This window comes from Ciconia boyciana, chromosome 6 (genome assembly GCF_034638445.1).
Source record: "Ciconia boyciana chromosome 6, ASM3463844v1, whole genome shotgun sequence".
NCBI lineage: Eukaryota > Metazoa > Chordata > Aves > Ciconiiformes > Ciconiidae > Ciconia > Ciconia boyciana.
In genome coordinates this window covers 40,975,804-41,097,699 of record NC_132939.1, presented here as the reverse complement: position 1 = coordinate 41,097,699, position 121,896 = coordinate 40,975,804, and the positions used below count along the sequence as shown (strand labels likewise).

Sequence of the window (121,896 nt, the reverse complement as noted above, 5' to 3'; positions counted from 1 at the left end):
AGCTTCGCCATTGTAGCTGAATGTACAAATGGTCCTAGTTCATTTCAGGGAGTAAATTAAACAGCTAAGTCCACCACAAAAAAACTATATTTGAGTTGACCTGTGTAATTTTACTCCCCAAAATGGAGTAGGACTAATCCCATTATTTGTTAAAACTAAATCTTCAGTATAATTTCAAAGCCTTTGAAGGTTTATATGTAGAGGAAAGATACTGTAAATTTATTTGGGGGAGGGAGAAAAAGGGAGGGGAATGGTTTTAGCTACAGGAAACACTATGGAGAATTGTATACATATTCAGGTCATTACTACAAAATCCAAAACAAAACCTCCCAGCAAATATGGAAAGAATACACACCAATTCTTGTAAGGGAAGCTACACCGCTCTCTGGCACTTCATTTTCATCCAGGTTAATTCTCATCCATTTATTTTCATGATACATACATAATACAAGTAAGAATTTGGAGCAGCAAATAATAGTTACATTGCGTGTCCATGCTGAGGTGCTAAAATGCAATTTTCTTTAAAAGCATTATGCATGATCTACCCCTTAGATGCACGTGCATGAGATGGGAAGACTGAAGCAGGATTCAGGACTGATAGTCCTGAGGCTTTTGGGGATGTGTCTGGTTTCACAGGATAAAGACTGCTCTTCTGTTGCCGAATCAAGAAAGCCAACCTATGCAATTAAGAGAAGGACCTGGGGCAAGTTCAATGTAACATTTAAAAAATGTAAAATTTGGTCCTGCTTGGTTTTCACAGGGGGAAAGACAGAGATAAAGGGAAAGCTACAAATTTTATAATTAGAATTTCAACTTCTTGTGACAATTGAACTACCTAAGGGTTTATAATTTTAGAAAAAAAAATTATGATGCAGTGGTAGATTAAATATGCAGATTTTTGGGTGCCTTTGAAGGGAGGGCATGTGTGTCTCAGTGACATGTGACCATATTAAGGAGCAGAATATATTTGAATGTTGCTGAAAACAACTGAGATTGCTACACGGAGTAGGGTCCCTAAACCATTTCCACACAAAACAGAAGTGGGTCAAATCATCTACTGATTCACTGCAAGAAAATTATTAAAATTTTCTCTGATCTCTGAAGTTATTGAGAAATCATTGCCACTGTGGCTAATATTTCTGTAACACTAGAACACTGATCAGGCTTGACTTTCTATGAGCCAGAGCCATCTGTCAGCGATGAGTAGTAACTAACGAATCATCCAACCAAAGAGAGCGAGTAGGTCTCTCCACTGACTGTCAGTAAACAAGGGATAAGAGGTTGTTCTGGCCCAACACTTTTTATTTCAGATCTGAAGAACTTAGTTGTGATAGTTTTAAAAATAGTACCTATGTACCTACTTATAAACCTTTTACTCTTAGGATTGCTCCAGTCAACACACTGGACTAACCATTAAGCAATTCCATTTTGGACTGTATCACTTGAGTGAAAAGGTAAGTGCTGCACTTTTTTCAACTCTAGTCATGGAGCTTTGTATGCAGAGCGGTGCTGGATCTGTAACTGTGAATGACAGCAGCGTCCCTGTTATCTGAAGTACCCGTGTGTTTTGGGAAAAGGCTGCTATTTTACATTCCATTCAGATTGATGTAAACACCATCAATCTTGGCAAAATTTTCTTCTAACATAGGAAAGAAATATTGATTTGTATCAGATAGCGTTATACTAGTAAGGGCATTTAAATCAAGTGGTGGTCTCCAGAGGTTTCTTTTCCTCATTCTGATTGTTTCCTTTTTTATTGCTACTTTTTCTTTTTTTAAAAGTGTCTAATTCTGAAAAACAAAGGCACTAGATTCATCATTAATTCACACAATATCCATCTAAATATTCTAAAACCCTCAGATTAAAACAAGAAAGCAAGTGAAGGGATATTTTTTCAAACTGTGAATTATTTCTTAAGTGACAAGTATTCGCAACCATTTGTAAGATTCGTCTATACTTCCTGAAAGACAGATGTGCCAATTTTCCACAGGTGAAGACCAGACTGCTTATTTTCTTCCTGAGAACAGGTACAGCACTTGAAACTCAGCCTTTTGCTGCTTTTACTTACCTAAATGGGAAGGTAGATCCCAATGAAGAATTGCCAGTCCTGAGACACAGAAACTGGAGCTGCTGTGCTGGAGGCTGGCGCTGCCATTGGTGTTGCCCCACCAGCCAGCCCTGCCTGAGGTTTATTAATAAAGAAGAGGCTAGAAAAGTTCCAAAACTCCCTGGTCCTCCATGCAGCCACCTAAAATATTTATTAGCAACGTGAATGCTGCTGGTACTATTTTACTTAAGACTTGCTGAGCCAGGCGAGTCCCCTCCTTTAAGCACAGGCCTTTGAGAGATCTTTGAGGATGTGAAGGGCATAGTGACTTGCTATAAATTGAGTAAGCTTGACAAAGAGCCAGCTTACTTTTAACATCGTTTGCCTCTAGATTAACCATGGAGACTTCTTGTACAACCTTCTACGTTCCTAATTCCACAAGAGGTATGCAGGGAAAAGGGCCTCTTAACAAAAACCAGCACGCCATAACTCAGGTTGTGTCAGAAGGGAAAAAGCATGAGCATGAGGAGCATGCCGTTACAGAGATAGAGTGGTAAACCTGAGATTTTAATGGTAACAGAGAGCTTTAGGACTACTAATACAACAAAACCAGAAAAACTAGTTTGGAGATGAAAGAGAAGAATGTTTGAAGTACTAAAATTGTATTTATTCTTTTTTTTAAAAAAACAAACCCCAAATTGACCAGTGCATGCTCATACAACAGACCTGAAGAGCCAGCTATAAAGCCGGGTGCAAATGAAACCTGTCTCCAGAGGCAGTGTAAGGACTGCAAATTAAGTTTTTGAACACAGCCACCGAAATAATTTCTGCTATCTTTACACAGTTTACTGAAACAGCAAATTCTGTAAGCTATGATTTAGGAGTGCTCCTGGTTTAAATGAGCAGGGTCCATCATATCACAGGCTGCCACAAGATCTGGACAAAAAGCCAGCAGATTTTTCAGAAGTTGGTTGTCAGCTGCAAGGTTTGCATAGGAAGCACAGTTTTCTTGGGGATGGATTATTTCAAGCTCCTGGAACGAACTCCCACAGGAAACAATAAACACCTTAAATGCCATTTTCTTTTCCAAATGCACTTTGACCTTGTTTTTACTAACAAATATAGCATATATAGGGAATTAGAATAACAAATTGCATTTGCCACAGTGAGTCCTTGCTGATTGAAGTATGGGAGAGTGCTCACATACAACAACTATAACTAACACCACAATAAATATATTTATTGACTTGGTAAAGTTAGAAGTTTATAGTAGTAGTGTGGAGTAGCTTAAGCTTTTTGATAATATGGTCTAGATTATGCATATTTTTATTGTGATACTTTTAAGGAATAGATCAACTACATTTCTTGTATAGATGTTCTGAAAATAAACTAGCTGGGGAAAAAGTATTGCCTTTAGAGAAAAATTAACATTCAACATTGAAGAACAGTACAAAAAACACTGCTGAAAAATTTACAGTAAGCAAGGAATTCTTACCATCTCACAGTTTGTTAATAAACCCACAACAAGTGTTTTCTTTTCTCTTTGAGTATGTTAGGCCTCATTTTGAAGACATATTATTGCTTCACCAGTAGCAGTGCTGTTCCCAGAGAGGATATTTCTAGAGGCAGAGACCTACATCTATAAAGAAATTTTGTTACTTCTCAATTCCTGTATGCACTCTCCAGAGCTATCGTTACTGGCAAAACTTCATTATATCATGAGATTCTTTAAACTACTAAACTGCCCCTACCTAATGCAATTGTTAAAAACTGTATTTTAAATATGTGCTTATAAAACAGTTAAGAGCTGTTCTGTGAGTGTGACTTGGTTTCTTCCCAAACATAACAATCAAAGCAGTTACAATAAAAGTGCAGAAGAAAATTATTAAAGACTTCACAGTGTTACAGTTTGAAACTGTGACTGTGTAGGCAAACAATTTTCTCTTAACCTTAAGAGAAAAGTTAAATTACTGTATCAGAAACTTGTACTGAAGGTATCTCCAAGTACATCTTTGGACCATCAAGCAAAGACTGCACAAATCTAAGTACAACTATAATGACTTTGGTAAAATAAAAGGGTAAGAACTAGAAGTAGTAGTTCTCTTGCATTAAGCCTGTTTGTCTGTGGTCCTAAAAGGCAGTTTTGTCCTTTTCAATTTTGTTAAATAAAGATAGTCTGGCTTTCAAGAAGAACGCATCTCCTATAGACAGACTTGACGTTTTCTTCAAGCTATTGCTTTGTTTACTGTAACAGAAACTATATATAAGAGCTTTGAAAATACTATGCTTTTCAGCCAGCTCTGTCATATACTGTAGCTAATACTGCATTTAGAATGTAATAATGTGAAACTGACCCCCACCAAAAATATAGCAGGTTTTAAGGTTTATTTCTGAAATGTTGATATACACACCGTATTAATTACAGATTTTTTTTAAAGTTATCATATTAATGAAATGGGTTTAAGTTTTAATATAATGACAAAATTATAGATATGAAGATATCTGAGTGTTGTAACAACTCTCTGTTGTCACGTTGCCATCCAGGTAATGGTGTTTCATTTCTGGCCAAGTTGGGACAGCTAAACATGAAGAGACAGAAAACCATTAGGCTGCTAATCTTACTCTTTCAGTCAAACTAATATCCAGTTCATACAATAAATATTTCCATTCTGTAAGCTTTGTTTGTCTCTTACAACGAAAAGTAAGCTGGTAATAGAATATTTAATGCATACCCTTACAGGAGAGGATCTGTACTTCAAATCTTAAGATTTCAATAAATCTCAGAGGTAAAGGTGCAGCGTATACAGTCAAGTCAACAAAAAAGTTAATTAAGCTGACTGAAGAGTTATAAGCTGATAAGTAGCCTTTGTCTCCTTCAAGTGCAACAAGAACTAATTTAGTTCTTTAAAATGTAGTTTTGAATAACAATTTATTCTCATTTTTAGTAGGAAGTAAAAGCATAGGTAGTGACAGCTACTGAAGGGCTGCTATTTGCTGACCAACGTGAATAATTTTTATTTTGCATTTGTATTGGAATGAGGCACAGAGAAGTAATGGTGATGATAATGTTTTTAACAGCACTAAAAGATTGATTTTTGTATAGGTATGGACAACACCTAGGCCAGTATTTACAAATAGCAAAATTTAGGACAAAGGTTTAAAGATCTCAGTTGAATAGCAGTTTTTAACTTGTAAAAGTTGCTAGAATAGCCTGGAAAGACATGCTATTTGTGAATGTATCAAGAACTGAGTCTTTTTTTTTTTTCATTAGGATTTATGTTAAGGCAATTATTATGAACTTGTTCACCTGCATTACCTGTGAACTCACATTGACTATACAGGCCTTCAAAAGTTAAGTAAAAATAATGACTCCAAACCCCCATGTCAATCAAGTGAAAATAGGTAACAAGAACCTGTATTAATCTTTAATAAATTAGTTTGGTTTTTTGTAAAAATCCATGGGGACATGTAAAGGTAAATAAGTCAACATGCCGTTACAGAAGTAATAAATATTACAGAGTTTATCAAAGGTACCTACCTGTTTTATAAACTGTGTTGCATTAAAAAGTTCACTGCAGCCATACAGGACATGTTTGCCTTGCTTACCCTAAAAAAAGAAAAGACAGGAAGAAATCAAGTGTTTAACAGAGTAGCAGAAGTGGCTTAAACTAACTGTATACAAAAAAAAAAAAAAGTCTTGATGATGTTGAAGTCTCACACTTTTGGCTGGGAAAAGAATAGTTGTTCCACCAGAGGAAAAAAACCTGTAATTAAACTGAAATGGAAAATGAAAGACCAGAGGCAGAAAGAAAGTGGAAAAAACAGGGCATTTTACACATTTAAACTCACTAGAATGCTAAGTTCTCTGACGTATCTATGAATGGCTTGGGGAAGCTAACAACCGTAGTTGAGCAAACCCTACCCCCTGAAATAACGGGGCACTGCACTAAGAATAGTAACAACGTATTTACTGTTTCTGTTGTGTTAGAGCCTGAGAACTTCAATCTGTAATTGATTTCCATATGATGATTATGTTAAAAACAGCACTTTTTTTGTAAAGGGATTCTGAAACAAAACATTATGTTGATTTCAATTGGATGCATAATAAACCTAGTTTGCAGTTTAACAGTATTCGCTTGACAGTAAGGCTACCAAAATGCTATGTTAGCATTTTGGAAGTGAAAATTAGTTTAAGTAATACATAGTTTCAGATTGGGTTTATTTCCAGTGTTGGGCTAATAATCCCATGGTTCCTCAAAGTTCAAGCATAGGCCTGAGAAATCTGTTTCACTGTTAAATTATTTCTCATTTTCCCATATTAGTTAGGTAAAACTTACTTATTAAAGAGCAAAATAGGAACATAAGCCTTGACAAAATGATTTTGTTTCATATACATTACCAGTTGTGCTGTTTCAGCAGAAAGTAACAGAAGCAGATTCAAGCAGTCCTTAGCTGGTGGTCACACGCTAATTGGGGAGATGGTAATCCTGGTTCAAGTCCTCATTTTTATTAATTTTGAGTGGTTTGTGGTAATTGGCTATTCTTGTCGCTGAGCAGGATCTTGAGCTTGCATCTTCCCATGGTTCAGGCCAGTTTTTGTTAATCTTGATGCCTGAACAGGTCTGTTTTGATCTAAACTGGTATTTTGACAGATTCCACTTTCAGTAGTATGACTGAATAGCATTTGTTTCTGCCTAGTACCCAAAAAAATTTTAAACTACACAAATAATTGTGAAATGGGACTGTTGCCTTTCAGGCAGCTCTAAAATACATTAATGTACCTTTCCAGTCTGTTATATATATTGTTCTAAAAGTGTAATTTTTAAAATTTATATGCCTTTATTTAAAGTTAATTACTTAGTCCATTCAAACAAAGAGCTATATCTCCAAACAATAATTGGAGCCAAGTCAAAACTGCTTAACATCTAAAAAAAAAACCAACCTCAGTACTCTTCAAAGTCCAGTATTTTTTAATGACTGAAAAACTATGCTGGATTTAAATTTCTTATAAATGATAATGTCTATCACAGGTAGATAGGAAGAGATTATCAAGCAGTACCTTTCTAACCATCTACAAAAGGGAATTAAAGGACATCCTAAATTCTTTTGTACAAAATAGTATGCTAGCCTCTTCCTGGAGGCTCCCTATGGCTTGCAATTTTGATGACACATTTTCAGCAGGTTGAACTGAACTTGGACAATATATTTATTTTAAGGCACAATCTGCCTTACTGACATTAGAAATATTTGCTTTTTGACGATGTGAGATAGTCCATTCCAGCACAGAACTGCAAATAATTGGATTTGAGGTTTCCTCTTAATTCTCCTACAAAAACCCCCAGACTGTCAAAGCTGAATGAACATTGCTTCCTGTTTTATAAAGTTTTAAAATACTTTCTCTGTGCTTTCAGAGGCAAACTGGCAAAACAGATAGTGCTTAGAAAAATAAAGCAGTGAATAAAATCTTTGTGGTATCTGCTTGCAAGAACGGAGCTGTTGATTTTTCTCTTTTTTTATTCTGGAGGAAGACTGACTGAATATTAGAATAATTAATAAGCTACATCTGTTGAAACAACAGATGCTGGAAGTGTACCACATAGAAAAGCAAATTTTATTGGATAAGCCTGTAAGAGTCACCTGGGAGAGGCAGACAAGTCTCCGGGGGGTGGGAGGTGGAATTAAGGCTTTCATTATCCTTTCTTGTGTTTTCGAGAGCAAATGGCTAAGTGGAATAAAGGTGAGGGAGTCTTCCCCTTGGGAGGTCATCTCCCACTGACCAAGTATGCAGCCTGATTGGAGAAACATAGAGCACCCTTCAGCCCTGACAACTGCTGATGAAGAAACGTCTGTCCACGGGTTCCAGAAGAAGAAAAACTACGTCCAACTTCTGACTCTCCATAAGATCGAACATTACCATTCCTGTAGTTTTCAGTCTCTTCTGTCCTCTCCATCTGTCTACCAAATGACCTCCTATTTGCCCTCTTATTCCTTAGAAACTTCAGCTTCCTGCCGCTTTGTATGAAGTGCCGAGTGTTTAACTTGTCATCATACAAATGCTCTGTATATATACATATATGCATCCACAGCAAATCTCAGCTGCAGTCAGTATGCAGCCACATATCAGAGAAGTGTATTAGCCTCTAGGGGATTCAGAGTTTTATTTTAGTAGGAAGTAACAAATATACATCACAAATACACGTGTTGCTGGGCATCCTTCGAATTGATATGGCACCTGAAGTGGCTTTGGGTAAGCTAAGGAGCAAGCCAGAAGTTTGACAATGCACTCTGTTACAGACAGATGCCCCACTGAATGCTATAATTAGTTATCAAGAATAGTGATAGGTGCTAAGTAGGTGCTAAGCTGAGCCTAAATAATTTAACTTATATTCCTCTTCCTCTCCTTTCCCCTATCCAGACCAGCTCTATTCCAAAATCGCTGCCTGTTAGAGGGGGAAAACAACTCAGCACACACGTTCTGACTTTATGTTCTTCAGGATTTACCTGGACATAAAACTCTCACATGCTTGTTTTGTGGAAGAAGTGTTTTTCAGTGACTAGTGCTCTGTATTTATTCTTTTGTATGAAAATCCTCAATCCAGTCCACCACAAGACAGGACAATCATACCATGAACAAGGTAAAGATGAGGAAGGAAGTATGGTATGCTGCTGCTCTTAAATAATGTATTACCTACTGCAAAATTTTATCAAAGTTCCTTTTGTATTTTTTTATTCCTGGAAAAGGCTTGAATCTCACCCCTGCCCCTGAAGAACTGTAATGCTGTAATTACTTTTCTCCATCCACTGATTTTTGGTATACATGTGTTCTGCTAGGATGGCCAGCTGGAACCAGAGAAATTAAATCTGTTAAACCAGCATTACACAGTTGGTTACATATCTTCTTTGTACATATGACACCTCTTATGATTTCTACATAGAATCAAATGATGTAGCATATCAAGAATGAGCTTCCATTAACTCATTAGCAAAAACATCTAAATGTGGGTAAATAATAAATGCTTAGATATTGATGCCAATCTGATCTTTGCTTTGACAGATACCATAGTATTTGCATTACGTTGGCTTCTGAAACAACAGACATTATGCTCAAGTGAGATTGTTGTAAAATAAGATAGTTATCTGCAGGCCTTGTTTTGAACTGAATTCATATTGCTAAATTGCATATGAAAAAGCACTGTAGTATCTCTTTTGCGAGACTGATGAAAGCTAGAGAATTCTGAGCAGTTCCTTACTTTCAAGGCTATGATACGCTACAGCTGCTTTATGTAACAACAGCAACCGAAAACTAGTGACAGGACTCTGAAACAATATGAACAGCCAAACTGAAGCATTTGATGTATCTGTACAGAAGACAGGTTAATTCAGTTAGCTACATGTGCTGACAGTTTTCAACCACGTTAGTGAGTATGAAGATAAAATAAAGCAGAATGCAGTTTATTTACTCAATTCAAAAGTGCAATATGAGCAAAAATACCAAAACAGTAACTCTTTGTTGGTCTGAATTAATAATCCATATTTTCTACTAATTCTTACATACTTTTTTCCCAGACTCTGTATATAATAAGGATGTTAAGACTAATCTCATAGACTTGATCTTCTAAATACTAAATGTTACAGAAAGCCTGCTAAAACTGGTTTCTATCAGTAAGTTACAGACTACAACCGACAGAAGTGCACATACCTTTATGTAGTCAATAAGATTTTGATATTCAATATAGTTGCCTCCTCCAACTACAAACACTATCGCCTAAAAGGCAACACAGACATAATCAGAGTATGCATTCAAATTCTTAACATTTCAGTAGTAAAATATATACCAAATCATTAAACCTACAGCAAAAATCATCCTAATCACACTGCAGTCTAATAAGAACTGGGTACAGAACCACTAGCTTCCTACCTGAAAGAAGATAATAGAAGAGTTTTAGTAGGATGCAGAATAGCAAGCTGAGAGCTTTTAACATGTCACTATCTTCTACTAAGAAATATTTGAAACATACACAGTTTCAACATGTTACTTTTTTGTGCAGAGATGTCTCCAGTGTCCATAGGAACAGTTAAAATATTTCCATGGATGCTTAAGAATTAATTCGGGACACAAATAAAATACTTGTTATAAAACAATACACTTTTTCATTATTTTTCCCTCTCCCACTTACTGTTGGTAATAATCTATAATATTACAGGTAAAGGCCGTCAGTATTTTCTGGGCTATGTTTAAAAGGGAACAATTAATGATAGAAAAAGGAGACTTAATAGTTGCATCAGTTTTGTTAACGTTCCTTGTATTTGCAACATTTTGTTAACATTTGTTAACATATCCAAAATTGTTTGACTACACTGTACGAATTTTATATAGACTTCATGTTACTACTGACATTTTTGCTATGACCATCTGCTAGCCATATATATGACACCACATGGTATTTCTTTTGTTCAGGAGGATAATTAGGACATTTCAAGAGAAATCCAAGACGTTTGTATATTGCCAAGGCAAAGATTTTGCTTATGAAACTTGGTAGTAAGATCAGATAAGTAAGACTTTTACTATTTGCAAATATTGATGTTGAAAAATACTGAAAGCTACTGGCATTTGTATAAAATGACAACATTTGTTGTTTTGCTTTTTTCCTTTAATTGCAGAGACTGTTTAAAATACTGTTTAAAATACTGTCACTTAAATCAGTGGTCAACACTGCTCTTTAAGGCCGGACAAAGGATTAAATCTAGAGAGCATTCTAAAGATCTGGTATAAAAACGGGGGTTTTAAATTGCTGAGTACCAATTATGATATTAATAAATCCCTGTAATTACCTCCAGAAGAATTTTCTAGACTTTTTTTCTCCAGTATTAGTTAATGCTTACATAGTCCTTTGATGATGAAAAGACTTCTTCAGAATAAAAGCTAATTATAATTAATACTAGGTATAATTAGTCTAAGCAGCTTTTGCAAACAAGACCTCTCGTTTTCTTAATCATGATCATCAAAAATGACTGGTACTTCAGGATTTATTTTTTTTTAACAGATGAACATTGAAAAAGAATTTCTACGTGACTTACCTCCTGGAATGGATTTTTGTTTCTTGGAACTGAGCTATATTTAAAAGAAACACAAACAAACTACAACTTAAATTTTATTAGACATTAATATAAATACGCACAATAAGTATCACGTACACACTATGTTTACGGAATACTATATAATATTAGATGAAAATATAAAATGGAACAATAATTGCCTTTCTGCATTAATTTTCCCAAGTATTTTATTTAAATGATGTGTTATGGAAAATCATTTATTCTACAGGACTAAATACATGAGTAAATAGGAGTTTTACTTCATCAGTTTTAAGGTTGCTGTTTGAATCATAAGCTTTATGACAACACTTCTTTTAGAGCTTAAAAGCTCTAACTATAGTGCTGCTAGCTAGGAGCAAATATAATGAGTAAAAAATTTCATCAGTATTAGCACCGTTCATTACACTTACACATCCTGCCCAACAGAATCTTAACTAGGTAAGCTGGTCAGTTTGCAGTGCCTGCATATATACTTACTGATGCTTCAAAATCTCAAAAACTACTATAGGCAGCAGATATGTGTTCTGCTGTCAGGGGTCACAGCACCAACATTAGGATTAAAATGATTTAAGGAGGAAGAGGTAAGTTACAGTTTGGGTGGTACAGACTCTTCCTCTCCATTTGAATACACAGTCCTAGCCACAGGGAGGTAGCAGGGAGAGGGGGAGAAACCTCTTTTCCTGCATCACCTTGCACCTTTAGGAGGAAGGGAAAAAGCAAAGAGAAAGCTCTAAAGGGTCAGTCTGCTCTCCTGCCCTTTGCTCACACACTATCACTACCTTCCTGCCCTGTACTGGCCTGCAGCCCCAGGTAGTCAAATACTTCTTATGTTCTAACACAGATTAAAAGCATTGCATTTTTCCCTTCAACATATCTTTTCCCTTATTTCAAGAAGTTTCCTCTGAGTGACCAACAACTGACTCAACACAGATTCCAGTGTATCAGAAACATAGGTTTTAGGAGGGAATGGCTCTCTCTAACATGCTGTTTTGATGTCATGAATACTACAGACTCCCCATAAGTAGAACCATTAGCCCCATTCTCTCGTCATTTGACTATATGACAAATCTACATACATTTTGTGTCATCCTTTCAGAGGACAAGGCCTGTTTATACTTGACATAGGCTTTACACAGGACACAAAGCTACTGTTTTGCTAAGGCTGAATTACAGTAATGCAGTTCCTACTCTATTTAAAAATTAATAGGTAGAAATGCCAGTATTTCTTAAAACAGGAGTAGGTTAGAAAAAAAATTAGTCACTTTTTAATATCATTCCATTAATTATACTATTTGATACTATTATTTTAAACTAGTAATATTTTGCCAAGCCAGCTAACCTATGTTTTTTTATCATCTACATAAATATTTGAAGGGAGAATTAGACAACCCCCTATATGGCTATACTAGAGTTTTGTTGTTATGCTCAAATATGATTTAAGGAATATAACCTGAGTTTATGTAAAAAAACCAAGCAAATCCCAAACCAGAAATTAAAAGTTTTTCCCTGTGATGATTATTATAGCTACACAGAATGGCACATTTATGAACTGCTGTAAATGCATATCTTTACATTGTTTAAAGCAACATAAGAAATACATGGAGTGGGTAAAAATGCACATTTACATGAGAAAAATCCTTTGGCTTTAATAAAACAAATCTTTGCATTTTTGCACATAATCCTCCAAAAATGCCATAAAAGCATAACAAACCAATGAAAGTTGCAATTAAAATGAAACATAAAATACCAGCAATTTTTTTCTTTGATGCTTTCAAAATCTGCTTATCTTTGAAATTATATAGTCTGCAATAATAGTTTCCAATAAAACTTATAAATCATCTGAAATTTGTTTCCTATTACTACTTATGCTGTCAGAAATACACTTTTCATGTTTCAAGAATAGAGGAAGTGGGGGCAGATTTTAATGCAAATAACTAGAACTAAGTCTGGACCTACTTTATTCATATTCGTCCTGTAATAAACCCCTGCAATTAAATGAGCCGATTGTTTCCTCACAGCTCACATGAAAATTATTTTTAGAAGGTACGTTAAAATTAAGTATCTTCTCTGTTTCCAGGATATTAGAGGTGAGATTATCAGCCACAGTTATTGGTCAAAGATAAAAAGCAAAAGATATAAATTTATCAACCTCTAGTCTAATTCCTCTTCCTCTCTTTTACTGGCAAAATAAACTACATCCAACTCTCCCTTCATATGTACACGAATATAAAATGTGCATCTGCTTAAACAAGAGCAAATGCAGACAATTTTTAATTTTTTTTTTGCAAAGTTATTAACAAATTACTAAAGAAGGGTTGTATTCAAAGTAAAATTTTAACTGTTTAAAAAGTAATAAAGAAATTTTGGTGCTCTATCTGATTACTTTTTAATTTAACAGTGAAAAACCACAAAGTTTCAAAGAAACCAAGCAGTACAACTATAAAGAATTCTAATATTTATTATTGCTAAATATTAGTACACATTCTTGTGACTGAACCGATGTACATGTTAGCAGCATGTTCAGTCACTGGAACAAAGATTTTTTTTGCAGTGTTATAAAAATGTATCTGGTTGATCCAAGTTCCCGTTGTGAATTCCTTCAACACCAACTGTCTTGACTTAGAATTAATGATTAAAATTGATTACTCGTAGTCAGCAAGTAAAATAAAACCAGATTTCTTAAGTTGACCTTTTCACAGGGTACAAGGAAAGAAGCAAAAGTCATAGTAAACTCACCTGTCACTGCCTCGTAGCATCTTGGGGTCAAAATACCGGTAGTCATCTGTCTCCTATTAAAAAGCATGTTTTTATCTCAAAAGATCAGAATTTTGGCTTATGAATTTCTGCTTGTATCTATTACAGTAAACATTACTCAAACAAACGTCATTTCCCATTTAGCAGTCACATCATTCAAAATTAATCGTGGTGTCCACAGTAATATTTATAGTATTTGTACATAACTGAACCAGTACAGAATAAACAACAGTGAGAGAGCTATTGGGTGCTATTGCGCTTTGTGTTTCCAGTTCACCTAAAATTGACTATTACACACTTTCCAATAAATACACTGGTTGCATAATAAATCCCAAAAGAAAGGTAGTATGCAGAAAGAAAAATTAAGGTGTTACCAGCTTTAGAGGAACATCACATGGTTAGTTATAAATGCTAAAATTTTCCAGGTTACAGAGATCTGCTATTGATTCAATACTATAAAACGAAATACTTCTATGGCAATGAATGCTAAATACAAGACAGAGCAGAATGTGCTACTGTTATGTAACTTACCCTTTTCATCTCATGATTTATGACTACTATTAAACTAAAACTACGCTCTTGAAGAAGAAATGAGTTCCACAAGAATTTGAGAAGTCTGACTGTCTAAACTATACAAAAATTTTTTTTCTTCACACAAAACACTGAGGCACTTCCAATATTTTTATTGGCAACAAGCAGGACTTTTGCCAATTATTACAGATGAAAAACAAAACTTCTTAGTAACTCCTTCTGACAACTACTTGGCTTTCTTCTGTTTCTACACTACATTTTCATCCAGGTACTTTGAAGTTTAGTTCGTGGATAAACTGCATGCAGGGCTACAGCTGGTTTCATCTGGGTGCTACATGCAAGATCTCTGTGTTTTGATGATTCTGTAGAGCAGAAATAATTCTTCTTGAGTAGTAGACAGATTATCTGGGGAATTTATTAGAGCTCACAAAGCATAACTATCTCTAATACTACAAAATATTTAGTATACATGTGGTGGTTACACACACAGAAAATAAATCTATTTGATATTAAGGACCTTTATGTAATTACATAAAATAAGTCTTTTATCCTCAAGTTTGACTTTTTAAAAAATTTAATTTAGATCTAATCTCACACTGAACCTCTGTAAAATGCTTTTATATGCTCCACTGGGAATTTCAACTGCATTTCTAAAGTCTGCCAGCATTTGTGATTTTGGCAGCCTCGTACATAAAGGTGGTATAGGAACTCTGAAGTAATGAGAGAGCTGGGAATGGATAGATATTGCTAGACTAAAACTGAGAGGTATTTGAGAAACCTTTAACTCGGATAAAGAGCTGCAGCTTCCCTGCTTGTTAGAATGAATTACAGATTAAGGCCAGAACTAAAACCAGAATTTAAAAAACAGTCTAACAAACTTTTCCTCCTGAATGTATTACTACTGTGTTTTTTCACTGTGGGCTTGTGTAAATAGACACCTGAAAAGTGGTAAAGTAATAGAAATGTGATAAGCTAGGGGTTATTTTTTGTTGTTTAAATACAACATTCCTGCTGAAATCAGTTCTGAGGGTGTAGGGAAAGAAACCCTATGAGATGTTATTTGCTTTAAGAAATAGCTAGTCTGCCAATAAAAACAACTGAATAGCAGTTTCCTTACACACAATTGAATTTGTGACTTTTGTGACTTTGTAAGAGTAAAATTCATACTTTTGAAATTATAAACTTAATTTTCAAGATTTCAAATTAAAATGGAAAAAGACCCATGGAAATATCCTTGGCTTTCAGTCTGTATTTATTTTTCTGCAGAAGCTAACATGACTAGTTTGGACTAAGGAAATCCCCCATTTTTAGATTTTTTTGCTGCAATGCATGATAGGTAATCATACAGTATATCCTAAACCTGACGGATACCATACTTACTGAAAGGGATGATATTAACCAAAATACAGTTCCATTCATATATATCACAAATGAGATTTATCTACCTCTTAAGTCAATACAAATGTACATACTGTATTGAAAGAAGCTAACCCTCTTTGGAACTTTGTCATAAAAATATTAAAGGTTTACTTATCAAAGATTGTCCTTACTCAAGAATCAAACCATTTTGTGGAAGATACTTAAAAGAACCTCCATAATTCTATAGTAAGTGGTGGACAATTTCATATCTATGGGTTAAAATTTGTGTATACTTGACAATATGATTTTTTTATGTTAGGAAGATTCAAGGTTTTAATCAATCTCTATTTAGCGATACCAAAACAAAGCAACTATGTTATTAGATTTATGAACAGAACATTCCTTTATGAAAACATAATCCCAAAAGCAATTGCTTAAAAACCTGCTTCGACCAATAAATGTTACTATTAAAAAAATACAAGTAAGAGATTACTTTAAAGTCATCAATTAATGTTTCTGAGTAAGTATTTCAAGAACAAGTGTAAGTATAGTTAAACAATCTAGACAAACTTAAAAAATTACAGGATGGTATTATTGCCCATAAGAACTGTTCTATCTGTTCCTGCTTCTGAAAAACTTGGAAAACACAGGTGTAGACTCCTTTGTCCTTCCTGGTAGCTGTCCTTGTGAGACAAAAGAAGCAGCAGGGACAAGTAACACACAAAGTGATTTACAGACAACCCTAGAGAGTTTTGCACAGCATATCATTCTGAACAGGTTTAAAATTTCAACTGACAATAATACTTGCCAATGTTGGTGGTACAAGTTGTATATTTCATATATTTACTTTATTGTTGCATTTTATATTTAGAAAATAATTTAAATTATTTACATTCATTGTAATAATTGTTTGACTTCTCAATAATCTGTCCTAATTTCACATTACAACTTTCATCTGTATGCACGTTTCATACACTGATCACTGTGGTTAGTAAGATTCAATGAACTACAAAGGAGATTTTGTCCTGTGTTGTAAAAAAAAAATAAAATCTTAAGCTTTTTTTCCCTCCCTTGAATTCTGCCTGCAGTGCAATAGTCTTCTATTCTGGGGAATAGAAAAGGACCTCAAACATTATAAGATGAACAGAGGCCACAGTGGTGTATTTCTACACATTGTCCTTTCCCAGATACAATTTCATGTCTGTTGATGGTACAGAAAGTATAAACATATTCCACAGTGACTCTCTGGCTTGCTTTTGTTAGCTGAAACTTACTCAAAAAGTTGCTGTCAATTTTCCTGCAGGTTAGCAGAATCATTCTTTAGGGCTTGCCTGGTCTCCTATGACTTGAAAAGTAGGACTCCCTGTTTTGGGCCATTAATTCCAGTCTCTGACATGGCAGCGAAACACGAAGCCGCCGTCTGACAGACTGGCTCAATCTCTGCTTTTTCAAGTGAGAAGATCAATTTTTTCTCCAAATTATCAAAGTGATCGTGGCTGTTTTCTATCAAGTGAAATGTTACAATATCAAGTCGCAAAAAAACCCCATACGACTTGTAAACTTTTCCAATCAATTCCTAAACTTGTAGCCTGAGAAAACTAGTGTTTATTTTTAAAAAATTGTTTCATTTTTCACCTACTTGTAAGTTATCTGCAGTTTTTAATTTCAGCTTGCTGTATTAAGTGTTCTGAGTGACCTCTAGTGGTTGACTAGATAAAATTAGCCCTGTACATCTTTTCTAAGTCTTGCAAGCAGTGTCAATATCTTCGTTCATTAAGAGAAGGCAAATTTTCTGCCAACAATCGTTACATATATTATCTATGAAGTACAGTTTAAGAAAAGACAGGATTACTTGCATGTTGATCATTTTCATATTTTACCATTATTTATCTCCCTTTACATATAGTTAATACCTGAAGGTGAAAGTGGACTAAGAAGAATGTTTTAAATCTACTAACCAGTGGGAGACACTACAATTGTATATCTCTGTGTGACTCCGATGTCATTAAAACAGGAAGATTGATACAATGTGGAAAACATATTAAAGCTTTCTAAATTACTTTTAACAGGTGATTTTTTCAGAACAAGTTTGTGCACAGGATGGTTGTATGTAAGAGTTCCGAAGAAATCAAATACATAGCAAGAAAAAAAGACTGCTTTGACTATACACTATGTATAAAAAGGCTTAGGGCTATTTTTAGCTGTAAATTCTAGCAAATGTCTTGACTATCTAGCTTACATTTAAGTGTTTCAAAAGTTTGTAACTTATGCAAGTCTGAGTAAATTTCCACAGAAACACGGGGAAAGGAGGACTTTTCTGACGCAAAACCAACTCTGCTTGCAAACTGAAAGACTGCAAGAGTACTAAAATATTTTCCTCTAAATAGCAAAGCTTTAAAGATGTGTGAAACAAAACTTTCTCTAACATACCTCTCTGTAACTTTACTTCTGAAATTGCGCTCTTAAAAAAAAAAATCACCTTGATGCAAAGAAAATTTCAGCCCACAGTTTAACTTTTAGAAATTTAGGAGCAACAGAAACTCAGTATAGCACAAGAGTAATAGAAGCCCAGAATAGAAAAAAACCTCAAAAACACTAGTTCCAATGAGACATAATAAATGGTCATTGTTTAGAAACTATTTTCATGCAAAAAATCTTATGAAATAGTTATGAAAATGGTTCTATTCTTGAGATACTGCATGATTAGATTTAACTGCATTATCATGAAAAAAATAGCCATGGCATATTACATATCACAGCCTCAAGATTTCATTTGTTCCACCTCTTTCCGTGTGAAGGCAGTTATACTTACAGGGTTTGACTTCATCTCCATAAGGTTGTCCAATATACGTGTGACTGGCAGATTCTGTAAAACATAATGTGAAATTAATGGAATGCTGAAATGTTTACTAAGAATTATTCACAGGCACACTATTATTTATGGACTAGTTTACAGACCATTTGAAATATCACTTTAAACAGTTTTCCTCTTATATTTTGTAAAGGTTGAGCATTTTTATCATCACCTAAATTACCTTTTTGTACAGAAAATGCAAATATCTGAGGAGCATCTAGCTAGGGGATGAACAGAAAGTGCAAAAAAAGTGTGAAGATAGGAACAGAGTTGTGTTTAGATATTACCAATATATGCAGATGTATATATTAAAAAAATACGTTTCAGTTTAAGGAAAGAATTTTAAAGCTGAAGACGAGAATTAAGGGTGTGATTCTAAAAAAGAGCTAATGTTGTCAAAGAAATGGGTAAAAAAAGCAAACCTGGCAACAACTGTTTGGATGAACTGGAAAGGAATAAACTGAGGTTGAGATTCAAGATGACTTTTCCTTATTTAAGATGGGAAATGTTAGCTTGGACAAAAGATCTGAAGTATTAAACAGTCAAACCATTTAACTTATTATAAACTGAGGGAGAGTTTACATAGCAATGGAATTGGAAATGTGTCTTGTTGACAGAATATATCAAAAAAAGGACATTCCAAAGGATGATCTACAAATAACACTGAAAAATGATTAGTAAAAAAAAATGTAAATCCCTGAATGACCGAATGATAAAAAAAAAGTTAACTTTAATAGAAATACCACAGACCTACATCAAGCTTAAAAATATGAGGAAGAACAGCATTTTATTTGGCTACCCCAAGACACCTGGAGAAGGAATTAAAAGCCAGAAAAAAAATATCCTGAAAACATTGGCATTGTGGCTTCTTACTCACTCAGAACCCAAAACAAAGCAAGCCATTTTGTCAAGAATAATACTAACTTTTTAAAGCCACACACGTTAAAAGAAAAGACAAAATGTTTAATATAAGAAGAATAGGAAGTCTCATATAGAATATAATTATCTATTGTTACAAGTAACAGTTTATCTGAAGATCTCTCTATAAAATATAACATACAGGCAAACTGCATATTTAAAACAGTTTCCTCAACTATATTTCATGACATACCACTGATTTGTAACTGTGCAATGCAACTTATCATATATAGTCATAACGGAACTCCCACAGAATTCATTTCATTGACTACCCTACAAAAGCCACAGAAACAATTTTTTAAAACTTTTATGTGATAGCTGATACTTTTCCTGCATAAATTACGTGTATAACAGGACAGCTAAACAAACAACGGCTATGACAAGATTATGTCAAAAAGATGCACATTTAATTAGAGGTAAGATTTCATTTTATTTAGTTCTGATATGCTGTATTTCTAAATTAAGTTCTGGTTCTTCCACTAAGAATTATAATACAATGAATGATCTTTTTCTTAGAAATCTTGATGTCAAAATATTAAAGAATTAAGATTTTTAATTGTAAATATTTATTTATTGCCATCTGACAAAAGTGCATATTGGAGAAAATAATGCGTCCTCTACAGGGAAGCAGGTTTCTGGGAACCACAATTCAAAATTTCAGCTACGAGTTATACGACCAGTGTCATTTTTTTGTTGTTTGTTTTCTTTTGGGGGGTGTACATTGAAATTTTCATGCAAGTTACACTCAGAAATATTTTCTAAAGTTAAGTGAGTATTTGAAGGTGGCCGTGTCACTATAAACACACTTTGATTTCCACACACATTTCAAGATTATGGTTGCTGTACATTGCTTATGTGGGAAAGCTAGAAAGGCTTGAATTGTAACTGAACAGAGAATTAACGCTTTCAGCCTTTGAATCACTCTGGAATAGCTGCATTTAATACATGCTGTTCCAAGTAAAGACACAGAGGTGGTTTTTTTGTTTATAAAGGTCTAGTCTGTTTTGAGTATTCCACAGCTGCTCTTTTTATAATGCTGAAATCAGTCTTAATCTCACATACTGGAATCTAATTCCTTACAAATGGAGGTATTCAAAGAAAATCTGAACATTATTTGTTATTTGTGTAAAAATCGGAAGCCACAAAGCGATAGATCTATCCACCAATAGAGGTCCATGTTTGTTTTTTTACTGTACAACTAATTTTATTAAGATGACAAGAGGTACTGAAAGTTGTTTTTCTAAATGTTCACAATGCTCATGTGATAGATTTTTTTTTAATTGGTTTTTAAACTTACTTGTTGCTTCAGTACCAAGTTCTTCACTCCTTCCATTACAAACTGTGATCCTGTATTCATAACACGTGAAAACAAACTGAAAAACAAAATAAAGATGATGTGTAAGACCTTCTTTTTTTAATTTGAATTCTTAAGCTTTATGCTGACATCCAATTCCCATTAAACTTGATGGGACTTAAGTACCAAGTAATCCAGTTTGTAATGAAATATATTCTTCAAACCACACAGCAAACAAGCATATGGGAATACACCTCTAATCTAGCAGTTAGATCCTCACCTATCAATAGGAGTCTTGAGTTCTAGTCTTTAATCCATTGAACAGTTTACTTTACAACTTCAGTAATGCAAGGATTTGAGTGCTCCTTTCAAGTGGGTGTCCCCATCACCAGAGTTAACAGAGATGCTCAGTGTCTCCAACCAACCAAATAGTAATTTTTCCAAGTGAGACAGCACTGGAATTCTCTCTAACCATACTGCGCCACAGTTTCCTTATGACAGTGACAGTGCATTCCTGAAAGTAAAGTTGGTAATGAGGATTCAAATCCTCTCAAGCATGGAAAGACCCAAGCCCATATCCTGTATGGGATATATGTACCCTTAGTGCAGTCACTATCTTTTCTTTTCATGTCTTGAAATAAATAACTACACCTTTCAACAAGCAGACAGTCACACAGTCCAGGACATACTAATGAAAAAGCAGTGTGTTCTTACATCCCTGACAGTCTCCAAGTCCTGGAGAGAACCAGTTTTGAATACACAGGGCTGTTCTTATCTTCTGTCATTGACTAAATAAGGCTCAAAATGACAGCTGTCATAGATCCATTTCCTGGTGCTGAATTCTTCTCCTATGAGAGCCTGTACACTTAACATGCAGGTGTAGATATCACTATATTAAGTTACTTTGCGGATTTAGTCACATATCCTTTTATTTTCCTGTGTGTAAGTCCTATGCACTGCTAAGGGGAGACTGTAATTGTCTGTAACTTAAAACTTTTTACAAATAGGGAAATGTTTTATTCTGGGCCTTGTATAGCACTAATCACACTTTCAGTACTACTAAAATAAGCAAAAAGAACCCAAAGACTCACAGAAAATTAATCAAAAGCATACCCCAAAGGTTTAGGCGTAGTGTTTCCATAGCTGGTTGGAGCTGAAGCCATCTTAGTGAAAGCCCTGTGAAAACAGGGATAGAAATCAAATGCTTATCTCATGGCACATACTGCTGTAGAATGTTCCACTCTGGTCATCTGAAAGTGAAAAAACTGCTTCTCAAACTCTTTCAGGAAGTAACTATTTATTACATGCATCCCTCTTGTATAGAAATATAATAGTTAAGGAACTGAAAGGAATTAGATTTTATACTTAAAAGACAAAGACTTTATTTTGATAGCATGTAACACTAGAATAAGTGATAGCCAGCATGGCCCTTTGGTATGAACCAAAAAAATTTGGAGTCTGAACTAGCACAACTTTTCATTTAACACAGTAAGTTGTTTCTGTCTTGGATCATTAAGTACACTAGCATGTGTCATGTTCAATAGTGTTCTGGCATTACTGGAGTTTAGTTTTAAAATAAGATTTGCATGTATTACCATAACAATGACAGCAAAAAATTATGCCAGAATGAATGTTTAAGGATAATTTACGATGTATGAACATAACACATAATTCTTTGATAACAATGCTGAGTTCTGTAAAATTACCCAGTTATAGCCTCACGTAGGAGAAAAAAGAAATTACTTACTTCCATTGTTTTATGTAGCTCAAAGGAGCAAGATTACAACCTGCATCCATCAACGCTTTTTTATACTGCTCCAAATCAATCTGAAATTATGAAGTGAAGAATTGCAAAAGGTTGAAACTACTCTTAACTCTCTTTATGTGGAAAGACAAGACATTCTTATATAAATATTAAATAAGCAGTGTAAAGTTATAGCATTGACCAAAGTTAAAAAGTAATTATGAGTCTTAATCCCATTTCCTACCAAGTATGAAACTATAACTTAAAATGCAATTTGCTATGAGCAGCTCTCATTAAACTTAACAGCATTTGTGGAATTAAATCCCATGCACTTTCAGATATGGGAATAGTCTTTAATATCAGCACCTTTAAAAAAACTGACAGAATACTGGTTTCTGTAAAATGTCACAATAGCAAATAATAAAAATGAAGAGGAGTTAATATACATTTATAAGAATACTTTCTCTTTGCCTAACCCAACATATTTTTTTTACCACATAATATTTCTATGGTATAATAAAAATCTTCCTTGAAATTAATCATCATGAGTTCAAAAGAAATATTAAGAAATTGTTTCCTGAATTATTCAGATATTGGCACAAGAAGCTTTTCTCCTTTACTCATCTGCTAGTCAACTGACCCAAAATTACTCCTGAATATACAAGGATAGAGTGAAAAGAGTCATATTAACATTTTGTTTTATCTACTTCTATTGAGCAGTGGAGCAGAATAATAGAAAGCATGCCAAGATGTGTCTTGCAGTAACTCTGAACTAAATATTTTAAAAGACAATCTTCCTTCTTACTAGTCATTCATATCCTTCAAAATGGTGGCTAAAGCTTTGTGAGCAGATTCCCTGATAATACTACAAAATTTATTTGAAGTTTTAATATTTCCTGGGTATTTCATACTTCCCTTCAAAGAGAAGCAGAAATACCTATTTAGTGCTGAAAAGATACAGAAAAATCCTGTGTGGTAGAATTTGGTGTTGGAAGCTGTAAAGAACATACATACCTCTGAAGGTGCCTGAGCTGAGCTTATGTAATAGATAAGAAATAATCGCATTTTGTCTTCTGGAGTTCCCGCTGCAGTGAAAAAAATAATAATTAAAAAACTACCATTGTAACTATGCTGCTATGTTAATTGCTGTTCAGTAATAATATATATGTGCATTCAGACCTTTAGTTATGACAATAATTGTTATCTATAACCATGGCCTGGTTCAGTGTATAAAACGGTAGACAGACATTTAGCAATTTTATTAAAAGTTGGGTTAGACTGGCTCACTGTTTCTGCAAGTTTACTTACACTTCCCTCTTTTGCTCGTAGTGAATATAATTCTTCAAATAGCATACTAAATAAATTATGTATGGCATTATGTCTTATTTTATGTGGGGATCGCAAGCATTAGCAGAGAGTAGATCAATGAAAGCGCAGACTAAAGAAAAATCATAAAAGTAAAAGCCACAGCACATTATTTTTTAGCCCTACAATATTTTTATGCAGCTCTATGGTTGACTGTACTGAAAAACTTGAGGGCTGCAAAAGCACTTATGTGAACTTTTGGTCAGGAAAAAAATCCTGAACTTTCAACTTGCTTCAGGAAGGATGTCACCTCCTGCATCATCTTTTGTCATACCATTCATTGGAGAAAAACACTGCTACTAATTCTTCGGAAGCATTATCAACGGCAATCAAAATGCATCTCTGCCAGATCAAAAAAATGATGTGGCCATCCCTGTGTTACTTAGACTATAACCTACTACAGCAGACTTTGAACACCATCTACTGTTTTCTAGAAGAGAATCACTATTAATAAAGTCCATAGTTTCAAATGAAGATTTCAGAAGTACAACTTCTCAAAACAAACATTTCAAATTCGTAATCCAATAACTCAGTAAAAAAGCTTGATACCTTTAGATATAGTACAATACTTTATAAAAATGCACTTCTTGTACTTGTGGGTAAGAAAAACGATAATTTTTTCTGGTTTTTTTTGTTTTGGGTTTTTTCCCCCCACTACAGAATGTGGATCATGTCAGCATGGGATCATCTAATCTAATCTGCAACTTTTGTTTATATGGGAGCATATATTTAGTTTGGCAGAAGTTAAGAGTAAGCACTGTCACAATGAACGTTTATGACTTGGTACAATTTTTTCTGGGAAATAAGTTTTTTTATCCTTTACCAAACACCAGTAAGCCAGAAGATCAAGAACTGAAGAAACTTTGTATTATCTAAACCAAAAGCCAGCTTTCAAGGTAGACATCCACTTGGAGTCCACCTGGGTAAAAAAAGCACTTAAACATTCTAAATATACAGTGTAACTGACTTCAGTTTCTGTAACTGACTTGGAAACTTGGTTTCCAGCTTGACAGTTTATAACTTGTTTCAGTACTTTGCTGATCACTAAGTTTCAGTTTCAACTTGAATCCCCTGGCACTCCAGAAGCATTTCCCTCACTGGGCCTATTTACCACATTTACAAAACTCCTAGAAGGTTTGTGCTCACAGGAGTGTAAGTGGTCTCACTTACACGAGTGTAAATAATATTTTGTCTTACTAAAAGATAATAAATTTTAAAAAAAATCTGCAACTGTATTGTGTACACTTTACCAAATCTTAGGAAAACCACTTGTTTGGCAAAAGTACTTTTCTTCTTGACATACTACTGATGTAAATCATAGCTGTGATAAACAGCTCTAAGACCCAGGTCAGCTGCCGGTAAAATGTTCACTATTTTTTCCTAGGCTATGGTCTGTGACAGCGTAGAGAGGGGGAGTGCTGTATGTTCTGAAGAAAACTTAACTTGGTAAACCTAGAACAGAACAATTTTATTTTCCACTCAAAAACCAGCAGGCAGCCTCTAGGGCTACTGATTAACTACTAGAGCAAAGCAAAACCAGTAACTGCCATTTATATCACTACTCCAGGATATAATAATATGCACTGAACTGGGAGGCAGCTAATAGCCCTGAGTGGTAGATTACTACAACATAGTAAGAAATGGGAAGCTGAAGCCTAAAGCTGTTAAATGCTCGAGTCTAAGTGCTTTTGTGAAGAGCTCTGCAGATGTCATTGTCCACAAGACAAGTATCCCCACTAATAATGCAAACAAGTAGTTCACTACTGAAAGCACTGGAAGATTCAATGCATTATTACTTCAAAACGTTTTCTGCTGGTATTTCTCAGTGAATTGCACAATAGGAAGCTGGCCAGTTTTACAAGATAGCATGCCCAGAAATAATTGCCATGATTCAACTTAAATCCTTTTGTTATATAAACTTAACTTAAACCTAGGCAATGCATATGAAATGTTAACATGCTACTGTGAACACCTGAATACTCAGCTTATGAAGGAAAACTCTAGCTTGGAAATCTAATCTTTCTCTTGTGTAAAACCCAGGAACTTCACTAATAGGGATGTTGATATGATACATCAGGCTTGGAAAACAATTTGCTTTATACTGCAATCTAAAAACGCATAGGAAATATGCATTCAGGTAAAAAGTAATTGATCCAGTAGGAAATAAGAGCACGCATAATAATTTGTGTTTTCATATCTAAGTTCATGCAAACATAAAAGCTGAAATCAAAATAGTACATGAACAGTTAATTCTGAACATGGAAAAGGACTAGTTTGTATTGACGCTTAATAAAAGTACAGATTATACATATTCTTATTAGCTTCATATTAACCATGAATGTCTCTACAGATTGATGCCTGACATTAGATTTTCTGAAAGTCTGTTAGTTTCTAGACTTGATCCAACATGAGATTTGTAAAATTTTAGCTCAGACTTCTACCAACCATGTACTATTTCTTCTACTGCCTTTTGATTCTATAGCACAGACGCTAGTAAAAGATTTTTTAAAAAATTCAGCAGGATTTATATATACTCCTTCTATAAACATTAATAATTATACAAACTCCAAGCAGACGTTATGTCCAATATGTAGCTACAAGACTACACACATAAGCATGCAGTAACAAAACATTTTCTTAAAGAGCATACTGGGAAAAGAGCAGGAACCCTGGGTCTCTAAATGCTTGAGGTTTGCCAATATACTTGCCAATATGCAGACACGCCAGTGGTCATAACGTAAGTTCTACAACCTTGCTCTGCAGGTTATTTTGTTCCAGCCAACTGGTAGCAGATCATATTGAAATCCGTCAGAGGGTTGTGACATACCTCAGGTTGTGGGAGGTTGAAACAAGAGTTGATGCGATGGTACTATGAAAAGCTGAGAACCCATTCTGGTCTCAACCTTTTACAGAAAGACCCCTAGAGTGACTCCTGCTAATAGAGAATCTGAGTATCACCCAGTGTGTAAAGCTTTGTTATGTATGAATCATATATGAAACAGAAGCTGGGATGCACTGCTCTTAGACGATGAAAACAGACATGCCACAGCTGCATCAAGGTATGCAAAACTTCAGGTGAGTCTCTCAGTGAACTGGCCAATTTACTTGTTGCTTCCCTTCTCTCCACCTTCTCCTGTCCATCTTTATCCTCACACAAGCAAGAGCTACCTGCATTACAACCCCTTGACTTAACCAAATTCGATGAAATGCCCTTTTTCATTCTGTTTGTGAGGTATGTGTGTGTTATAAAACATGCAGTAGGATTCTAAAGAATCGTGATTGTTCAGACCACACAGTTCCATGCTACACTAGTAAATACTGGAGAAGCACAAAAGTTAAAATATTTTGACATTCAGAAACAAGGAGTTAGGAAAGGATTTTAGTGGAGCTGCAAAAGTGGCCAGTATTTTGAGTATTACTCCATTGAAATACTAAACTCTCTAGACTGCTACTAAAAATTAAAAAAAAGCTGTTTTCTTTACAAGTCTTGCACAGCTTGCACATAAGCTCTTTATCAACTCTGAAATCCCAGCAGGTACAGATTTATTGTATATCTTAACAACTTTTATACCAAGTTCAGGTTTAAGGTACTCACCATCTGGGTCAGAAATCATGTCCAGAAGAGATTTATCCAGAGTGGATTTGCTCATTATTTTTTCCTCATATTCAAAATACACATCCAGCTTTCGACTCTGTTTAAGATTAAATGTTAGGGTTAACATCTTAACACTGTGAAAGAATATTTATTTCCTCTTTAAAAAGGTATATAGTTTTAGTTATCAAGACTGTTTTTAAAAATTTATTTTTAAATAAATTATCAGTAAAAATAATTAATGCTTGCATTACAATATGCTTTTATTAACTCTCAGAAAATTGTCGCTTATGTAATTCTCGTATTAAAAGTGGAAATGCAAGTTAAGCAAGGGATGTCTGACATGCAAATATTAAACTGGAAGAGAAGCTTTGGTTTTAACTATGGTTTTGCCATAGCTGAAAACTACATGCCATCATACATAGTGTTATGCTATTATAGGAAAAAATAATGTTCAAGTGAATATTATGTCAAGTTTATGCTGAACCTCAAGTCTCTCAGTCCACAAGGCAATTACTCAATGCAGATAAATGTGGGAAATTCCTAAATACGTTAAGGCATCATCCCAGAGAAAAGTTGGCAACTGCCAACTTCGACTGGTACTGAAATAACTACCTCAGATCAAAGGCTTGCAATAATTCATTCACACCAAAGGTGAAGGAATTCATAATTAGATTATCTTGCTAACACTGGAAAAAGAAGTCTCTCGTTATACAATGACACACATAGATCAAGTTGTGAAAATCCTTTTTTAGGGAGGATGGCACAGGGACTGCGCAAAATTAATGTGGCAAAAGCTTTATGGAAGACATCACATGGCCATGCAGCTAATGACTGCACTGCAATACATCTGCCCAAACAGCCAAGCTTTGCACTTCTTGACCATCATATCATGAAGTTACAGTCTAAAGATAGAAAAATGCATTCAAAAACTTATTTAAAAAACTTCCATTACACCACAGATCATTATGAATGTTTGAACATTAAAATGTAGCATCACAACAAATGTTACAACTACTCAGCTTACAAAACCTTAATAATCTGGTAACTAACTAAATCCTGGTGTTTGGATACATTCAGCTATGTATTGGCTCAAAGAGGAGACTGGCAGAGTGCGTCTCCATCTTGTTGGTTTGGAAGTGTTTCAGCTCCACATCATACCCATTGGGAGACTGAAACAATCCAGAGTGAGGCAAGAGTCACCAGGGCTTTTCTTGGGTTAAGAGATTCAGTAAATTTTGCCTGGTAATGCCAAGACATGCAGAACATGGCACCCTCTAACCCAGAGCAGTGGCTGTTGTAATGGCAGCAACATAAAAACTTTAGAAGTCTGGTTTTCACATGTTTTTGAATTCTACTAAAATTATTCCTGAGATCACAAATAAGGAAATGGAATTTTAAAAAACAGTTATTTCACCACCACCCCCAAAAAAAGGAAAAAAGAAGAAGAAGAAAAAAAAAGGTACTTCTCTAGCCTAAGGATATTAGGATATTTCACCATCTGAGTATAGTAAGTTCATCAAAAAAGAGTTGGAGATGAGAATACAAAATAAAAGAAGAGGTACTTCACAAGAATATTTTAATATTGAAAGCCTTTGGCAATCAGCTTATGATGCAGGTAGCTACGTAACACTTCTCATTCACCACCTACTGAACTCATTGAGAAGAGCAGTTACTTGCAGAAGAGCAACTTAATTTAAAGCCTTTGTGGAAGCTTGTAATTACAGTTTATAAAGTAAATTACCAAGAAGAGTGCTCAAAAAATGACCACTTGCTACTTGTAGGGCAGAAGGATGTCTTCTGTTGCTTGTCATAGGGACTACAACTACATATAAGCTGTATGAAGTGACAAAAAAAAAAGAGCTAGAGCTTCTTTCAAGCTATATTTACCATGAGCTCATGTTAGAAGAGTAGTCACAGCCAAATTTTGGTAGTTATGCTACTGTAAAACCTTGGATTAATCCTGTATTTAGCCAAAGTTAAAGTGATTATCAGTGGTTATGTTACACTAGTTTAAAGTCTGAATAGAACTGAACTACCAGCCTTTTTCCAAGTCCTTACTTCAGATGCAATTTGGTATCCAGCATGTCAGACACGTTCTGTGACTTCAGTTCTACAGCATCTTGGAGACTATCTGCATTAGAGTTTCCTTAACTCCCTCTAGAGAGGTAAAACATATGCAAAGAAACTACTACAATTTTTCTAGACTTTTCATTACATTCACTTGCTTTTTGTGTTTTAACTACATTTGTATCTCCTTAGATGGAGCTAAATTCAATGTTTTTAAGTTTAAAATATTTTTCCCAGACAAAAGCCATCCAACAAACAAAGGATTGCCTTGAAATGTGGAAACTTAACCTTGTTAAGATAAATATATTATTGTTGAATTTGGCAATGCCCGTATTATCTTAGCTGGTGATCTGTTTAAGACAAATTTATTCAGATGGCATGTAAAAATGTACAACATAAAAAAAAGATTCACGAATTCACTATATTTGTTTACAGATCAACTTTTAAATAAAATTATGTAATTCAGACATGAGATACTTTCAGCTGTAAGAACAGATTTACAGTTGTTAACTTACTTGGAGCATAAACTACGTAAAATTCTTCTCAACCATGTGCAATTTTATGACTGTTTGACTAAGACTGCCGAACAAAACAGACTAACTGCAGCAAAGAAAACTCACTGGTTGCATATATTTGCTATACTTCAAGCCTAAATAGAAACATTAATGGTACATGTACACTCACTCTCTTCAAAAATTTTTTACAATTACTTTTGAACTGTGAACTTAACACTCTTTGGAGTGGAAAAAAAACCAAACTGAAAATCCTAAACTTCAGGTCCTTTATTTCTATCCACAATAGGGACATCAGAGGTAAGCAGCAATATAAAATTTTCAAGACTCTCTTTTTGATGCGACAAAAGCACAGACTAAAGAGATGGATCAATACGGTGAGTCTATTCAGCTGCTTCTTCACTAGATAACTAACGAAAGTTACTAGCAAAGATGCTAATTAGGGCAATATTTTTGTTATACTGGTTTGCTAGGAATTAGATGGACACCTAATCAAATTTCATATGGATTACTGAATAGCCTTAAACACTACTAGTTACCTTTTGACAGATTCCCCAGATATGCCACATCAATGAGACAGTTACTTCCCAAAGACCCAACTTGTCTAAGAAGTGCTGATAAGAAGCAGATGTCCCATTTAATTTAAGTAAGTGCAATTTTGCTCACTCAATGGCAAACTCACAGACATGCCAAGAGGAAAAGCTGGGGAATAGGAGCTAAACAATCCTGTAGATTCAATAGAAAAAGACAGCAAAGAAGAGGTTCTTATCGGTGCCAAACTGGCAAGCAAGGAGAAAAAAAAAATAATAAAAACCAATAACAAAATCAAGATTCATTTACATTTACAGTTATTCCCTTTCTGCCTCCTGCTCTTGATTTCCTACTATGACATCTTGTTCCACACCGACCTCATCCAGGAGACCTTTCTGGATGCCAATTCAGGGACAGGATCTGTATTGCAGTTAAAGTGCTACACTTCAGCTTGCTTTGTCTTTTTTTTTTTTTAAATATATTTGTGAAAGCTTTCAACTTAGCATTTTTAGAAACAGGCTGTTCATAAGCCAAAATTTATTTTAGGGAAAATTACTGAAGCGCATGGGAATCTCTATCTGAGCACTGTACTCCAAAATGAACACAAATTTCCTTCTTTTTTATGCAGAGAAGTGGAAGCAGGACCCATCAAAATCTCTTAAGAGGGTCGTTTTTGTAAGGACCTGTAGGAGGCTCTCCTATCCTCTTTACAGTACAAAGGTTCTTCCTTTGAGAGAGAGAGAGAGAGAGAGAGAGAGAGCATGCAGAAGAAAATAAATTTTCTAAGAAATTACTGGGAGGAATTTCTCAAAGATACGGACAGAAAACAACAAGAAATAATAGCCTCTAGAATGAGTGAGGTTGGTCAGGTAATTATAGTGTGCTCCTCTCAAGAGGAAGAGAAACTCTGGGAGAAGGCTGAAAGTGGCAGCTACAGCCAGTTCCCTTTGACTGATCTGCACAGAATGATGCCGGAAAGGTCACTGTAACTGAACTCAGAAAAAGCTGTTGTTTGCTGGAAAGTTACTCAATTATCAGTTCTGAACTACAGAAAAACAGCCTGGAGCACTGTAACATATATGTTTCACAAACACATACTGTTTCTGTTCACATGGTAAGACAAAAATGTAACCTCATTTAAAACAGAGTAGTTAAAACAGTGGAATTCCTTTACAAAACACAAATTCAATAATTTGAAAGGCTATTGACAATCCCAATAATGGAGTCATTCAAAGTATTGGGCCCTGAGATCAAGCAAAATCAGAGACACATGATAAGAAAATTATGTCGGAATTAAAAAAAACCCCTAAACTAAAGAAGTGTCAGTACTCTAAGACAGATAATAATTCACATAAAAAATCTGCCACTTAAATTCATATGTATATAATTCTAGCAAGATGTTATCTAATCTACCCCCTCTCCAATTAATCATTTTAGAAAAGTGTACGTGTACACCTTTTTGTATGCCATCATTTAACACATTTAAACCCTAACCTAGTAACCCTAGTATTCACATTAGAATTACATGCAAAGATAAGCATTACTTGAAACTCTCAAGCAGCTAGAAAGATATCCATAATTCTAGTCCTAAACCTGTTATCTGTTGGGTACAGTCCTTCAGTCACCAGCTTCTTCAGAGAAAAAACAATCAATGCAAAACAAGGATGCATTTGTTCTAAGCACTGACAATAAATACTTGATGGTTCACTTCATGCAAAAAGTGATGCATTCTTTCCATTATTTAACTAAACACTTAGATATGCCAGAAAACTGCCAGGACCCCTGAGTATGTGATTCATTTCTGGTTTCCTCTTGCTGTGTCTTAGAAAATGATCCAAGAGAATGTGGAAAGCAGCTGTAAACTGAACACTAAAATATGACCACAAGAAAAATTAAATTCACTTAGTATATCTAAAGCAGGTCTCGTAGCATTCTTTGCACTGATTCTCATATATGTAGTGAAGAAAAATGCTCAAATACTTAATGTAGTAAAAAACCACAATGGACAATGCAAACACTCTATTTTAAAGTATGAATGTGCTTCCAGATTATTTTAAAAGTGAAAATATAGTAACCTGAAGAAGAGCATGGTGCCTCACTAGCTCCTCATGACTGGGCACTTGCCAAAAAAATTCTCTCTTATCCTAATCTGGTTTAATTATTTAACTGTATATAGAACCTATTAACCACAGCCTCAAGGTGCCATCAGAATTTCTTTAAAAAGTACTGGCTGAGATATTGCCCTTTTTGAGAGTATTTTTGAGGAATCCATTAGGTAGCATATCATCCTGCACATTAAAATTCCACAGCTTGAGATAGAAAGATACTTTTTGTAACACTGGGGAGTGAAAAGAGGGGAGAAAATGGACAGGACAAAGCAGCTGGAAGAAACTTTACATTCAGTCAGTGAAAAGGCTTTAGTGTAGGTAAATTCCAACAGAAAAAACATGTGCTTCTGCATTAGTTTAAGGTAGTTTCCTAAATAGCTGGAGATGAAGGAAGTGATTCTTTCTAAATCAAAGAAAAGATGACATAGATGCACATATCATCAATATATTGAAGAAACTGCATGTCCATTTGTCTCACAATCTTCTTTGACAGCTATACCATAAGAAGGTAAGGACCCTGAGCACTTTGCAATACCAGAATTAAGAATAATTTATGGAGAAATGGATCACCACTGCCTGGGAACTCTCTAATAGCAGGCTCCCTGTCAGAGGAGGAAGCCTAAGGGCTAGCAGAGTGCTAATAGCAGAGGGACCCTGAGGTAATTCCTTCCACCTCTAGGTAACAGAAAAGTGTGTCACTATCACCTAATAGAGAACGAACAAGCGCATCTGACTCCACTCCATTGCCAAGAGGACACTGGCCATCAGAACTGATGTTATTGCTATTCCACATCCTGCTCTGAAACCTGGCTTCTGTCCAACAAACAGTATATAAAATACTACTGGTGTAGGCCTGACACTACCATCTCAGTATCTTTCTTAGAAAAGTGAATTTACAGAGAAGGCATCAAATAAAATACTGACATTGTCAGCTTCTATTTTTTTTCAGTGGTATTAATGTCCTGCTTTTAAATTGCCAGATATGAAAACTGACATGCCTAATACTGCAAAAGCACATAAACTAGCCCCTACAGTAATGAGCCAAACAGAGATACACTTATATCTCTTCCCCAATTTTATAAATCTGTAAAATTAATTTATTCATCAAAATTCAGAATGAATCCTTTGTTCATTTATAGTACTTAGTTTTAAAAATTCAGTAGCAGTAATAACTGAGGACAGATCTTACGCACTTTACAAATGTTAAAGCTTCAAAACACATCGCTTTCTATGAGTTATAAATAGCATGGGGTAAAATTTTCTAACTATTGATTTTTAGTGAGACTTGGTGCTTGAATCACTTTCAAAACCAGAATTTCAGTGTTTCTGAAAGCCTCATCTGTAATTTGTGTTCTCATACTGTGAAAACAGATCCATCTGCCAAGTTATCCTAGTAGTAACCATGGTCTTTACTTGATACTGAAACCATCTGCAAGTTCTCTGATACAAGAGCAGCAGACCTAAACAGAAAAGAGGACAAGCATCCTTCTGAAGTGCTTAAATTATGCACAAGACATCTAACACAGACCCTGCTGGAAAGACCAGTTTAGTAACTTGCATCATTATTGCCACACCTCTGGGTATCATTTTCGTTGGTGAACAGTAAACAGTACCCTTCCAATAAACACATACAGAACAGAAAATTGCTTAGACTGAAGTCATAACTTGCCATGACACATCCCTAAAATAAACAAAACACTTCCGTCATAAATTTATTTTAGAAAGACTTCAACCCACAATAAAGGTTGTGACAATCATAAAAAAATGAAAGTATACTAGTAAATTCTGATAAGAAAAAAATCGGTACGTCTACTTTGCTTTCCACGCAGAGGCATTCAAAATTCATTCCCTCTTACCCTTCAACACTAAGTAACATTATATAGTGATTTCTGTAAAAGGTAGCACAACTGAGAAGGCTCACTTTCTTATCTTACTTCACCTGCTCAAATATATTTCTCCAGGTAAGGAGCACTACTGATAGAAAACTGAAGTTGGAGAGCAATCATACCTTTATATGCTCCAAAACGGCTGTTGCAACATTTGTATGAAGATCAATGAGCCTCTTCTTTTCCAGAAGTTCTGGAAGAGAGCTGAAGAGATTAAATACAAACTAACCTGCTGAGTTGCCCAGTTAGTTGAATTGTGTATTGTATACAGTCGGTACAAAAAATTTTATAGAATCATAGAACAGTTTGGGTTGGAAGTGACCTCTAAAGATTATTAAAATCTAAAATTATAGAATACAGTAGGATTGGAACTAAAAAATTACAAAGTATAAATGTAATGATTCTCATAACAGAAGGATGTCATCCACATGTAATGTAGTAAAACAGGTTTTTACCTTGACTAGCAAAAAATACACATAGTGTGGGTAATTTAATATTCCTATTGAAAGCTTGTGATTAACAACAGATATACGCCCTGCTTACCTAAACAAATAATCTACTAGAATTATGGCTTATATAATCAACGTTATAATCAATGATCAATAATCAAATTATATGTACCATGTCTGATACATATAAACATGTCAATATCTGTCAAATAATAATATATTTGAAATAATATCAAATTATGTCAAATAATTATCAAATAAAATTAAATAATAATAATATCTGTCAAATAAACACAGAACATCTGGACGTCCTGGAATTTGTTACAGGTGTTTCTGCATAGAACACAATTCTCTATGCAGGATTCATGACTGAAATCTTGTCTTTTGTGAAATGGGAAACTGAATGGTTAAGTTTACTTTGTAGAAAATTTGTAACTTAAGGTGTTGTGATCTACATGATTTTCACTGCTGGCACTTTGGCATCACATGTATAAAAGACTGCTCAGGGTCTATATACTTTCACAGCCAAAAGCACCCTGGACAGTCAGTGTCTTACTCAGTTTAATAATAAGTGGATGAGAGGCACTTAATGACATTGACTGCATGTTCTGAAGAACCATGAAGTTAAGTAACCATACTTTCCTTCCTCCTTTAAGCAATTATAAAATCAATGTTACCTATGATGATTGGCCATTAATGACCTTATAGCTGGAAGGTGATTAGTACTGCCTTTGTAAAGGACTGCATTTAAAAAAAAGAAAGAAAGAAAAAAACCCAGGAGATCCTCTATGTTAGAACCTCTGGTTTTTAATTACTAATAGATATTCCAAAGTTTTCTAGGAATTGTAAAGCCTAAGACAACTCTGAAAGGTATCTTCTTCCTCCTAGCAGATGGACAACGAAACAGCAAAGCCTAGTCTAATTCTTCCAGCAGAAACATGCCTAAATGGAAGATCTTAATGGTACTTGGACTTCTTGGCATAATCCTAAAGATTAGAGCCGAAACATTGCAATAGGACAGTTTACTGTGTTATACACTTTTCTGAAGGGGGACAAGATTTTCCTTAATAAAGTCAGATTACAGAAAACAGTCATATTGAACAGTATGCTAATTGAACAGTAAAACTTCCTGATGAAGCTTTAGTCATATGATTTTATTTTTTTTTTTTCTATCAGTTTAAAGCTTTTGATGCTTGTCTCTTTCATACCTTGATTCCTTAACCTGAAAACCAGCATCTTGAGAAGTACAAAACTTCAACACTTTATAGGGGGAGCTTGGAAATATCTGCTCGCTTTTTTGAAACTGTCTGATCCATCATGTATCCTTTGTAATTCCAATCAAATTCTAACCAAGGCATAGCATAGAAAACAACTTTTGAAACTCACAAAGAGACAACTAACTAATGCAGACACATGCTGGATTTCACAGGATGCTGGGCATATCACCCCATCTATCCTCAGAATAATTATCATTCCTTCTTCCTTCTGATTGGGGTCTTAGTGAAAGGCAGCAAACTGAACATCTCCCTTCTCCAAGGCATCAGTGGAATGAAAAACAGATTTACAATGAAGAGCAATTCTAAATCGCAGACTTTCAGTGTCATCTATGGTGGCTAGGTCTCCAAAAGCAAGAGAGTAAATTTTCCATGCAAAGTTCTTAATGACTATAATCTTGCCAACAGATGTTACAGTAACTACATTCATCAATATGTAATTAATTACACACCGTGCAAAGCAAGAAGATGCTTCAGGAAGCGGATTTCACTAACAATTTTTTTAATGAAGGAATGCAGAGGTAGGTAGTTGGGTTTTTCTGGTGGAAGAATGTAAGCAAATCTATGACGCATCTAGATTATTCAGCTTGGCTGAGGAAACACTCCAAAGCCATGTGTAGAGGGCTCACACACACACGCTGTGGAAGTTACATGTGCAAGTACTTGTCTAGGACACTGCATTAAACTTTACCAGAATTATAAAGCATTTAAACTCTATTATTGAGCTGAATAGCCTACTTTTAAAGCTATTTATTTCAAAGGATATTAAAAGTAAAATGACAGAAAGAATTAGAAATGTTTCCCAATTATTTAAACAATAATGCATTATTGATTACTTACCTGACAGCTGAAGTTAGCTTAGCTGTATTATCAGAAAGCATACTTATTGCTCCTTCATCCTCCCCTTCTATACCCTGGGTTTTGGGGAAGGGTTTGGAAAGAGGAATAAAAATAGTCATAATAAATACAAAGATCACACATGCAAATAGTCAGTACATTTAGAACCCATTTTCTCATAATGGTATTAATGTCTGCATTGTGTTTTACAGTTATTATAGAAGTATATAAATGTAATGCAAATAAATGCAACAAATTGAAACTTCTCATGAAATACGGTACTTCTAGTCCTACTTTGAATATTGTATTATGCCTAAAATTCAGCATGTGCTGATAATTTTTGTGTGTAGGGGTGATGGAGTGGGCTAAGCATCTCTACAAGTCTTATTATGCTTTACATAAAGCACATATAGGTGAAAAAACTTACCATGATACTTTTAAGTCTTTTGACTTCATCTTCTTGGGCTCTGTAGGATTCCAGCTCTTGCTGAACAGACTCAGCTACCTCTGGAAAAGGACTAATGCAATACTCTGCATTAGGCTCAGTCAAATCAACAAATTGAAACACTAGAACCAGACAGGTTGCATGATCAAGATGATCATGAAAACATTTTCAGAGATATTCAATACACAAATCATGCAGCAGTATCAAATAAGTGAAAAGAATGACATTTACTGTAGGTTTACTTCAACTAAGATATATTCACTGCTTTCAAAATTCTTATATAATTTTGATAAGAACAATTTTGTCCTCTGTAACAAAAAGCTAATATACTATTAATATGGACAATGAATATTGACAATGATCATTCCTTAAAAAACAAAAACAAAAACTTGAAAAATATTTTCAAAGAAGCTTAAAAATAGAACTACTAGAATATGAAGAATACTTAGAATTTATATTGACTAAATGAATATAAACTTTGTACCTATGCAGCTTACCTGCCCTTATGCTTTTGCCAGAATTTATCAGATGCAGTTAAATCATAGGACTTCTTATTTTTTTTCTTAGGTCTAGCACCTGCTGGAGAACTTTCCATTCCTGTTGATTCTTCCAAGTTAACTCTATTCAAATGGAAATCCTAAAAAAAGACGAATCCTATGTAAATATTTGACAGTTTTTAGTTATTTAATCAGTCTTTTATATTCAACCCATGATCTTCTAGAATATTTTATAAAAAAATATTAACACAGCTATTTATTAGAATTTCATAAGAGGGCAGGAAACAGTTTACTAACTAACTAGATAATAACGGCAGCAATATAAGAACTCCAAAATTACTCATACTTATTGAAAAAACACCAAACAAAGCAACAAATGTTAAGCAAAGACATCTGATTGTCTCACATGCAAGCAATCTTCTGATACTGAACTCTGTTTTCTGTACAGAAAATAAATTATTTAGCAATAATTGAGCTCTAACAACTGACCAAAACTTTAAAGTAACAAAAGTTTCTGTGTTGCAGACAAAAGATGTTTCTAAGGCTGAATTTCACTTACACAACTACAGCAAATGTATCAAAGCTGCAAGGAAGCTCATGACATCAGCAACAGGAGTATCTACTGTGAGGACTATTTAGGGACACCTTCACAGCTCTTTCCCTATTTTTTTAAACACTAGTGAAATAGTGAGTGCATGATAAAGCAACAGTTTGCAACAAAGCTGCTACTTCTCCATATAGCTTTTCCTCCTCCACAGATGCATGAACCTAGAAACTACATCTTTTTGCTAGATGACACGGTTATGCTCACATAATATGTCAGCACACTGCTCCCTGTATGTCTTCTGGTTCCTTCCCCCATTACTTTTGCCAAGGACATCTCTGTAGCATACATATTCTCTCTGGTTTTCAACAAAGATTAACAAGTACTCCACTTGCTGACTTTATTCTAACCCTTTTCAAGAATATTTAAAATTTCAAAGGTGCTCTTTGCTTGGCAAATAATGATAATGAGAGTCAAATCTTCAACTATATAGAATCTGCCGTGAATCTTTTAGAATAAATAGTTTTTCCAGAAATAAAACTCTACTTTGTTATGTTCATTACAGCATACAGAACCAGATCACTGTAAGTGAAATTGTCAAATAAAATTTTAAAATGTTTCTAGTTATCCCTTGGCAGAGTTCACACTTAAAATGAAATACTATAAATGATCCATGCCAGAATAGAAACAAAACCAAGTAGCTACTCAAAGGAAGCACCTGCAGTCAATGAGCACAAACCTCATCTTACAAGATGTGTTTAATGTTTCAGCAAAAAAAGAGTATTTTTCAAGTACACATGTTCAATAAAAACGTAAAGGAAAAAAAATCATTTGATTGCAAATTCAGCTGCAGGTTTTAATGGAGATCTATGTTTTGGCTCAATTTAACTCAGCAGTGACCTCAGTTTCCAAGTTAGTTTTGGCATTTACAAGTTTTACCAAAATGATTCTTACTGATTAGTGTTCCTCCTTTCACCTCCCCATTTTGTCTTTATAAGGCTTTCTATCCATGCCTCCCATTTTTCTGTATCCACACCTGAAAGGTTTTTTTATTCAGAAATGTGAATCTCTTCATACAAGCCTGTTTATGTGTAGAAACACCAATGTTATAATTTAAACCAATGCAGCACACAACTTTGTGGCTGGGTTAGCATTTAGTTCAACACCCCACAGAATTCCTGACTATTGTAACTGAGAGCTTAAATGAAAAGCAATTTATTTGAAAGTACAGTTTACGTAATCATCACGTTGGTAACGCTTTCATGGTTACAATTTATGGCCTTTTAAAAGGGTACTGAGGTTATTTCATTAAATACTATGCTTAGTACATGAAGAACCTGGCATGCTTGCCTTTAAGGTGTATAACTTGACAGGTTTTCAAATTAAACTTTTGCCCTTGACAGGGAATCACAGGCCACTTGGTTACAATTTCACTAGACAAATTCATAATCCTATCAACTCAGGCAAAAATTAGAGGCAACATGCAACATTTAACAAGTTGTTCCAGAGAAAATACTGAAGCCTGATGCAGTACAGATAAATATCCAACAATCCTCAAATCATTCTTCTAGTGTTATTCTAATACCCCTCCATATTTGTAGCACTAGTTGTCCTCAGCTTCCACTACATCTTTGATCCCTCTCCATCTTGATGTACCTAAGTCCTACCCTAACACTTGCCTGAGGCCACCCAACACTACCTTCTCTACCTAGCCGCTGAGTAGGAGGCAAGTACATGGAGCTCTGATGGATTTACTATCTAGTAAGTGAGGATTTGCTGATTAAATGGTTGGCAGGTAAAAAACAAAATAAGTGTAGACCTTGTGCAATAGCATTTACACCTGTAAAAATTCTACTTTGGGTTTCCATCCCCTACTCTTTCACTGATTTTCAAAAGAAACCTGTAGAAATTCAGTACTTCTATTTGCAAGCCTCTAACCAGTTCAACAGTTATTGGAGAAAATACAGTGCAAACCGTGTTTTTTTCATATATGCCTTTCCTAAAGAAACCAAGTAAAAAATTGTTTATTTGTAAAAAGCACCCTTAAGTTTAAGAGGAAGGGATTTTCACAAGGAATGAATTACATAAAATAGAATTTAGAACTGTCCTAAAATATCCCATTAGTGCTAAAATATTTTCTTCATAGCAATGCAAGTCTCTGGACAACACTGTATGTATGACTATACAGTTCACGACCAACTTTGTATACAAACACATATGTGCATGTGCATATTTTACATATTCCTCTAACAGTCTCAATAATAAAACCAAAATATTTCTCAAAGCTAGATACTGAAATAATTTGCATGACTAACTCTACAGTATAAAAAAGCCTTCGGATAGGAATTCTTACTCATATTATCTTCTATTATTTACTCCGTAACTACATACGAAATGCATAAATCTTAGGTAAATAGTATTTGCTTTCATTCAAGTACATTTCTACTACTGGTTTTATAAAATAAACTTGAGGAAATAAAAGTGGTTTAAGGCTATCTGAATTTCCAAAAAATTACTAAAAAAAATCTATTTTAGATTCCTCACAGTAGGGTCATATACCACTTGCTATCTCTATATTGAACACCTACACCACCTTGTGGAGGAAAACAGAAATAGGTATTTTTAGAAATTCAAACTAATACTAAAATCGGTTTAAAAACTCATGAAAAGCATTTGTTTTTCAAAACTGAATTGCACTTACTGGAGTTTGGAGTTTACATAACATAAAAGATCATGAACTACTGAAGAAAAAGCTAGGATTGCTTAATTACCTATCTTTTGATAATATCAAGATTTCAACTTTTTAACCATTTTAGAAGTTATTGCTAAATAAACCTTCTAGAGAAAATCTTCCAAGTTGTTTTTTACTAAACAACTTCCAAATAAAGCAGACAAAACAGATTTTGGATTAAGAGAGAATCTGGTATTAAGTTTAATAACAAACTGAGTGAAAAAATAGTTTTGGTAACAAAATCAGATTTATTCTTACCAGAACATCATGCACTAAAGCTTGGTATGTCCAAGTATGATGTAGAGGAGTTGCTAAATCTATGTTTCTGTCAACAAGGACTAATAGGGGCCTTTGGAAGCTGAAAAGATGACACTGTATTAGTACTTCTTTAAACACGTTTAGAACACCCCAGTAACATCCTGAGTGATATCAGCCACCTTCTACATCATATGTCAAGTTAAAAGCCAGACTGCCTACTTCAGAGTTCCTCCAGCCTTCCCCAAAGCATCTGGGGCTGATCACTGCTAGAAATTCCATGAATCACTGTCTTAGTAATGATAAAAAGATTCTTTTATTTTATACTAAGTGAAATTACCAATGCATAAATATTGAGCAGAAGTTAAAACACTAAACAGTAACTAGCCTTTTAGGTATTAACTAATATCTCTTTGTGTGGATACACATTTGAGTTCCAAATAACTGTTTGAGTGGGTAGTATTTGACCTTAATCCCCATTATGAACCTCAAATATAAAATCTCTCTCTCAAGGTTTTTAATTTAATTTTTCTCTTTGCTAGTATATGAAGTCCATAAAGAAAAATTATAAACTTCTGAGATGCATTGTGGTAATTCCATCAATACTCAACTGTGTGGAAAAAGAATGCAGACACGCCTAAATGTCCTGGGTTATGGTTACATGAAAAATTTATAGTGAAGATAGGAAGGCTGTGAATTGACAGAACATTATTGCAACCATTTCCCTTAAGCACATTAACCCTACAGTAAATGTGATGGTTAAATTACAGTGTATTTGAACAGAGCAAAAGCATGTTAATTCCATGCTCTGGATTTCCTCACAGTAAGTATTTTCACGTAAATATATAATCTCAAGAGCCTTAAGTCACCTGATTCTGAAAACCAAACTAAAGATCTGAAGCTATTTACCTGGTTAAAGGCTCCCACGTTTCCCTTTCCTTGCCTTTTGATTTTCTGAGGGTAATGATGCTATACTATCAGGAAAACAAGCCACCCCTCTGAAGGAAAAACAGTGGTTACAATTCAGTTCCCATGAAAATGAGGAAACTGGTATTTCACAGCTATTGCCTCTCCTAATACCTTTCAATCTCATTCTATTTTGACACCCTTGATGTTTTTTGTGTCTTTTATACAAGTTCTGCTCTTAATTGGAGATAAAAATATGATGACTATTTTATATCCATTTAGGAGATCATAACTGTTTTCTTCAGCTACAGTCTTCCCAATACATCTCCTCACCTTTTCATGTACAGTGTAAACTCCTGTAATACACTTTCCTAAGGCAGCCTGTGGAGTATTCAACTATCTGGGGGAAACAGTATACACGGGAGGCAAGCATCCACAATGTCTCTTCTCACCCCTCTTTCCCCTCAAAAGATTCAAATGGTCATGACTTAACAGTCCTTAACTATCTAATTATCCAAGTGGTAGGCCTTAAGCAGTCCTCCTCTGGTAGATACAGGGATCAGCTGAGAAACACTTGCTTTTGACATAACTACAACTGGTAACAGTGCTCACAAGTGAGAAAATGCATATTTCTTTATTTTTAATGGACTAAAGGTTCCTAACAGATATGTTCAGCTATCCAACTGCATATCGTGGCCCTGTAAAATGAGTATATTTGCAGGAGCTTGGTTCTTGCTGGGCTTAGAGGTTGAACAAAACTACCTGGTTCATTGAATAACTTTTGTCTCACTGTCCTAGGACTGCACACTTATTAGCTATAAAAGTTTTCAAACCGGTTATGCTAAGAGATTGGAAAACTCCCTTAGGAGTACATAAATTCTTTTAATATAGAATTTGAACCAAATTCCTGTAAATAGTTTTCAGTACAGTGGTGACTTATCCTAATATTTCAGACAACTGAAATATGAAAAATAAAGATACATAGTTATTACTAACACCATACCTGAACTGGCCAGCTCCAAGTGTGTCACCTGTAAAAAGACTGTTTCTGGCATCTCTTAGGTTCTCTCTGAGCTTCTTATCTAATTTCTGAAGAGGGGAAAAAAACAAAATAGCTTTTAACAAACCAATAGTTTCCTAACCTCTTTATATGATCAACATTTAAAGATTTATTGTGCTGGTTTTGTAGTTTATAAATGTCTTAGCTGCAGGAAGTCTAAGTCCACTGCACAGAGGAAAGAAAGAAATCTCTTCTTTCCATTTTCTCCCTCCAGCATTTATATCTATGCCCAGGACTACACAGAAGACGTTCCCTTTATGTCCACTAATCTCCTCCCAGGCAATTAGCACCCTCTCCCTAAACATGAGAACAGAAAATACCAGTAGGAGGCACCAAGAGGGAACCACAGCAGAACCAACAAATTGGGCTGTCAGACACTGCCACACTAAGTGTTTCATAAAAATGAGATTAGCCTCTATGAATGCATGCACACTGAATGCTTAGGTTTAATCAGTATTAAGGCTTCACTGACAAAGAAAGATGTGAGGAAGATAGAAGAAATTAAGCACAGTGACTCCTAATGAAGACAGTGCTGTAGAGATTTTTAATTGTGATTTAGTTTGGTAATTTCATCCCTACTTGATGATCAAGTTCACTGTCAGTTTAGTTTGATATAGTTAAAATGTCTTGTACTTACGGCGTTTCCCAGTAAGATATATAAAAATTTCTTACTAAGACACACAGAAAAACCCAGTCCAGAGGGCCACTTTTTAAACTGTGTTGATATAGCTTAATGGTTGTAATTATAATGCCTGTCAGAAAATCTTGATAAACTCTAGATTAGGAATGATTATTCATGTTTAAGTTTCTCATCAGCTGATTCCATAATATTACAATTTCTACAGTTGAGTTCCATGGAACTGAAATCAGAAAGGAAAACTGGTATATCTCTCCTTTCCAATTTTACTTCCTTCATAAGGAAAAGGATACAATGACACTAGATCTCTGCCTAGTATTGAGAAAAGTAAACAAGCTGTTAGGAAAGTTTTAAAACATTATACTTGTTTAGAAAATATTTTCTTACCACTGCCACCATTTCAGCTGCAGTTCCTCTTGAGCATCTGATTATAGGAATAGCTCCTAATAAAAGATACATTGACTTCTACTTGCATTATAATGTTCAGATTATAGGTTAATGTACTTTTCATAAAGCAAATTTTTAGTAACATTATGAGATGAAATTTTTCAAGTGAACAATACAAACTTATATTAAATTTGTCTCTTGCAGTCTTTATTTATGAAACAAAAAATACTATACAGAAATATTAAATAAAGTTTTACAAAAGTAAGTGAATACCTCATACAGGAATTTATGAGTATAGTGTACACTAGAAAGATAGCTAATGCACTGTGGAGGGAACAAACTATCTCATACAGAAGCATTAAAACTTAGTTTCAAAAGATTAGAAGTCCCTTGAAAACAGTAATAATAAGTACTATAACACCACCACCACAATATATCAGTTACAACTCACTGCAGGGTAATGTTCAATTTTCAAAAGCATATTTTCCATTGGCTTTCAGGTTTCAAAATCTTTAGCTACTGTTTCTCACTTATCTATATAAATAAGAAAATTCCAATACCATAGAGTTTAAGTGACTGAGTAAAAGAGATTTAATTTGCATCACACTAACACTTGAAAGAACTCAATAGGTCCAAGGGAACCTCTCTTGAACAGAAAGCCCCATAACGATCCCCAGCTCCCCTTGTAGGAATGCTATCTCAGACTGACTGACTTCAGCGAGAACTTAGATTGAATGTCATCACTATGAAAAATGTATGAGCTAAGCAACAAGAAAACTCACAATAAAATAAGTAAATTGAATATATCTTCCTATTCTTTCAGTTATTTCAGTTAGATCTTTGCAGGGTTTGTGTGAGGGTTTTTTTTCTTCTTTTTCTGTGGGGTGGTTTTTTTTTTGAGAGCTACAAATCCCAACTCAAAGCACTACTGATCTTCATTACAAACTAGGATTTTGTAAAAACAGTGAATCCAAACCTTTGCATTTCAGTATTCTTCTCCCATTGATACTGAAGACTAAGATATAACTCCTATGTAGGACAGCCTTTATTGTCTTTTGCAATAAAGTATAGCAAGAACTTGAGCAAGATCTTTAACCCACCCTGCAAACTATTAAGACCTCTGTCACATATCTAATTCTGCCTTTAATTTGCTATATGAAATCACTAAATTTCTAGGTATCTCATTGAATATGGATCTTTTCTAAAAAGAAAACATACGGAAAATATGCTAGAATTTGAAAACTTACCAAGTGTAACAAAAAAACAGAAGAGACTATCAACAATAGTGTCCATTATAGTTTCCATTTCTGTGTCCGTTATATCTGGTCGGTTAATGGCTAAAAGAGTGTGGAAAAGAGTAAAGAACAGGGTTGAAGAAGTTTATGCCACTTTAATACTGAGAAAGTGATCCTCTTCTTACCTAATGGCTGTTAATAGCCAACAGCTTTTGTTGCAGAAGAGATCAAATCATGAAATGCCCCTCTTAGCACATCCATTAGTTTTTCCCCCCCCTTTTTTTCTTTTTTTGAGCAAAAAAATGGGAGAACTTAATTATTGCTCACTGTATAAGGTCAAACACTACACAATCTTTTCCAATTACCTCTGACAATGCATATTGTAACTTCTGGATTGTGTTAGTATTGCATTATTAAAAACTTCCTAGAAAATCATGTTACAGAAGAGAAATGGCCGTTCATTTGGAAACCATTTTTCAGACGTAAAATCCTCAAGAATTACTTCTGTAATTTAGAGAGAATTACAGTATGCAGTTATCTATGTTTAAAGATTCTAAATCCCACCTCTTGTAATGGAGATTCCTTTTCTTTTTTCCTTTTTTTTTTCAAAATAAATTTACTGTCAGTCTCTAGGTTAGCGATAATTCCAAAGTTCTAAATCATGTCACACGACAAAGATTTCCCTCACGTATTTAGGTCAGAACAAGAAACACGTAGCAACATTTCTATTAAATAATTAACACTGACAAGAATGTAACAGCCAACAGGAAACATCAAACCTAATCTTATCACAGGTCTGAAGTCAAGCACTACCTCAGGACTCATGCCATAAATCCCATCCTCCTTTATTTTATTTTACCTTTAAAAATTTCTCACATAATTACCTGTCTTATACTCTTTCTTCCAAAACGAACGTCAAAGCTCTGAACATTAAGAAGCCTTCCATCCCAAATTTATGCATGGCCAGCCATAATCATTCTCTAACTTTAAAGGTGCTTTTTTTCCCCAGCTTTTGTCCTCTAAGAACTTTAGAGAGATGGATTATATTAGCAATTTCTATTAGCAGCTATACTTACCAAGTCAAACTTTTTACTAGGCTGCTAGGATGACAGCAGCAATAGAAGCACCCCCCTCCTCAGTTTTTTTATTCTGAGTTCAATTTCTGAAATATCAGCCCCAAGAAAGGCAGACTGTTCCAAATATCTGTATTTTTCTGTAAATGACAAAGCTTTGAAATTAACTGGGGCTATCATTCTGTAGTTATCTCCAACTAATGGTCTTCCAGTTTACAGGGGGGAAATAATCTTATTTCTACTCCCTTGCCTTTCTCAATTTTAAAATTTAATTCCCTCCCTATTATTATGTTTAAGGTAATAATTTATAATGTTCCAGTAATCTGCATACTGTCAGCGCCTTCTAATTTTGTGTAACGTGCACATTTCATGAGCACATTCCTTTTTTTTGTACTATAGCAATCAACATAAATATTCAATATTACTGCACAAATATTCAAAATTACCTTTGAGAAACTCCATTAATAATCTTTCAGTAAAATGTTCTATCATGTTTTCTATATATTCCTCTCTCTCCACTGTAACAAGTGTATTGGGGATGCATCTGCTTAGGTCTCCTACATTTTCTTGTTGTTTTACAAAATTGATCCAAATTTGGTAAAGAAGCATTCAAATAGCATCAAACAGGATGCCAGGAACATTGACTTTATACCAGTATTACCCATTTACTCTTCCTTCTACACAGTCACAGAAAAACAGAACCAAAGGGAGCCTGAGGGATTATCTAGTTAGTCCTCTTGTGCAAAGATGAGTTAAACCTATGTTATTTCTGTGTCTAAACCAATTCCCAAAGCCTCCCAGTCATGAAAATGACATAATGTTTATAGGTAATCTATTCTAATATTTCACTATCTTTAATGTTGGAAAGTGCTCCTAATATCTGACCAGAAACTTTATTGTTGCAATTTAAGCTCATCACTTCTTGTCCATTACTACATGGACAGAGGGAATGCGTTATCTCCTTTCTGTCTGTGAAAGCCTTTTACATAATTGAAGAATGTTATCATGCTCATTTGTGCTGACATTACCTCTCTGTAAACGCAGTCATAAAGCCAGGAAATCAGGAAACTGAAAATTAACCTTTTTTGTTATATTTGTTCTTAGTCCACCCATTCAGCTACGTGCGTGGCCACACATGGCAGTGCTGCTGCAAGAACAGCAGCCGTCTTTCACCACTGTCAGATTTACATTGATTTATGTAGATTATGAAACTATACAGAAACTGGCAGTTTCCTGCTAGGGTTACTCTCCAAAGGCAAAAAAGACTACTTCTGCTTCGCCCCTGCACTCCTACTGCCTGCCTGTGTCAGATCTAGAACTCACACAGTGAGATGGATTGGCTCAGTGCTCTAATGGAAAACTAATCACTCTCTATGGGAGATTAGATTTCTGTTCGATCAGCTTTTGGAAACAGCCCACTTCTAGATAGGCTTAAACATAGTGTGAAACCACATGTCATGTGGCAAATTTCAGCAGCCCAGGAGAGGAAAACAAACCACATAGAAACTGACGGGTGCAAAACATTTTCAGTCATTTTAATCCAAATTCCTTGTTAGCTAGCAGGAATCTTATGAGAGTTGTTCACGTATCTTTACATACACACAAACACATCACAAAACAATTATTACTAAAACTCTTAACAATGGGCTTTAGTAAAAAAAATAAAAGTCTGCTTTTCCAACAAAAATGTTCTTCATTCTGACAATGGAATCAATCCCCAGGGTGAGCCAGAACTCTGTATTACGGAACCAGTTTTAAAGAAAGGTACTAACTTCGGAAATTGGGCAAGAGAGGGAAAAAATCTCACTGCTAAATGTTAGGCATACGGAGACTTCTCATCTCTACCTGGTCACTAGTGAGTATTGTGTGTATCCAAATAAATCAGGAATTAACTGTGTGACACCGTGTGTGGACACTGTGACTACACTAAACTAATGAGGAGCTGCTGCTAAAAAAGGGCTGTCTTGCCTCTGACTTCTACCGCTTCCCTTGCATTGGATTTGTAGATCACACAAATGAGCTGGTATCTTCTATGTAATCAGTTAACTGAACAAACACTCTGCAGCTCCAAGATTACTGGTTCTGATGTAAAAGGAGGAGAAGACTAGGGAAACTACAGCAGGGGCAGCAAGACAACCCCCCCTGTCATAGCTAGCCATTTGAGTAAGAGGGACAGGAGAGGTACAGTGATAGTTCTCTGTTGATTTAGCATATTGAATGAGTCAGAGGAGCACAAAAATCAGATCAAAGGAGGGAGGAAAACTGTGTGGACAATTATGACAACTACTATATATGCTGACTGGAGCTATGTAGCACCATAGCTGTAGAGGCAACTGACCTAAGGCAGCCACTTGGTTTTCCTGCTAGGTTCCAAAACAGGTCCAACAGAAGTCCCAAGAAAAGAAAAAAAGAGTTCCATGAGGCTGACTTCACTTGCAACTGAGACTTTACAAAGAAGCTGACATGCTTGGCTCACACGCTTGCAGAAGCAATCAGCATTTCTTATCTTCTAGAATGCCGCTGCCCAGTTTCTTCCCTGCGCTACTCCAGACCCTGATCCTAACCATCTCCCCTTGCACACCCCCACACATTTTCATGTCTTGAATAAGAAAAGCGGGTACTGACTGGTCACTGTCTAGAAGACACAAGAAACTCTGTCAGTTAAAATAATCTTTCTTGCTTTGCATTCTTTGCAGTAACTTTCCAACTGACGATTCACACAGAAACAAAATACTTAATTCCTTAAGGGCTGCAGAAGGCATTAGGACTAAGTAGTGGTGCCTAAACACAGCAGCCACCCACAGTGTCTATATACATGTGTAAAAAATATAAAATTTTTCCTATATTATTCCATGTATAAAAATCCCTACTATCCATATATGTCTATGCTGCAGTTTTGCTTTACTAAATTTGTTATTTAAAACCACATAATTATTTTTCGGTATTACAATAGCTGTGTAGTAAAGATGCTGAAATTAATATCTAAGAACTGCTTCCTTCATGACTTTAAACTATACATCTAACAGATTACCCTGAATTCTGAGCAGATCAAAGCAAAGTAAAATCATTGCTTGGTATTAGCTAAAACTTCAAAAGTAAATTCCAACTTTAAACATTCTGGTATAATTTTTATAGAAATTTTACTTACCACGATACGAAACAAGTTCTTTGTTTTGGTTACACAATACGAACATGTCATCTTCTAAAGTAATAAAATTAAGATATTGATCAAACACCTAGAAATCAAGGAATAATGGTCAGAACAGTCCAGAGTGAAGCATAAAAAAACCCTATCTGTGATTTTTGATTATTGCTACTTCTTTTTGAACCTTTTACAGAACTACCTATTAAAAGAAAGAAATGCAAGAGACAACGTATGAATTAAAAAGGCTGTGTAAGGATTGAGTGATAACACAAAACATCAGAACACCTGAAAAGTGCTAAAAGAGAACAGCCCAACTTCAAGTATTTCTGCGGACAAATTTTTAGTGGCCAATCATAACTGAAAAAACACATATGGAGGACATTATAATATTATAAGTTTATTTTTTATTAATATAAAGGACTACAACATAAACAGTGCTGAGCTCTCAGGCAGGAGAGAGGAAAGAGGGCAATATCTACACAATGAGAGATTATAGCTCATGAATTCTAATTTTTCAGTAACATACTTGTACATTCAGGAAAAAAAATAAACATCTCTATAGTATAAACTGTTAATGGGACATCACAACAGAAAAATACATATAAGAAAGTTAGTTCACAGTGCTACATAAATTTACTCCTGCTGAAGACCTATGGCTTAAACAATACTAGTAGTTTTCATTTCATTTCACAAAAGTTTCTTTCTCTCATGCTAGTAGTAGTCCCTAACAGGAGTGAGAAAAAGTGAATGTATTTAAGTATATATGAAAAGAATTAGTTAATAATTTGCAGGTTTTGGTACAGGCATTCAACAAAAATAAGAGGGTACATACCCGACACCTGCCTTTAAATCATAAAGGTATAGGAGTGTACTGAATAACAGCGTGTATGTACGAAACATCCACCTCTACAGTACACTGCCTATTTAAAATGACAACTGCACTCATACTGCACTTTTCGTGTATTGAGGAGCTAAAAACCCCACCCCATTATATATGCACTGGATGCACTCATTGAGCTGATGAGGTCGGAAATACTCTGAAACCACTATATTTCCCCTCTTATTACTTTGCACAAAGGTCTTGCAGCACTTGGACTTTTGACTAAGCTGAACTATAGTACTAAGCTGCATTACTGAGATGACTGTAGATTCCCTTTTTTCCCCCCAGTAAATCTATGCCTGACATTGAATCTAGCTAAATATTTATTTTGTTCATGATTCAGTCAGAAAAGCTGTGTACGGCACTGAAGTGGCCACATAAGAATGCAATAACACCTGTAATGGTAGTATCTTTAACATTAGAGACTAGGGGATTTTCTTACCTTAGCCACTTGAGTTACTGCATTAGCACCTATGGCAGCATTTGCAATATCTTCCAGCTTACTTCTCGAAATGGCAGAAATAAAATTTAAATAATAAGATTCATAAAGCTGGTTTCGAAGATCCTAAAAGGAAGGAAAACCACAACCTTTATCTTGAATAAGTACTAATATATTTCTGACTAATTAAAAAACGTTCTTACTTTTACTATGTGATGTTCCAATTATCCACAGCCAAACTAAATTTTTGTAAGTGCTTAGCTGTCTGTTCATACAGCCTGGTAGGCAGTGTTTTGACTGCATAACTAGATATAACTAACCTAACACAGAACTGCAAAAAACAGAAAATGAACTTTAAGCTACCAGATAGCAACTACCACTCCACACCTGACCACTACCAAAAGTACCCTTCGGTCTTCTTCCTTCCTTTGGTGAAGATGTCAACCTTCCATCAGTTCCTCCCAGAGAATGTGAAAAACTGAAGTTAGCCTAGTCCAACTCCCCCGCTCAAAGCAGATTCAAATAGAGCAGGTGGCTCATGACTGTGTCCAGCCGAGTATTGAACATCTCCAAGGATGGAGACTCCACAAACTCTCCAGGCAATCTGTTCCAGCACTCAGCCACCCTCATTAAAATACCTTTTTCTTATGTTTAAATGGAATTGCCTATATTTCCATTTGTGGCTGCTGCCTCTTGTCTTTTCACTCCCAAAACTCTCTCTCCGAAACATGGAAGACATATTTACCCTTCTACTTTCTGGGAAATTGAAGTTTTGCATGTAAAAATTTTGGGTAGTATTTTCATGACAAAAATGTGCTAATATATGAAAAATGCAAGCAAAGGTGTTCAGACATGCACAAGAACTAGATATAGAACAGTCACATTCCGGTGACTGCAGGATTACTTGACAAGCTCTACCTCTATTGCCTCCACTCATTTGAAACATTAAGCGTGCAAGTTACCTGGCACATTCTGTCAATATTTTCTTCTGTTGGCATTACAAAGTAAACAGCTGGAACATCTGGAATAGCATCCCGATCTGAATGCAAAAGCCTGAAAGGAAGAAAAAATACATCTCTAATGTGTTCCTCCTCTGATTTGTGTAAAATTATAGAAGTTAAATTAGTTATTTATTTATACAGACACATTTAATTTCCTACAATTTCTCCCTATATTTAGCTAGATTTTAGCAAGAACAAAACACGAAAAACTAGCAAAATCGTATTTGTATAATTTTTGGCTGAATATATTAATAGAAGTCTCCGAAGTTTATTCAAAGCTTGAGAAAAGGCTTCGCAAATCTTCAAAAATAGACTAATCCATTCAGAGGAAGGTAAAATAATGCATCCACAAAGTTCATATACCAATTATTAACTATTGGCATGATAACAAAAAGCCTGCATATCTCATACTATTAAACTTTCCTTTCCTGCTTATTAAAACAAAGAGGGGCAAGGTGCTTACATGTTTCTCTCACATTTCTGATGATATGTCAACATGTTAAACTGTGTTTCCATTTCTACCCTTCACGTAGTAAAAGTTAATAAACTTTTGAAAAAAATAACTGTATCTTCAAAGATCCTCCATGACTATTACCACAGCTAAGGAATGACAATGAACTAAATAAATGTAATCTGGAGAAAGAGAAATGGAAAATCTCTTAAAATAATACTTAAAAATTCCATATCTTTGATAAGAGACAATTAAAATCTATGTGCAAAAAGACAAGCAGAGAATATGCACAGTCCCATGAAACAGTTTGTGCCAAAGTAATTTTAAGATATATGAATACAGACGGAATTGTACAGACAGACTGCCCAAAACACCTATTGGATAATTCTTATTTCTGAGCAGGGGCCTCCTCTAGTTAGTAAGAAATCCTACTGAACAGTGTTTGGAATGACCTTTCCACTCCCTGATTCTGGATAGTACCACCTGATTTTAGAAACAAGTCAGGGTATAATCTTTATTTTAGTAGTTATTCGTGAATTTATTTTCAATGTTTGGTTGTGATTTTGGGGGAATATTAAATAAAGTTTTTTTTAGCAAAAAAAAAATCCTGATTTTTTTACTTACAGATGCAAAGTGATCCCCATATCTCTCAGCTCTTTCACTGACAGCAAAGGTGAGATTATATCTTGGCCAAATCTGTCATAAATGAGAACCTGAAATAGATACACATCTTTTTACAAAGTGGTGTAAAAAGTGGATACAGTAGAATACAGGATACAGTGGATACAGGAACTCAGGTTTAAGGAACTACTGTCCTAACCTGAGAAGTGCTAAACATTTACCAATTTATAATACATCATTAATTTGTCATGGACTTCCATCTGTACTTACTAATACCAAAAAAAAAAAAAAAAAAGAATGAAAAGAAACTCAATGATAAAGGGAAATAAATTAATCACTTCCATCTCCTGAAAAGTGTCAGTCAAACAGGAATCTGATGTCAGAAATTTGTTATTTTAAGTGCAGAATTTCTCTGACTGCATTTGGGAGGAAACAAAAGGAGAAGCAGAGAGGAAAAAAAGGAACTAACAAAAAAATCCACAACAGAATGAAGAGACAGAATATATGCTTTGTAGCAGCAAAAACTTCTCACAATTTACTTACTTTTTAAAGCTAATAAAGGTAGCTTGAACTCAGTTGTCCTAAATTTAAGGCTATCAATAGTTCTTCCCTTTCTATGGGCTTCTTTCTGACTCTGTAAGTTCACCTGTAAGGTATGATGTACGTTTCTGCCAACAGGTATCAATGAGACCCAAGTATATTTCAAAAATGTCCTCCTCAGTTGCTCATTAAAATATTGCCTAAAGAATCAGTCATTGGGTCTTCAAGCAACCATTATCTCAAATATGTATTTTTTCTCAGCAATTCTGATATTCAATTCTGTATATTAATAACACACAGGAAAAGTTATTTTGTACAAGTTAAGAACATAGAGAAGATACTGGAGTTAGTTAAAATTTGAAAATCTGAACTTTTTTCAACACTATAAAATTCTCCTATTCCTGTTCAAATAGTTCTTACCTTCCATACTGGTTCTCCTGTGCTGTTTTTAACAGGAGGAACATTGAAGTTCAGCATCCGTTTCAAAGCCACTGGAAAATAAAGCAGAATAACGCTTTACTCTCTTTACTCTTCAACAACAGACATTAAACACATTACCAGGATTTTATTACACATTTCATTTGAGAGGAAAACCATCATAAAATATAAATGCAACAAGTCACATTTTCATTATTTTTATGCAGCTTTGACTGACAAGTGGCACACGTCAGCTAGAATTTATGGGCTCTGGAAGACACTGCAAAAGGAAAAGAAGCAAGTCCAAAACATGAAGAAAGAATCTCTCTCCTTAGTTATATGGGCTATATTGTGTTGCAGTTTGCCTTAAAAATAATTCCAGTATCTTTCTGAAGGTGCATTCTGTACAGTAAAAACCAGTTTGCTTTATTCCCCTGATCTGCTTTTCCTACCCACAGGAACAACAGTATACACACAAGCAAGAAATACCTTTTCACCTGACTAAAACTGATACACATTTTGAAATATTTTGAGAACTCACAGGAAGAAATTGCCGCTTTAAGGTGTATACACTTAATTGCAGCAATTTATACCCCTAATTTGCAGCAGGAAAACTCTCTGAAACAGGAATGAACTTTCATTTAACTTCCCATTCAACACAGAAACCAAAGCAGATTTCTTCACCTACCTCTAACTTATAAATCTATTTAGTAAGGAGTCCTTTCTCATTTATCTGATTAAACAATACACTATGTGCCATTCTCCCATCTTTGACTAGAAGCAAAAGACTATTTGCATCAGCATAAGTTAGTGGCTGTTCTCTTCAAGCTCATAAACAAAATCATCACAAACGGTTGCAAAGAGGAAAAACTTTCAGAAATCAGGGCAATGTACACCTATTTGCTCATAAATGGAGAGCAAAGTAGAAATGGTTAACTTCTAACTCTTTGGCTGAATGTGGCTTGTGAGTGCACTCAGTGCAGTTCCCCTGGGGTTTACAGTATCACAGGACAGCTCAGGCTGGAAAGGACCTCAGGAGATCTCCAGTCCAACCTCCTTCTCAAGCAGGGTCAGCTGTGAGGCCAGGCCAGGCTGCTCAGGGATTTATCCAGTCAAGTCTCGAAAACCTCCAGGGATGGAGATACCACAACCACTCTGTGCAACCTGTGGCACTGACTGTCCTTGTGGTGAAAAAGTTTTTCCTTATATCCAGTTTGACTATCTTGTTTCAATTTATGCCTGTTTTTTCTCACCCTCCTGCCATACATGACCCCAGGGAGCCTGGCTCCATCTTCTCAGTGTCCTCCCCACAGGTATTGGGGAGCTGCTGTTAGGTCCCCTCGCAAAGCCACCTTTTTGCCATGCTGAACAAGCCCCAGTCCTGCAGCCTCACCTCACAGGGCAAGTACTCCAGGCCCTGACCATCTTGGTAGTCCTTCGCTGAACTCCCTTTCAACTGACAAACGCCTTTCCTGTACTGGTAGCCACAAACTGGACATGGTATCTAGATGTGGTCTCCTGGGGCTGAGTAACAGGGAGATAATCACTCCCCTCGATCTACTGGCTGTGCTCCTGTGAATATGGCTCAGGATGCTGCTATGTGGGGGCACACTGTGGGCTGATGTTCAGCTCGCTGTCCACCGAGAGCCCTCGTGGGCCTTTTCGGCAGAGCTGCTCTCCAGTCTGCCAGTCCCCTGCACCGTCGCCTGTACGTTACAAGGGGTTCCTTCTTTCCAGGTGCAGGAATTTACATTTGTTATTGTTGAATTTCATAAGATCCCTGTTGGGCCATTCCTCTTGCCCATCTACATCCCTCTGAGTGGCAGCTCTGCCCTCGAGTATACTAACCGATTCCCCTAGTTTGCTGTCACCTGCACACTTAATCAGGGTGCACTTTGACACTTCCTCCAGGTCACTGATGAAGATTTTAAACAGGACAGGTCACAGGACAGACCCATGCAACCTCCAGGTATAGTATATCTGATTAATTACAACCCTCTGAGCCTGACCATCCAACTGTTTTTTTACTTATTTAGTTGTCCATCCCTCCAGCCCACAACATCCTAACTTGGATCAAGAATACAATGTAAAAAGCCTTGCCAAAGTCCAGGTAAATGACATACTCTGCTCTCCTGTTGCCTACAAATCCAGTCATTTTATCACTGAAGGCAATCAGGCTGGCCGGGCATGATTTACCACACATAAATTCATGCTTGCCTTCTCCTTCATGTGATGAGAAATATTTTCCAAGAGGATTCACTCCATGACTGACTCCAAAGTGACACAAAGGCCGAGGAGGATTTGTTGTTAAAGACTAAGGCAAAGAAGACATTAGGTACCTCAGCCTTAGATCTGTGTCCATCACCACTAAATGATTGACTCCATTTAACAATGATCCAACATTTTTCCTTATCCATATTTTCACTACTAATGTCACAGCAGAAGCTCTTCTCATTGCTCTTGACATCCGCTGCAAGTCTCAACTCCAGTTGAACTTTGGCTTTCCTAACACCATCCATCCATGCCCAGGCAATGTTTCTAAAGTCCTCCTTTGCAGTCTGTCCCTGCCTCTTGTGTACTGCCTTTTCAAATCACACTACCAGCAGTGAAACTTGACCATGGGAGGAAGCAAGCTAGCAGTGAGTGCTGGGTCTCCCTGGAATCCAGCCTTTCACTTACTTAATTTTTTTTTTTTTTTTAAACCATGGAGCAATCCTGAAAGCTGATTACAGACTGCTCCTGGAGCCTTCGCTCCCTCACTGCCAGTGACACCTTCCATACATTTCAGCCATAGGAGCAATTTTGTGTAAAGCTGCATGGTTATATATTTTGGTACTACTGGATCTGAAGCAGCTGCTTTGTAGAGTTTACTATTTAAATTAAAACTTAGCATAAGCTCTCTACTAAGGAAGATAGCAACCAGACTAGTGATGTGCTGTGACAATCATGACAAACACTCAATAAGTCTCTGGGTTTCATTTTTGTATTTATTTTGCTGTTTCATTTATGTTTAGGCTGCATACTCTCTGGTGCAACAATCAGGTTTTTACTGTGCTTGCACAATTATATGCTTTGACTGGTTATGAACCAGGATAAAGGTCACAACAGATGGTACACATACGTGGTAATACAAACACTACATGATAATAAATTTTTTCCTTTTTCTGAGTATCTTTTAGTTGTTCAATCTACTTCCTTGCAAATTACCTCCTCAATGAAAGACAACATGGGTTCAGTGGTAAAGGCTGACTGAAATGATCAAGTAACAAGGTGAAGCACAACAGAAAAGAATAAAGCTGTACGGAATAACGGCTCAAAGACAGTGGGCTTTATCAGAAAGGTAGCAAAAAGAAGAAAAGTAAAGGATTGCAAAGAAAGATCAAATAGCACTATTAATGGTAGATGGCCACAGGAATGAGAAAGTGGACTTCTTGTACAAAAAGAAGATGGAGAAAACAAGTAAATATTTAAGGTCCACACAGAAACTCAGACTGAGATTTTCAGGCAGATGATTTTAGACATTTCATGTTAAATAAATGGACCCAGAATCCTCTACACCACCAGAAAGATACTGCAGTTGTCAAGGAGAAGATGACAAGATTACAGCTCAAACTACTGACAAAAACTTTGGCGAGCAAGGGAAGTAGAGGACTATGGAGTTGACATGCTCTACACTTTAGGGGTACATTCAAATGGGTGGCTCAAGGCTCCACAAAACAGTGTCAAGACAGACAAGAAAGAGTCAATTATGAACTTGCAGTACTGTGTAAGGAGGGGCTGAATAACTAACCCTTTACCCACAGAAAAACTCCTGCATAATGACTTGTAGTTGTTAATCTCGTATTCCCAATTTCTTGAGGGTCAGTACACACGCTGAGGCCTCTGCGTTGTCTTAACAGGAGCATCACAACAGAAGCTTTATTTTTGCACCACAACAGAAGCTTTATCTTTGCACCATTAAACGAAACTTCCCATTGATCCTTGCCACGGGCAGAAAGGAAGCTGAAACGGAGGAAGAGCACAACCCGCTCCCCACGGCCACGGGAGAAGAGCACCGCTCACGTCCCGGGCCCGCGCAAGCCCGTCCCCGGGCGCGATTTCCGCACCACGGCGGCACCTGCGGCCACGTCCCTTGGGTCTGGGCAGGGCGCACCCATGGCCCGGTGCCCCACAGGCGGGCCGGGCCCCCTCGGCAAGAGCTGCGGCCAGAGGCCCCCGGAGCCCCGCTCCCCCGGGCCCGCCGCTGCAGAGGCTGCTGAGCGGCACCCCAGCTCCTCCGCCCCAGCGGCCGCCGGGGTACGAGGAGGGAGAAGGCCGCCGTCCCGTTGCCGGGAGACCCAAGCCGGGTGAGAGGGCGCGAATCCCCCGGCGGAGGCGAGGCGGCGCGAAGACGCCCGTATCCCGCCCCGGGGCCCCGCCGGGGGAAAGGCAGGCAGGAGCCGCCGGCTGCAGCGTGAGGCTGACCGTGCTTCCTCCCTCCCCCGAGCTCCGCGAAGGGCAGCTGCCGCGCCGCACGCCGGAGACCGCGGGAAGCCGCTTACCTGTCTGCTTCTCCCGGATACCGGCCGCCATTTTCCTACCCCGCCAGCCCGTCCGCGGCGCGGCGCCCCGCCCACCGCCGCGTACGCAGCCGCCGGACGACGTGGCGGCGCGTACGGCGGCGGGAGGCGGGTCCCGGCCGCCCTTTCTCCGCCCCCGCCCGGGCGCCGCCAGGTGCCATCCCCCGCCGCCTGCTCGGTCTGGGCGGCCCCCGACCCCCTCCGCCGGCGGCACAGCAGCTCTCCGCTCTCCCCGCCCCGGCGGGCCGCAGCGCGGGGGGAGGTGGTGCCTCCCGCCCGGAGGCAGCCCCCGTTCATGAGGGAGCCGGTTAAGAAACTGCATCTTACGATTTAAGATTTGGGCCTGTGCTTTTCCCCAGCTGAGAACAACGGAACAGGTTGAGATCTTTCAGAGATTTAACAGTTTTTGCTGAATTTGCAGGAAGGGATAACTGAAACGATCACTGGAAAATAGCTTAAAAGGCATAACCAGGGCAGCTGTAAGGCGCTTAGATTAACTACATGAAAAGGACTGATGTTTCAAAACCAGGCAGCTAGCTACAAATAAAGTCAAGTTTCAGTGAGTTAGTGACAAGGAAAAAACTTAATGTTTGCTTGTCTCTGCCTCAGGTAGCATATACCAACATGCAGCCTTCCTTCGGTTCTCCATGCCTTTACAGGAGCACCCTTCCAGAAATCCTCCTGCAGGAAGAGCCCCACTCACCCTAACTCAGTTTTAGATACAAAGGTATGTGGGTAGACATGCTATAGATGGACATAACTTGTATATAGGTACACAAATGAAACTACAGAACACAGTGGTAACAGCCCTAGAGCCAAAACCCATTAAATCACCAATCAATCACCAATAAAAACACTAGAGAAAGTGACATGTTTATTCCAACACGAATTTAACCCTTTATTGCACTTTGAACATATACATGAGACATTTCCCACAATTACTGATTATTTCAACACTGATGCTACACCTGTCAAGTATAATGTTGCTTGAAGATGCAACATTTCAGGCACTGATCCTGCAGTTTAGGTTAGAGATAAAAGTATTTACAAAATTATCCTTTCTTGCATAGTATTCTAATTACCATAAGTTTAAAAAGAACATTGTTTATGCAATACAAAATCAGAAGGTTGCACTGGTTTTTTGGGTTTGTTTTTTTTTTTTTTACAAACATTAGTATTTTGACAATGATTTTCTGTATACATACGATTTGATATTTCAGAAGTTTTTGCATTTTAATTTTTCTTTTATCCAACTAGCAATTCCCTTCCTTAAGTAAAACACAGTAAAGCTTGAGCTTTAAAATGCTTTACCATATAATACAGAACCAAGATAAACTTTAAAAGCGTGTTTTGTAGCCTCCAGAGTTGCATTTCCTTCTATTTGAATGAAAATTTTTTGATACTATTTTCAAAATGTACATACAGAATGTGAGTGTGAATTAATTACTAACTCTGCTCTACATTATAAATATACCTCTGAAAATCCTCAAGTCTTCCAATCCCAAGATTAAACATCTTAATGAAAGAAGTCGGAGCTGCAGCACACAATGATTTAGACCTCAAGTATAAACTGATATTAATTTCTTCTCCTTTTGACTATATTTCACTCATAAACCAGTTAAAAATGCTAACAGCTTTTTCTAGTAAGCATCCTTTGCATGGGTGAAAGCAAGTCACAGAAATTTCTTATCCCTTGGTTTTTCAAACATAGATCTAATATACTTGAGGGTTGGTTTTTTTTAATTATATGTGCTTTATTAGGGAGACCATACTAAACCCCCTAATACTAATTTATTATTCTTCACTAGAAAATGATCACTCTAGAAAATAAATAGCTTATTTGTTGTGCTAATTCCAGAGGGAAGCTTAGGGTTTGATCCAGAAACTGCAGGGTGAAGTTCTTTGGCCAAACACAGTCAAAGACGACTGCAATAGTTGTGGCCCTGACAAATCTTATAAAAGATGTAACTCGTATAAAAATATATTTTTTTTACACAACAGCTAATGTAGATGCAATTATTCTCCTTGTGTTACAGAAATACTGAAAGTAAGCAACTTCCCTAATTTCCAGATGTGCCTTAGGTTAAAGTTTATGTAAAATGAAAACTACCTGATAATATTGCACTTCAGTGACCTGCTACAGCAATTAAAAACCTGATGGTCATTATAGCTACATAAATTGCTCTTACAGTTTCCAGACAAAAAGAGAGACCTTTCTGTGTTTCGATGGATTGGAAGTCAGCTTATTCAATGGAATTTTAATGAACAGTTAGAGGAAATTTAAGATTGGTCTATATAAATAAATGCTGAAAATGAGCAAAAGAGAGGAAGTTCCTCTCCATAGTAGCATTTAGCAATACAGCTTGAATATATCAGTGATTATATTAGAATGTCTAGATAGAGCTGATCAAACCGACAAGAAAGGAAAGACAACTTGTCCTGAATATGTACACATCAGTATTAGAAAATGGGAAGAAATTGTGTGTCAGAAAAATCTTTTCAAGTGATATTAGAGACTAGAGGATTTTACGAACTCCATGTTTTGATATAGCACTGTATGGCAGATAGTTTTAAAGTTAACAAGATTTCTCTTACAGCTGACAAATAGGTTAGTTCTACCTTTATATAAAACCTATCAACTGCTGAATTCAAAACTAATAAGCAATAGAAGGTGTGAACCCTATTTTTATCTCAGATACTTTTTGAAGCCTTATATTCACATCACCTTATTATTTCTTTCTCCATTAAAAGTTTTAAAATGTCATTTATTTAGTTCCAAGTTCTAAACCATTTCCCTTATCACTGCAGGTACGGAAAGTCCAAGAATTGCCCTTTAAAATTATCCACACTCTGCTTGCTACTTCTATAAGTTCTGTACTTCCCATATAGAAAAATAACATAATATTTCAGAAGACGTTTGTCTCTAACTAGGCAAGAAAAAGGAATACTGCACTGGGTATACCACTCATTTTTAAAGTATAATACTATATCTGTAGGAGACTCATTGCTATATTTTGAAAATATGACATACAACATGAATCCTTATTACGCAAATAAATTTGCGACAAACCACCTTCCTTATAATGGTGACAGACCATTCTGAAGGGTAAGAATATAAAGAAGTTATTGGCAGTATGACATTCAAAAATTATGCAAAGATGACAAACATGGAATATTAGTGGAGAAAAAAAACCAGAAGAGAATGAGAAAATGCTTAGTATATAAACAAGTGACATTCTCCAAGAGCTCATACATTTATTTTAAAGGGGACTTTAATATCCTTTTGGCTCAGAACCAGAAAAACACCACTAGCCCTTCTTAATTTCAAATATTCTTAAATTTCTAATGACATGACTTTGATGAGATTAATTGTTTTAGCTACTTGAAAGTAGTAAGAAATGCCTGATCTAAGCCTTGCAATAATTTACTTAAAGACTCTGGGGGGAAAAAAAAAATTAAAAAGTGGCATGCATGCTTTTATTACCCAGTGATGGAAATCGGTCTGTATAAAAAAAAAGATTAGCACCTCTCCCAAGATTAAGAAAGAAAGAGGAGCTGTAGCAGTTTAAGATTTCAAAATACCTGCATATTGTTAAATGAACTGTGTACTTTAAATACCCACCTGCCTCTTTGTCCTTAACCCTTTATAGCATGGTCTCAAATTTAGTGAATCTCGACTGCCACTTCCACAGTTCTTGAGTTGCAGTACACTGCTATGTAATTAGCATTTAGAAATACAATTTGTTAATTAGAGGAATACTTGCAATGAACCATAAACCAGAACCTGAAGCCAGATTCATTTGGATTTTTTTTTTTAGAAGCACCTATCCATTTATAATTTATTGTGGATGTACTTTCTTGACAAGGCATTAAAAAGTAAAGCAATCCTCCTTGTATTTTCAATTAAAACCAAGCTATATTAATAAAAAAAGTGTATGATTACTTTTCCGTGTTTTGAAGAATGTGTATATATAGAGATATATACAGATAGATATCTATCTATATACATCTATAGCACAATCTATGCTTGGGACATAGTATAGGTGGTCAAACTGACAGGGGGAAATAGTAATTTCAAGAGAGACCTGCATACATTTAAAAAAACCTGTACTTAAATGTCCTTTTAGCTTCATGGTTTTAGTATTAGTAACATTAAAGCGTTACTGTTTAGGAATTTCACTACTTATCTTTTATGGCTTAGTGGTATTTATGCAAATACTTGATAATTGAAATATATTTTATACCGTTGAAATTGCTCAGAATGCACCTACAATTGAACAGGAAGAGTTTAGACTAAAAGCTAGAAAAGTGTCAAGTACTGGCAAGCTTGATGTACTGGCAAGCTTGATGGTAGACTGCCTTTAGTTTAACAAATAGTTTTAGTGCATATTTCTATGAAAATACTGACTTCCATGGAAAACAAAATAACATGGTCTAACAAGCAACAAATTCTTATACTTTCATACTCAACAATATTAAGTCTAACTTATATTTCATTTTGAAAGAACCACCTATTGTTGCATATTTAAGATTTACTTCTAGTTTTTACTTTTTTGGCTATATGTATAATTAAAAGCTAATGTATAACAGTAGAATGCAGAAACATGTGCAAATGTCAAAGATTTTGTTTAACAACAGGGACTCAAGTTCAACCAGACTTTGTTCTTGCACCTTATTATTTTGCCTAGGTTTTCTCCAGACCTTAATTATATTTTAAACACACTAACCACAATGACCTTAAAACTCCAAGTTTCTTAACTTTCATAGGTTTGTATGAATCAAAACATAAATGAATCATCAATATAAAAACAATTACTGGAAAAATATACATGAACAACTGAAAAACTGCATCAGTTTTACTTGAGACAAAGCTGTACAGCAGTTATCTTCAAAATGTTCCTCATTTGACTTTGATAAATAAGTTACTGAAGTATGTAATACAATTAACATACTTACCTGTGGGAGATAGCTAGAATGTTACAGAGTTTGGTGACATTTCATGTGTCTACAGCAAAAGTAGACTGTTAAAGTACTTCTGCAAGAGATTGCTGACTCTTAAAACCAACTTCAAACAGGAAGATGATTCAACAGATAAAGTGTATTTTCATTTGTAAATTGTTTTCCATCTTACAAGATTACTACTTTTAGCATATCTTTGGGGGAAAAGTGGGAAAAAGCCGAGAGCATGCTGTCCAAAAACACAGTAGCAATTTGCAAGCAGACGTTCCTGCAGAAAATGGAAGTTTCCAACATCCAGTTTAGTAGCAAAAATATTTATTCTCTTTCGACTCTTAGTGTGTTTCTGATGGTGAACTCCATTTTATTTTTAAACTGCTCGTATGTCTTCGTTATAGGGAGTTCTAAGGAATTAAGGAGTCTGTTTCCAACGGGATACCTTATATGCAAAAATTTAATAGTAGGTTCAGGATCAAAACCAATGGGCGGTATAGAAAAAGAGCCTGTTACGAAGAGCAGAATATCCTCCAATGTCACTACAGACTCACCACCTAAAAAAATAGGATTAGGTTGTATCATTTATTGATTATTACCCATAAACCATTATCCTGCATGTTAAGTGTTAAAGGAAAAAAAAACCAAACAATCCTGAAATCAGGAAACACCAGATCAATATGCTAAATACAGTTATATGGCCAAATAAAAAAAAATATAGCAAGAAAAACCCACTTGGGTTTTTCTTAAGTGAATAGAAAAAAAGAACTGTTATATACCACTGTTTTCTGTCTTTTTTGAGACACACACTATCTATCTAATAAGAATAAGTTCACAGCAAAGCTGAAGAGAGGGGGTTAAAGGATTTTTCTGTACCACTGAGGTTGGGTTTTTTTTGTGTGGTTTTTTTTTTTTTTAACAAAACAAAAAACAACAAAAAACCCAAAAACCAAACAAATACCTCACAGGAGTTCTAGTACCAATCTTTCAGATACAGTCAAATTTGAGGAGTAAGTAACTGGGCAACAGTTTCAGAAATTATTGTTAGTAAGGAAGAGGGGGAAGAAGGAACTATTAGGAACTGACAGTGACCTCAAAACCTTCATTTATTTACCCCACTGAACTCTAAAAACCAAACCCTGTATGTATACCAGCAGCTAAATAGCCTGAACAGGAAGGGGGAAAAGAAAAATAAAGAAATTACTTACTTTCCACATCTTGCAAATAACCCATCCAAAAATCAGCACCTTCAACTTTATTTACATCTGATGAGGAATGGATTGTAAAGAGATCACAAATAGTTTCTGCTGAAAGTCTTTCAGGTTTGTGGCAGAATATACTAGAGAATGCATCCGGATGCATTTGCATTTTCTCTAGCACACCAAGAGTTTTCAAACCTTGCCTAAAACTAGGAGGCAAAAAAAAAAGCGAGCATGCATCAGAAAGCCAGCAGGTAACTAACTGTACTCTGCATTTTATAAAGCTCTAAGACTGGACATAATAAAGTTTCCCCATCTGCAGTCTCCAGGTCTTGTCAGTAAGGTGTACACAGTAGTCCCATTTTATTTTAATCTTGGAAAATGTGTTTAATTCTCACTTTATCAATCTAAGTGTTTCTGTGGAGCTTTTTGAGCAGATGAAAGAAATACCAGTGATATGCAGAAATTAACTTTATTTCCTGGTACTTGACTGTATGAGCATGGTTTACTTTTAATTTTTATGACGAACGTACTGAATTTCTTTCTTACAAATATCCCTTTAGAAAACAGTTTAAATTCCTTGTCCCTAGGCAAAATGAGGTGTCTTAAAAGATAGCCTTCACTTGGCTTCTGCTGTTTGGATGTGTTTACATGCTATTATTTCTCCCTGTGGCAAATGAAGATAACAGTATCCTGGGCTGCATTAGGAATTGTGGTGCTAGCAGGTCAAGGGAGCCACACTTGGGAGTGCTGTGTCCAGTTCTGGGTTCCCCAGTACAGGAGATACGGACATACTGGAGAGAGTCCAGCAGAGGGCCACTAGGATGATGAAGGGACTGGAGCATAACCCTATGAGGAAAGGCTGAGAGCACTGGGACTGTTCAGCCTGGAGAAGAGAAGGCTCAGGTGGAATCTCAATGTCTAGAAGTACCTGAAGGGAGGGTACAAAGAAGTTGGAGCCAGGCTCTTTTCAGTGGTGCCCAGGGCCAGGACCAGAGGTAATGGGCACAAACTGAAACACAAGGGGGTTCCATCTGAACATCAGGAAACACTTTTTTTTACTGTGAGGGTGACCGAGCACTGGCACAGGTTGCCCAGAGAGGTTGTAGAGTCTCCATCCATGGAGATACTCAAAAGCTGTCTGGACATGGTCCTGAGCAATTGGTTCTAGGTGGCCTGGCTTGAGCAGGGGGTGGTGGACAAGACTTCCAGAAGTCCCTTCCAACCTACACACCAATCTGATTCTGTGATTTAACTAAATTTATGTAAAAAAAAAAACAGCACAGCTCTGCAGGTTGAAAAAATTTCACTAATTACTGTGTACCAGATAAGAACATTTCAAGCAATTGGCTTTACAATTTAACCACCATGTTAAATCAGAATTAAAATTTTACTCAAGTTGTTTACTCATCATTTCTTAGATATCGATAGGCTAAGTGAGTAAAATTAAGAATAAACATGTTGAAAGTGTACAGTCAGTGGTGTAGAACATTAACAGCTAAAGTGACTAACTACTTACTCGCAGTCCTTGATATTGACAAACATTCTTGTTCTACTCACTTTTGCACATTTTAAGCCCATCTCCAAAAATGCACAAACCCACATTTCCCATAAAAAAACAGGCTACTTATTACCTTTCACTTTTTAACTGACTAGTTTTAAAATATGATATAGATTGGTAAATATGCCAGAGGGCCTTGACTGAAAGACTGATTACTCTCAACTTCGTTAAAAAAATCCTCACATTCAAAATTAGTTTTTCATAGCTCTTGGAGATTCAGTTGATTCAAATTTGTCAAAGATAACACCAAAAGTGTGTTAACTATAAATCCAACTATACTTGTTGGAAAAATTAGCATCCAATGCCTTTTTACTGAGCAGATGAAGAATGCAAATTGGAAGTAAGGTCAGAGACCAATCAAAAAATAGTCAACAGCTGCAACTTTCCCAGCTATTGGAAGTGATTACTACCTCATGGAAATACCAAAGCAATGCTTATGTTTTAAGCAGGCCAACTTACATTTGTGCACATTGTTGCCCTCCTAATGGCGCACACAAACTCCCTAATTAGAACTCTGGAAAACTCAAATTCTAAACATATGTTTAACACATCTAAAACATAAAGATTCTAAATTTTGAGCAATTCTGAATTAAAAATGAACATAAGCTAGAGAAATTTTGTACTGCAAAGGTCTTTGTCACGCTATAGTTTACAACTCTGAATCTTCCCTCTTCATAAGGTTAAAAAAGGAATGTGACCAAGGAGAAGTGAAATGGAGCGGATATGCAGAGAAAAAATTTCAGTCTTTCAGTTTAACTATTTCAGTGAAATAAGTAGCAACTGCTAAAATTACAGTACATTTAATTGGTTTAAATGGAGAATAAGTAAGAACATGTGAAAGTTAGTTTTAGCAATATATTATTTAGTATTTCAGTGAGGAAAAAATCCAGGAAGTTTGAAAACTCAAACAAAACAAACCTTTCTAAGGGTGAAATAATTCTCTTGATTACATGATGGATCAATATGTCATTCACCAGCATATTCTTATCACACAGAGCTGTTATAGGTCTCAAACATCCAGCAGCAGCAAGGAATTCATAAGAGTTGTGTATTGTAGACTGTAGGCTGGACAAACTATTTGCATATTTTATCTGTATCAGAAGATAAAAGTTAGGAATTTGTTTACTACATGCATGTGTATATATATATAAAAAATAATTTTTTTAATTTGAACTAAAGGTATATTCAATAAGCCCTTCTTTATCTCCAAATATAGTCTTGAACAAGAATTTGCCAGTAAGTTTAGTTTTATTTACCATTTTTATTGTTTGTGCTACATCAACATCAGCAACATCTTCCAAAGCTGGCTTCACATTCTCTGGACCATAGACAAGACAATTGAACAGTGTTTTGGAAAAGAAACCAGGAGATGGGCCACCGTGAACCAGAGAAACTGCAATCATTTTACCGGCTTCAAAATAAAGATTCTCTTTTACAGCTGCAAGTGGAAAAAAAATATTTACTATATATGCATAAAAATATTTTGTGATCCTCAATATTTTTAATAGAAAAATCTCATAATGTAATTCCTTCTTACTTTAGGAGATGCAACAAATGAGGTTTGATTGAAACAATAAGACTTTTTTTTTTTTTTTTTACATAGGAGTACCATATTCTTTTACTCAACTCTTCAGCCACTATCAAGGTTTGGGAGGAAATCTAACTTCCTCTTCCACTTTGTACCCAATGAACATTTAATTCTGAAGCATAAGAAGTCAAAGAAGCTAACTTTGGGTCTTTCGGGAGCATGCTATCAGAAATAATGTTCTAGAAATTTGAGGAAAGGAAAATAAATAAATAAGTAGAGTCAGGAAGAAAAAATTCACTTGTAGAGAACAAATACATTAATTAAAAAGTTCCAAGTCTAATTATATACTGTATTTTTTCCTTGGTTGTCATCAACTTTTCCAACTAAACCAATTTTTTTTTTGTTATTAGAAATCTGCACCCCACCCCCCTTTAGAATTGAAAAGCAAAAAAATTCAAAAAACAATTTCTATCCATCAGGACTATAATTGTGAACTGACAATGATTCTGGCTGAAGCTTTAAAAACCTTTCAAGTTACATAGTTCTTAATGTATTTTTGAACAAAGCGTTTAGTTACCTTGAAAATCAAGGGACAAGTTCTTTGCAGAAGAGCCCTCAAATAGTGATGAATTCTGAAGGTGAAGCATTAATAATTGGAAGAAATGGTGTTTTGATGCAGCAGAAGTATCTGTCTTTGATCTATTTTTGCAGTTTGTGAACTTTATTTCAATGGTGTTTGTAGGACTGAAGTTGCGCTGTCTAAATCCTTTTAAAGCACTATTCCAGATATTTTCTGCATTGATGTTAAGCCTTGTAGCTTTTGCGTTAACTTGTAGCTTTAGCTCCTTCAGTATATTAGAAACATCCCTTCTTTGCTTTCTTAAATGCCTACAAGAAAATTGCATGTATTTTCAGATGAAATCTATGATTTATAATTAGCAACAGTTTACAGGAAGCATCCTAAAATCTATTAAGAAAAACACCTCTCTAAACACTTCAGTACATTTAGGTATTGCCTAAATTAGATCAGTAAAATATTTGGTGTAGATTCTTCAAATTTTAACTCTGTAGTGGCAAATTTTAAAGTACCTCTAAGAACTAGAAAAAAGGAGGTAGAAATAATTACCTTGGCATAAAATAGTTATTTTCTTAATTCAATTACACCAACATCGTACCAAACAATTCTCACACCATCATTCTACATTTGAACAATGTGAAACAAGTGAGAAATTGAAGAGCTTACCGTGCTTGTGTTAGAGATGTTTTGCAACCAAATTAGAATACACTGTCAACTATTCACTAATATTTAATCTTTGTCACTATAATCAAAAGTACATTTGAGGAGGGAGAAATGTTGCAGTTCTCTTAAAAAAATAAGGCACCAGTCTAAATAAGACCCCTTCTTTGTTTTCTAACTTGTAACCAAAACTATTTCAAATACCCTACCTACTAGAAGTACTAATTCCCTCATCAGAAATTTTAGCACATATTACAGGTAGAATTCATAAATTAAGTACTCACAACAAGACAAAGGATTTTGTGTCCTTAAACTGAATATTCTGTACTAAAACATGTTATTTTAGCACTGATTTTAGCATAATCATGAACTATTCTTATGGTACAAATGCAAAAACATTGAAAAATAAGGACTTGTCTAATTTGAAGAAAGTAATTAGGATTCTTTTTATTCCCTCTTTCCTAAAGAGGGGCTAGCCGTACTTCGGTAAGGACAAATACAAGTTTCTGGGTTTTGATCCCCTCACTACCCAGCCTAAAAATTCTCAATAGGTATCATTCTTTTCTCCTCACCCCTCTCTAGCATTTAGAAACAGCAGAAGCCTTTATCAAGTTATGACTTCAGCTCTTCACTGTACTCATTCCATTTTTCCAGTGACTATATATACACACACACATATATATAGCCACTATATATATGTACACACACACCCCATGTTCTGTAGGAAATATAGTATAAAGCCATGTGCTAGATTACTCTTCAGTGTAAGAAAAAAAAATAGAAGAAAATACTTTTTCCTCAGGGACCAGTTCCTGTTTGACATCAGTGGAGATAAGGACATCGTCACTCTGTTGGATGCTGGAAGTTCTAGGTGGGAGCAGGGTGACAAGTTGTTCTGGCACATTATCTTTGGTGACCTATAAGCCAAAACAGTATTTTAAGATGAGATACAACTGAAGAATGCATAAACACTTCTTATTTGAAGATAGCAATATAATTTCCCCCGATTTCAGTACTGAATCTCATTTGTATATTCATTTACATGAAGTCCATCAGTGCCTGAACTACAATTTTAAAAATAATAGTTCAGTATATTATTATGTGGTGGTTTTAGGATCCGTTTTTAGTTGCACCCCATACATGGGATAGAAGGCCTGACTGATACAATAAGTGAAAACTAAAAATATTAATTTCTACAGACTTGAAAAGTTTTTATTACAGCAGAGGAAAACATTGTTTATATAAACATCTCTGTAAGCTAAATTTCTAGCACACTATTAACATAGAAAAAATACTGATAAGCAACCTTAGCTTTAAGTTTTGCCATTTATACATTCAAAGTTACCTCTAAATTGTTAAGATTCCTTTTAAAAGGATCTAATTTTTAACCAAACTAAAAACTGGTTTACATTGTGCTGGTTTTGGCTGGGGTAGAGTTAATTTTCTTCATAATAGCTAGTATGGGGCTATGTTTTGGATTTGTGCTGGAAACAGTGTTGATAACACAGGGATGTTTTAGTTGCTGCTAAGTAATGCTTATACTAAATCAAGGACTTTTCAGCTTCCCATGTTCTGCCAGGTGCACAAGAAGTTGTGGGGGATACAGCTGGGACAGCTGCCTCCAACTGACCACAGGGATATTCCATACCATATGACATCATGCTCAGTATATGCAAAGAAGGAAGGTGGGGACATTTGGAGTGATGGTGTTTATCTTCCCAAGTAACCGTTACATGTGATGGAGCCTTGCTTTCCTGGAGATGGCTGAACACCTGCCTGCCCATAGGAAGTAGTGAATGAATTCCTTGTTTCACTTTGCTTGTGTGCGCAGCTTTTGCTTTACCTATTAAACTGTCTTTATCTCAACCCATGAGTTTTCTCACTTTTACCCTTCCGATTCTCTCCCCCATCCCACCGGGGGGAGTGAGCAAGCAGCTATGTGGTGCTTAGTTGTCGGCTGGGGTTAAACCACAACAACATGCCACTGAATGCAAATAACTATAGCAAATTTACAGAGTTCACAGCTTACTTGGAAAACTTCAATCACTAAACTTTACTCCAATTTTAGTCAATTTGCAATTTAGTGTAAGAAGTTTCTCCTGCAGAATAAGCCATCTCCTCCTCATGTTTAAATACTATTTTATGTTATAATCAGTTTCTGCTTGAAAACAGAAAATTACACACTGGAGAAGAAAATTGCGTTGAGATCCAGGTGACTGCCGAGGGCACTTTGGACATGGCTCTTCCAGCAAACAAGTTGTCCCATCTGTCTTTTCAGAGGTAGCCAAAGAACGCTTTTTCTGTTTGCTATAGTTCCCTGTATGATTAAATTATATTAATTTAGTAAATTTTCTAGCTGTAAGATACATAGTATTAAAATTTATCATTTTAAGAAGTCACTGTCACATCCATAACTTTACCTGATTTTGCAAAGATACTTCTGCATTCCACGCACTCCCAGTTTTGCTCCCATGATTTCATAGATGAACAGGCCAAATGAGTTCCACGGGAACCACAACACTGACAACGCTTTATTTCCCATTTACTAAAATTAAAAAAAACTTATGTATTTAGAATTAGACAGAAGAATGAGGCTAATTAAAACAAAGAATATTCAACATTAAGTGTAATCCAGACACTAAACTAACAAAGCATAATTTTATCAACCTGGTAGGACTGTATGTAATCAAGGGGAACTTTATTCAGACAAGATGTAGTCACAATTCCTGGCTGCAACAAGAAAAAAAAGCTACCCATGTTGCAGCACCTTGTATTGAAAGAGGCTATGAGTTAGTGTGCTACTCTGCCTTGAAGTCAATAGCTTGCAGCCAATATTTTCTCCTCATTTTGCTAGCCAGCAACATCCTCTGTATTTTATGGGTATCCACCATTCAGCTTTTTCAAGTGGTAAATTTTTTAAAGGAGCATATCTGATTATTCTTACACATTCCAAGTAAGAGTGTTCATTAATGACAGTGTTTAAGTTAGGTTTTTGTCTAGATTTCTTCAATTTTGCTTAAACATACAATGGAACAATGTGACTGACACTAGTTCTAATATTGGAAGCCTAAAGTACAACTCTTAAAGGCAAAGTAAATCCTGAGGTGCACACATACCATGAACGAACCAAGCAATGTTTGGTCAAATCTCTACAAAGCAAAGTTAATGTCTACAGGGAGTAACCTACCACAGTACTACAGCAACAAGTCTAAGTGGAGGCTCTGACAGCTTTGAGTATATTCATGCCAATGGAAGATATACATTTCAGAAGCACACAAATAAAACAAGAAAGAATGCAGAAAATGAACTTGTTAATCAAAAATTAAGCAAGTGGTAGAGCAGAATAAAGCTTTTTACATGATCACTCAAGCCTCTCATTAAGCTATCAGCAATATTCTAGCTGCCCTCTGCATGCAGAGGGATAGCTTGCAGCTAGGTTGATTTTAGATTGATTTTACACAGCTAGTTAATTTTCAGCTAAGTCTAGTACTTTAATGAATTTCTTGTAAAGGTATTAAGTATTTTAACAATTATTAAATTGTTGAATTAAGCTTTGAATGAAAGATACACAACAATAGTTTAGGCACATGCTATTCTGCATGTTATATGATGTACAAATTCTACTACAGCTCTGTATCAAATGAGAACAAAGACAAGATAACTGATAATTGATTGGTTTGGTTTTCTTGGCTTTTACAACCCAATTAAATTAGAGAAAATTAGTATTGAAATATTATGATTATGGGGAGTAAAACAAACGTTTTATTTGGACATGGTGGACATTTGGACATGGCTTGACATTAAAACCTGACACTGAAAAGTATTAAAGCATTTAAATAAAACACAAAACAAAACACCGAAGAAGTATTCCATCCTATGTTATACCTTCCTGCAAAAGTGTCATACCTATCAGGTTCATTATAGTCTCTTCCTTTCTTGCAGAGACATCTTTTAATGTCACAGTGTTGATAACATTGCAGTAGGTCTTGATATGCATTCTCTTCAAGTTCCCAAGATGCATCCCTGTAAACAAAACAGAAGATCTGTTATTACAACTGTATTTCTGATTATTTAAATAGGTTACTCTGTCTTTGGAAAAGATGTATGTAATAACCACATGAAGATATTTAAATCATGTAATGTTCTAGGCAACAGTTAGACAACAGAGAGGGAAGAAAAAAGTCTACGAGCAAAAATAATACTATAAAATACACAGACAGACTTTTTCTTGTGTACAGTTACTTTGATTAGAGTATTTATTATTTTTTGTATGACCTCAGTGCATGTTTACTCTGTTCCATATTATTCCCCTTTCTCTCTTACAGCAGACATGGATATTTGTTTTGGCAGTCTACTCAAGTTGCCACTGAAAATGGTCACATGAAAAGTAACTCAGAATTTTCCAGGCCAGTATGGCAAAGTTCATAAAGTATTTTGACTCTTCTTCCTCTCCAAAATCTTGACCTTCTGTCTCCACCAAGCATTAATGGTAGTCTCTGAAGAGACTAATAGTTATCAAAGAATAATATACTTCTAACAAAGAAACATCATTTTGATCACTTTGTCTTATTTTGAGCCCCATCAAATGGTGGAAACTTGTGAAAAACAGCTCAGAATTTTAGAAGCAGATGTTATACTAAACATATCCTTAGCAATCCCTTGTGAGAAGATGGAAGCTATATAGCTGAATAATCAGTCAATTATAATACTGTCTGGACAGAAATTCAGACAATTTAAAAACTGAGAAGATACACTTCCCAGCAACCTCTATGTTAATGCAAAATTATTTTATTTAAGAAGTGTTTTGATCTTTTAAATAGGTCCCTGGTTGAATCATGGCATTAAAAATGACTTTTCAGAGCTTCCTGCTTTATGTTTGAGATTACTAATTTGGCCTTTGACAATTTTTATGCATAACTAAAAGGAAACAGGCTACTCCATACCAAACCAAACAATTCTACCACTGAAGGTAGAACTGAGGTTTCATATATTAATAAATGCAGTTCTACAGAATAAAAATGTTTTTAACACCCTAGCAAAGTTTTTATAGAAGAGTGATTGTTTATAAAATTACTTACTTTTCTGGAATGTGTATGCCCATTCTCAACATTTCTTTCTGAAATTTGTCCTTGTTATTACATACTGTGCACCTAAAGAAAAATATCCCAGCACTCAAAGCTTGATACTGTGTCAAGAAAAAAAAAAAACACAACAAAAAACCAAACCAATTATTGAATTACTACCATCCTTAGGATGCCAATAAATAATGCCTTAATATCTATAACAATTACATTCATGGATACTGTCCTGACATGGATGTTAAAGCTGACATCAATCATGATGTCACTCGACACTGAAGCAAATGGTGAGCATTTTCTCTTCCTTTACAGGACAAAAGCTCACATGCTTTTGTCACATGCCAGAATCAGGTTCATAAACAAAAGCACAATTCTTTTCAGTCAACCTCTCCAGATCTAGAATGAGTTCACAAAAAGAACCTTATAAATTCTTCCAGTTCTAGACTTAGGCAAAGAGAACTGATGATGGATAAATTACATTTTTAGCATTTAGATTCTGCACATAATGACTTGCAAGATGGCAGCTACCTAGGTTGAACTTCAGTTCCTAAAAATAACTAAAGGCATGAAGTATATCACACATGCAGAAACGTGTGTGTGTGTGTATTAATAGCGTAAAAAAAAAAAATTATTCTTGTAAGACACTAGTCTCCAAAACACAATTTTAGCATTGTCCTTCAAACCTAGTAAATTTCCACACCTACTGCCTACATTAACCCTAAGGAATTTTATACAATTTTAAGCAACTGTTCTATTATTTTTAAACACAACAGAACTGTGATCTCTGTGGATGCAAAGAGAAAAGAAAGGGAGAACCTGTGTTACCTGCAAACATTCTCGATGAAACCAAGCATTTTTACAGCACGGACTTTTCAACACAGTGTACATTGGAAGCTGTTCAACCAAATCCAGGCATATTGTACACTGTGAAGTTCCTCTAGATTCTTTATCCGGAAGCTTTTGGACTGGTTTATGTTCCCAACAGTAAGATCTAAAAATAATAATTTAAGGTTCCCTTATCAAAACAACATTTTAAGAACCTTCCTATTGCTTTACCTATTCTTTATCTCAACCCACGACTTTTCTCACTTTTACCCTTCTGATTCTCTCCCCATCGCACTGGGTGTAGCAAGCAAGCAGCTGTGTGGTGTTCTGCTGCCTATCAGGGTTAAACCACAACACACATGTAAACAAATTATGTATCTAACAGAGCAAGTCAATAGAACAATAGTGAGGAAGAAGCATGTTGTCAACTGATGCTCTGTAAATTACAGAGATCATATACCCCCTTTCTCTCAAAACTTCTTTTGGTCCAAGTAATGCATTTCCTATCCTCAGAACCTCAAGTTCTTCCTGTATTTCAACGTTACCAATGACATTAAAGGAGCAATTTTGAGTTTGCATATTGAGTCTGCAGAGTCTAGGTAGCATGATAAATTTTATAATTTAGCACATTTTCAAAGAAATAAGACAGCCAAGAAATGCAACTCTAGAAGAAACCTTTTTGAAAATGCATTTTTACATGTGCTTGGCTTAATAAGAGTCACTTATTTAAGAAGTTGAAGTGCCTGCCAGACTTCAATCCACCCACCCTACAAACTCAGCTTACAGTAGGCAGAATAAAGCCGTTATCAAATACACTCAAGAGTATTTTGACTACAGCCAAGATGCTGGACAGACAACAATAAAAGAAAATAAAACGATTTTTAGACATTTGATATTAAACCCATTTCTCCTTCAGTCCATCTCTAATAAGCAGATCTAGAAGTCTTGTGCTTTGAAACACGATGGAATAGCATGCAGTGTTTTGACTGCTGAGATAGGCAGCCAAACCATTGCCATTTCAACAAAGGCACAGGAGGCAGACAAGCAAAAAAACCAAAACCAACCATTTTGCAGTTTATTTCAGAGTGTAGGATTTAATGCTCAATTTTGCAAACAATTTAACTACTTGTAGAAGCATTAAATTATATCTTTTGAAAGTGTTGAAATTTAGTTTATAGGTATTAGGTATGCAATATAACTGCTTGGCCTTCATGTTTTCCACGAATCAGATATATAGCCTGGATGTCATTTACAATTGACAGCCTATCCAATGACAATCCATGAAAAACCAAATTGCCTCCTATATAAATACAATGAATTGAAAATGAAGAAGCAACAAAATCCCAGAACTTACCTGAAGTCTTCCATGAACTGGAAAATACATTCCCTTTGTATCCCACAAGGAAAATGGTAACTTCGTTTGCATTTGGGATCTACACATCCAATTGAAGCACCCTTTTTCTTACAGATATTACATTTCTAGGAATAATTTGTTTTAGAAATAACAGAATATTAACATCTAAAGTCCGAGTGAAATTACAGGAATTAAACCAATAGAAAAATTATAAAGCATGTAAGAAAATATCAGCCAATAGATTGTAACTGTGACAAGACTATTGTGTTTTAGCTCTATTTCAAAGAGTAAAGATATATAGTTATTTCACAGACTTTGATCATGTATTGTTTTATATGCATGTTGGCTTGTGACACGTAAGCCAAAAACCAAGTTATTTTACCAGTACCTATACTTTAGTGGCATCTATAAAATTATATAATGTCAGCTTGAGACTCAGCATAATGTCATGACGTATTATGCATGTGCAATTTGCTCTTATTCATTCATCTGTAACATACCCAGGCAATAAAAATATTAGCAAACTTCTGCAGGTTTTATTGTCCCTTGTGGCATCCACGAACCCAATATATTTGTTAATTAAATGTAAAATTCAGATGCTTGAATGGGCTCAGCACAATGCCCATTGGGGAAAGAAAAGAAAACAAAACAAACCCCACAGGTGATACTAAGTGGACTTAAAAGTTACTTTTATTTTTTTCCTCATAAATATGAAAGACTTCATTCTTACCAGTTTTGCAGCTCTATTTACTTCTTTTCTAATATCTGTGATTAAGAATCCATCTACACCTTCATCTTCTTCCCCTCTCTGCCAAATGCCACTTGACATCAACTATGAAAACAAATTATTTTAAAACATTCACCTACCTAAAGATTTAAAGTTACCTACACTGCATTTGTGAAGAGAGAAGTTTAGTCTAATAAAGCTTGTGTGCAAACATTTTAATGATTAAAAGACTAATTCAAAACATCTATATATTTTTGTCTAATATGACACAATAGGTAATCGTAACCAGCAACATGAAAATAAGTATTTCATAACATCAAAGTCTTATGTAATACTGTAGAGCCCAAGATAGTGTGTTTTACCTTCCTTTTTGAAGTATATGGACTATTCAGATAATTGTCAAACAATTACTTTCAGCATATAAAGCTTCAGAGGAAGTAAAATTAAATTAGTTTAGTTAATGTGAATGACAATTGTGCTGTGGAGATAATGGAGCACAGTAGGAAGTATCTGTGCTGAAGTGCAACCTAAGAGGAAAAGTAATTCACTTTAGAGGAGAATTAAATAAAAACAGAATCAAGTAACTAGGCAAGTCAGAAGAGCCTGATAATTTAGATTAAAGTTACTAAGTAAGGCAGTTACATCAAAAACTTCAAATAAGTAAATAGTTTCACAACTTGATGCGTCCTGTAGTCTTTATAATCTCATTTTATAGTTCTCATTTTATAATTTCAACACAGCACCATTTTCTAACTACAGAGTTTTATCAATATTTTAGTCAAATACATGTAAAAGTTTATACCAAAACAATTAAGAATATATTTTTTCCAAATGCGAGACATTTGGCAAAGAAAATATGAAACTGCACCACTAACTGGCCTCTCTCTAGAAGAACTCTTTTCTTATGAAATATCCACTACATTTAAGTAAAATCACAGGGTTTTGTTTGTTTTTAAAAAGAAGCAGGGACTAAAACCTAAAAGATGACTGCAGGAAGCTCATCACTGTAAAACACCGTATAAATCATAAGGCTCAGTGTTGCAAGCATGCCCTTTCCTAGCTCTTCTGCTCCATCAGGAAAGGACTTTTTCCTATCATTTCATATGGCCTTATGTATGAGACAAAATTATCATGAACAGACCTAAATTTCCTTCCAGATGCTTAAAATTTATTTAAGAAAAAAAATTCCATCTTTATGTAACTTCAGAAAACCTCCACTCTGCCTAGTCTTTAAAGGATTCAATATCCAGCCTACTAAGCAATCTGCAATCAACACAATCTTTAAAGAACTGGTTGAGAAAACAAACAAAAAACCAAAACTCCCAAATTGTTCTTGATATTCTTGAGACTGTTTTTTTTAAACTTGGGAAAAAATGTCAAACTCTATTAATAAACAAAACCTGATTTTTTTTAAAGTAATCATATTATTTTAAAGACCTGCAAAATTTTAGAGTTTGAAAGTTTAAGTATACCTTTAAGAATATGAATCTTGGAAAATGCAAGTGTGATAACAAAAGATACTCAACTGTAGTTTATATCCATAGCTTTGTTCAAATTATAAGCTTTTACTAAATAGTGATACTGTAGCTGTATATGATCAGTAGGGTACATATTACTAAACTGAAAAGTAGGACTATTTCTTAAGTGTTACAATGTCCTATTTAATGTCAGAGAATAACTCACAGCCAAACAAGAACTAGTGAGAAATAAGAAAAAAAAGACAACTTTTGTCTATTTCCCACAAGGGGGAATTTTCAAATTCCAAATTTTGAAACTACACTTCTCTTATAGAAGCAAATATGTAGGTGCAAACAGACAAGCTCCAAGATCAATACCACATACTTACCAAACAGTAATAATGAACAGTGAGATTGTATTCCACATAGGTCCTTTTTTCTCCATACTTTTCAGGGCAGTCATCTGTCCGTCCACAGAGAACACAGACTAAAATATAGAATCATGTTTATAATCACAGTGAATGTACTGGAATTACTATGGGTCACCTATAGAGCAGTAACTTTCCTCTCTTTTAATCACATGCATCTTGAAGTAGATTACTGGATAGAGGACAGCAGATACCTCTCTCTCTCCTTAATGTTGAATTCCATAGTAAATACCCAAGAGGGTATTTGTTCCTTCTCTAGTTCCTAAAAAGAAAATACTTCACCAATTCCACTTGCCTGCTGATTCAGGAGAGGGCTATCACCCAAGATAAATTCACAAGCAGACTGTGCTCCCAACTGAAACATTCTTCCCAAAACACCCAAAGATAATTATCAAATGGTCAACAATGTCCAGATGCATGTGAAATATGTCATCTAGTTGTTTTTAGTATTGTACATAAAGACATCACCATATTAAAACCCATGAAGCAACTTAACTGTTTCTTTGTATACCTATGTGACAACCTTTGTGAAAAGCATATGAATAGTATCCTGACTGTATCAAGTCATATGCTACCAGTGCTTTTAAAACACATGCTAGTTTCAAAACATTCAAGGATTTGAGACAACATTGGAGTCAACTAAAACCTTGCGGATTTCCCTGTTTCTGCAGTTCCTAGCCCACTAACATACTTCCATATACATTTAATATCTTCCCTTCAATTCTCAATAGATATATAAGATACATTTTCAATATTCTAACATCAATAACAGTCATAGTAGTGACAAGAATATAGGTACTGCTTCAGCCTAAGAAAGTGTTGAATGATACATCTCATACACAGCTGTGTCTTATTTGGCAGCTGAATTCCCAAGGTTACTTTCTTAAAACATCTGCAGAAAAGACTATTTTGAAATATTCCAATTACAGCAAACAAATCCAAGGAAGTTTACAAGTTATTTCTTTTTCATTCCCTGAGACAAGTGGTTCCAACACAATTTGATTACTGAAAATCCACCTATCCTTTGAGCTCAAATAAAGCAAATTATAATTGGTATTATATATGCAGATTAAAGATTTCTACAACTATTTAATTAAAACCTTACTTACATGGACTTTGAATGTCAACATTATTGTTTTTACTCATCCTGAGTTCTTCTGGCTGTCTGCCATGAAAAAGAAACGAGGTGTTAAATAATCTAGTACACTAACAACGACCATTATATACTGCTTTTACGTTTTATTTTGTTTTAAATTGAAAAAAAACCCAAACTCAGTAAAGTAAAAATGGGATCAAGAAGAAAAGAATACTGTAATTCAGCTGTTATTGTGAGAGATAGGGGTTCGAAAGCAAAATGCAAGTGTTCAGAAAAAATATTCCCAGACCAATGAAACATGTAACAACTTTTAACTATTTCCCCAAACTATCAAACAAGATACTTTATTTTCAGAAGAGAAAATTTTAAAAGTCCAGTGCAACAGCTAGTTGTGTATGGACTTAATTGCACAGAAGAGTTTGTAGTTATTTTAAACATCAAAAATAATGATCTGAGGACAACCGAGTAAGTGGCAGTGACTCTTGCTCAAATAAAGATTGTATTAACATGAGGAACTGGAAGAAAAAATTAACTGGGTAGGACAGTGACAAAACTATGAAGACAGTCTCCATTGTTTGAAGAAAATGCAGGATCCTGGCCTAGTCAAAGAAATCCTGATCCAAGACCAAAAAAAAAAAAAAAAGAGGGGGGAGGAATTCACACCATTTAGAACTATGTATTTTACATGCAGAAGTGGAGAATAAATTATTTAGAAACATTGACCTAACCTGCATTTCTTTCAAATATCACATGCTCCTAAAAATTACATGCCCAAGATACATTAACATGGATATACCGGAGCTGGCCTTTACCGTGCCACACCATGCATCCCAGCCCACCTTGGGGAAAAAAAAAAAAGTTTCTTCACCGCAGCACTAAGTTGATTATTCTTTCCCTAGTGCAAAGAACCACCTTTTTAGGAAGATATCTGTACATCTTTGACTTGCCTTCTCTTAGGAAGCTGAAGAAAGCATTACATAAGTTTTGCAAGACAAGAATCACGGGTGATTGCCTGCAGCTCCATGCTTGACCTCACAGGTAGGCAGACAACTTCCTTCACACACGCCGAAGTGAGCAGGGAGGCTGCCGGTAACAACTCCAACGTCCAAACCAGAAGCCTGACAGAGTCCGAGCTATCAGAGTTTTGGTATTTACAGTTTATATGACTGCCAGATACAGGCTTCAGGAACAAACCTCAGGCTAATCCAAACTATTGCAAATAAAGTACTGCAGCCATTTTTCGGGAGTTTTAGGAAAGGAGTTGTACTGAGAAAGAAAAAATAAGGGAGGCAGAAGTCTCAGGCATAAGGCAACTGCTCTACACCACTGCACCTTGTTAGAGAACCGGAGTAGTTGTACACGAAAGATCTTTGCCAGAAAACGGTCTAAAAGAAAATAAAAAAAAATAAACAATGCCGCAACCAAATTAGGTCAAGAGGCTCTTAAGAACACACACTGCACCGACAGTCAGATTAAATAATTGGTTCCAGTTTTCCCAGAAACACACTTCCCTCTTTCTAAATTACAAAAAATAAATATACTTAATCAGGTACAGGGGGAGCAAAAGACAAGCACACAGCTCACACACATTCCCTTTTCTTCGGGAATCTCCCTGGAATGGCCACGGTCAGTTTCACAGTCCTGAATCTACTCGGGTAATACAACAAAGAAACAATCTATATATAACCACACAAGACCAGATTTTCACCTCAGTGTGTTGTAAAAAGCCCTACCTGGTGGAGGAAGCACCTATGTGGCTAGAAACAAGAAAAGCAGCTTCCTACCTTTCCCTGGCTCCAGCAAAACGGAAAAAAAATCGCTACTCCCCTCCCCCGCAACTCCTTCTACTTTTCTCAAACTCTTTCAGGGAAATGAACCTGGAGTTGAAATTTGCAAGCTAAAAGATATGCGAGAACAACCATTGAGGCTCCACGCCTAAGTCCTATAGGGCTTTCTGCAGGAACAAAGCAATTCCGTATCAGTCTATTTGCAAGACAGGAACACATTATCACCCAGTGTTTATAAAAAACGAAGTGTAAATAAAATGTGTCTGCTTTGCTTAAATAGGCTAAAAGAAATCCTCAGAGTGAATATTTAGGTTTTGCTAAGTTCTGTAACTCTTCACTGCTCCAGAAAAGTGTTTTTAAGAGTTTTTTAACTAGAGGATGGCAGAAGAAAAAAAAAAAAACAACCCCAAGAGGCACGGTTTCAGGTACACGCTTTCCCTAGCATACGAACAAAGGAACCCTCCCAGATCCCATCCGTTCATGCCGTGTGTCCTGAATTTACATGACAGGGCCTCCAGTTCACCTCGCGGTTTATAACACGACGCCGTGTCCTGAAGGAAACCCATCCCCCAGCAGCCCCCACCCGGGCGCGGGCAGGAGAACGCCCGCCACGTTTCGGGGAGCCCCAGCTGATTAAGATTCAGGTGGCCACTTACTGCCCGAGTCTCACACGGGTTCAGCCACGAAACCTGGCCAGCGTCTTTTTAAAAGGCACAGCGGCCATGGCAGCTTTTGCGGAAAGAGCCACCCAGCGAGCCCCCATCCCGTCCCGCCTCCCTCCCGCGGCTGCACCGGGCAAGTCTCCCTGGGACACTGCTCGCCTCCCGCTAGTTTTCCTCCCAGAAGCGTGACAGGACGAAAGGGAAGATTTCCTCTTAGATTAGGTGTTCCGCTACCTCCTGCCCCTAGACAAGCGGCGGGAGCCAGGCACCGCTTGCTCCCCACAGCACGGGCTGGAAAACTGTTGCACGTTGCTTCCCCTCCCTCTCGGCTCGGGCTCCCCTGCCACGGCACTTTAAACCGCCCCTTCAGCAGCTCAACGCCCCTCCTCGCCCTTTGCAAGGCGGCACTCGCCTCCTTACCCCCAGGCTCAGCCAACCCCGAGGCCAGAGGCAGCAGGGCAAAGCCTCAGCCCACTTAACGCGTTACTCACCCCGAAGGCAGCCGCCCCGACGCCCAGCCGCCCGCGCTAACTGACAGACAATTCAAACCCCAACATCCGCCGCCGTTCCGGAAGCGGGGAGCCAGCCCCCCGCTCCGCCCACCATCCGTTGCATCGGCGCTCGGCCACCTTCGCCGGGCACGCCGGCTCAGCGGGAGGAGACGTGCGATCCTGGAGATCGGTACTTGACTGGAGGGGCCGGCGGCTGCCGCTCGGCGGCCGGCCCGTGGGCGGCGCTGGGCCGCGGGGCCCTGCGGCGGGAGCTGTGAGGGTCCGGGGGGGCCGCGGCAGTGCCGGGGCCGCCGCCTCCCTCCTGCTGGGGAGCAGCGCTCCCCGTGGGGTGTTGTACGGGGCTGCCTGGCCTCTGGGGACGGCGGGAGAGGGGCGCCGCCACGCAGAAGCAAAACCAAAACCCTCCAAGCGGCTGTGGCCGGGGGGTAACGTGTCGGCAGCCTGGCCCGTCTTCAGCAGTAACCTCTGTCCTGACCAGGTGCAGGGTCTCCACAAACTGCTTACCCTCAGCCCTTGCAAACACCCTAATACTAGGCAGTCTCTTCCAGAAAGCCTGTTTTGGAGTACTTACCTAAGGAATCAAGAAGTTTTTTGCTGAGAAATCCACTTTGTTTGTTTGTTTTTAAATTACTGTCTTTTGCAGCTTGTTCTGAAGGGGCCTGAGCTATCCCACTGTAGGGCCGCAGTGCTCACTTGGTTTTCCCATAGCTGATGGGAAACCCACTTGGACACAATGACAGTTGCTACAGTAGAATGGAGTTTCTCAGCTAAAGCTCTGTATTTGATGTTTATGCTGATGTTTTGCCATCTGAATGCTGCTGTAATGGTGGACTGTGTCAAAAGGAAGCTCCGTCCAGTGGGCTTTGGGACATAGGCGAGCTCCCCTTCCCTGTCCACTACAGCCGGGCTGCTGCAGTCCCTCGGGCCCAGGTCCAGCTGGTGGGAATGCTGAGCGCGTGTCCCCAGTACAACATCCACCCACCCACCCACCAGACAGTGTCAGCAGCAGATCTCCCCCTCATCCCTCCACACAGAGGTAGGTCTCTCCAATACCTGGTCCAGACCTATATTCCCCCCGGTAACTTGGCTGTCAAACCTGGAGTCTCTGCAGTACCTGACATCCAGACCCAAGCTCTCTCCAGTAGCTAGGTCCCAGACCACTTACCTTGTTTGCTAGCTACCCTGGCTTAAAGTCTGCTAGCAGCACACACAGACAGAATGGAGAGCTTACCCGGGAATGTGGTTAGGACTGGGCTAGGCAAGTGTGCTGACCAGCAGCTTGTTTTCACACAACTGGCCCCTGTTGTCCCACTGCCTCTCTGTTTTCCTGTGCTTGTTCGTTCTCAATGTACCTTCATCCCACCCTATCCCCATCCTTGGCCTTTCCCCTAAAAATCCCATAATGCATTTTGCACAATCATTCAAACACCCTAACTATCCCATAATGAGTTTGTTCTTTCCTGAGAGACTTGTGATAATCTTCCTTCCCCCTCATCACTTAGAAAGTTCCAGTTGAATCCCCTCAAGACTTTGAGTGGTTCCTTCAATGGCCCATCAGTGGCCTGAGATTTCTGGTCTTTGGTATTGTCTCCTGGGTTTGTGTATCTGGGGCTTAATTACTTGTCCTGTCTGATGTACAAGTCTTGTATGTTAAACAGCTGTTAGTCAGATATCCTCAGAAAAAAAATATTATTCCACATATCCTTACAGTGTATGCTTCTGAAAAAGAAAAAAGGCGTCTCTGGATGTGAAACAGGGCAAAAGGTAGAGATAGACAATTATAGGTAATTAGTGGTTTGCTAAAAAAAAAAAAAGTTATTTTTAACAAATTACATTGGTTTTCCTAAATGTGCCTCAGTACAGTGGATGTCCCATTTTATCCAATAACCGAGCACCTACCTGCTGTATGAAAAATCCAGAATAGATTCCATCCTCCTACGTGGATTTGGATCTACATTTTCAAGAAGTGTAGAGTATCATTCTTGCATGTACCCTCTCTGGCTTGCTGACTATTGTAATATATAAAAGGAAGTGTCACACTGCCAATGGGAATAAAAAGCTTTAATGTTGTCTTTTGAGAGTCGGGGGTTAAACCCCAGTCTGCCATATTCTGGATAAATGTCCCAAGTAATGGTCTACTGACTAAAGAAAGGATGTTGTTATTATTATACTACCTCTATCTTTTGTAATATATACCATTATTTCCTTTGCTGTGTGCTGATAATTTCCAAATACAGAATATTCCATTTTGGGTCAGGTGATATGTTCTGTTAGGTTTTCTTAATTATTATTATCAGTCAGGAAAAGCCTGAACATTTTTGTTTTCTTTCAGTCTTTATCAGTCATTCAGGTAGCCCTACCCAGAAGGGAGCAAAAGCTCTAAAGGAAGAATTAACATTTGAATGTATCTGTGTGTTCTGCTGGATTTTATGGATTTTTTTTTTAATGAGACAGCCTCAAACATTTTTCTATATTTATGTAAAACTCTGACAACCAATAGTGTTCTCCTCTAAACATCTGAAGTATGGTAGGCTGTCTAGAACTCCAAATCACATATGGAGATGCTCAGTCATGGCATAGCTTGTTAAGTTTTTAGGACCTAACCATGATGGCAGCATTTTATACTCAGTTTGCATGGTTATATATTAATAAAATTAAAAGAATAACTAATCAGGTCCTTATTCTTTAATTGGTTTTGGGAGAAAGGTGGCCAGCTTACCTTATTTATTTATTTATTTTTAAATCGTGGGCTCTCTTGGTTGCTTTGTTTTCACATAGCCCTTTCAAAAGTAGTAGCTCACTATTTACCACAAAACACAAGGTTTTTTTTCCTAGTTCTCCCCTATTATATTTTCTGGTCCTTGTTTGAATGTTTTGATCTGAAACCCCTTCTGACTGTTCTCGGTGTCTTTTGAACTCAAACATACCACCTCTTGGCAGCAGGAATTTCTTCACAAAACAGCAATTTCAAGTCTCCTGGTACCGGGTTGCTCAGATAATAAGCAAGTATGTGAGCAGCACTGGTTAGGGGTGATACTTCTCCTGCTGTGAGACTGTGTGGCTTCACCCCGCAGAGCTCATCTGCTGCCTGCATTGCTGTGTTCATTCTGGGTCAGGAGCTTAATGTGTCTATGTAAATGCAATACCACTCTGTTCCACTCCTTGGCCTTTCAGGCAGGACATAAGCTAAATTGCTTATAAGTTTTCCTTCCTGAGCTAAAAGTTTAAATGATGCTTCTCTTTTGATGTATCTGAACACCGCAATCCACGATAAGCACTCTGCTGAGGGCAAGGCATTTGCATTGGGTAGATGAACCGTGGGGGAAAAACTGTGATATTGAGGTGAAAGTGATTACACATGTTGTATCTGTGGTCCTTTCTGAAGTTGAGAAAGCACTTAAAATTACCTTTCTTCATGTGATGACCAGTTGTAGTTTATGTATCTATGTTTTTTTTACTTGCTTGCTTATGGAGATTTTTAGGTTCCTTAAAAAACTTAGGAAGTTTTTCCTTTTTCATCCTGTAAATAAGGTCAAGAAAACTTCCACTTATCATCTCCCAATGCAAATGAACAAACTCTAGCCTGTAGGTGTAAATGTGCTGTTTTGCTTGAATAGTTTATGTTTTGTTTTATGTTTGAAAGTTATATTTAAATGTCAGTTAATACTTGCCTTGCAGAAAGCATTTTGTAGAGTCATTAATTGCAGATTGTGGGTGATGCTGATGATACTTCGTGATTAAGTTTTTTGATTAATGCAAACAACCAGCCACAATATCTTCAAAGGGCAAGATACATCCCATTTTCTAAAGGACAGGAGAATACTGCCAGGTCTTACATTGCTTCTTCAGCACTCTGAATTAGTTTTTGTAAAGAAAAATACTTTTGTTTTAGACACTTCTAAAAATTCCAAAAGAAAATTGTATCATTTTGTATAGTAGGTAGCTTTAAGGAAAATGGGTAGCTGGGAAAATGTTTTGTCATTCTACTGACACTTAGTTCTTTGAAGGTCAAAGTCTTTCTGTATTTCTTATATCTTTAAAACAGTTTAAGGTTTCTTGAGATGTTCATTTGAGCATACAAATAGTTTACATAATTTGGGAGATAGGTAGCCTTGCTTATGAAATTCCTAACATACCTGAGGCAAGAATCTTATCTATAAAGGTTAAGTAGAATATAAAACATTTTCTTCAAGCATGTAAATAAAATACTTATTTTAAAGGTGGGCAGGGGTTGTTCCTTTAAGGGCTGGTATTTTCTGTTTAGTTTACTGTGGAAATCTTAACGTTTTTATAAATAAGCAGAAGTAAGCAAACAACTGAAATCTGTTGAACCAAAGTACTTCAGTCAGATAGACTGTAGTCAGCTTACTTACCAAGTAATAACTAAACAAGTCCATGTCAGTGCCGAGTGAAACAGGTTACCAAGAAGAGTCAGATGAGGGAGCAGTCAGTGAACGCAGAAACAGAAATTTCTCAAGCATCTCAAAATCAACCAAGAGTGTACATCAGATGGTGGCTTTTTTATTTGAAGAAGGTTTCTGTCTGTTCCCTCCTTAGCATGTTACTTCTGCTAAGAGCTCATGGAGAACCCTACTGGAGAGGTGATGAGTACCAGTTTTTCTTTCTTAATAAAATAGGACTTGTTATTGTTTTGCTGATCTTTAATGAGGATGTCAGAAAGAGCCTCAGATTTTGGAAACAACGGGAACACATCCCTGAATTGTCGTTGAGGGTTGACTGTCATTTGGAGTTGACTTTAAATTCCTTTCACCTAATATCCAGACAATCATGTTTTATTTTCCTTTGAGACTGATGCTCTGAACATCCTTCACAAGTAAGATGGATAAGACCCTCATAATTTTTACAGATACAGGGACAAAGCTTCACATACCAAAAAAGAAGCTGCCCTGACAAAAGTAAGTATTTATTTTTTAATACATGTTTTTTAAGGACCTATGGGTTTAACTGTGATAATTAAGATGCTAATTTTGGCTTCTCAGACAATGGTAGATCATCCTACAGCGCACCCTGTGAACCCTTTGTTTTCATCAGACCCAGACAAGGCAGAAACAGAGCTCCACTCCCATGTAAAACCCGTGGTGTACCCTGAGGGAGTACATAATTGTCCTGTGCTACACAAATGCCTTTGAATTACATATGAATGAAGATCCCAGCTCCAAGATCCAGAATGTCTGTTGCAATCTTGTTGGTTCCTAACACTAAATCTCTTTTCAAAAGATTTAGATGCTAATGTAGGAATTTCACCATGAAAGATTAGTTCTGGAATCTGACAAAAGAAGAAGAAAAATGGTGATGGCCTCAGTGAACTCTCTGCTGACTGTACTTAACTAAAAAGCAGGAAGGTATCAGGGGATTACAATATCTACACTTTGTTTGCTGCAATAAAGCGTCTGGGAGGGAAGGGCCTATGCAGTGCTCTCATGAAGTTTGTGGACAGATGTAAGGAAAAATACCAGATGAGCTAACACCAGCCAAGGAAGCATTATTCATTGGTGACAAATGAGTATGAGTCTTGATTTTTGTATTTGTTACTGAGGATTTCTTTTGTATTTACAGAGAAAGGAAATTTGATTGTAAACCTCTTTATTATTTCTTCTCAAGCGCTGAGATGAGGTTAAGTTCTCAGCTCTGAAATGGCTAGACGACCTGAACTTTTGATTGTTTTAATGATTATGATATATTCTGCACCTGAATTCAGCTGCGCTACCCTTATGTAAGCATTCTGTGTTTAATTTACTATCTTCCCATTCTACCGAGGAAGACCTTCTTTGGAGAACACAAATAAGTTTGGTTGAGATGTTGTCTCATAAGTGTTATCTATTGCAGAACTTTAGAGCTGAAACTCACTACCACAATCCATGATTATCCAGACTTCTCACATTCTGCAAATTGCTCAAGATCTGAAAATTGGCTAGACAAAAGATTAAAAATAGCAGGAGATTATTTAGTTCCTTGAATAAATTCTTTTATTGGATCACTATCAAGGGAGTACAGCCTTTATTCTTTTCAAATATGCAAATAGTTACAAATAAAGAATTTTATTATAAAATTGATAGTTTTAAAACCAGAAGTAGGGAAAATTATTCCTATTAAAAAGTCTGTACTTCTGTTTAGGCATTTTTCCTTTCTCTAAGGTATGAGTGTAATAGGAGAAGAAAGTTCTAGTATACAGCTATAAGATCACAGTATTAGAATTGTGCACTGGGGACCAGCTCTAGGGTATAATTTAAAAGGCAAATAGAAAAGTGCCAGTACCTGACATTGGTCTTTTTCATACATTAATAAAGCTGTGTTTCTTACAACTCTGCTGCATCGCTTACCATGAAAAATATAGTACTGTATTTGTTTCACATTCTGCATTTATTGTGTTGATCTACGTCTTATTTATGAACACTCAGAAGAGAAGTGAACTCTTACTCATATCATACTACTCATACCAAATTATTAGTTAGATGCTGTAGAGGATGTAATATATCCTAAATGACTGATCTCTTGCTAGGCTGCAGTTGGCTCATATATGAAGACCTGAAGTCATCCTGTATCTCCATCACTTGAAAACTGGAAAAGAACTTTTCCTCTATTTTTTATTTTGGTAATCATGCCTGAGAGATAAGTACCCTATGAAATTCCAGCATTTTTTAACTGTATAGCTACCGAGTCACTCTCAGTTGTCTAGAGAATTATTTAAAGAAGCTCTGTTCATCCACAGGTGTTGACAAGGACAGCATGTAGAATACTACTTTGTCCTGGAAGCAGTGTACTGAACACATGTAATGTCTTGGGCGAATGAGTGCTAGTAGCTAAGAATTCCTTCAATCCAATGAATTGTCATTAGTACTCTTGTCAAAGGAAGATAGGTTTGAGTGGGAGAGGGCTTGGCTGTACAAACTCTGTGAATCAACTGTGGTTGATTAAAACCAGCAGAGGGTAAGTGATCTTCTTTATTGACATGTACTATTTATACTGCTTTTGGAAGAGCACTCTATTTGCCAAGTTTACTCACTCGAAATAATCTTTGGATAATTTCACCAGTGAATGCTTTCAACATTCAAATTTTAGCTCTGAAAGCACAGTTCAATATAGTGCTAATCCTTCACTCAGTGTCCTAGGTGCTATGGCAGACTATGACTGACAAGGTAGTGATAGTCAGATGAAGCTAGAGTTGAACCCCAATCATCCTGCTTATGGAATGATGTTTATTTATATCAGTAATTGATATTTTTCTCGTAGCTGTGGACCAGCTCACAATTTATTGATAGCTTTCCAAATTATTAATTGGGAAGTATTATGTATTTGACTTTACATAGAATAGAACAGCATTTGGGACATTTTTGTTGCCCTGTCATGGAAACTCTGGAGATGAATACTGGGCCTTCTTCCTGAGGTCCACCATATTGCTTGAACAGTATTGTTGTAAAAATAGAAATAAAAATTAACCTTGTTTGATGTCCACACTCCCCCAAAGCCCCAGACCTTTGCAATGTTAAAATCACTTTCATCTCTAGCTCCTTTGATTCTGATCACTATGGACTTCATTTTCCTTTCATTGACCCTGAATGAACATGTGGCAGCCTGGTGCATACTGCCTTCCAAGCCTCTCAAACTTTGCAAGCAGACTTACATTTTAGTTGTTATATAAACAAGAATATCCAAAATGACTTCATCTGGATTAAATGCTTTTGAAAAATGACAGTTATTGCCCTGGGGACTTGATATTGCTTTTTTTCTATGGAATAAGGGAAATCATTGGGGAGTGGCAGTGTACGTCTCTTCATGCCACGCTGCCACTTTGATTTAGTTGTACACTAGTGGGGACTGCGTAAGCAGATCAGGTTCTGAAGTCTAACAAGTTTTATATTGTGTCAGCAGGCTGCAAGCATACTTACTTGTAATGGGTAAGGTGGTGGCTGCAGTGATAATGGCTCCCTCTAACTTATAAAATGAAAAAATACCATTTCATTTCATAGGTCATCACAGAGTGCCAGTCACCACCAGTTTGTCGTTGACCTGAACCAAAAACATCCAAGGAGAAAGACTGTGCCCCCCTCGTCCTCGTTCTCTGTGGGGGAGCCCTGAGCCAAGTGGCTGGGGAGGCTCAGGTTCTTTTCTACATTCTGGCACCGGCCCAGATTGTCTCATTTCCCCTTGTCTCAGCTTCCCAAGCTGAGATACATACACTTTCCCAGGTGTATGAAAAATGATGTTGACTTTCTTTGCAAGACATTTTGAGCACCATTCTTGGAAGAGATATGGGCGTTACTATCAACTGATTTTCCTAAGATTAAAATTTAAACGCTTAAGCATAGGTTTTGAAACTGATTTACTTCAAGACTATAAAAAGTCTAAAAGCGTTTCATATATCAGTCAAGTGGATTGCTATTGTTATCTGTTGCTGTTTCTTGAAGCGTAACAAATTAGAATCAAAGCTGGGAATAGAGTTCCCTGCTGAAGCAGAGTTGCAAGTGAAAATTACAGAAAATCGCCACTAGATGGAGTCAATGATTTTCGAAATTATTCTTCATCGCTTTGGATATAATAGCGTTGCAAAATGATTATGATCACTGAGTTGTTAAGTGGAATATGATAATTTAAGTAGCTCACCTGTATCTTGTTATAATTACATTATCTGTTCTTTAAGCTTACAATTCTATGATTTTTCACCTCATCTAAAAATATTTTTTACAATTTGATGCTGAATAACAATATTTTAATAGAATTCTTTATCAGACTTACAACATCCTGTATCAATGCTCACATTCTCTATTCAGGTCTCTAAGTTGTTCTTATGATTCTCTTCAATCCTGTCATTTCAAAGGGTAAGTTCAATTCTAGTGGTTTCATCCTTTTTATTACAAATTGATAAATAGGGTGAATTGCCATACTTAAAATTTTTAGCTCATGTTTAAATAAAAATACTGTCATGCACTGTTCTGAAAAGCAACTTGGAAATCATCAACAATCATGAAATCCAAGTTATTAGAAGTAAGCTGTGCTAAATTTACTAGCACAAAGATTCTTCTGTCAGGATCTGCAAACTTCACCTTAGACCAGGATTATTTTCATTTCAAGTGTCATCCAAGGGAAATTGTAATAATTTTCATGATGCATTACTTAGAATAGTCTAGCTTCCTTATCTGAAGATAGCTAACCAGCCAAAATTTTCTTTAATTTTTATTCCTTAAACTATAACTTGTTTTCACCAAAGAATTGTCCAGGTATGCCAGCTTTCTTCCCATGGGCCATTACTAACGTGTCACTTGTGAAGTTTTGCAGAATATACAGCCATTCTCAATTTCTTAACTTTCTGAGATTTTTGCCCTGCAGGCAGACCCATTGTGGTTGTCTTTTGTACAAAACAAAAAAGGGAGAAAAGATTTCCCTTCAACAACATTGCTCTTCTTGGACTACAAGTACCAGGCAGATTTTTAGTAATTTGTTGAAGAAAACCACTTCATTTCTGGCAAAACAAGCACGTGGCAGTACTTAAAAGGAACTCTTTCACTATTTAGTGAATATAATCACTAGTTCAGAACTCTTTTACCAGTGCTGGATCTCTTCTAACACAGCTCTTACCTTATTTTGTTTCTTCTGTTAATAACAAGGAAAAAAGTAATAAAAAGAAAAATCTCATTTTACACTTAATGTTTCTGTTACTAGGCAAATTAGTTAATGCTTTCAGGATATTACTTTTACCCAGCTTCTTAGACTATTCATTTATACTAATAAAGGAAGTATTAATGATACTGAAAATAGAAGATAACAATTTTGTATATGTGTACTACATAGTGAAAAAAACACACAAACAGAAAGATATATATTATTTAAATGCTATAGGAAAAACAATGAGAAAAGTATAACTTTGAAGTCTATTGTTGGCTGTAACTATACAAAATTATAACTATTTAAAGAAAGCAGATGACTTGCATCTTATTTTTAATTATCCTCATCAAAAAGTGATACTGAAAAGAAATTAAGAGATTTATGTGAATCCCTTACTCGCTTGCTTTTCGTCATCTTGTGTTTAGTGAAAAATATAAACAAAACTGATGAGGAAGAAAAGAAAAACAGACTTTTTTGAGCCAAAAGCCTGTGCTTTGTTGTATGTCTAAAATCTGAGCCCTATTATTCCTGTATAATATTACTGTAGAACTCAAACAGTCATATTCAAGCCTATCTATAGGTAGCTTTTTCTATTCAGGTTGCTGAAAGCCAGACCGAGAGTTTATCTAAATTCTGCTAATTATTTTTGGTCAAGTATTGTCCAAAGCACAATTATTTTGCAGGCTAAATTCATTTCTTTTAATCAACTACTGCTGCAGGGCCATAGGTTTAAAAATACACAGTACAATTACTTTAATACGTAATGATGTAGCTAAGACTTTAATAGTTTGTGGTGTCTTTTCACATCCAAACAAGTAAATGGGTTTATGCAACAATTGTGTTGAATAAAGGTCACAGGCTAACAAATGAAAAGGAACACATTAGAATATGTAATTTATATATAAGCTTAATTTTGTAAAGTTTACAAAGATTATTTTGAAACCATATGTAGGCTCAGAGTCAGCTATATTGTGTATCTGGTGATATAGTCATCTCTTGGAATAGTTTGTTTCACTATCCAATTAATTTCAGAATTATACCATATGGATTTGATGTCTTTGCTTTATGCATTCATAGCTGTTATCAAGAACTTTAATGGCTTACTAACCCCCACCTATGAATAAAGCTTTTTCCTTTGTAAAACTGGAAGGATGTGGCAGAATAGAAGCAAGAAGAGTTTTTACACCTCCTCTTGTCAGTCTGAATGATTCACTAGTCATGGTAGGCTGTATGCTCTATATCAATACAATTAAATAATCAGTACCTGTAAGTTAAATCACTTCTCACACCCACTAGTAAAAATATGACAATAAAGCTATTCCCATTATAGTTTTCTTTTTTCATTGAAAGTAATTACATATAGTTTCGAGACTACAGCTACAAGACATAAAAAGATACCTAAAACTTTTTCTCTGTAGGTAATAAACTAAACAGAAGAAAAGATACATTTCTGTAGAAGTACAGTATGTAGCTTTTACAGGGACAAGACACTGAGAGATGGTAAATCTCTTGTTTTCTTAATTGTAGGCCCTGTAAATGTCATTAACTCCTGTATATACCTCTGTCACCCTGGAACTCTGCCTTTTTACTATGAGAAAAGATTTTAAGTCTTCTTTGGGGAAAGAATTCAATTTTTGCCTTTTAGACTTTCTGTCCTTTTGCCAGATTTAGGAGCATAAGTGTCTAATTAAAAGGCAGATGAGTTTCTCTCTCAATAAGAATTCATATTGAAGTTTCTCAAGCAGGGAAAGTATTATATGAAGAAGTTACAGGGCAGAGCAAGAAATTTTGAGGAATACATCTTGACAGACTCATTTTGTTGGCTTGCAGTGAAATAGACTGCAGTCTTTATGTACTGGAGTTTGAAAATAAACTTAATTTGGCATTTATGCATGAAAGTTAAGCAAGTTACCTTTATCTTATAGTATAATGCAATGGCATTTTAGAATGCGCAATGTGTCTTCACTATTGATAGAGTTATAGGAAGGGGGATGGCCACACTGGAGGCTTTTGGGACAGACAGCATTATTAGTATTGATGCATTATGGGAGGTGTACTTGGACTGCAGGAAGCTTTTTTTTTTTGGCTGGACACCTAAGGCAACAGCAAAAGTTAGTGCTGATATTAAAACTGTCACTTTTATTCCAGAATTCACAGCTAATCTTAAATGAATAGGCAGAGTTAACGTATCTGATAGATTACTGCTTGAGGATGCCTGCAGACTAGCCAGAGAGTGCAGCATTGGTGACTCCAAGACTGCAAAATGCCCTCCCTGCCCTGCCCTCACGTTTTCTGGAGCACAGCTCTGTTACCTGTCCCTTAGCAAAGTACATGAGCCAACTAGCCTGCATCCATAATGCCTTCTGAGACTCTTTTAAGGGCCTGGCCATTCAAATGCACACTGAAGGTCTTCAGCATGCCCTTGAGCCCTTCCTAAGCCCTTAAGGTCCTGTGACATACTATGCAAATACAGGTATGTGGCCTTTGGTGGCTGAAGTGGCCTTTGGTCCTCCATAAATGCATGTATAGTGGTGTTCTGTAGTAGAGGTCAGTGCAGGGATGGTAGAAAGGAATGGACAAGGAGGAGAATGCTGAGAATTTCTTTTCATGTCTATCACAAAAGATACCTGATGGTACTTCAGAGTTCTCTCTGCTGAATTTCTCACCTGTGCTTCCAGGCTGGCAGTGAGAGACTTGGGAGTTTATGTCATCTGCTGTGCACTGACCATACTAATTGGGATAAAAGGTCTTGTGATGAGCAGACTCACGAGAAAGTGAGGGATGGCTTGGGATGGCACAGAGAAGGCTATTCCCACAGCTGAAAGCTGCTTCTGACTTTTTCTTCTCTTTGTGTGTGTGTGTGGAGAAAAGTGCTTTTCCCAAAATTGATACTGATGGCTAGGCTACCCTTTGACACACCCTGGGAGAAGGCAGGAGAAAGAGATCTGCTCAGTTCGTCAGCTATTGCCTTGCAGAGTAGCTTAACAGGTACAAATCATACTTGAAACATGTGCAATTAACCCTGACTAATAAAGTCTATTGTGATGGGGTGGGGGTGTTAGGTATGAGAGGTTGTTACACCAGGTTATGTAGAAATGCTGGCAAGATTTGCTGGAGCGGAGGCTCCAGAGGGTTGGGGTCAGGGGGCGTGCTGCCTTTTGAAGCCACAGGCTGGAGGAGGATATGAGTTGCAGCTACGGTGATCCATTCAGGCCATGCATGTGACAGTTTGGCAGGCCCGCTCCCAGGCCTGAGCATACATTTGTCTTTCGTTTGTGACAATACTGCATTCTGCACTGATGTGCTGCACCCCCCCAGCAGGTAAGCTACAGCTGTGGCAGCACAGAGAGTCCGGGGAACCAGTCCTAAAAACACAAGCCAGGCAAGGTAACGGACTGTAATTAGTGAATTTTGTGAATGCAATATTACAAGCTGGGCAAATGGCAGCGGCTGTCTGTTTCCTTTATGTGGGCAGATCTCTGTAATGTCCCATTTCCTGGGGTGGCTTAAATTGAACTTTGGTCTGGGGACAGTTTTTTAAACATTTGTTGTGATTTTTCCAGCGTTAGGTGTGAGCCACCTTTACATCAGTATGTGACTCATATCAATAATTAGATCCTTACTCACACAGCTTAGTGAGCACTCTGCTTATAATATTTAAGTCAACTATTTCCTTTCTGAGACAGAAAAAGTGCTGTGAATAATTCTGCTATGCAATTTGTGATTCTGTTGTGTAGGTCTTCGAAGTAATGCTTCCAATTTATTTATATATCAGGTATTTTTCCTGATGCTTGCCAAAACTCAAGGTATGTCCTTATATGTTTGAGCCATATTTTGTATGTATCTCTTTGCCTTTTGTTTATTCAACAGTTAATATAAGCAGAAGGATACAAATTAAGTTTTTAGCTGGAGTGCTGACTGATTAGTTTTCCCAGAGAAAGACATCAATGGTATTATATATGGTTTTAAGATGCACAGCACTGGTGATATTTATGAACACATGGTAGATGTGCATAAATGAGTATGTTTGTGTGCATGTAAAGTGCCATTTTATTGAAGAATCTGAGGTGGGTTGTCATGGAGATTAAAAGCTTTGAAATGCTATTCATTGGTATTAGTTGTGTTTGCTGGGCATAAGGATATTCATTCTGCTACTTTGGAACTTTCATTGTAAAAACAGTTACACTTTTACCTGTATTGCAAAGGCTATTCTAGCAGGCTAAGTAAATAAAGACCTGATGAGCACATTCAACTTAAGGAAAATAAACTGTGATCTATTTTTGATCAACATTACAAATTTCATTTCTAAGCCATTTCTAAGCCACTTGTCTTTTAACTGAGTAGTGTTTCAGGCTATTTATAAGGTGGCAGAAAATTGTCAACTCCCCCAAACCTTCCTACCCCCTACCAAGAAAAAAATAAAGTTCTGGTCACTGGTAAATTAAAAGATTTTCTTTAGATGGAAATGATATAGAAATGAAAAGCATCAAATATGTTTTGCCAGCACTTGCTTTTACAGTATTATATACATTTTCAGCTTTCTCTGTATAAAAAGCTAGGAAATTTCTGGTGCTTTTTCCTTAAGTAATTAGAATAAAAACTTATAGACAAGTTTACCTTTGAAGAGCATTGTTTTCTGCATGAGATCATTGATGTATTGCAGTTAGTATGGTTATTTTTTTAACCAATAAATCAGTGAAAATGCTGCAACAAATGCTGCATACGTACACAACATCACACACACTCTGAATGAGTAATACAGTTTTCATAACAGACTTGAAGTGATGATTATTAACTAGAATTATATATATTTATATTTAAACTGACACTACAGAATTCTTTTGAGTCTTGACAGATATGTGGAATATTTAAATGGAGTAATTATAGTTACCAGACCTCCTGGGATTAACCTGCTGGAAAGAAAATGACATTTTGCAAAGAGAAAAATGAATTTATAATGTGGAAAAAAGCTAAAAATGAGGTTATGGTGTGCCTGTTTATAACCATTCAGGAGGAAAATATGTTTACATGCAGTCACTAATACACTGTAGCGATATACTTCACTTACACTTAATTATAGAGGGGCTTTGAATGTAACTTATTGGGTTCTATGTTTCCTGAAATAGAATAAGCCATATTGAAAGGAAACTTATCAGTTATTTTATTTTTGGTGCATTCGTGTTTAGGAGTTGATTCTGTGCTGTTTATATTTTCATCAGGAATAACTCTCCTAAATTCAACATGCTCTATGCCTCTATAGAAAAAATACATCCAAAAGGGAACCATACCAACCTCTCCCTCTGTGGCACAAACTACTTTTGCATAAATCACACCCTTTCACTTATAAGAGGAACCTGTTCTCTCAGGCATAGTCAGATTTTCAATTAGAGTAGTTTCTTCAATGACCAACACTGGCTGCTGAGTTATTCTGAACTGGACTTGAATAGAATCCTAGAATCACCACATAATTTAAGTTGGAAGAGACCTTCTGAGGTCATCTGGCCCCACTCAAAGCAAGACCAACTTAAATAGGTTAGTCAGTACCTAGCCTGAATGAGTTTTGAGTGGTGGTGATGCTACAACTTCTCTGGGAAACCTGTTCCACTGTTTGACTATGATGAAAATGTCTTTCCTAACATCTAATTGGAATTTCCCACATTGCAATTTGTGTCCACCACCTCTCATCCTATCACTGTGCACCCTAGAAGGAGTTTGGCTCTGGTCTTCCATACCCTCCCAGTAGGTAGTTGAAGACAGCACTAAGATCCATGAGATCTCCCCTTTGCTTATTCTTCTTAAGACTGAATGAACCCACTTCTTTCAGCCCCTTCTTGTACATCATGTGGCCTGGTGGCTGGCTGGTACAGACAGCCAGTGTCCATGGAGATTGTGGTTGATTGCTAGGAGCAGAACTAGAAAAATTCAGGATTGAGTGGAAAGAGGTTGTTTCAGATGAAGGAAGTGACTAAGAAGGAGAGAGATCAACTGTTCCTTTAGGGACTTGGGAAGACCCTAATGTCAAACATAAGTCTAATGCAACAGATAAGGTCATCCATGAGCTGGCAAGGAAAACTAAGCCATAAGAACCTACGAAATTACAATTTAAGATAAACATTACATTCATGGGTATTGAAGTGACCTTAAATCATGATCTATGTATGTACTATGACATTATTTACAGCACAAATAAAAGTGAGGCATGGTGTATGAGAACTATATTTTCCTACATTATAGAATTTTCATTTCATCACAACTTTTACCTTATATACAATAAATATAATGTGTTTTTTATGAATTTAACATATTTATCATATTTTCTCACCATCCTTCAACCAGTCAGGAGACCATAAGTAATTTTCTTCTCCTAAATGCTCCAGGCTAATAAATTGGTAATGCATGACTAAGATGAAGTGAAACTCACTGTTGTGGTTTAACCCCAGCCGGCAACCAAGCACCACACAGCCACTCGCTCACTCCCCCCTGGTGGGATGGGGGAGAGAATCAGAAGAGTAAAAGTGAGAAAACTCGTGGGTTGAGATAAAGACAGTTTAATAGGCAAAGCAAAAGCCACGCACACAAGCAAAGCAAAGCAAGGAATTCATTCACTCCTTCCCATGGGCAGGCAGGTGTTCAGCCATCTCCAGGAAAGCAGGGCTCCATCATGCGTAATGGTTACTTGGGAAGACAAACACCATCACTCCAAATGTCCCCCCCTTCCTTTTTCTTCCGCAGCTTTATATGCTGAGCATGACACCATACGGTACGGAATAGCCCTGTGGTGAGCTGGGGTCAGCTGTCCCGGCTGTGCCCCCTCCCAACTCCTTGAGCACCTGGCAGAGCATGGGAAACTGAAAAGTTCTTGCCTAGTGTAAACATTACGTAGCAACAACTAAAACATTGGTGTGTTATCAACATTATTCTCATCCTAAATCCAAAACACAGCACTATACCAGCTCCCAGGAAGAAAATTAACTCTGTCCCAGCCAAAACCAGCACACTCACACATGACCCTCCTTCTCTTTCTGTTACATGCCATTTAGCAGCTAAAACCTGAAGTTACTACCATTGCTTTTCCTGTAACTATGGTTATTAGTTAACTTCAACTGCTATTACTAGGAAAAAAAATGCTGTCACTAGTCTCTTTTCAGCAGCAAAAATTTATCCTGTTTTTCCCACAGCACAGTCATTCAGCCTTTACTGAAAGCCACACTTGCCCAGAAATAGTACCTGCTGCTATGCTCTGCTGCAACGAACCATGCAACTTGTTAATTAAATATAAGCATTTCTTTGCAAAACATTTGGCCAAGTATTTCTTGAAGGTAATCACGTGCAATTCCAGTTACGGAATGATTACCTCTTCCCTGAGAAGTAACCATGGGAAATGAAAAGTAAATAAAGGAAAACAACCCCAAACATGCGAAGTCTCCTTTAAAATATTTTATTCTGTTCTTACACTATCTTCTATCTTCATCAGGGTATTGTCAGCACCTTGTAGTTGTGCATTAAGCTAAGTGTATAATGAGTGGTTCATTCTCTTTCTTAGCTTCTCCTCAGGGGGAGAATTAAATGTGCACTCATACATCCTGTTTTGGTGGAGTTTTATTTTTTAATTTTTTAGAAGATTTATGCAGAAGGTGCCTTAACTGCAGAAAGTTGTCAGAATGAAGGACTCAGGGGACAGAGAATTACAGAGCAGAACATTATTACGTCTCCTAGTAACTATTCTTTTAATCCTGTCTCAGCCTATACAACCACAAAGGGGCAGAAGGAGGAATAAAGGCCTGTTTCCCTTATTTCCCAAATCTGCATGTGATTCTACAAAGCAAGGCAAGCATTGAAATGTTTAACTGTTGGGAGCTCTGCTGGACAGTGGGATCTTCTCGGGTGTGTGGAAGAAGGTAGGTCATGTCATCCCCCTCGCAAGCTGTCCTAGGGGATTTCTTTTCAGGAGCTACACACAGTAGAGCCAAGCCATTTTGGAAGAGGGTCTGCAACATAGGTCTTTGCTTTTCAAGGAGAATGTACTACCTACCAAACAAGGTGTGTTTCTGAGTTCCTCTTGTTTGGGGCCACTTTGCACAGATACTAGTTCTTCATTGGAGACGGGAAGCTGGGCAAGTATGGGAGTCAAAGGGTTGAAGGCTGCATATAGTTCTGCAAAATATCTGACTGCCCAGCACCTATACATTAAAGAAGAAGTTTTAATAAGATTTCTGTCTTTCTGTATTCGGTCTTTTTCTGTATTTTTGTCTTTTGGATTGTCACTGTGAAAGAAAGGTAACATTGTAGCAAAACTAAGTAAAATCTTTAGATAAAACGTAATAGATGTCTCCTTTTCCCCACTTTATTCTTTCATGTTTTGCTGAATATTGGGAGAATAAAAAGACAAGGAAGAGAGGGAAATATTTGCCTAATATGAAAGACAGAGTTACAAAATGAGCATTCAGCTTGAAGAGAATGTCAGGGAACAACAGTACCTTATACTGCACTCTGAAAAATTGTAAAAAGTACAAAGGTTCGTAACATATTGTAAAGAAAATTCTTTAGAAATTGCTCTGTTATCTTGGAGGTAACAGACACACCATATGCTGTGTCTGGCAGTTGCTATGGCAACTACTTTTAAAATTTAAGCATGGGGAAACTATTGCCTAAAATCTCCATGACTTGGGGCCAAATCTTGCGTGATGCTGAGCACCAAGGGAGAGTAAAAAAAGACATAAAGGAAATCTTAAAATATCTTTCTCGTTAGCTTTTGAAATTTTATCTTGAAATGCTTCTTATTTGTTTTGGGCGATTGCAAGCCCTGGACTCCTGAGAACACTGAGAAAGGGATGAATGGGATGATTGCAATATCTTAAATTTAATGCCGTGCAAACTATTTGCAATGAAAAATAGGAAAACCCTGTTTGTTCATAGAGGCGTTTTACATAAAAATTTTGATATTTATCTGAATGTCATCTTTTTGTCACTGTTTTATGTGCTTGGGAGTTCTTGCCTAGAAGTCAAAGAATAGTAAAATTCTTGAAGGAAATAGATGGGAAGGTAATACATCTTAATAATCTGCCGGTACTTATTAAAAATTAGCATATGCAGATTTTTTTCTCTGGAAAAGTAGTTTCAAGCTTTGAATAATGTTTGCCCTATCCCACCAGCAGCCTGCATAATGCACTTTTGAGGCAAGAGCGGCTTAAAATATCAAATAAGGATGCTTCTAAGGAAAAATCAGTGCAAATAAAATTAAGAAGATTTTGTTAATCTTCATCCAAAAAGGTCTATTAGACCATGGTACAATGAATGCTGTTATAAACAAGCTCAGCACCTCGGTAACTGGATTTCTGTGATCAAGCTGCATCATAAATTCTGTCTTGCCCACATGCCTTCTACAGTGCCTCCTAGAGGAGTCTGCAAAGGTGGGACATAATTTAGTCAGAATACGATAGTCGTGTATTGTAGCTCTTAACAAAACTACCCATAAAAACTGCACCATGTGGCCTGGAGTCCTTCAGTAATGGTCTGACCCAAAGTCACTGAAATCGGTGGGATTCTCTCTATGGACGTCGCCAGGCTTCTCGAGGTACTGCCCATGCTGCTAAACTGATATTGATACATATCAGATTAATCATTACCAAAAATGTCTCATGTTTTGAGCACACATCATGTAACGCTGGCTTTTTAAAAGTAATTTTTTTTTAAAAATCGTATTAAAAAATCTTAGATTGTATGAGATCCTTGAAAGAAAGTTTAATTTGTCTCGAGGGTATTTATCTCATGCTGTTAGGTCACACCATGGTGAGAAGTTTCTGTAAGTTCCCCCTGCAAAATAGTGTATCCTGAGAGCTATTATCCTGTGATTCTGGCTCTCATAAGCTGTCACAAAATTGCCAGTGCTATTATTCACCAGAGAAAGAGTTTCAACTTCAAACCTAGTGTAGGCACTGGTCCACTCAGGGCTCTTGGAATGAGTGAAATTATTCACATTGTAAAGAAAAATATATGTTTTAAATGCACCCTGTTCAACTACACGGATCATTATTCTGTCTTCCTCACTTTGTCTGCTACTCACTAATGAAGGCACCTTAATCTAACTTCTGGAAAAATTATTTGATGGACAGCAGCAATAGAAAAGGTTAAACTGACTTGCAAGTAATGTGACATTGACTAGATTATGAAAATGGCAAATACATTCCTTGTCTATGAAATTAGTATGTAGGGATCTGAAATGAGTAGCAGAGGTTGTAAGAAAGTGAGGAAAAGACTTTCTTTTTCAGCTACCAATCGCATTTAAGTTTTGGTCAGGGAATTGTAAAAGGATCAGGACTGTACTGAAGGAAATTGGACTTAGTCTGGCAGAACCAGCTGTTAAAATCACAGCTGATTTCTGGACCTACTATTAAAAAGGGTTTTAGCACATTGTGTTTTCTGCTGCTCCTTCCTCTTCGGGGAAATGGTGACCAGCTCCTTCTCCTCTGTTCCCTGCCCACCCTGGTTTGGACCTGAAAGTCACTGCTATGTCTGTGAGAATAGCAACAGTCCTTGCTGACTGCTTGTTGCTGTCCCTGTCCTCTGGCTCTACCCCTGTACTGTCTGGCCTTCTAGAAATGTCTAATATTTGCTTGGCAGCCCACGTCTGAAGGGGATATACATTATTTCGCCACAGATCTGACAATTCTGGATGCCCCATTAAGGTATTTGCTTGCAAAAGCCGACCTGCTGCTGAGTATACATTAAGGCACTGATGTTCACAGTATAGCTGATAGCTGGTGGAAATGAAATAATCTGTATTGACACACTTGGAAGTTTCACATCTTTTTCCACTTAACATGCTAACGTGATAATTGCTAGACTGATGATTTTTCCAGTGACACGTCTCCTTTTGTCAATATTTAGACCTGTGTATAGAAAGCTTATCTATCACACCTGGCTAATTTTCACTTAATTTAAAAATAAATGGAACATATTTAGTTTGCAGGGTTAGCAGAACAAAAAGAGGGTTTTATAAACATTTTTCTTGAAACATTCTTTGAAGGATAGGAAAAGATAATGACAAAAAGGATACAAAATCTGGCTCAAATGAAGCTAGATTCCATGAAACAGTCAATTATTTTAATGCTTAAATAAAACTAATTGAACATTGAAGTTGAGACTTCATTTTGCTTACCATTTAATGCAAATGAAAACAAAACATAATGCCAAATAAAAATAGCAACAAATACCGAATAAAATCACTTAGTAGCACACTCCGGAAGACAGATAAATTTTTAGCCAAAGTGATTCTGTGTCTCATTGGACATTTGTTCGTACGGTTTAAATATTGAATCCCAGGGCTTTATTATCCAAACAATTCATTCAGCTAGGCTTCTATCGTAGAGTTTGTTTGCTGTGCATGCAATGACTTTCACTATTAGTGATTAGGTAAGAATGTGCCAGTGAAGGAACATAGGTGGTAGTATTTTGAGTATCCCGAAAGAACTGGAAAAGTGTATTAGCCTTAGCTTTCTTTAGCTTTGGTGCTTTTTGCAGGACTGATCCTCAGGAATGAGTGTGACCAGGTTGATCTGCAAGAATAGCTATCATGACCATGGAATGAATCACTTAACCATTACTTTGAAAGGTTGAAGGCACAACATTTCTTCTACATGCAATTGTCATTCTTGCTGTTCAGTTTTCACACCAGTGTCTTGCAACTGTGTTCTACCTATTGGGGTGGAAGGTTTATTCTCATATATTTAATAGCAGCACTTCTGTCGAGAGGAATTGTGTTCACCTACTTAAAGCTCTTATTCTATAACACTTCTTAAATAGTTTTGCTTTATTGTGGTAAACACTGATATTCCAGTCACATGATGGAGAATTCAATCATGGTCAGCTTTTACTTAGTCTGAATGGTTATGAGATCTTACATGTAGCACAGGTGTTTCACAGGGTTTTCAGTATTACACCTGTGATAGATCATAACTTTCGGATGTCATTTAGTTAGTTATGGGGTTTTTTTCCACTTTTTTCTTCAGATAATGAGAACCCACCTTTGGGTTTTGCATTTGGAAACTTTTGTCTCACAATCTGAAGGATGGCTGGTATTCTAGAAGTATGCCACAGTGAATTTGCAACATGCACCGACACATAAAAGAGGCATAAGTAATACTTTTTTCCACCAGGTCATCATCATCCTTCTTTAATGTTATTTTGTTTCCAAAATCACAAATATGTATCTGAAAAAAACTTTTGTCTTGTCCATTTTTATGAGACCCAAGAAAGAATCTTTTTCTGCAGTCATCACAACAGCTTTGTCTTCTAGTTACATGCTTATGAATACACTTCTGCTTTTCTTTGCATTGTGTAGTGCAACTTGTGCTGAACTGTGGAAACTGACTGCTTTCACTGCATGTCTGACACAGTGCTTCTTTGCTGAAAATCTCTGAAATTGTTTCCTTGCGTCTTAGGAACAAATCTGGTCTTTGCCATTTGACTATATTCATATTCTGGTTTAATGCCCATTTATTAATTTTTATTTAAGAGACATTATTTCACATATTATCTCTCAGTAGGTGGTTTTAATTTATCCTTCAAATAGTTGTGGTTGCTTATGAAATTTCTCAAATAGCTTGTCTTTGATCAGATACCAGGGATTCTGTGTGCAGCTTTTACTGGTTTTCAGCTCCATATACTTCACCATTATTGTGCAGGCCTTTAAAATCAGAAATGTGGGTAAGTGGAAAGAAAATGTGCTTTTGCAATCAATAGTCTTGTTAGAAATATTCTGAATTATTCTGTCTTGCAAGCCTTGCAAAGGACTTCGCAAGTCTCTCTCATTCTGCTGAAAGATGGTGTCGTAGCTTTCTATAAGCTGCAGACACAGCTGAGTATCTGATTTCCTGAGTGGCAGTGCTTTTTTCCACAAAAATCTGGAAATATTGCCTTCATTTCTTTCAGTTCTCAGGTTCCTATCCAGACTAAGAGATTCAGATGGATTATTTTTTCCAGAAAAAAAAGAAAATTCACCCAATCCCATAAATTAGAGGTGTCAGAACATTTGCAGAATGCCAGTCACTTGAAAAGGTCAGGATTACAATAAGTTTGCACCCTTTCACGTGACAGTACCAATAAACTTCTGGAGCAATAAAACTAAACTGCAGCTCGTGGATCCACCATTGTCATCTTTCAGATTTTACCATGGTCTTGATACGTGGTGCATTTCTGTATGTTTCAGCTGCTAAAATTATTTGGATAGAGGGGAATCTGAGGGTTTGGTTTAACAAAAATATAAATTCCTGACTTCATGTTTCTCAAAAGAAAAATTAACATATGATTTAGATTTTCACAAGAGTTTTAAAAATGAAAAGTAAATACAATTCTAAAATGTATTATTAAATGCATATTTTAAAGTTATTATACTTTTGGTCCCAAAGCAAAGGACAGGGAGTGTTTTATGATGCTTGAATGCTTGTGGTTGATCATGTTGTGAACCAGGGCATGATTTTGCCAAATCCATGCCTTTTTTGGAACTACCAAACTTCTGTATGGCTTTGTTCTTCTGTAGGTATATTTGCACAGAAGGGGAACATTAGGACTCTGGTAGGGAAATACATAAAAACAGCGGAGACTAGCTTTGCCTTAAGACTAGACAGTGTTATAATCACCCTCCACAGCTTTGGGAAACAAGAGTCTTGGTTTTGCATTTAAATCTGTTTGGCAATATGCACTATGTCTCCCAGCCACTTGGCTATTTGTAGAATTTGCTGTATTCAGGGGGTTTGAAATACTTTAAAACAAATTGAGCTGAATGGGGATCTTAAACCATTTCCTGATTGGTGTGTCTTCTAGCCCCTAATGTGCCTTTCTAGGTCTTAGTTATTTCCTTTTCATAAAAAAATAATTGCTCTTAAAAATGTCTGGTTGGATTTCTTTTGTAAAGGGAGCCGAACTGAGGAGCTCTAGGCAGATTAACTGGACTGCTTCGTTTAGTAGGCTCTCTGAGCTTTGAAGAATGCTTCAAAAGTATGGAATAAAGCTCTTTTTCTTCCTATTTTTACATGGGCTAACAACTTCCCAGTCTTTTAATTTGCTGTCCTGTTGCATTAGAGTTCATTATCTTTGTGTTACAGTTTAGTAATTCTGTCTGAGTTTCTATCCTTTTTCCCTTCTGAGTCCCTGCTGAAAATGGCAATACAAGTAACACAGCAGAAGCTTGTATACAGACAGAAGATATAATGAGAATAGCACTTCTCGTGGGAATTAAATGCTGCATCACAGGGTTTCATTTGCAAATATCTGCAATGGAAAAGCATGTTTAAAAGTGCATTCAGATTCACTGTTTGGAGTCTCTTCTCTTCTGTACTATGCCTGCACTGTTCACATTATAAAACAAGGGATGCAGTTTGAGGTTGGTTATGTAAATTTGGAGGAAACAAAGTCAGAACAGGGTTTTAAGGTACAGTAAAGACAAAAATGACTTTAAACCTACACCAGCAGCACAAAGCAATTTGCAAATATTGGTTGATAATATCTTTACTTTACAATGAGAAGAACAAAGGCTTCAAGTGACTTATCCAATCTTGTTTGGCCAGATGGTGGCAAAATGCAGGTCTTCAAATGACAGGTCCCATGTGCTGACTTCTCAGGGAGATTATCACATCGGCTTTGAACACACAAATTACGTTCTGAGTGGAAAACCTGACCAGTCTTGTACCAGTCCAGAAGAAGTCTTTTATGACGTAATAAAAGGTGCGGAGAATGGATATGGATAGTTCACACATGGAACTGCTAATTCAGTGAAATGACTAGCTGTTGTCATAACTATATGTAGTTACGGTTACTAACTGGAAAAAAAAAAGGATCTACTTATGGAAAAAATTATAGTGAGATTTTTTCCCTTTGGCCTTCAAAGGATCTTCCATCAACTCCTTTGCTTTTTTAATATGAAACTTGGGAAAAGCTTAAAATGTCAATGTAGATATTTTTTCTTTTAATGACAAAGAATGCAAAACTTCCAGAAAGGTAATCTTGACTTTCAAAGAGGTCTTGTCAGTTCTGTTGATGTCAGTATCAAAAGAAGTTAATAATTATCTGAAGAAAACACATTTCTCTTAGTTACTTTCTTTCTCATACAAAATTTCTTAGGTTAATCACAGCAGCAGATCTGCAGGGGTACGTACCGTGCACCTTCACTTTTGCAGCACATTGTCTAAATGCTACCAAGATTCATACAGGCAATTATAGCATTATACCTTCTCTGGCATGACTAAACTTATGTTTGATAGGCTGCAAAAAGAAAAACCTAGTAGTTATCTTAAATGTATATTTCTTGTACAGTATAATTATACCAAAGGAGTGGGTTGCCTTTTTGCTATCTATAGGTCACATGTCTGGCCATGTTGTATATCGTTTAAAGGGGACTACAGCAGATGTTGAAGGTGAACAGGTAACTTATGGAAAATTGTGAGTGAATTTCACTTCTGTATGATTAGTGTTTATTTGAGACAAACAAACCTCAGCATTATTACTAAATGTCATGAGTTCTTCAGCCAGAACGGGCTCTATTCTGTGGAGTATTGGTCCCGATTTTGATCTGTACACCACTTCTAAAAGAGTGTTAACTCGTGAAGCTACTGGAGGACTTCCCGATGAGAGTTTAATTTCTAACTGAATTGCCATCAAGATCAGTTCTGAAAATCACCTAGATGATGAAAGAAATAAAAATGCCTTACTGCAAACGAAGCAGTGATCATTCTTTCTTTTCTATAAGGAATAGAAGAAATTCTAACACAGTAGTGCTCTTTGGATTCTCTTTAAAATTTCCTTCAGAATGCAATAGGATAATCCTATCTACAACTTCCTTTGGTTGGGATTGTGCAGGATGATTCAGACAATGACATCTTCAGTTCTGCTCAACAGGAATTATCAGCAGAATAGTGCGCAGCAACATTTATTCATTTATTTATAATGTTCCATTTTACAGAATTTTTTAAGGTCTTACAGCTTAAAAAGGCATGTCTTTTGCCCATTATGTTTCTTTCAAAGCTGCATCCATGAAAAGTAAAAGGAGCTTGGAAGTGCTAGAAATTCAAAATTTCTCACATACTAATTTGCTCTCCTTTGGATTTTTCATAAAGACAAATCAGGCAGCACATTTCTGTGCCTTAGTTTCCTCAGCTGGAGAAGGAGGGGAAAAAAAAGAAGCTGTGCTAACTCCCACATATATTGGGAGGATAAATGCATTTGATAGTCTTGAATGGAAAGCTTTACATGAGGATATTTACAATAACCAATGCTTTATTTTGTCTGGCCTCTCATCAAAAGAAACACAGGGTTAACTCTGGAAGCTAATTCTTGGAGCTGTGCTGTTGTATAAATCTAACCTTGGTATTATTCAGTGCTATGTTCTAAAAAACACCACACTTTTTTTTTTTCTCTCTCTTTTTTTTTCCCAAATAGTACTGCACCATAATTACAATTGCCGTAGAGGCAGGAGCTAAGCAATTAAATTCCCCATAGGTGTCGCATGTAATTGTTCTTAGTGAATCAGAAGATTAAACATGGCAACAATGCAGAGCACAAGATAGCCTAAACTCAGTTTTTCCTGCAGAACTGCAAATAGTAGCAAATCAAAAGACTGTTCTCCTTAATTACCACCGTATGAGGCATCAAGCTAAAAGCAGGCTCACTCTGTAATGTTTTCTATACAACTACAGTATGTACATACAATGCAAGCCTTTATGCACCACCTAATAGACAATATTATACACACAATTATTGCTAACTTTCATTTTACAGGGAGAAATCACTGGTGAGCCCAGGACATTGGCCTCTCAGCTTCCCCAGCAAGCAACGTGTTGACTAAACGAAGGGAACAGTTTTCCTTCCTGAAGCCAGTAGAGACTATTTATACCTAAACACATTTCTTCACAACTTACAGCATGTTGTATTAGGTGAGAGTTTGCGAGCTGGATGGGCTGCAATCTCTGTGAGGTTTGCAAGCTGGAGCTTGTGGAGCACTTCACCAAGTTTACACATTTTCTCTCTCTCTTTATTCTGAAATCAGCTACCCTGCTGATCAGAAGTCCGTTTGGGACTTGAACTCAAGTCATCAAGAGTCAAAGAGCTGAAACAATAAAAACAATGTGGGGTTTTGGGGAAGAAATTGTCATTCTTGTACATTAACGTAACATGTAGCGGTCCGATCCATATTTTTTGTTGCTGTTGTTCTGAGCCAAAATAAGTATTGGTGCAAGCTGAAATATCTGTCATTATCCTCCCTACCACTTTTGCCAGGATTTTATATAGTTTCATGTCATTATTTCTTTAATCAGCTTTTCAAGTGCTGTAAGGCAGCAAGCTATCCCAGTAATGAGTTTCTTCCTATTGTAGGTTAACTGCTTGTTGAGATTTCCATTCAGTTGGAGAAACCATCTTGCTCTCTGACATGTTTTTACTGATTATCAGGGTTACTGGATACGCTGTGCACTGAATTTTAATTGGCATCAAGCTATATATTTTTAGTGAGAAAAATGGGAAGTGTTTTTCATGAAATCTTTGGGAATTCAAGTGCTGTCTTTGAGGAGAAACTGATTCATAAGATTTACTGATTCACACATCAGAAGCGGATTATAAATCAACCTTCCCATTTATGAAATATTCACCTGAGGCATAAACAAAGGAAAGGAAATTGTGAAAATCCTTGTTTAAACATACAATTATTCATGTTGTTATAGCAAGTATTATTTTAATTACTGTACAAGGTCACCAGCTGGCAAGTGGATTTTAACTTCCAGTATATTAACCTGTTTTTATCTATGAATTGAAATAACTCAGTTGTACTAAAAAATAACTCCAAACAGTTGCATTTTGTAATGGTTTCTTTTAGCAATGTTAGTACACCAAATAACAGTTATCTTTTTTTTACATTAATAAAATGCGAAGCTGGAGAAACAAAAGTGGGAAAAATGAATTTATCAGTAAATTGCCTGAAGGATGGAAAGTGAAATAAGCCTAGGTAAGCAGATTTGCACTATTTTTAATACCAGGAACCAGAGAGATGCACAGTTTTAAATTTTATAACAAGTGACTCAGAAAGAAATACACTTAAGTTGGAGTGCATCAAGCATTTGTTAATTATGGCACAATAGACAATCTCATCCACCTAGGACGCCTAGGTGCTGTCTTTCCAGCCTGTAGGTATGAAATCCATTACTTCACCTTCTTGAAAAGACAGAAAATATTGTCTATTCCCTCAAATCATCACAGTCCAGCCAGCTGGGGGGAAAAAAATGAACTCTCTAAAGCAGCTTGTAATTGCACATATTTGCCACCAGTTAATTAAAAGGTAATGTCCGTAATCCATATTTTCATTAGTAGAAGGCAGGTAAAAGGATAAAGAGAATCATTAAGGAAAAGAGAATCGTTAAGAAATACTGTAGCCAAGGTAACACCATGTTTTTTGTGGAAATGAGATATACACCTTTTGAGACCATTTTATTAGTGATGATTAGTCTACACAAAACAACATTTTTCGTTATACATATTAGCAAAGAAGATGCATCTATATTTATTCCTTTAGAAATCTTTTAAACACTGCGGAATGAACCAGCCTAAAGATGAAATGCAGTGTGGATTTTTTTCTGATTTGCATGAGGTGATAAGCCACTGTTAAGCTACAAATAATGGAAGGAGAGGAAATGAAAGATATACTAATGAACATGTTGCAATGAAACTCTCTCAATGACTCTCTCAATGCCTGAGTCTATTTTCCTTCAAACATGGCCTGATTTGTAGTTGTTTGCACAGTTATTAATAGTTTAATTTTATTAGTTCACTGCAGAAAAACCTGATTTACATCTTGTGCAATTAAGTGATGAGTCAGACTCAATCACATACTAATCTCGATTACTCGAATGCAACATTGAAGGTGACCTCAATATGTTTTTGACATTGAACTTACAAAAAGCGTTCTGAAAAACAAAATTTTGTATTGTGTCTCAAGAAAAGTAGACCCCAAAAGACTGAACTTCACTGCCTCTTTCGCAATTGGTGGGGTGACTAAATTCTGATTCTGGTGACACCATAATTAATGAACTTCTGGTTTTTACACTATTGTAAATTTTAGAAATGTAGCCTGTAGCCAGCTGGTGAAAAAGGTAATCTTGCAAATACAGAAAGAATATTTTAGGATGGGAAATAGTCTAACTTGTGTGCTGAATAGCTATGTGGGAATTTGCTGCAGTAATTACCCTCCTATCATTAGTGACAAGTAATTGCTATAGCAACCCCACTGCCACCTGTCTCACACACACTCTTTCTCTCTTTCAAACACACACACGCACACACACACACACACTCTCTCTCTCTCTCTCACTCCATATTCATAGTATTGAAACAAAAGGAGAAAAGCCAGTAGCTTAATGTCATTTATTGAATCACTGTTTTTTCTAATGAACAAAAAATAACCTCTTCCTCCCCTGCCAACTCCTCATAAATATTTATTAAAAATAAAATGTTTGTGTTGTAGAAAATAGTGCTGTTCAACCAAAGTATCTCTATTCAACACTAATTCTCTGAGGGAGAGAAAAGAGAATTCTCACAGCTTGATTTCTTTTTTTACTTTATTGCATACACTGGGCCTGAGACTGATTTCGCAGATATGGATGTGAATTCTAACAAAGGCAACCATCTAACATATGTAAAACTGGTTTGATATTCACAACCAGGGCAGCTGAGATTCGTTCGCTTTCATTTAGACACATCTAAACCCACCATGTTTTCTGCAGCTTTCTGTATCGCTGCAGCACCAGGTATTGCTTTATTGCATACAAGCACTTACATTTTGTACACAATATTTTTATCTTGTTGGCGGTGGGTGGAGGCTGAAGAACAAGCTGGCTAGCAAGGTGTCACTATGGCATCGTCTAACCCCAGTTCTCGTCTTCTGTTTCGCTACCGGTCCTGACAATATCAGTGGAACCTGACTTTGAAATCTTAAAATAACCTACAAGAATAACAGTTTCTTTGTATTTGAAAGTCGGAGAAATTCGCTGTTCCCTATGGTGAGGCAGTGAAAGAAGAGGAGAGAACTGTTGCTGAGCCTTTTCTGCTGCAGCTGACGAGGTGCCAGCCTTGCACCCACAGTTCCGGGCATTCTTCATAACGCGATGCTGCTGCTGCACCAGCCTCGGCCATGGAACGGGCTAACAGCTTTGCCGCCACTAGATGTCATCCAAATACCAACAAACAGGGTTTCGACGTGCAAATTGAAAAACACTGGATCCCTCTAAGCCTATCGCTCAGCGTGTTCTGATGTGGAGATGAAATAAAACAGCATTTAAAATATGAAAGAATAGTGAGGAAAGGCAGGAACAGCACGCCTTGACATAAGCCTTTTGGGTCCCACGTGCTTATTCCACCTCTTTTGATCAAAAGAGACCATTCATATTTCGTTCTTAATATCCATATTTTTTCCTAAATAAGACACAGATTTTATCATTCTGCTCGCTCCATCTAAAAATAACTCTGTCCTACAGTTCTTCATGCTGCTGAGGAAGAGAAGGGAGATGTCTAATGAAGTACAACAGTATTCAATTTTTTCAGATAAACAAATTGTTCGGAATATTCTTCCAGATAAAAGCTTGGATGCAAAAAGTAAATCCATGTAATATTTTTATGGAAATGAACCCTACTGTTTTCAATGTTTTGTTGAATAAAAAAATGATTTTAAAAATTCAGATCAACTGGGTAGTAGTTTTAAACTTAAAATGACCTTACAGACTTTTAGTAAGGGCACTAAAAGCAATGAGCCTCCTTAAATCCACCAAACAACTCACTGCGTCTGCTAGCAATCTGAATGTTTTATCTGTTTCGTTTAGAAACTAACAGGAAAAAACCTGCTTCTGATCCACTCACCATTTAGCGTGGAATGGTTGGCCGGTCATGTGAAACGTGGGTAGACTTCAGCTTCCAAGAAGGAAATCTAGGCACTGTCCCTTATACTATTTGTCTCATCTATGTCTGATTAAATTATTCATTCTTTTTCTGATGTTCTATCCCAAGACAATATGGGCTGTCAAAATACAGGGTTTGCAAGCAGAAAGTAGTATTCATTTCCCAGACATGTGTAGTCCTTCTGTGCTAAATCTTTAAGCAGTATACATTAATCCGAGGGATTTGTTGGTAAATTATGTCCTATATTTTGCCACCCATATATCTTGAATTGTTCCACATATCTGAGGATTAAAGGGCCACGTATATTGTTAATGGGAAATTTCTGCCTGTTAACAACTGGGATTATTTCAAGACAAATTAACAACAACAAAAAAGAAAACTCTGCAAACATGTAAAACATGAAATGCAGTCTCAAAAACTTTAGAGTTTTTGAGCTATCTAATAGCTATCTAATAGCTTATGATGAAGAGGAGAAAAATGGGGTTTTTTTAATGTCCATCAGAAATACTGTGCTATGAATGGGTCACAGAAGAGAGACAGCACGCTACCAGTGCTCTTTTCACAAGTGTCAGGGGTGCGTTCAGCCAGTGCCCAATACCATGATATACTAAAAGCTTCTTGCCCTACTGTAAGTTGCTCTACTGTTTAGTGTTTTACAGAAAATACTTGTCTTCTTATGGATTTAGGTCCCTATTTTGAGTCCTTCAGAAAAAAGAATTCCAGAGATTTCCCTGAAGCTTACTCTTAGAAATGAACAATTCACTCCATTATTTCTGTGCTCAGTTCAGCCAACCAAATAAATGAATTTTACTTTCAGTGATGAAGAAGCGTTCGTACGATTTACCTCCTGAACATCAGTGCGCAACTAAAGACAAAAACCTGTGACAGTGAGTATTAAAGTCCAGTAACTGCACAAGACTCAAGTGTTTCATAGCACACGAACTTCTTATTTCTGTCTCTTAAAATTAAGAGCCTAATCCCTTCCTGATCCTACCCATGTAACAACTCCTCCCAGAGGAGGAGGCAGAACTTCCTAGGGGCTGTTCTAGGAAATTGTACTCTCATAGCTTGGGTGATGCTTGCAAGAAGAACCACAACAGTGCCTTCATATTTGCTGATGGAAATAGTATGCACAGCTCTTAAGTCCATGGGCAGAAAGGCTGGCTATTTCTATAACGTGATGGAAATAACGGAAGAAAATATCCAGTTCACACCTGACTGTGGGTTCTGCAGACCTAAGGATCATTCTATTAAAGTCAAAGCCCATTAGCAGTGTGTAAACAACATCTTAGACACTGACTGTTCATGTTGAATATATTTTTAAATGTTTTCAGTTCTCATTCAAGGCAGAAATGTCAACACTTTTGCCAGACAGTAAAGGGCAGACATTAAAGGGTGCTACAATCTTGAGGCTGCCATCTGGTATCTTTGAGTGCCAGTCCTGATGGAAAGGAGAGGTGATACTTAAGAAGGATGACAACGGAGAGGCAGTGGGAGGGATTGAAGCGCGGGAGGCTTTGTCAGGAATTTCTGTTGCTCTTTCACATTGACTTTTCACTAAAATCTTGCACATAAATGATTTTTTTTTGTTCTGGAGATGAAAACTGCTGACCTCTCAAAATCTGCTTGGTATCTTATGAAATCTCAGTGCCTTATACATGTGATTCAAATACAAATAAAGGATTGATGGCATTTATAACGTCTTCTACAGAAGGCATATTGATGGGGATTCATGAGTCACAAACAAATTGCACATGTGAAAGCAAACTGTATTGGAACACATTGCACTTCCATCCAGAGGCTGTTTTAGGAAGCTAAGTACTACGGCTTAATCATTATGGGGGTGTCATGGTTTAACCCCAGCCAGCAACTGAGCACCATGCAGCCGCTCGCTCATTCCCCTCCAGTGGGATGGGGGAGAGAATCGGAAGAGTAAAAGTGAGAAAATGCGTGGGTTGAGATAAAGACAGTTTAATAGGTAAAGCAAAAGCTGTGCATGCAAGCAAAGCAAAGCAAGGAATTCATTCACTGCTTCCCATGGGCAGGCAGGTGTTCAGCCATCTCCAGGAAAGCAGGGCTCCATCACGCCTAACGGTTACTTGGGAAGACAAACGCCATCACTCCGAGCATCCCCCCCTTCCTCCTTCTTTCCCAGCTTTATATGCTGAGCATGACGTCATATGGTCTGGAATAGGCCTGTGGTGAGCTGGGGTCAGCTGTCCCAGCTGTGTCCCCTCCCAACTCCTTGTGCACCCCCAGCCTCCTCGCTGGTGGGGTGGGGTGAGAGGCAGAAGAGGCCTTGACTGTGTGCAAGCACTGCTCAGCAGTAACGAAAACATCCCTGTGTTATCAATGCTGTTTCCAGCACAAATCCAAAACATAGCCTCATACTAGCTACTGTGAAGAAAATTAACTCTACCCGAGCCAAAACCAGCACAGCGGGAAAACTGCATTTTAAATGGTAGTGGAACATGTTCTCTGACACAGATGGAGAGGAAAGTTCTTTTCCTTTTCCTCTGTTGCCAAAAAGAGGGAGAAGCACCACCATCCCAGGAGGATGGCAAATATTTGAGAATCCAAGAGAATGCAGATTGTGTTGTTTCCTCCTGACTGGACTTATGCTGAAAGGGAATTCCCAAGTTATTCCCAGATAAATAGGGATGAGGAAGTCAAAATCTATTTTATATTTTCTGTCAAAGATCAATGGCTTTATTTCCCTTTCTCACCAACCTCTTCTAACCTTAAAACATCAAACCTACATTTACATCCAGAGACTTCTGGTGAGATTCTAGATTTCTAGCTGTGATGACAGATATTTGGAATCACTTCACCTGAAAATCAGTAATTATTTGTCAGATAGGTATACTAAATATTCATTCAGCTAATGAAGGTGGATGATTACCAAAAGACTAACCACATTCTAGAAAGTCCGTGTGTATTTTGAACCTCTATTGTCCCTCATGATATGGTAGACCAAAATTCAGAATAAATTGTACTTCAGTAGACTGAGACACTTAGCTGAATACTAGCATATTTACACTGGTGTAGCTGAAAGCAAAGATAGCAAATATGAAAAGCATTGAACCAAGATATTACTTCTGTAATTCAGATCAAAGTTATAAGACTGGCTGGTGCTGCAAAATCAACCATTAAAGATCGAGGTTTCCATTCGGAAACATCACTCACAGTGTGAGTTAAAATATCTCCCAAGATAGGTCATGTGGAAAATGATGCCAAAATAACTGGTAAGTCAGTAGCAATCTGCGGATTCTTTCCATCTCCTTGCAGACTGATCATATTTTTAAAGTGAAAAACTGGGGTGTTGTGTTCAGGGGTTCTCAGGGAAACATTCTGGCACAGGGAAAGGGAAGCTGGCCAGGAATTCAGGAAAAAAAAAGGGGGGCACTCTTCATCTCACTTTCAGTGCTAAAATAGAAAACTGGGACACTTTGTAGTAAGGACAGGTTGAGATAAATTTTCATCACTGTGTCACCTCTTTCCTATCTCCACTCAATTTCATTCATTAAAATCTAGCTCAAGTCTTGCCCTCTTAACAGGCACACCACCAATTCTACACATGATTTATTTTGCTTTTTCTGCACTCAGTTTCAACAACACAACATGACCATTCTTAGCTCAGAATCTCCCATAATTTTCCTGTCATTAACTTAAGATCTCTAAGAGAACTTAAGCTCTCTCTTCAGAAATACTCCCCCATTTCATGTTATGATTTCCTCTTCCTCCCGTTTGATCATTTTGCAGTCAGGACCAACACTTCAGTGCTGAAACTTCCATCACCTGACACTCTGAGGCTCAGGGTACCACTCTTCTCTCTTTCCTTTCCTACATTCCCTACCAAGATCAATGCTTTTCCTTTGATTGCAAACTCACCTTCCTTTATAACAAAGTCCACACCTCACCATACCCCTACACCTCACATATGCATACCCCTACACCTCACATATGCATACCCCCTGTCCTGCACTGCCTCTTACTGACTGAAAAGTCTGAGTCTACAGCTATCAAGGCACTGATGAATTTTGTATGCAGGGAGGTTACCTGTGTTAGTTACAAACAGACTTTGCTACCTCTTCATTCTCCCCAACCCTCTGCTGAACTATTGCAATATCTTTCACAATATTTCATCAGAATCAATAATTCTCCGATTTATAGGAAGAAGAACATACACTTTACTACCATATTTCAATATGTTCTTGAGCAAAAGATAGGAAGCAGTAACAAAAGAATTATCCTCCTAAAGCAATAATGGTAGAGGAATGCCAAGCAGTTTCCCCAATGATAACTTGGGAAATATATTAGACTTTAAAAAGGAAGTAACTGGCAACCCATCACAGTAACAAGAATACTATCAATTTATAAGTGGTCATACATTGTAAGTGCTCAAAAGTTTGATTTTCAGGAAGAACAGGTGATACTCAACAAAACTGCAGAAAACACTGATTCTCAGACCACAAACACCAGCTCTTCCATAATGGTGGAACAACCACGTGAAACATGGAAACTTTACAACATGGAAAACTTTAATGCTTTAGAATTCAATGGGGATAAAATCCATTAAATTTAAGCGTGCATTACATCTTTACAGGCTCAGCGACTGAGTAGAAAATGCAGACTATACAGTTTAAATCTGTACAGTGGATGAAGAGCTGTAAAACCAGGGATTGACTTCAGTCAAAATCATTGTGACTTTCATTCTATAAGTTTTTGATCTGCTTCTTCTATTATTTGATAGGGTTATCAGATTTGGAAGGTACTGTGTTTAATTTGCATTTGATTTAAGAAAGTAGTTGTCCTAGAAGTAGGTTGCTGGAAACTGATGAACATTCATCCCCGCTATGTTATAACCATTTAGCAGGGAGAACTTTTAGGCAATTCAAGAAGAAAATAAAATGTAAAAATAAATATAAGCTAACTTGAATACAGGTGTGTTAGTATGGTGAGGTGGAGTGTCTGTCTGTGGAGACAACACCTGACTGGACATGGTCCTGAGCAACCTGCTGTAGCTCACCCTGCCTGAGCAAGGGGTGGAACTAATGACCTTCAGAGGTCCCTTCCAACCTCAGCCATTCTGTCATTCTATGCTCCTCCCAGGCTAATTTCTTCCACTAGCTAGAAATAGCCAAGTTTTCCTTCTAAAACTCTGTTGTTGCAAAGTAGGATATACAGGATATACCCTGTTTATAAATATGATCTCGTTACCACTAGGAAATAAACTGTCAGTTAATTTAATTAATAAAAAAAATAAAACCAGATCTCAGATGAAAGCTAGCTTGGAAGTAGCCCAGAGGTCAGAAACTGAAATCTTTGATGTATGCTTGATTATCTCCGTCTTCAACATAAGTCCTTGCATGATGCTGTATATAAGTTTCTGAAAATGATGAAGACACTCCACATTTCCAGAGGGTGTAAGAACAGTGAAAACAAGCAAGAAAGTGAACTTCTTGGATAATGCAATGGGAATAGCATCTCTATGCCCATCTGAAACCTCATTTAACCACCTAAGGTTTACAGCCAGTCTAACATTACAGTGCTAAATTCATTCAGAGGCTAAATTGGCTTATTGCAAGTGAAAACAGTATTGTCATTAAGGTAATTTCTGAATTGACACTAGGCATAGATACTTTGGTAGAATATAGGTCATTTGAGTCTGGGCCTTTAGGTCTATCTATGTAAGCTACATCAAAACAACTAAAAATTCTGTATTAAACCTATAAGATGATTAAAACCACAAGAACTTGTAAAATAATTCTGCCAGTATTAAGGAAGTCTGTACAAGAAATTAAAGTTTTGAAACAGATTAAAACGATCATTTTTTCATTAATATTTAGCTAATTTGAAAGAGTTTGGGCCTGATTTTCTAGAGCATTTTAAATAACAAGCATAGATCCAACTCATTTCAGTCACAGCTGTGATCACTTGGCACTTCTATGTATCTGCCAAGGATGAGTCAAATAGGTACCAAGAAAATGTGGCCATTTTTAGCAGCCATTAGCAGCCATATGTGAAAATTTTGGTTTAAGTGTCTCGATTACCATCACATTAGAACTTTGTGGTAGATTCAGTTCTCACTGTCACAATTCAAATCCCTTATCCTTCACTTACCATTTCTAGACATACTCTGCTCCTACAGACCTTCCTAGTTACATGATGGATGAATCAGTTTTCTTTCGGTCATTATTCTCCCTCACAGTTTATCCTTGATACGCTTCCAGAACATAGTGTAGTCTATTCAATTAGGCAAAATGTGAAAAATTCTTGCAAGAACAGATAAATAAGGACTACAGCCTAAAACAGACTGCTGAATCAACCCTAATTCCTGGGTTTCCTAAGTTTTGCGTTTCTAACTTAGAAAATTAACATTAACTTAGAAAATCAACATTCTTGCACTGCAATATGTACAATTTCTGATTTTTTTGCCAGAAAACAAATAACAAAAATTAGCTGCATAGTAACCATGTTGCATCTTGCATATAATCACCAGCACAGAACTTTAGTAGTATATCTGGGCAAATAGCTGGTAAGTAGTAGGCCATTGTCTTTAAGCTGATGTTACATCATTTTCCCAGCATGCTTCACAGGTATTTTTCTCATAGCAGAAGAATTCTGGAGCAATTAAGCGGGAAATAGTATAGTTATGTTGGCAGATTGCTTCCCTGAAGCTAACGAGCCTGTGGTCTTAGCAGGTTTGTTAGAATGGCTGCAGTTTGATGCTGACATGCCTAAACCACTTTTGGACTTGACCTAGTCTCTTTAAATGGGAGTACCTCGGGCTGTATGGGTCTGGGCTGCTGGGTAGAGTTGAAGGATGCCTGGTGCACATAGTGTCATGCACTATTGAGTTAAGCATACCTAGTGTTCAGGAAATTATATTGCTCAATTCTAAAAGCTTCTTACTAAAATATAGTATGTTGTATTCCTTAGTACAAGATGAACCGTTCTAAAAGTTCATAACTTGGCTGTATTTGCCTGGACAAAATTGAGGTTTCTGCTCCAAAGAATGCATGGGCTAAGAATTCCTTATGAAAGGCTTTTATAGTATTAGCAATTCTTTGAAAAATATTCAGCATCCAACACCTAACATGAGAATTTGAGGCCAGATTTTGAAAATTTAGCAAATTGAAATGCAAGTCAAAATTGAATATTAAAATGTTAAAGTGTTAGACAACCTTAAGTCTAGACATTTTCTAAAATGAGTGTCTTTTATGCATAGGAGTATGTGTAAAAATGATAATAGAAAATTACTACCTTTTTGGTAGCCTACGCCTTATCTGCTTTCAAACAAATTAAAAAGCACCATGCAGCTTCTATGATCCTAGATTATATCCTCCCCTATGTCTTTAAAGATGTGTAAGTTAGTTTTCATAAGGCCTCTTCAGAAGACAAATGGATGTTTGCTTCTGTTTTCTGTGGTGGAATGTATGCGACTAAATATCGTCAAGGATGTATAAACTTGTATAAGTAACTTCAACAAGATATTAAAGGAAAGATAATGCAGATACCTCTCAATGTTTCAGATGGAATAGATACATATTATCCATCAGAAAAACAATCATCTTCTGTGTTAGTAACCTCATTATTGAGACTTTCTCAAATGATGAGTAAACCAAAGACTGGGGAAGAATTTTGGTATGGTTGTCTTTCATGATATTACTAATATTTTATAATATATGGCAGTGATGCATAACCTTTCATGTATGTTTACAAAGTAATGACATAATTGTTCATGCTTGCATGATAATTAAATGTGTTGATGTTTACAATTAGATGTAATAACATAAAGATGGTCTGAACATTTGCCAATGTATGCCCTATCTGGATCTTTTAAAAAATAATATACAGTAGCAACTAATTAGGTGACTAATCTTTATGGCAATTTACAAA

General features: G+C 36.6%; 2 protein-coding genes across 8 annotated transcripts; both read right to left on the bottom strand.

Moving 5' to 3' along the window:
* Window positions 1–2,736: 2,736 nt before the first annotated feature.
* On the bottom strand, window positions 2,737–59,117 carry SCFD1 (sec1 family domain containing 1). Its single transcript, XM_072863697.1, has 25 exons — window positions 59,027–59,117; window positions 54,489–54,559; window positions 53,532–53,620; window positions 52,418–52,508; window positions 51,459–51,581; window positions 50,140–50,227; window positions 45,931–46,020; window positions 44,684–44,739; window positions 43,603–43,688; window positions 41,697–41,796; window positions 38,164–38,303; window positions 37,649–37,739; window positions 37,225–37,298; window positions 34,784–34,865; window positions 27,558–27,654; window positions 23,612–23,682; window positions 22,601–22,680; window positions 21,967–22,029; window positions 20,857–20,932; window positions 18,600–18,653; window positions 13,880–13,932; window positions 11,126–11,159; window positions 9,747–9,812; window positions 5,586–5,654; window positions 2,737–4,626 (listed from the first exon to the last, which is right to left on the bottom strand). The coding sequence occupies exons 1-25, from the start codon at window positions 59,055–59,057 to the stop codon at window positions 4,603–4,605; spliced, it is 1,899 nt and encodes a 632-aa protein (XP_072719798.1). The 5' UTR covers window positions 59,058–59,117; the 3' UTR covers window positions 2,737–4,602.
* Window positions 59,118–59,923: 806 nt separating this feature from the next.
* Window positions 59,924–83,473, bottom strand: G2E3 (G2/M-phase specific E3 ubiquitin protein ligase). Of its 7 annotated transcripts, none has more exons than XM_072863691.1 (17): window positions 83,425–83,473; window positions 81,428–81,869; window positions 80,498–80,549; window positions 79,350–79,447; window positions 77,507–77,608; window positions 76,777–76,901; window positions 75,423–75,588; window positions 74,598–74,704; window positions 73,426–73,542; window positions 71,940–72,064; window positions 71,704–71,836; window positions 70,311–70,436; window positions 68,860–69,170; window positions 68,011–68,192; window positions 67,673–67,845; window positions 65,203–65,402; window positions 59,924–64,551 (listed from the first exon to the last, which is right to left on the bottom strand). In XM_072863691.1, the coding sequence occupies exons 3-17, from the start codon at window positions 80,532–80,534 to the stop codon at window positions 64,319–64,321; spliced, it is 2,235 nt and encodes a 744-aa protein (XP_072719792.1). In that variant the 5' UTR covers window positions 80,535–80,549; window positions 81,428–81,869; window positions 83,425–83,473; the 3' UTR covers window positions 59,924–64,318. The 7 variants fall into 7 exon arrangements, with proteins under 7 accessions (XP_072719792.1, XP_072719793.1, XP_072719790.1 ...); XM_072863692.1 differs by lacking the exon at window positions 83,425–83,473 and adding an exon at window positions 83,354–83,369; XM_072863689.1 differs by lacking the exon at window positions 83,425–83,473 and adding an exon at window positions 83,168–83,265.
* Between the last annotated feature and the right edge of the window lie 38,423 nt (window positions 83,474–121,896).

Excerpts from the sequence above, each read along its gene's own strand:
- SCFD1 (XM_072863697.1), bottom strand. The coding sequence starts at position 59,057 with ATGGCGGCCGGTATCCGGGAGAAGCAGACAG. Across the intron at positions 37,740-38,163 it reads TGGCAAAAGCATAAGGGCAG|TCCTTTTCCAGAGGTAGCTG; the intron begins GTAAGCTGCATA and ends GTATTGCATTAG. Across the intron at positions 13,933-18,599 it reads TGGAGATGAAGTCAAACCCT|GAGACAGATGACTACCGGTA; the intron begins GTAAGTATAACT and ends GCTTTTTAATAG.
- G2E3 (XM_072863691.1), bottom strand. The coding sequence starts at position 80,534 with ATGAGTAAAAACAATAATGTTGACATTCAAAGTCCAT. Across the intron at positions 71,837-71,939 it reads AAGTATCTTTGCAAAATCAG|GGAACTATAGCAAACAGAAA; the intron begins GTAAAGTTATGG and ends TTAATCATACAG. Across the intron at positions 65,403-67,672 it reads ATTATTTCACCCTTAGAAAG|TTTTAGGCAAGGTTTGAAAA; the intron begins GTTTGTTTTGTT and ends TTTGCCTCCTAG.